The sequence below is a fragment of the Thamnophis sirtalis genome, unplaced genomic scaffold (genome assembly GCF_051295495.1).
Source record: "Thamnophis sirtalis isolate CommonGarterSnake01/CBP01778 unplaced genomic scaffold, rThaSir2_p1.2 scaffold_4, whole genome shotgun sequence".
Classification (NCBI taxonomy): Eukaryota; Metazoa; Chordata; class Lepidosauria; order Squamata; family Natricidae; genus Thamnophis; species Thamnophis sirtalis.
Window position 1 is genome coordinate 105844150 of NW_028261384.1, and position 108114 is coordinate 105952263.

At 40.4% G+C, this 108114-nt stretch overlaps 1 protein-coding gene across 1 annotated transcript; it reads right to left on the reverse strand.

The window, feature by feature from the left end:
* Positions 1–201: 201 nt before the first annotated feature.
* On the reverse strand, positions 202–98797 carry SHANK1 (SH3 and multiple ankyrin repeat domains 1). Its single transcript, XM_087713687.1, has 23 exons — positions 98687–98797; positions 72275–72517; positions 65321–65524; positions 58701–58772; positions 57388–57496; positions 57133–57284; positions 56052–56219; positions 55706–55822; positions 51563–51640; positions 49544–49610; positions 47314–47599; positions 44560–44726; positions 41680–41793; positions 37082–37157; positions 19987–20069; positions 19295–19419; positions 17658–17793; positions 16220–16303; positions 14216–14272; positions 11601–11725; positions 8038–8140; positions 4384–6820; positions 202–769 (listed from the first exon to the last, which is right to left on the reverse strand). The coding sequence occupies exons 2-23, from the start codon at positions 72482–72484 to the stop codon at positions 202–204; spliced, it is 5538 nt and encodes a 1845-aa protein (XP_087569813.1). The 5' UTR covers positions 72485–72517; positions 98687–98797.
* Positions 98798–108114: the final 9317 nt, after the last annotated feature.

Below are 108114 nucleotides of genomic sequence, written 5' to 3' on the forward strand. Positions count from 1 at the left end.
ACCCATGAGGGTGCCCAGGCAGGCTTTGGTGAGCTTCTCCAAGATCCCCCACTCTACCCTCACCCCCACAGGGTCTCTCTTCACCGCTTTCCCTGTGCCCGGCCCCGCAGCTGCAATCCCTCCACCTCTTTGTTCTCCCCATGGTGGAGGTCCATTGTACATTCAGGCAAGAGGCACCCCGGGGCAGGGCAATTTCCCCCATCACCTCTCCAGAAAGAACTTGAGGGCACGGGCGATGTTCATGCGATGCCCAACTCGCGTCACGCCCAGGTCAATGAAATCTTCCTTAGTGAGCGAAGGCAGATGAGATCCATCGATTTCGTTGTCCAGGAATCGATCGCGGTGTTCCCCCAGCTTCAGATACTCCAGCCAATCAGCCACATCGTATTTAGTCCAGAAAGGCAGTGGCTTGGAGCCAAACGGCTTGTCCGTGGCTGGAGGCAGGAAGTGGGTAGGGGACAGAGAACGGCTGCCTGAAGGGAAGCTAGGGAAGGGATGTTCACCCCCAGATGTGGGTGAACCACGGAGGTCAAAGACGCCAGTATAGATGGGCACAGAAGGCAGGATGGGAAGAGAGGAAGGCCTTGGGGTGGGGCTAATCTTGTGCTCACTGGGCAGGGCAGCTGGACTCGGGGCCCGTCGCAGAGCAGGACGGATGTCAAAGTCCACACTTTTGGGATGCTTGCCCTGGGGGGACTTAGGCCAGTTGTGGAAAAGACTGCTTACAGGCTTGGAGGAAATCAATGATGGGGATGTCTCATCTGGGAGCCTGCAGGGAGAAAAGACAAGGAAGGTAAGATAATTATCATCTACTATGTTCCCTGTTGGAAGAGACTAGGAATCCTTAGTCTAGCTGAACCTTCCAATTAATTTACTTCTATGAACTTTTACTAACATATTTCTCCAAGATAGACTTCAGGTTATAGTAGTCATAATGTTTAAATGCATTAATATTCAATAACAGTAATAGATCTATTAATATTAATCTTTTTAAAATAATATTATCTCAAAGATGGGGCACTCAGTTCCAATGTTGGAATTACTACTGAAGAAATCTCAAGTTGATTGGTTAGGAATTCTAGGAATCAAATTCCAACACACCTGAAGGGTGGCATTATGAAGAAACCCTTCCTTGTTGCTAAACTTGGGAGAAATCTGTGGGAAAATCTGGAATCAGTGGCAGATACAGAGCACTGCTGCAAAGAAAATGTAACATGATCGTATATTACTGGAATAAGTGCTTTATAGTCCTTGATGGATTAAAGAATACCATTACAATGGAAAAGGAATTAGTTGAGGCAAGAAACTCATACCAAGCATGCCTCAACTGTGATACAGAAAATAAGTGTGGCATTGGAGGAATTTCATCGTATTTTCCCACCACTGAGTTGATTGTGGATGAATGAAATAATGGAGCAAATGAGATTTTATGATATAATTGTGTTGAATGAAAAGGAGAGATGCTACAGATCCCCATTGTCTACATCAATCATGTGCGTTGATAGGTGTATGGATGCATGCAGTATCTACAGCAGTGTTTCTCAACTATGGCAGCTTTCCGATATGTGGACTTCCAACTCTCAGAATTCTTCAGCCAGCTACATTACCCAGGGAATCCTGGGAGTTAAAGTCCATATATCTGAAAGCTGCCATAGTTGAGGAACACTGGCCTACAGCACAATAGCACCTACTTTAAATGAGTAGAAAAAGTCACAAGCAGCTTTAATAATAGAAGAGATGAATTAGAGTTGGGAAATTCCATGATACGAAGGAAAGAACAAAGATTTAAGGATAAGCCCATAATCGGCAAGCGTCTATATAGAAAAATTGGTTACTGGATCTCTTCCATTACCCATTCCTTTTCTAAAAACAAAAAAGGTCAAGAATTTGACCTTCCAAAATTCATTAGGATTTATGACTCTGAGGCTGTGCAGGAAAGAATGAAAGCCTGCTATCTTCTACCAGTCTAGGTCAACAACTGTTATCATCCTTCCTTGGAAGTTGGAGGCACTATATCAGGTACTTTCAGGCTGGGCCCCACCTTTCTTCCTAGGAATCCTTCAACTCAAACATGTTATGTTGGCTTGCACCTTATTCGTCTTCCCCTAAGCTTTAGTTTCAGTTCAGAACCTAGAGTTGATAATTTTTTTAAAAAATGTTTTTTTTCCTAAATCCATTCAACTTTTCTTTTGTGTTTATGCACAATATAATTCTCCTCTTTGGCTCCCCCAGATGTTAGGCTGATTGAGACTACAGAAGTACCTCTCTTCTCCTCCACCCTTTGCTGTGGACTATTGGGATGACTGAGCAGTCCAAGTAAAGAAGAAGGCGAAAGTAAAATATCTTGCATGAAACACTGAGTTGGATCTGATGGAAATATTTGGCCCAATTCAGACCTGGAATTGATGGAAGTACACTTTATAATCCTTTGCAATGCAAGTTTCAAGGCAAGCACATGAGGATTCAGCAGGCATGTATAGTGGAATGGAGTTTGGTTAACTTGTGAAACTCCACTACAACAAAAGATATCGATTTGGATTGCCTTAAAGGTTATTAGGCAAATCACCAAAATATAAGGTTAGAAAAGGCTAGGAGTCACACTGGCTAAACAGCACTAAATATCGATTACTGCGGAACAGAAATGGGGAGAGATAGTATCCTCATATCCTATCTAACAGCATTTCCCAATCTTGGCAACTTTAAGATAGGTGGACTTCCAGAATTTTTGGAGTTGAACTTGAACTTCACAACTTAACTGAACTCCATTCCACCAGCTGAGCTAGATATATTTCTGTTTTTACAAATTAATATTCCTCCCAAACAAATGTCAAAACCACTATGCTGGAAATCATCTTCTGATACAGACTTTCACTTCCAAGTGGGAAACTTTGACGCTATTGACACATGCATGCAAATATTTGTTTGTAGCACACAGCCCAGATATCTTCTGATTCACTACAACTAATGCAGCTACGCATATGGCTGATTAGAATCGCAATATGTTGTCTAAGTTACATATATGCAGAAAAAAGAGGTGATTTGTTAGACAATGGATTACTTTCAGTTTTGGTGCTCAAGAAGCTGAACATTCTGGCATACCTGACCAGTCTTTCAAGAAACCAGGAATTTGCACATTATCATAAGGTTATGGTGGCACGAGGAGGCTGCCTTTAAAATGAGAATCCCAAGCATATTTTCCATTTATATCTTCGACACAAAGTGATTTTCACAAGAAATCTACAAAAGGAGTTATAGGTAGTCCTCACTTAGCAATTGTTTGACATTAGGATGGGAACCCCTCCCCCCAAAAAGGATTTATGACCCAGTGTTAAGTTCTGATATCCACCCCCCACTTCCCTGTAGAAACATGATTGAATTTTGGGCACTTGACAAGTGGCCTGCATTTAAAGCTGTTTGTAGCATCTAACGGTCATATGATTTTATGATTTATTTACTTTTTGCCACAGCATTTACTTCTGGCAAAAAATGCCCATTGTGAACAATGGGTTGGCTTAACAACCACATTCATTTAAAGATTGCTGGAAAAAAAAGGGTCATACAATCAGGTTGATCAAGTGATTATCCATTCACTAATGTAAATGTCTGAACCATGGAATTAATTGTACCTTTTTAAAAGTATGCACATACAAAAATGATTTCTATTTAATTACAAGATTTTTGGCACATTTGTTCATACCTAGAGGTCTTTTTATGCCACACACCTAGAGCTCTTTTTAAGGGTATGCCATAGAGTTTGTGTCTTCATTATCTGTAGATTAGCACATTGCAAATCCCAAAACCTAACATATGAGTGAAATCCTTAGTCAGAAGACACCTTTGTCTAAATATGTCCATGTGCAGACAATTAAAAGCTGTGAACACATACATATCAATAAAAAAGCTGTGAACACATACATATAGGGGGGAACTTTATAAATACATGCATGCATTTGTAATCAAGCCATTTTGGACATGAGTGCTTGATTGTGCACAGAATGGCCATGTGAACTTGAAATCTATACTGCCTGTGCATAAGAGCAATCAGAAGAATGCACAAACTGTTCAGCTTGTGCACATAGCTGTAAGCCAGAATTGTACAGCAAACGTATGTACAAGGTACCGTTAAGTATGCACTGCTATTTGGACATGAAGTATGAATTGCTTTGCATGTGGCACAACCTTGCCTTGTGCTGCCAGCATATCAAATGATGTAATGGTAGTCAAAAAAAGCAAACAGAAAACAACATAAATCATAACCAAGCAAGCACTGACGGGAGAATGAGAAAAGGAGACAAACCCAACTGAAACACGAGATGCAGCATGCACAGGGCTGGCTTCCTGCTTCCTGTTCCTCCTCCTCCTCCTGCTCCAGTCGACTAATACCTTTGCCTCTGCAGGGAGCTGGGTCTCTCGGAACCAAAGGGAGCCACAGAATCAGGTGGTCGTGACCACGAAACCCCGCCCATCTGCTGCAGCTTGGTGCTCAGCTCACTAATGATGCTAGCTTTCACGGTGGACATGGCCGATGCCTTAGGCTCTTCCCACGGCAGTGGAGATTTCTGCGGCAGCTCCTTGCCAGGATCAACAGCTGCTGGCTGCTGGTGGTATGGAGGAGCAGGTGTGAGGGCAAACATGTTTTCAGAACATGCCGAAACTGAAATGGTGGAGCTGGTAGGGGTAGCCACTGGCAAGCGGCCTGGAAATGGCCGGGAGCGTAGTTTGGTCTGCAGTGGATTCTTCTCTATGCTGCCGCCACCACTGCCGCCACTTACTCCACCACCACCGCTGCTGCTCCCCCCAAAAGCCTGACCGTCCAAGTAGGTGATGTAAGTGTCCAAGAGTTCCGTGCCTTCCCCAGACATGCTGGACAGCGTTGAGACACTGCTGATGGTCTCTAAGTGATGATCACTGCTACTCCGACTGTCCACCTCTTCAATTCCCGAGTCAGTTACTGCTTCAGGTGCTTCTGCTGCTGGGATGGCAATGGATGAGACAACGGAAGAAAAGTTAACATGAGGAGATTCCTTGGTTTCTGCTGTACCAGCTTGGGTTAAGGTGGCCACCTCACTGTCATAGGAGGTCAGGCTGGATGCTGTAGAATCTAAGGTGGCAGGGGCAGGTGGAGCGGCTGGAGGGGCTACTGCTGGGGGCAGTTCACTAGCAGCTTTGGGGGGAGACTCAGGTTTATCAAAGCTATTGGAGAACTCGATGGGTGGAGGAAGTGGCTCTGAGAAGACAAATTCATCATCCACATCAATGGAAGGGGCAGGTGGGGGCAGCACCAACAGTGGAAGTCCATTCTCTTCTGATGCTCGCTCCATTGGGGGAGCGGCCATTTCAACTTTCCCACTCTCCTGGCTGCTCTCCTCCTCCTCTTCCTCCTCCTCCTCCTCCTCTGTTGGGCGGCAGTTCTCCACAAAACGCACATGTAGCTCCAGCTTCTCTCCTTCTTCAGGCCGTTTTTCCCAAGAAGTTGTTCTAGCTGAAATGGGAGAGGGCTGATGCTCAGGTTGGTGGCCTTCCTGCTCCTTCCGGGATGATGCAGGCAGTTGGTGATGAGTCTGCTGCTCTGATGTCTCCCAGAGGCGCAAGATGGAACTGCTGGGAGACTCGGGAGTTTTAGGAGTCTCCCCAAACCGGGGAGAGGATGGGCGCGAGTGCCTCTCTTCTCGGCTCTCTTGTTGAGACTGGGACTCCTTTAGAGCCCGCTCACGTGCGACTAATGCAAGTCCCAAGGGGGATCCAGGATCTAAAATCTTGCCAGTCAGTGGGTGAATGAGAGGAGTTGAATGGGTCTGGAGTTGGGGCAAGAAACTTGAACACACAGAAGTGAAGGCACTGGTAGTGCTGGCTCCATATGTTTTAGCGCTGCGAGACTGAAGATAGCTAGGGCTGCTCCCACCACCACTGCTACTGCCAAAGCCAGAAGCCATGTTCAACTGAATGTATGGCTCACTGGAAAACATACCTTCATCAATGGATTTGGAATGGCGGAGACGGGGGACAGGCATCTGCTGAGACTCGTCATCTGGTTGCTCAGTGGAGAGAAAGAGAGCAGACTTGCGACGAGCCTCACTGTACCATTCACGGTCTCGTCGGGCTGCCCCAACTAGGGCAGCCCCAAACTGACTGGTGAAATCCATGCTGTTATGCAGCTGCAGTGATGGGACAGGCACCACAGGCTCAGGTTGGGTCTCTGCCTCCATGCTGCTTCCCTGGCTACTACGCCCACTGCTGCTGGTTGAAGGAGCTTTAATTATGATGGTGGGTATTGGGATGGAGCTTTTTTCAGACTGTGTGGATGACTGAGATGGTAAAGACGATGCTTGCATCTGGGAAGAGGGGGTACCCTGCTGCTGGCGCTGCTCATCCTCCACTTTGGTCTGCTTGACCAATGGACCTTTGCGGCGCATGGGCTTGGTGGGTACATACATGGCGGTGCTGGTTGCCCGAGGGGGCAAATTATAATATCGCAGGTCAGGGGTGTGGCCCCTCCACCCACGTGCTGTGGACCCTTCAGCTCCTTGCTCAGACTCTTGGCGGTAAAGAGACATTTTGTCACGGACACGAGAAGGTGGCTCATATGGTGGGTCCTGATGAAGAGAAGTGGAATACAGTTTGGCCTCAGTGCTGGGATTGAAGGTTGAACGGGCTGAAGGAGTAACTCGGCCAGATGCAGAGGGCGACGTACTGCTGTAAGGTGGATCAGGAGGGGAGGTGGTTGGAGGTGGGGGAATGTCTTCGGAACCAGGGACCGAAAGGCTGCGGCTGAATTTCATAGCAGGGGGAGCGAGGTAGGGCTTCTCATCCTCAGCTGCTCCTGTGGAGGTAAGGAAGGTAAGCATCACCACATCCAGTTAGCAGAGATTATTCTTCCCTTCTTTCTCAGCTCTTCCTTATTTATTTGGCATATAGTGATGTTGGCGTATTTCATATTTACTATAACCTAATCTCATAGGAAAGGGACGTGGTGGCTCAGTTCAGTGGCTAAGACGCTGAGCTTGTCGATCAGAAAGGTCGGCAGTTTTAATCCCTAGCACTGTGTAACGGAGTGAGCTCCCGTTACTTGTCCCAGCTTCTGCCAACTTAGTCGTTCGAAAGCCCGTAAATAATGCAAGTAGAAAAGTAGGGACCACCTTGGGTGGGAAAGTAACAGTGTTCTGTGGACCTTCGGTATTTACTCATGCCGGCCACATGAACCACGGAGACATCTTCGGACAGCGCCGGCTCTTCGGGTCGGAAACGACTGGCACATATGTGCAAGGGGAACCTTTACCTTTAATCTCATAAGGATATTTTCTTTTATTGACTGTTATTGTCCCCAAGCCATAAAACACCAACCCACCACATGATAAATGGCATTGCTTCATTGGACTGGAGCAGCAGCATATTTTTTGGTTCACTATGGCCACAGATGGGAATTGGCTGATGGGCCTCTGTTAAACATATGCACAACTTACACATATGGATTATCTATGTACACCGTGCATGAATCCATAGGCCCATACGAAAAAAAAAAGTGTTAGTGTTATCAGTGTTTCTGAGGAAAATGACTACTAACTTAATGAAGTTGGAACTGCTGATCTTCTAGAAAGCACTGTTCCTGCAAGGCCAGTGACCACAGATTTCTTTCATTATCAAAACCAGTGTCATATGGTCTAGCTTCTGTCTGAGAGGGCTCCATGGACACCAAACCTTTAGGAAGAGACTAATTTCCTGAGTTCTAGGTTCCTGCAAGGCCTAATAAGCACACAGCTCAGTACAAATAAGCCCACTCATTACAAGGGGAAGAATGTCAGGCAATCTGTCCTCCACACTGAGAGGACTCTGGCTACTAAACCTCCCCCCACCAACCGCTCCCCGAAAAGGAAGTTCCAGGAAATTGGCAGCAAATGAAATACTGTTAAATCAGACAAATTGGAAAGGGAGAAAGACCAGGGTGTCTGTGGCAGGCGAAAAGACCTTAGAGGTCTTCTTAAATTTCTTTTCCAGGCTCAAATGCCACTCCTATTTCACACCCTCTAGACCCAATCTCACCAATAGATTTCTGGCGAAGCATCATGCCAGGGGGATGGCTACTCGGTAAGTATGATGGACGCTCATAACTGGCCTGACCAAGACGATGTTGTTCAAAACTGGGCTGAAAGAAAAGAAAACAAGAGAAAAGAAAGCCAAGAACTGGTAAGATGAAATGATAAAATATTTATGGGAATTAGGTTACACCATGTTCATAATTTCTTTTACTAGTGTTGAATTCAATTGGCCAATGTTGCAGACGTAACCTTGCCCGCTCCCTGGATGTCAGTCTCAAAAAACAAGAAAAGAAGAGTAGTAAAGCCCACTTGGAAACAATGGCTAAAATCTTCAATCAAAGGATTGTCATTAGGAGAATGAATATAGTGCAATGTTTTCTTATGCATCCCCAATATAAAATAATTGCAATAAATGCTTTCAAATAATATGTCAACGATTCTTACTTTATTAGCATTGCTTACTAATATTAACAACTAATTTACATATTTATAGCATCCATTCCAAGATGTCAAGAGTTTTATATATGGTTCTCCTTCTCTCTTATTATTACAGTAGGTTGTTGAAGCAGACTTGACCAAGAGAATGTGAGTAACAGAGGTTCAGTCACCAAATACATCTTGTGATTGAACAGAGATCTGAACTCAGGTTCTCTGCAACAAAGATAGTTAAACATGCTAACAGTTACTGAATTCAATTTCTCTCTCTGTGTGTGTGTGTGTGTGTGTGTGTGTGTGTGTGTAATAGTCAATCTTCCATCTAAAAGAGATTCTAATTTGGAGAACTGAACTAGACCTCACAATTTCCTCATGAATACAGCTGCATTACCTTCGAAACCAAACAATCTCTTTCTAAAATTAAAGGGGATTTTGGTACCTTTTTGGCATAATCTAGATGGCTAACAGAAGCCCCAAGTTGAAATACTTTCAGATAAACAAGGTTTTGGACTTGAACAATTAAAAGCAATGAGCCTTATCTTTTTCAATGCTCCCCACCCCCCTTTGTTCTTACAGATATTGTACAACATGGACTGACATGCTTTACCGTATTTTTCAGATTATAAAATGCACCTGATTATAGGACGCACCTAAATTTAGAAGACAAAAACAAAAGGTTTTTGGCCTCTGCGCACTGCATTTTCAGCCCTGTTTTTGAGGCTTTTTTCAGGCTGTTTTAAAATAAAAAATAGGCCAAAAAAGCCTGAAAAATGGCCTGAAAAAAGCCGAAAAAAGTGGCCCGAAAAAAGTCCCCAAAACGGCCCTCCCAAAAGGCCTGAAAATAGGGTATGCAGAGCCCAAAAAATGGCAAGCAGATGGCCGGGTCTTCGGGAATATTTGGTCTATAAGACGCACAGACATTTTCACTCCCTTTTGGGAGACAAAAAGGTGCATCTTATAGACTGAAAAATATGGTAACCTCTGACTCTCTAACAGCAATTTCTCGCACACCTTTCCAAATATAATCAATTCAACATCTGAAGTAATCCATGTTAGAAATACAAACTGTTCTTTAAGACAAGGCAACAAATCCTGACATCCTACCAAGAGCCAAGGTGGCGCAGTGTTTAAATGCAGCACTGCAGGCTACTGCTAGCTCAGCAGGTCAGCGGTTCAAATCTCACCGGCTCAGGGTTGACTCAGCCTTCCATCCTTCCGAGGTGGGTAAAATGAGGACCCAGATTGTTGGGGGCAATATGCTGACTCTCTGTAAACCGCTTAGAGAGGCCTGAAAAGGCCTATGAAGCGGTATATAAGTCTACTGCTATTGCTATTACCAAATTCTATGTTCAATGGAGTCTAGCCAAGGTTTCTTCAACCCAGCATAGATCCTAAATACCTTTTCAGAGACCCAATGACATCATAGCATTTGCAAATAAAGAATGTACAATAAGCATTAAGTAGCAGGAAGTAATCAGATGCTGCTTCCAAGGGTATTCAAGCAATAATGACAGTGGATGGCAATAGGCAGACCTTCTGTTGCTCTTTGGCATGAATCCACAAAGCTTTATTCAGTTGCCTGGTGCATTTAGTTTGAGGAATTATTTACCCACTATTACATGTGTATAGGAAAATATATTTAAATGATTTGATATGTCTACACCTATGGAAAGATCAGCATGATGCAAGCCATGATATTTCCTATGATACTCTATAGATGCAAAAATTGGCCTTTGAAGAAAGAGGACAGAAAGTCTTTTTGAAATTTGCTACTGGAGATAACACTATGGACTGCCAAGAAGTCAAGACAAATAGATCATCAAGCAAATCAACCCAGTATTCTCACTCGAGGCACAAACCACCAGGCCCAAATCATTCTATTTCAAACATATTATGTAAAGTTCTAGTTCCCTGGAGAAGGCTCTAATGCTGGGAAAGGTGGAAGGAAAAAAGAAGAAATAGATAGCCAGCAGCAAAGTGGATGGAATTAATGACAGTGGAAATGGATGCATTTTTGCAAGACATAAAAAAACAGGTTAGAATTACATTGTTATGGAGAAAAATTATCTATACTGTCGATAAGAACTGACACTGATTTGCCGCATAATGTCAGTGTATGCATATCTATGTACTAAGGCATATACATATAAATCTCAATGCTCAGAAAGTAGAGAACAGTTTCTTGAAAAAAACTGCTACAGCAAAACATTTTAAAGAAAGCACTTCTCAAAATAAGTGTCAGCAAGCTGAACTAATCTTTATGGGTACATACCTAAGAAGCCAAGTTGAGAAATCACAGGTCTGCCCTGTTGTCACACAACACTTCCTTTGGTTGAGTGCCCTCAAGAGATATTACTTGATGGTTCAGTGCCTGGAGCTTATAAGTTGAAGATATATTTCTAACATGGTGCACGCCTTCTGCTCTTGATTTTTAATCAAGATATTGACAAAAGGAGAAGAAAGAGGGGACAAGCCATGGTAGAAAAGGAACTGTGGGATCAGCAGAACAGGAAGTAGTAGGCGGTAGCGCTGCCAAATAAAAGTGTGAGTATTGGAAGAAAAAATGCCTAAGGAGCAAACTGACAGTCCCCTCAAGTCTCAGAGGGCTGTTGTCTATGTTATATTAAAAACATATTAAAAAACCCAAGTGTTTGATTTGAAGTTTAAACCTTTGCTCTGAAGAAAAGAAAAATATTAGCAACTGCATTAAAGATAATATGCCTTAACTCTATTTCTTTCACTCATCACAGCAGAATTTCAAAGCAATAAAAAATAAAAACCATGCAACACGAGATCTCATCTTCTTCAGGTCCATGTTCTTGAGTAAGACAGCCAGTAGATAATTAAATGTTTGAAATATGATTCAGGACTGCTTTGGCCCTCACATGTACAAATAACTTTCTCCTCTTCATTTAAGCAGGCACAGCTGTTTTCAGCTTCTACACAAACCTAAGAGTCTGCGGCATTAAATTATATTAAAGATGTGCTGCTTAAATATAAAGCGACCTTCTAAACCATTTTCAAAATGTGTATAACCATTTCCACCACCCACCACCCTCCAATGGACAACACCTCATGGCCTAGTAAAAACTGGGTATCCTCCATAGTGTACTGCTGGAGTGTCCATCTTACCTCAGAGGAGAAATAATTCTTCGTAGTGCCCCGTGTCTTCCCCAAGGAAGGAAGCCCTCCACTTCCACACCCATCCCCAACACTAATTGTCTGTTGAGCTGCTGCCAGAATCTCATCTAATTTATCTGAAAAAAAGAGTTAGGAAAAAAGGAGGAAAGTCATCATAAAAGAGGACATGATAGCCGGTGCTTTAATCATCATTCCTCCTTTTTTAAGCTGCTACTTAACAGAATCTATAGAACTTTAGCTCCTTTTCTCCGTGTAAACATTTAAGTCTATGCTGAAGTAAGCAGACTTCACCCCCATGTGATCTGTTATTATTTATAATTATTAGAACCCCCAAGTCCTATTGATATGTTTTAAATGTTGAAGGAAAAAGTATATATTCAAGATCTGGATAAGTTTAAAAAAAATCTGTCTAAAATTAAATTAGGGGCCAAACAAACAATGCTGTTTGTCTCAACCATTGTTTAGTAAAAGTAGTGAGTGGCTCCTAGCTATCATGGAGCTCTACTCACATTCCTTTGCTAACCAAATGATCAGCTGTCAGGTAGGTAGCAGAGGAACAAATCACTGCTTCCTGGAGCCCTCATGGATTCATGGAAGATGATTATTTGCATTCACCTCTGAATACTTGCAGGAAAAATAGCTGTTTTGTTAACAGCTATTAGCAGTAGAGAACATGGTGATCCTACGGTTGGGAAGTGACGGAAGGAAGCAGGAGGATCAGGTTAAAAGCTTTCTGTTCTCTTCAGCAATCCCACATTGTATGTACAAAAGCATACAACAGAATGGATGTACAAGAATGAAAGAGAACACTCAAGCACATTTAAGGTAGAAGATGTGGGGGGAGAGGTGTCCCAGACTCATTCACCTTTTTGGTTCCTGAAATGTTAATGGGAAAATGGTGTGGCCTCCAACATGCCACCCATCCCTGGTGTAAATAAAAAGGATTACAGTATTAGAAATCTAGTTTGTAGTCCAAATGAACAGATAAAAATAGACCATAAATATTCCTAGTACAGGATGACAGAAATTACATGGACACAATTGACATATCTGACGAAAAAAGCTCTAAACATGGCCAAATCATTATAACATCTTACCAAAGGCTTCCATATTGAAAGTGTTTATACAAGAAAGAATTGTGCCTGCTATACAAAATACTGTGTTCTAGAAAGCTCCAGTGATGAACACATTTCCTGCCAGCCCGCCTTGTAATTATGGTATTTTTTACCCCCCCCCCCCCCAATATTCCCCGAGTCCTCTCTGAGAATCTTTGAAAAAAATGTGCACTTTTACCTATAGTTCTCAAATGTGTTTGTAGTGTTGCCATATCAAGGAAAGCTCCCTGCTTGGTTCCCATTGTTATTTTTCAAACTTGTTCTTGGGAAATGGCAAGCAATGCAGGGGATTGCTTGCAGCGGTGGTGTAGGTGTTGCCATTGGGGTTCAGATATTTTGGGCTACATTTTTGTACAGAGAATGTAATACTGCAAATCCCTGGGAAATAGAGCTCCAAACAGTTGTTAACTCATGGACTGAACCAAAGGGTGTTTGCCTTTTAGCATTATTACAGCCCATATGAGCATCTAAGCTAGTAATAAATCAAATTTAGGCTGTATCCTGAATTGACCTGCTTTTTCACATATTAACTCTTAGGCAATCTACTCCAAAGCTATATGTAGCCTCGATTCATAGCAAGTAGTAAGTATCTAGTTACTGTGATTTATTTAACAGACCATGGTTTAGTACAATACAAGAATCCAGCCACATCATCTTAATCTATTTTTTTCCAGCCAGAAGACTACTTGCAGCATCAGAGAGCGGACAGTGGATTATACATGCATGCATGGAATTGGTAGCACGAGGAACTGGTGTCTTTTCTTCCCTTGAGCAAGGATAACTGAAACAGATGTTAATGACCATTTCAACTGCACTTGAGATAGCTGCAAAGAGAACAGTAAAGCTCTCCCAGCAAGACTATAATAAGGATCATTGAAGGGAGGGGAGGGGAATTAACTGTTTCCTGCTCTCCAGGGACCCGGATGAAAACTGTGCTGAGGAAGAAGGCGTACAGAAATATCAGCCCTTATGGATTCTCTTCTTTAACCACAAGAGAGGCAATTGTGACACCAAATTGTTTGTTCCATGCAGGCATCTTCGATCTACCATTTGATCTATAATGCCTTGACGTGTGTTTATTGTACCACAACAGACAGCACTAGTAGGGCCCATGACAGCATTACAAGGCACCAAACTGCTAAATTCTTAAGAGACAGCCTAATCTTGAAAATTCTCATACAAAATCTCTTTAGATTTAGGATAGTGTTTTGTCCCTTGTGATACTACATGGCATCACATAGGGATGGCTCATACTTTAAAAAGTTACTTATCCTTGCTTGGCCTGCAGTACTATAACTAAATATGAATGGTCATCAAATACTAAAGTGACACGTACATCTTATATCGGTAAACAGATTGTATGAAGTTTTTTGTGAGCATTCGCCCCTGATTGTAAGGATGAGTTCCCCAAGAAGAGCACTACAGATATCCCCTCCACCCCCCCACCCTTTCACGGACAGGTTACTGTGCTGAGGTGCGTTTGCGACTCACTCAAAGCCATCTGATAGACAGTCCGCTTCTTATCAGTGCCCATCGCTGGCTCGTAATCTGTAGAGACGACAGGAGGGAAGGATAGTGGGAGTGCGAGATGCAGACTGGTGATGACATGTCACAGAAAACTGGCTTCTGGAGCTGTGTGCATGGAAGTGGGTGGCGGCAATGAATAAGAGCATGGGGCAGGGAAGTGTACAGAGCAGGATTGGGTGTAGGAGTTAATGAGAGAGAGGCAGGTGGGTCAAGGTGTGTGTGGAGTGGTGGGGGAATGTGTGACACTCACCTGTTTTCTTCTTCCAAGGGGAGACTGAATGACGGGAGGGAGATAGCAAGAAGGGAAAAAAATTAGCACCTTCACTTGGGCAGGCCGGATAACTGGGAAGGAGGTGTGAAAGCTCCATTACATTTTGATAATATTGACAGAAATTTCCTGGCAGCAGGAAGAATATGTTTGGTGGGGGGGAGAGATGGAACTGAAGCTTTAAGTGGGTCTGCTGCTGAGGAAGAAGGTTAGGATTCCTGCTATTCAGGATTGTAGTCAGAAGCCTAAGTTTAATTAAAAATAAAACCAAGTACAGAATAAGAAACATTCTTAGCCACTTGAGGGGAGGGAGTTGAAAAGAAAAACTTGTACATTCTAACAAATGAGAAATTAAAACCATTAAACAATTGTAAATGTATTAGACTGTCTACCTAGACATATGTTCTGATTAGTTTGCAATGTTTCTCTACCACTTCTAGATTTCCTCACTACAAAATAACTTCCTGTGGGCTATCTTCCAACTGTTTCTTTTTCCAAGCCAAAAACATTAATGATGGCAATGAGTAGATGTGACCAGATTGAAACATTTCAAAAGTGACAGGTCTAAGTATGTGAATAGCTATGTAATATGTACATGTATAAATCCACTTAATATTTTTGCTATGGCTGGAGCAAAATTCTGGAGGGCAAGGGGGCAGGAGCTCACCTTTCTCCACTGTGACAGACAGATCAAGATTTTGGAAGTTCCAGGCAGCAGTGGATGAACAAAAATAAAGAGGAAGGTGATAAAAGAGAAGCAAAAAAATACTGCTCCTGTTCTGCTCACAGAATGACCCTCTCTGTGTGGAAGATCTACCAGAATAGTCTACATGATTTTAAGAAATCTCCCTCTCCCTGCCCCCACAATTACCCTTCCACAGCTAATATCTATAAATGTGTCAAAACAAACTCCTACTGCAGAGATAATGGTTGAATGCCTGTCCAGCGGATCTGGAAGATACCATATGGGGAAAAACTTACACAGGAGAGCCTTTGAGCAGTCCCTGCAGGATTCTAAGTGTGATATAAAAAAAAAACTATAGTATGAAAGAAACTGTGTGAATCTTCTCAAAATAATATTATGGTGCAATATATTCCTCAAATGACAAAGAAGGTTTTCCTAGAAGCTTAGCATGGCTATTTTACTGATTTGTCCAGATTACTTCTATTCTATAATTTTTGTTAACAGAATTAATTCCTGTGGACATTTTCAGGTTACCACACCTGTCTTCTTGAATGCTCTGAGGCATCTGTTCTTTATGAAAAGGTGTTTAGGTGGTAATGGCATATATAGGAATAACACTCATGAACTTTGAACCGTGCTAAATTTCTCCCAGAATTTGAATATAGCATGTCATGACTGAATGCCCAGCAAAACTCAGTAGAAAGTCCACTGTGGATCTTCCTTAGGTCCTCCACCTTGCTAATATTTTTTCCTAGTGTGTGTCTGTGTGTGTGTGTATTCAAAATGGTTCAAAGCTATTTCTGGTAAATTATAATTAGCATCCATTTTAAAGCATAATTATTTTTATGTTACAGAAAAATACAAGTTCACAGATTATTTTGCATTTCCAATATGATGCAGTTTCCCCTCCTATAATGGACATATATGTATTATCAATTTGGGACTGGAAGCACTAGAAGACAATTCCCCCCACATACTTTTGGTACAGAAAATGGCAATTCACTGGCATCCTTACCCATTTCCTCCAACTCCGATGTCATAGATTTGGAACGCAAGGAGATGGCTGGAGGGGGCAATCGTCTTGTCTGCTGTGGCGCAGCTAAAGTAACAAAACGAAGCAGTAGGTCTGGGATTTTGCCCGGTGATTCAAACTTGCTCCAACTCCCACCACTAACTCTCTCTCTCTCCCCCCCCCCGCCCAACTCACGTCTCTTTTGAAAATAATTCTTGGCTCGGTTCACAAAGCTCGCTTAACCTGGTTCCTGAATATATTTATTTGGGGAGTTTACACAACATATACAAAATAAAGTACAAAACCACCAAATGGCCTTAATTCACACAACATGGCTTAGTCATTAAAGCAAAAAAGCTTTGCACATGGTGTGAATGCATATATTTGGTTTGCTGTGTTGTGTGAATATGAATCCATGTTTTTTACCTCAGCATTCTTCTTAAAGGTAATGAAGTCTATTCATCTCTCAAAGAATGCAGATATTACTGCTAGCAAACTACAATCCAGAAAGAAAGGCAGCTTAAAATCAAAATAGGAATGCCAATTCCTGGAATAACAGTAGGGCAATGCTTGTTATCTCTTTAAAGATGTAGTCGCTTGTCTCTAAAGAAATGTTTTATTTATTTATTTGTATCCTGCTTTTATTATTTTTACAAACAACTCAAGATGATGAACATATCCAACTTACCTTCCTCCTCCTATTTTCCCCACAACAAAAACTGTGTGAGGTGAGTTAGGCTGACAGAAAGTGATTCGCCCAAGATCACCATGCTGGCTTTCATGGCTAAGGAGCAAGGGCACTAAAGAGTTAAATATCTGAAATGCCCTGGGCCAGTGCATTTCTTAAAAGCCACTAAAAGCTCTACAGCAGATTCAATGGATTAACCAATGGCCCTCCAGTTATTATTGAACTTGAATTTACAGCAGCTTCAACTGCATGGGTCAATATTGAAGGATAAGAGTATTGTAGTAAAAAGTCTACAGGTTCCCCATCCCTGTGTGGTATCTACTCCTTTCTACCCTTCAAGAACTTTTCTACACTCCCAGTAAAATCATTAACCTTAATGCTTGAGGTGGCAAATATTAGCAGAAAACATCCTTGCCTCCTAAGTCCATGAAGTCCCATTCACCATCTACAAAATCTCAAAAATATATAGGAATTTGCCATATAATTAGACCACTATATGTTATTTATTTGTTGAATTTATTTGCCTCTTATCTTGCTACTCTACTATTTCCATTGGCTAGTTATGGTCTTCCAGCCAAGGATCCTTTCCAATTCAGACTATATTGCAAGATGTCATAGTTAATCCTAAAGTATTTCTGCATGCATAGGAGATCTCTCCCCTGCTTCCAAGTCCACCCCATCCCTCAGGATAATACACACCTATTAAGTCACTTTTCCCCGCTCAAGACAAGAAGAATAATCTCAGAATGGTACCTTTCTTCCTCATGGCCTCCTCCATCTCAGGATTCCGTGTTACCATGACAACTTTCACCATCAAGTTGTTGCCCCCTTGTCGAATCATATTGACAACTTGCCTATGACCAACTTTTACCACATTTTGTCCATTTACCTGAAACAAAAACTGACATTATCCATGTGGGTGTGGAATTTTGGGGACTGCAGAGAATACTTCAATATTGTCATTTTTGAATCATGTGCCCTTGTTATATTATTTCTCTTTACCACTAACATCCTCCAACTAGTTCTTTGCCATGTATTTTAACGACTCCACTCAGTACGAAGTGAATTAATCTATGCAACTTCTTCACCCAATGTGCAATTAATTGATAGAATTAATGTAACAAAACCACCAGCAGCTACTTTTGGTTTAGGTTATATTAAATAAGCTTTAGGCTGGTTCACAGAAGGAAAATCCATCAAAGCGTGTTATTCATGGAAGTCTTTTGAAACTTCCATGTTACAGTCTATTGCTAGTACTAGCTCCTAAGGGGAGAAGGACAAATGGCTGTACATTGTGAGAAAAGAAAGGACTGGAAGTAGATAGAATGAAATTCTATGTCTGACACAACATAATTTTTCTATCAATTCTCGTTGGTGAGAGGATAATGCATGAGTGTGTAGGAAGGATGTAATGAAAAGCATGAATTTTCAGAATGTATCGATTAATTCACATCCCTCATGAAGCATTATAACCCTCAACAAAACACCACTTATTAGTAGCTACCGTGCAAATGTATACTTTCAGGGAGGTAAACAGAAACCACACCAGGGAAATAGTACCCAAAGAGTGACAAGATTCTTTTAAAAATTTGGGATCCGATACAGCTGATCAAATAAGCAATGATATATGTCCATATATTTGTGTCAACACATACAAAACTATTGTACTGAGAACTGGAAAGCTTCGGCAATGCTATGCATTGTTATTTTTTATATAGAACAGCTTTTCTTAACCTTTGGAACTCTAAGATACATGGACATCAGCTTCAGAATTCCCCAGTCAGCATGTCTATATTTAGTCACAAAGAAACAAAGGTAGGTGTATAACTTCATTTCTCTACACATTCACACAGCTATGCAAAGTGGTCAGGAGCGAATTTGAGAGAAACTGAGGTAGGATTCCTATATGATACCTTCCTTGTGATGCTCCAAATGATTTCCCACACCTTCAAATATCATTTGATCAGTTATACCTTTCAACAGGACTTGACCAATCCATCAAAGCTTAGCCAATCTCATCTTTTCTCAAATATCCTGGCACTTTTTCTCCCAGTGTGCTACTGCCTCATCCATTTCATATGAGAACCATCTGTTGTTTTGGGGAAATATCTTTTGTTGTGAGATCCACATTTTGTTGTCTCTTCCAAATTCTGGGACAATTCCAAATGCTTTGTAAGCTTAACCAGAGCAAACCTTTCTGCGTTTTTTTTTAAAAAATTCATGTCCACTCCAACACATACACAACATAAAACTGTATGACACTTTATATCGGCTAGCAACCACATTCTGACATTACCTTACTGAAAATCCATAGTTCATTTTCTAATAATACTAAAATTTTTGTAGAAAGAAATCCAAAGAGGAATATCAGCATTGTGCCAAGCCATTACCTCAATGAGAAAATCACCCATGCGGAGACCAGCTCGCCAAGCCACACCTCCTTCATCCACTGATTCCAGGTACTGTAGAGCAGGAAAAGCAGGTGTGGGAGTGAACTCCTCAATTGGGGTCTGCGCTGTAAAGAGAGAGAGGTGTGAAACGATGCATCTGGAAATGAGTCCTTGGGAAGCTGGGGAAAACTTATAGCCAATAGAAAGTGCATAGGTTTGGAACCTGGCTTTGGAATTCTGTCATACCAACCTTCTAGGAAATGGAATCAAATTTGTGTCAAGCATACAAATCTGTTTCTACTGCTTCAAAGCACAGGCACGAATCCTTTGACACCTCATTTTGAGCATCCAACATTGAAATCTACATATTATCTGGGAGAAAAGGAAAGGTTCTAACCAACCACCAATTTGGGCACCATTGTTAGAAAACCAAAATCCATACAGTCATATTTTGCAACCATTTCCGTTGATCCTGATGCATCTGCTGATAGCTCCACAACATCTAGGGGAAAGGACATGGTTTAAATGGGAACTATTTATTCTTTATCGGAACTTCCTAGAGGCATTCAAAATTGCTGTTAAGCTTTTAGGTTGGTGGGGAATCACTGTGGAAACATGTCCCTCTGCATAATCAGTCAAAACAGCTAGGGACATCCCTAGTTTCCAAGGATGACCTTAGGTCCCCCTCTCACCCTTAGCCCCTCTTAGCACAAAGCCAAATCCTTCGTTGTCCTTCTTCTGAAGCAGCACAGTCTTCTCTTTAATGATGTAATCACTGTGAAAGAAAGAGATGATACGACAAGTTAGGAGTCATATAGATGTTAAAGGGAATTCTCAATTCAGACTTGCCCAGTGCATAAAGAATCTGAAGAATATAATATATGGGTCCTGTGTTACTCACATATTGCCACAAAGATAGCATCATTTGTGCAGGTAATTTGTAGTGTACCAGGTCTGCACAACTTGCAGGGTCTAATTCTCTCTTCTTCCTCTTCTCTATACCAAGCCCTGACAGTGCAAACATAGCAGGCACTTGCTCTTTGTAACAATAGCATCTGTGGGCCAGAGCCAATGAAGACAGCATTGCTTTGGCCAGAATTCCAAAGACACTGCACAGAATTTTGGCTGCATTAAGCCCCAGACTGCAAATGCTAATACTCTACTTGCTCACTACCCAGGGATGAAACACTGGAAGTCTCAAAGAGCCTCCACAAAACAAGATGAAAACATTACACCCTCACTGCAAAAACAGCTATCATCATACAGGGGTGTTACCACCTACTTGAGAAATACTGTGCAAGATGTGTAACACATAGCTTTAGCAATACATGTATAACAAAAATCACAATCTCTTTCTGCAAACATGTCATATATAGCCTGAGACAATACCACGAAAGTAAGCAGGTTGGCTAATATAAAATTGCAATACAATGCATTTATAATGTGATGTCGTTGTATACAGGAAATCTAGCCTGCTGCTCCAGGAAACAATTGTAAAACATAGAATATAACAGTGTATATTCATGGTATTGCACTTCTCTTTACATCTCCTATTCTCCAAAAGCAATGCAATCGTTCAGGCCGCCACTTGCTCTGGTTGCAGATATAGCTTTTTCAAACATTGGACATCCCCATCTCTTTTAAAGGGCTCCAAACCTTCAAATACAATGTGCATCGCTCCATGTGAAAGCATGAAGTACAGCAAAAAAAGCTTGAAGTCAGAGATGAGCTCCACAGCATAGAACAAAAGCATGGTACTTAGTTGTCTCATTGTGTGGTATTCTCTCAAACAAGAGAAAAAGAGTTCTTGGCACAGAACAGAGTGACAGGAATGTGCCCCAGACACGGGGCGCAAGTTGCTTAAGTGACAATTTTACAATTGGAGTGGGAATGATCAGCACCGCTAAATTTTTCAAGGCAGCATATTTCTTTCTAAGTCCATAAAGTTTCCCTTCGCTAGTGTGACCTCCAGCTAACAGTCATGTTATATATGCTACACTATGTTTCTTATAACAACCATGTCTGATATCCCCTATGTTGTACCAGCATGTCACCCACTGAGACATACAAAATCTATAATCATATAAAATAACTTCAGTATTTTTACTTCTTCTTCTTCTTCTTCTTCTGGTCTGCCTGATGTTATCCAAAAGAATAACATCAAGAATTTTGCAGGCCATATTAGCTGGTAGGCTTGTGAATTACCCATGCTATACTTATATCTGCTCATGTTTATTTATATTATTAATGCATTATTTTTTTAAATGATTAAATTCTTTTAATCAGATATTCATCAACTGTTATTAATATAATAATCTAAATGAATTGACTATACAGGTAGTCTTTGACTTACAATAGTTCACTTAGTGACCATTCAAATTTATAATGGCACTGAAAAAGTGACTTGTGACCATTTATCACTTATGACCATTGCAGCATCCCCAAGGTCACGTGATCAAAAACCAGACACCTGGCAAATGAATCATATTTATGATGGTTGCAGTATCCCACAGTCAAGTGATCCCCTTTTGCTACCTCTGACTAACAAAAGTCAACAGGGGAGCCGGATTTACTTAACAATTGTGTTTTTAAGTTAACAGTGATTCATTTAACAACTGTGGCAAGAAAGGTCATAAAGGGGGGCAAAATTCACTTAACAAATGTGTCACAGAAATTTTGAGCTCAATTGTGGTCACAATTTGAGGATACCGATATACATTATTTCTAAAACAACTTAAATGTAATACAAACATGGAAGATAAGAAATTGTATAGAATAGGCAAGACAAAGATGCCAGAAATCTAAAAAAAAAAACAAATAGTGGATAAATAGGATTAACTGGAAAAGTAACAAGAAGGAACTTCAAGCTACTAAGCAGTAATTAAAGAAACATGGTGATTTTTGTGAATTAAATAAATGTGATGAAAGTTAGAAAAGACTAAATAGCAATTGAATTAAATCTTAGGGGGGGTAGGTTGACCAACACCAGGAGACTTAAATCACCAAACCTCTGATTTCTTTAAAAAAAAGAGTCTCTTATGGAAGGCTTCTTTTGCTCTACTGATGCACTTTGTGTGTATCAATACAGAATCTTACTAATCTCTTTAATACCTATTACTTATACAGTAAGTTGTATTAAACTTGAATGTTAGTCTCAAGACTTGGGATGGTCAATAACTCATGATCCTACATTGAAGGACTGATTATTCCAGTCTATAAAGGGGGGTAAGGGTCAATTAAACATAATTTCTTAACATTATGCATCAGAAACCCATACCCGCCAGACTGTATTTTCTTTGGTAGATCACAAGTTTGCAGTCCTCTTATAGAACATTCTCTTGAATCTGCATCAAAACATAGTATTGGGGCAAACAACAGATTCAAAAAGCTAATATATGAAGTGAATAAGAATGGAAGGATGCAGACTTCCTAATTTATGCAGATATGCACATATGTCCTCCTTCTCAGATATATTTCACTTCCAGAGATATTTCTATAAAGGGCCTAACACTGTCTCACATAGGCAATAACTGTTGCAAAGAAATGAGATTTCCTGGACAGAGAGCATGATTAGTTTTAGTGAACGCATGCAACCCTAACTCTCCCAATCTGGAATCCTCAGAAATATTAGATTATAACTCCCACAGTTTTCAATGGTACTAGGTTGAGGAAAACTAACGTACACCAACATACATAACAGCATAACTCACTATGCTCAGAAGTGAACAAGCATGTGATCTGTCAAGTGCCCTAAAACCTTGCACAAATCCAACCACATCCATTATCGACTAATGCTTAACATTCCTCAAATATTTCCAGAATTTAAAAAGAAACGAACAAGAACTCCAGTCTCTACTTCTTTATGGATTTCCATGAGATCTTTCTGGGAAACCCTTTGTGTCTTTCTTATACAGTGAAGATCAATAATTTGGCTTCTATAAAAACAGGAGGAAAAAGCAAGTGACTATGAAGTTCTGGTGATATGCATGGAACATGAATACCAAGGCAAGTTTTTCCTTTTGCACCATAACAATTTTGTAATGGGGAATTTTAGGACTTTCTGGTGTCTCCAAACAATAATTCACTGTACTCGCAACTGCAGGCCTGGTAGCTCACAGTTGCTGAGATCTAAAGCTCAGCAACTTCTTCAAGCTCGGCAACCTCTGGAGAATCACAGTTTTGAAGGAGACGTATCATGGAACTAGAGTACTTTTTGCAAATAGATTGGTGATTTTCATTAAAAAGTCATCTAGGCCACATGTATTTAGACACATCACCTCAGTATCCTGATGTAGCATAGCAAACTGCAACTGATAACACTACCTTTCCATTTCTGATAGAATCATATGCAGTGAATCCTTGTTGAACAAGGCCTTAGAAACTCTTCATTCTCAAGGGTCCAATCTAGGATACAACCAGATGAGCTTCCTGCTGCTGCAGTCTTCAACAATGCAGTCTAAATGTAAAAGGATCTGGAACCTCAACCTTCTAATTAAAATGGGAAATTGCTATCTTCCATCATTAGATGAAAAATGTGAAGAGGTTGGTTTATGTATTGAAATAATAACATTAATGTACTATAAATCTGAGCATGTATGGATTGTGTCATATTCAAATGTCAATGCAGGCCTGCATAAAGTTGCATATTAAGTTATGTGGGGGTTTGGGGAAAATTACATTTAAAATATACATGCAAGAATCAGCACATGACATCTGACTGAACACAACAAAGCATCAAAACATCATCCAATTGTATGTATGTGTATATACACACACTCTGACACACACACACACACACACACACACACACACACGAGATATGTGTATTTCCAATATTTTTCCATTATTACCAACCTCATCTTCAGCTGCCCAGACATAGATAACAACATACACATAAAACTGTATATAAGCACACAAAAGATGATCTCTTGCAGGATGATGTTGAAACTTTATGGAAATGTGCTGCCTTTATGCACACATATGCACAATAAAAACATATTTTAGTACATGTGTAGCATTGACCATATCATGCTTTACAGACTTGCTGTTCAAGCTTTTATGTCCCACTATAAAGGTTAAAACAAGCTATAATACAGACAGTATGCAGAGAGATGTAATGCATGAATATCAGATAGGTACATGCATAATATTTTCATTTCTTGTCCACAATAGTCTCAGAATGTTAAATAGTTTAGACAACAGCATTAATCAACAGCGAACCTACATACAGCGAATGGCACCCATGCATGCCCAGTTGCAGATACACACCCACAGATGTTCATACACATACACAAAGCCTTCACAGCATATATGGATGCACGGCCACACCACGGCAAACACCCAGAATCGATTATTAGATTGCTTTCCGCCTTCCTAAGTCTTCATGCAAAAAGCACACCTCCACGTAGACACCATTGCCAGCCCTTCCCATACATTTTTAAGCATCCTCTACAGAGGCAAAAATTCTCAGCCACTGAAAACATCCAACAATCCCGATCCATATGCAGAACTGCATCTGTACATGCAAGCCTCCTTACTGACGCACACCCAGAACACACCGACTCCTTTCCAGAAGAGGCATATTAATACCCCCCTCCCCAACCACAGAATGAACGCGCGCTCACATACCTAACATCTCTGGCAGGCACCTTCAACCCATCACACGCCGCCAACATCTCTCCTGCACCCCCACCCCGCGGATCCCACTCGCTAACCATCCATCCATCCATCCATCCACCCGGGCGGGCACGCGCAGGTTGAATGGCCGGATGCATAGAGTAGGCTGGGGGGGGGAGGGGGAGTGCTCTGCGTGGAGGGCGCGAGCCGGGAGCCGAGCCGGCAGCTGCGCTGGATGGTTGACTGAATGGCTGCATGAATGGCGGGCGCGCGGGCGTGAATGGGCTGCGGAGGGCGGGCGCGAGGCGAAGGGATGAATGGGGCGCAGGCGAGGGACCCGTGAAGCGTGAATGACAATCGCCTTGGGAAGGGAAGGGAGGAAGGGGAGAGGAAGCATTCTCCTCTGCCGCCGTCGCGCGAGCCCGGGCCCCACGGCCGGATGCTTGCCGATCGGCGTGCTCCTTCGTGTCCTTCTACCGTACCTGTAGATGTACCAGACGCTCCGGCGCCGGGGCCCCAAGGCCGGCCAGCTTGACGAGAGGGCCGGCTGTTGCTGCTGGTTCCCGCCGCCGTCGTAGCGGGCCATGGCTCTGCTGCTGCCGCCGCGATCCCAGGCTCCCAGCCACTGCCGCCGCCACCGTGGGGCCCAGCCACATTCTAGGGGCGCGCGGTGGAATGGGGAGGCGGGCGGGGGGCGCAACAGCGGCAATAGCAGCAGCAGCGGCGGGAGGGCTGCACCATACTCACATCATGGCACCGCGGGGAAGAGGACGAGGCGACGACGACGACGGAGAAGAGTAGGGGGACAGACAGGCCAACCGGCCGGCCTTGTTCATTGGCAGCTGAAACCGAGTCCAACGCCGCCGCCGGAGCGAGCGGGAGAGCGCACGCCGACTAGCCGGCACGCTTGCTTAACCCCTTGCGCACAAGAGCACCCGGCGACGCCACGGCACTGCAGGAAGCGGGCGGGCAGGCAGGCCAGCCAGATGGTTGGGCCAACCAGCTCAACTCGGGTGTGAAAAGGGGGTGTGAGTTCCTCGGAGCACGAGCAGAGCGCTTCGTTCGGAAGAGTCGCGTGTGCACAGCCCCCCCAATTCTTGTTCCATAGTACTGTGTAACTTGCGGCCAAGAATTGATTTCCGCCATAAGTCATTCACCTTTGCGATAGGTTAGAAAAAGACACACAAATGCAGTCTCCTCTCCTACATCCAGGTATACGCTAAGCTAGGTAGATGTTCCTAAAACAAAATAAGTTTTGTTTCCTTTTGATGATATTTCATTACAAAGATAGAATTAGACAGACAAATGAAGTAATTCAGGTGAGACAGAATTGGCAGATGTATGTTCTGTATCTGCCTCTCTTGTGCAATAAAATTACCCGTCCTGGGTCCTAAACATGCTGACCTATACTCTACCTATTTTGTTCAATCAGTGAGGGCAAAAGCTGCAGAGGTTCAACACATCTGGTTGGGGAAAACTGGTTGCAACTACCTGCCCTGCTGTGGAAAGAAGCATCTGTTGGGCAGTTGCAAATGCTAACCTACCCTTTTCAGTCTTAATTCAGCACAAAACCAGAAATCGACCAATCATATGCCTTCCACAAAGCTGCTCCCTGCAAAGGAAGAGTGAAGAGTCTTTTACTGTATCTAAATTCTCCTTTGGGTCACCCTCAATTGGTAACAACCTTCATTTCCAGCCTGCATTAATATACTATTTCATCCAAGCACTCCCCAACCTTTCACTTGCCAAACATCTGAATTGAGTAAGGTCAAATGCAATCCCCTACTGAGGTTCTACCTAAATTCTGTGGGAAAAGAAACCATCCTTCCAGCTCTGGGAATCTTGCATCACACCGGAAGAGAGTTTTAGTTTTAAAGGCTCTTTTTATGAACAGCCATCTGAGGAACTGTGGTTGTCTGACTTCTGTTGAGAGACCTAAATCTAGTCTAGCAGTCAAGGCTTTTTCCTGTGAAGCAACTGTGCCAATTCTGGCAGCAGATCCATCCAGATGGATAGCTAGCATCTTGTACTACTGACTGAAAGGCATTGTGGATGTATTTCATCTTTTCCTTCTTAATGGGTTTTTTTTTCCTGGTAAGAGAAAAATCAAAGGAGGTTATAAATGAAAGTGCTGTCATCCAGACACCTTATAAAATTTTGTTAATGAGGCAGAGTGATAAAAGTCTAGCCTTTTTTGGAGCTAAGGGAGTTAGTATCAAAAATCTCCACTGAATGCAATAAAGGCCAGCTTGTGAACTGTCTTATTTCACTTTACTATTTTCGGAATAAGGTCTGATAATAGCTTAGCATTATCTGGGGATCTTGAATTTGTTGCACTTCTTATATCTTGACAGATTCTGTGGTAGATGTTTTCTGCAAACATGGCACATAGGTCAGGGCTGACACTGGCCTTACTCCCGAGCAATGTGGCTTATAATTATATTGCCTACATAGTGCTACAGCCTAGCTCTATGTGTTTGATTTCAGAAGTTGATAGCAGGTTTGTGGAATGAGATTTATCTCCAAGCACAAAGGCACATGAAATTATTATCCTGAGTTACAGTTCTGTGGAGATATATTTGGGAGTAAACTACCCTGAAGTCAGTGCGGTTTATGAACCACTCTCATTAGTAGGAACCTTAGTTTCCTTAATCATATATGTTTTCCTACATTACTTTTCTCAAAGAAAAATCTTCAGACACAATTTCACATACCTAAAATGTGTAATTCTTAACTCCTGTAAATATATGTCTATGTACGTTATTCATACATATAAGCAGGCAGATTCCTAAAAGAAATTCTGCTCATCTGAATGGATTTTCTTCTGGAAACTTTGATGCAAGGAGATTTTTTTGTTTTTTTTTAAAGGAATGGCATTTTTGGCAAAGTCATAGAATACTAACCTACTGTTAGGTACCGTATATATAGACTGGGATGAGGAAAACATTAAATGATTGGTGAGCTGATGACTTAAAACAAACTTCCTTGTAAAGCTACAAAAGAGTAATCTAGTTTTTGATTTGCGGTTACAGAACAAAATGAGAAGATGCCTTCAAAATTTACTACTTTGGATAAACAGAATAGAAAAGATAATTCAGATACCCTAGGTCCTAAAGGCAAGAATTTGAAATCAAACCTCTCTAAAATGTTTTATACAGATGTTTTAGAAGTAGCTGCAGGTCTGATAAATTAAAACAGCTTTCCCCAAAATTGGGTTCTGAGAGCTGAAGCTAACTAAATGCATTGGCTTGGAAAAAGCTGCATTAGGGATATTTCCCAGAGGTCTTGTGCAATTTCTTTGGAATAATGTACATTTTTATAAATCTGTGAGAAAATATACATTATCATTTCTACAATACTGCAAGCATGAATGTTGCATGCTGTTATGGATGAGCAGTGAAATGTATGTAACATGCACATATAGTAATGTGTACAGAATCTTGTATGGGGACACGGGTATATAGACACAGTGAAATCACCAAAAGAGCTAGGATAGATTCATTAAAAATGATAATTATCACTCAGGCTACACATAAACTTCACGTTTCATACAAATGAAGATAACAAAGCTCTAATAATTAAGAAAAAAACAGAAGTTGAGAGAGAGGGCTTATTGTGCCTAATAATAGAGCCAGCATTGGCTTAATACTTTCTTCTCTGGACAATATTCTGCTAGGAACTAAGAACTAAACATGCACCCCATCCCAAATGTTTTTCCTCTGCAGCATTTCAGGTAAGTATTTATCCTCACAAAGCCAGAGCTTATCTCTAAACAGCAGCAAATGTGATTCACAAAAAGCTAGCTAGAAACATTTCAGTAAGAGAACAAATGAAAGCAAATGGGTGTACTGGTTAAAATGCCGGAGTAGGAAGGGACAAAGTCTACTAGTCTACTCTCCACTTCAGATGCTCCTGAGGTGACTCTGGGTCAGTCACCATCTCCCAATCTGCTTTACAGGGCTATTGTTGTGTGAAAACTGGAGGAATCTCCAGCTATACATGTCACCTTCAGATGTAGAATATATGCCAGACTAACAGTCTAATTCATGAAAGTGAATGGATACCTGCATCTGACAGGTTGAGAAATAAATGCTGTGTTTCAATCCTGTTTTGCAACTGAACTGATACATGGGACAAAACCAAAAATGCATTGTATCTGCATTCATCATACTCACATAATGCTCAGTAATATCTCTGGCATTATGAAGAATTAATGCACAGTCCTTAATCATATAAGATGCACAAGCTGTCAAAAAAATTGCACATTCTCATCTTTTCCCCTTTCTCACACACAAGCAACTTATCTCCTGATTTGCCCTTATTACATTTTTTTTAGTTTCAACTCTTCTCATTTCTAGATTACTATAATATCCTCCCTTAACATGCAAGATCCCCCTCCCCCTTCCTTCCAATTTTGTTCACACTGATTACAGGATAAGATAAGAACACTTAAGAAAAATTAAGTCGATACTGTTGAAGGGGAAAATGTCTCCCACTACTTTGCCCCTTCTCCAAAGCACTTACAGTAGTCCTCACTCACCCTCCCTCCCCCAGTCTTGCATTTTCCCCTCCCCACTGGCTTTAAACCCTGCCCACTCACCCAGCCTCCTCTGGCCCCATGGTGCTGCCCAAATGGCTCAAGTGGCTGCTGGCCCCCTGGTATGTTCCATCTTCACTGTTTGGCTGAGAGCAAAGGTTGCTGCCTTGAAAAGTTCTGGGATTACTTGGCCCTGGTAGGTAACCCCCCAGGCAGCAATCATGCAAGCCCTGTGTTGAAAAGCTGGAGGGGTGTGCTTGCGTAGGATGTGCAGACCCCGAAGCATCGCAACTGAGAGCTCTGGCTGAAGTGATCCTGCTTTCAGATTGAAAGCCAGCTGAGTCTGGGACATACTTCCTGCTTGCAGAGCTCAAGGACATTTGCCAAAAGGATGGAATGCAGCACAGCCAAATTGGAGCATCAGAGACTTAGAGGCTCGGAATAACTGAGTTCACTAGGGAGCAAGAGCAGAACAGAAGGACCCAGCAGGACGGGAAGGGCGGGAGTGTGGTGGTGGAGTCCAAACTGAACTGTGGAAGACTGTGAACTGAAACTGAGAGTCACAGTTGGGAATCAAGGGCTGTTAAAGAGGGGGAAAGAAACTGCTGGTGATGGAAAACGGCACCAGAACATGTTTCTAACAGCATGTGGCCACAAAGGAGGATACTAGTGACAATAGGGTAGGTGGGCGTTAGCACCAGAGTTTCCTAGTCAAGTACGAAATATAGGGTAGAGACAGGAACCTTTTGGGGGCTGAAGGCTGCTAGGAAGAGAATTGGTGCTGGATGATGCAAAGTGGGCAGGGTTTCTTGAGACAGACAGACAGATGTGGGGAATTGGAGAAAATTTTCATTTGTGTTAATTACTATATTTACCCAAAATATTTAGTCACTCGGCTATTTCAAATCTTGTTTGGGCTAAAGTGACATATAAATTACATGGTAAATAAATTGCAGTAAATAAATAAAAGGAAGACAAGGGTTTCTTCCATTCAGTTATCACTGAAGTGGGAAGAATTGTTTTGTATTTGGAGAAATGAGGCACTCTTTACTTAAAGGGAGCAGACAAGAAAAATGCATATGAAAGCCATGGTTTTTGGGGGAGGTGGAGATAAGTCTATTATTGGTGTGAGAGACTGTTTTATGTACAATTCTAATCAGTTGTTATTAACCTAATTAATATTAATTTATCATGTCGGAGTGTGGCTTCTGACTAATGTTTATCAATACATATGCTTGCATATGTGTATATACATATAGATAAATATGTCCCATTATACACACAAACCAAAGGTGGGTTGCTAATCTTTTTACTACCAGTTTGGGCACACTCCTGTGTGCGCTCGTGGCATTTCTGCACATGCGCAGAAGCGTCCGGGTGGGTAGGCGGAGCCTCCTGCCATTGCTACTACCAGTTCGGCTGATTTTGGCCGAACTAGCAGCAACCCAGCTCTGACACAAACACACACTGTTACTCAACTTGTTCCACTAATCTATAATGTTTGGGAATCACAAATCCTCGTTGATTCACTGCAGAACTGTGCTGTATTATAGACAGAATTAGATCATTTGTCTTCCTCTGGTCAGCATGTAGGACACCAGAATAAGGGAAATAATGTAAAATGCCAATCTTCCCTAAGATACTAAGGTAATTTCATTTAAATAGGTAAATATCTTGATCCTAAGCTGCTAATATAGCTTGCATGACTTTTAAAAATGAGTATTAAATCTTAAGTAGATGCATCAGTGTATTTGAGGACAAACTATACTTTACAAAAAGTTATAATTGTCCTTGGAGGATTGTTATTAGGAGAGAACAGTGTAATGCCCTTTTTAAAATTATTTGTTTCCTTAGCCATTACCTCAATTTCTCATTTTTCTCCCCATACATGCCTAAGATGCATCCTTGCCCATGTAAATACAAGATTCCTTGTGAAAAGCTGTATGGCCACTTAAACCGGTTAAAGTTTGTCAGATAAATACAGATTTGGCTGCAGGGGACTTGTGTAATCACAGTTCTGCATCTGACTTCAACCTTCTCTAGAGGTTCTGGTGCTGGTGCTTGTTCTTTTCCTTTGTGGACTGCCATAAGGTCTATAAACTTAGATTGGAGTGTTTCTACAGGACTTTTAATTTAGGCTAGCTGAATCCTACAACAACCTTTTCAAGTAGGAGAGATGATAAAATTAGCATTGTTTGCCCTAGGACAGGTCAGGCAGCATAATTAACACCTGATCTACACTGTGGAAGCAGCTTCAAGTTTAAAGGAGCCTTTTGTGTTCAGTACTGCCATTTATATGTCTTCTAATGAAGTGGCACCAAATACCTCACACCCTGCAATTTCAACCCCCACCACTCTGGGGTGCTGTAAGGAGTTTAGGTTGCTGCATAGCAGACAGGGAGAAAACCAGTCGTTATTATCAAGGGTTCCTTCCAGAATTCTCAAACCCTTGCAATTATCTGAGGATGCCCGTCACTGATCCTATCTTGGCTATATGTACAACAGCAACAGCAATGCTGAACATAATGGGATAAGTTGCATGAATCCAGCTTGCAGATATGCAGAATCACTTTTCTGAGTGTTGCTCAAATCTAGTACCCTTCACATGCGCTAGGTATATTTAAAAGACATAAGATGGGGGAAAGCTATTTCTTCCTTTCTTAATTAATTGATTGAACTGGGTTCTTGGTTGGTGTCAAGGACACTGGTAGAGGGCAGAGGAAAAGAGCATAGTCTTTTATGGGTCAGAGAGGATCCACCCCAAAGTGCTTTCTGCTAACATCCCACCTAGGATTTAACATAGTAACAGCATCTGATTACTGAGTCAACACCTTAAGCATCCCTGGGTGCCCTAAAACATCTGATATAGCATTGTTCCTGGGAAATTTGAGATAAAGAGTTGCCGAGTCAGCAGCTTAGACCGGAGGGATTAATGCAGAAGTATTGATGTCGGATCTGTATTTTTGGCTCTTTGGAGTTTGAAAAGGGGAAAGAACCTAAAGCCAGAATTTTTGAGACACCTGGAAACAAAGTGACACAGTCTTTACTTAGGCAAGTGAGCAGGTAAACCTCGGGCTATTTGGGAAAGCAGCAGATTCCCGAGTGATGAAATCTATGAATATCTGGATTACAGAATTTTTATGGAATATATCTATGATTTTTAGATTGTTTCACAATGGAAGATGAGTTTAGTTAGTAGTCCTTGGGGGTTGGACTGGGCAGGGTTTTTTCCCCACAATGTATAAAATTATTAAAAGGAGTCCTCTCCCCTCCCATTTTTTTCTTTTTGCCCTTTTACTGGTTTCTAAAATGAGGAGTCGACCTGGGAAATATTGCCTTACCATAGAGTGGCAGAACAACTACAAAACCCAACACGTGGGCTAGCACGATGCTGAAGATGGAGTGGGAGGCTCAAACTCAAATGCTGAGCCAGTCTATTCTTCCTTAATTCCCAAGCATCTTGTGAGACTAATCAAGGTACAAAATAATAAAGCACTTTCTAAATTACAAGTGCTGTGTCAACGATTCACATAACTCAATCTGGAAGTAGTGGGTGCTCTTGTAATTAGTCTAATAACAGAGATAAAAAATTGGCTGCCTCCCCCACATGTAAGCGAAAACAGAGCAGATATTATTCTGTTATTCTCTCTTCTGTGAAGCAGAGAAAGTATCCCTTTTGCATGTTCTGAGAAATACAGAGGGGAAAGAGGATCATTTTCCATTGCAGTTACCAAAATGTTTTCTGAATTATTATTGCTGTGGTCATAAATTAATAGATGAGCCCCCCCAAAAGAAATTGAAATGGTTACGACAAGAACTGAATATAATTTATGATTGATTCACACGCATTACTAATTTAAATAATGCCCGTAACTCTCACATCACATTAAAAACACATTTGAATAGCAATTTTGGACCTGACCACATTTAAGCAGGAAGAGACAAAAAAACCCCTCAAGATGATAACTATGAATGTGCAATTCAAAGCTAGACACTTTTTTTTACAAATATCACATGCACACTGTCTCACTCTACACAGTCACATTATGAATACATACCGGTGAAACTCGAAAAATTAGAATATTGTGCAAAAGTTCATTTATTTCAGTAATGCAACTTAAAAAGTGAAACTAATATATGAGATAGAATCATTACATGCAAAGCAAGATAGTTCAAGCTGTGATTTGTCATAATTGTGATGATTGTGGCTTATAGCTCATGAAAACCCCAAATCCACAATCTCAGAAAATTAGAATATACATGCAATCAATAAAACAAGGATTGTACATAGAACAATATTGGACCTCTGAAAAGTATAAGCATGCATATGTACTAAGTACTTGGTTTGGCCATCTTTTGCAGCAATTACTGCTTCAATGTGGCGTGGCATGGAAGCTATCAGCCTGTGACACTGCTGAGGTGTTATGGAAGACCAGGATGCTTCAATAGCGGCCTTCAGCCCTTCTGCATTGTTCAATCTCATGTCTCTCATCATTCTCTTGGCAATGCCCCATAGATTCTCTATGGGGTTCAAGTCAGGCGAGTTTGCTGGCCAATCAAGCACAGTAATCTCACAGTCATTGAACCAGGTTTTGGTGCTTTTGGCAGTGTGGGCAGGTGCCAAGTCCTACTGGAAAATAAAGTCAGCATCCCCATAAAGCTCCTCTGCAGAAGGAAGCATGAAATTCTCCAAAATCTCCTGGTAGACGGCTGCATTGACCCTGGATTTAATGAAGCACAGTGGACCAACACCAGCAGATGACATGGCTCCCCAAATCAACAGAGACTGTGGAAACTTCACACTGGACTTCAAGCATCTTGCAGTGTGTGCCTCTCCATTCTTCCTCCATACTCTGGGTCCTTGGTTTCCAAATGAGATGCAAAAGTTGCTCTCATCAGAAAAGAGGACTTTGGACCACTGAGCCACAGACCAGGTCTGTTTTTCTTTAGCCCAGGTAAGACGCTTCTGATGTTCTTTGTTGTTCAGGAGCAGTTTGACAAGAGGAATATGACATTTGAAACCCATGTCCATGTGGTGGCTCTTGATGCACTGACTCCAGCCTCAGTCCACTCCTTCTGAAAGTCCCCAACACTTTTGAATAGCCTCTTCCTGACAATCCTCTCCAGGCTGCGGTCATCCCTGCTGCTTGTGCACCTTTTTCTTCCACACTTTTCCCTTCCACATAACTTTCTTTGATTCAGCACTTTGGGAACATCCAACTTTTTTTGCAATTACTTTTTGAGGCTTTTCCTCCTTATGGAGGGTGTCAATGGTGGTTTTCTGCACAACTGTCAGGTCAGCAGTCTTTCCCATGATTGTGATTCCTACTGAACCAGACCGAGAGACCATTTAAAGGCTCAGGAACTCTTTGTAGGTGTTATGGCTTAATTAGCTAATTAGAGTGGGATACTGAGCCTAGAATATTGCGTCTTTTCACAATATTTTAATTTTCTGAGATTGTGGATTTGGGGCTTCATGAGCTGTAAGCCATAATCATCACAATTATGACAAATCAGGTCTTGAACTATCTTGCTTTGCATGTAATGAGTCTATCTCATATATTAGTTTCACCTTTTAAGTTGCATTACTGGAATAAATGAATTTTTGCACAATATTCTAATTTTTCGAGTTTCACCTGTACAGTGTAACTTGTGCTGTGATTCCCATATTTTGAGTAATAATTTAACTACCACATTAGCTGCTATCTAATCCTTTGATAAGCTACTGAGAAAACTAGTGAAGTTAGCAATAAGATTTCTACTATTAGAAATAGCTAGTCTTGAGTAAAGGTAAGTCTATATCTGCTTAACTATATAATTTAGTGTGTGAACAATTCACACCATTTACTTGCATTCTAACTTATTTCACAGAGTTTTTTTGTGTGTGGGGGGGGTGAAAAGGTGAGAATCTATGGGTGAAGAGTTCTGTTGCTTTGACCACTTTAGGAGAAAGAGGAAAGGGAAACTGGATCTTGATTATTGTTCAGAAATGTTACTTATTTTTAGTCATTATTCAATATAGATTAAGATGTTTTAAGGAAAAGGAGCTGAAATAAAAATCTCAGGAAACCAAAAGAAAAAGCTTCACAGTACCATAGGCTCTATGATAAGGTGAGCTGCTCTACATTAGACCAACATTAAAGTTGGTTAAAGTTTAAGACTCTTAACACAATATTTCATAATAATAGTTAACTCACTAGTACTTAGGCCTTGAAAGAAATAACCAGTGACTGGTTATCACACCTATTTCTCCTTTTTAAAATGTTATTTATAATTCAATTTATGATGCTTTCAAAGATTTAATATACCATAATCACTAGACTGGAAAGGACTTGAATCATACTGTGCAGTCCTGTTTCACAATATATATTTTTCCTGGCGGCCCACTTCCCATGTTCACACAATTCATACTGCCAGAGCAAACTAGATACATCACTCTATTACTCATGCGAACATATCACATGAGATGACTTACGATAGTGACCAGACTACATTCTGCAGGACTACAAGTAAGTGACCAGTTTCTCTTAATCCCTATTATAGGGTCATTTTTCAAGCATAAAGCAAATCCTCCTGACAGGGAAATCCTATGCAACAGTATTAAGCACACTCCTGCTTTGGTCAGTGGGGTATTCTGACAAGGAAATAGGTGTAGGTTTGCAAACTTTCTTGCACATTTTATCAGTGTATCAATTCCACAGAATATCCTGATTCAACCTGTGGCTGTTTCAGATTTACTGAATTACTAAATATACAAACAAACAGTAATTCTTGAACCCCCTAGATCAGGGATGTCAAACTCAAGGCCTGGGTGTCAGATCTGGCTCACGGGATGCTTAGATCTGGCCCAGGAGGCTGCCTGAAAACAGCGAGTGACTGGCAGCAGTGACTCTGCCAGCAAAAACGGAGCTCAGGAAGGCCACACGGGAGTTGCAGGAGGCTGTTGCAGCCGGAAACAGAGTTCACAAGGGCAGCACATAGAGCTCCATTTTCACTGGCAGAGGTTGCAGGAGGCCGTAGAAGCCGGAAACAGAACTTGAGAGCCCATTTTCATTGGCAAAGCGTTCAGGCCACCATAGGCACCGACACGAGTGACCTCAAGCCAGCTGTGTCGATCCTGGCCATGGCCATCCTGGCCCGCTGAGGCCAAACATAACCCTGATGCAGCCCTCAATGAAATTGAGTTTGACACCTCTGGACTAGACCCTCCAGAATAAAAATCACGTGGTAGCCTTAAAAATGCATTGGATAATGGCAATTGAAGTCCCACATATTTAGAAAACACCGGAACAGGGAAAATATATTAGGAGGAGTTTGAAATTCAATACAAAAGAACTGATGTGGTCTAGATATGTATATAATGGCATCATAATAAAATAGTGACCTTTATGATCTCAATATGCCATGCCAGCCTTCTTCAACCTGGCTCTCTTAAGAGATGCTGGAACTGCAAATATCGAGAATTTGTCAGCCAGCATTCTGGAAGTTATAGTCCCAAAACATCAAGAGAGTGTCAAGTTGGGGAATCTGTCACAACTTACCAAAACTTTTTTCTGAATTATCATCTGCATATCCACACATCTGTACTTTACTATCACCCCAGATGGTCTAACTTTTGTGGATCATTCACTCACCTAGGGGCATCAAAGCTGTCATAGGAACCAACTGTGTAGTGTCTGAAGAGTCGTTTGGCTTTATCACTGCGGCTCTCTGCAAAGCAAAGTGGAGAGGGGATGGGGTTAGAGCAGAGGGGCATATAAAACCAAAGTAGCATTTTCTCTGGGTTCAGGACACTTTTCCTCCAGTAGCTGCTCAGAGGCAGCATAGATTTAGGGCAGCTAATGGTGGCAGAGTGAATAAAGATGTCCATGGAAAAAGGTCATGTTAAAGAAAAGGAACAAAAGGAAATCAAATGCATACTTTCCAACTTTCCTGTAAACTGCTGCATTTTCTCCCTAATAGTTATACAGTATTAGTTACCAGCACACATCTATATTTTGTAAGACATCATGGATGATTAGTATTAATGATAATGCATACTTGAATTTAAGCCAAAGATAGCTCATTAGAGCCAGTTCTTTTCTTGGGCTTTCTAAGCCCTCTCCCATTGCATTGCTAATTTTCAGTTTCCTGCTAAAATAGAAAACATAGGAAAACCATTATATAACTTCCAATAGACTTAATATAATTTAATCCCTCCCCCCTCATATATTAACTCCTCCCCTTTACATCAAAACCCTGCATGATATGGTGCTTGTCACTCTTCAAACAACGACTTTGACCACAAAATCTTGTCCATTCTTGTTAGAGTTCTCACTAATAGCTATTATTTATGATAAGGAACTGTGTTCGGATCTCAAATATGAAAGAGCATATTCCCTGTGTGTCTCTCTTTAATCCAGCAAAACAAAACAAAACCCCAACAACTAATATCAGCAAGATAAAACTCCAAAAGGAGGACAAAAAGAAGCAATGATTTATTTATGCACATCTTGAGATAATGGCTATAAATTTAAAGAGAACCCTCTTTAAATTAAGATAATGTGTTTAATTATATGCAGAAAATTACTCTTCTGGTTTTAAGTTAGCCTTCCCTGGTTCCTTTTTTAAAGATTTTAAAATCCCACCTTTATTTTATTTTTATAAATATCTCAGGATAATAAACATAACTAATTCTTTTTTCCTTCTTCTATTTTCCCCACGTTAACCCTGTGAGCTCAGTTGGGTTTAGAGAATGATTGGGCGGAAGTTATCTAGTGGCTTTCATTTCTAAGTTGGGACAAGAAACTCTTTAACTATCATAGTCGTTGTCCCTGCTGACCAGAGATTCTGGGAGTTGAAATCCCAACGCATCCAGAAGATAGATGGCCAGAGAGATCTATAGAAAATGATCACGCAGAACTTTAAGGTCCCTAGTTATCCTCTTGCCTTTAGTTCCTTGACCCCTTACCTAGTCTTTGAGTGAGCACATCTCAAAATAGGGCAGGAATGGGAAGCCTGTAACTTTCCAGATATTTCTATATAGACGCTTTCATCACCAATAGAGTCTGGCTGGTCTGCTGAAAATTATGATTCATGACAGTGGAAGGGTCACAATTTCTCAACTTATGAGAGAGAGAGTGATATATATATATATATATATATATATATATATATATATATATATATATATATATATATATATATATATATATATATATATATATATATATATATATATATATATATATATATATATATATCACTATCTTCTGCTACTATTAGTAATGCTTCACATGCATCTCTCTGAAATTTTCCAGCTATGAAACTGCATACTTTCTATAGTGAACCTTAAGGCACAATATGTGTATAGGCTGCCATTTCACACACTGCAGCTGGTGTAGCTCAAGTGTTAAGTGTAATCACATATTGGACAAATACTGTGTATTTAGTATAACACCTTTTTTGTTGTTTTAAGTATTATCACCAGATCCAGGCTGTGAAAATTCACTAATAAAAATATCATTGTCTGGATTTCAATGAAATCTCATGACTGAGGAACAACTACATAGTAAAATATTTTGTCTGGAAACTTATGTGAGAAGATTTGAAAACAAAAGCCAAGGAATATTTCAGTAGTATGAAGTGTTATGCATTGGAAGCTCATGTGGTTATATGTGTTCTTATATTTGTTTGTAAAATGTTCAAGTGCACATGGCAGACAGAAACAATACTACGCTGTAAGCAGCATTCTTCAAGCAGAATGCATCACTGTAAAAGATGTCCAACTGAAACGATTTTTTGTTCCTGTCTTCTTTCTTTTCATCAAGCTGCTATTATGGAAAAAGTAATCACTGTTGATCCTGTTAGGAACTGCTCATATCAAACAACTCATTTTAATCCATCCTTCCTTCCTTCCTTCCTTCCTTCCTTCCTTCCTTCTAAAACCCAGCATTTTGAAAGAGAATCTATAGTGGAAAAATAAACAGATTTGAGCAAAACTACATTTTGCATATGTAATATTGCATATTGTAATCTACTGCTATGGTTTTCAGGTATCAGTAAGACATGCAATATCATAAGTTCTGAAGTTCTTTGGAGGGCATTAAATACTAATGTAATATTTTTGATTGGGTATTAGTGATAATGATAATTTAAAGTGATGGCAGAGGGGAGGAGAGAAAGAATTTTTAAAAAATTAACAAAAAGAGGCCCCATTATGCGCCCTGGAGAATTCTGGGAGCTGAAGTTCACACATCCTAAAGTTGCCATGGTTGAAAAATACTAATTTAATACCTTGCAATAAAGGCTGATTTGCCATTTCTCTTTCCCCACTTCTCTTTCTTCCCACCCGCCCGCCCCCAATAAAAAATGGGAATATTCTGGAACACTTTCCTCCATGAAAGGCAGTTCTATTTTGATGTATTAAGAGAGATAATGTTCAGTGTTGAGGTTGAGTGTTGAGCTGCTTTTCCACCTGGCCATTCAAAGATGTTTTTATTTTATTTTATTTTATTATTTTATATGTAGTCCTCAACTGACAACAGCTTGTCACAGTTTGTCACAGCTTGCCTCCAGAGATTGTGAATGCTCCAACACTGGAAGTTTTGAAGAAAAGATTGGACAACCATTTGTCTCAAATGGTATAGGGTGTTTCCTGCCTGACCAGGGAGTTGGACTAGAAGACCTCCAAGGTCCCTTCCAACTCTTGTTATTCTATGTTCTATGTGTTATATTTTCAGAGGTATAAACCCATTTTATATCATAGATGCCCATTTCCCCCTACCACTGCCAAGGAAATAAGTTATGTCAGGTATTTCCATCTCTCCTGGAGATGGAACCTTCTGAAAAAATGCCCATCATCTCTGATCAAGACCCCCCAAAATAAATAAACATAACTGTATAAACCTTTAAAAAAATCTTTCTAATAACCCTCAAATTCTCAAGGAGCCCTGGAGTTCTGTGGAACACAATTTGAAATTCCCAGGCGATATTGTGATGTAATATCCATTAACAAAAAATGCTTACTGGGGGGGGGGGGGATAATTCCAGAACAGCCATGAGTGCAAAAAAAAAGTGGGGGGGGGGGAGAAAGGCTCCCTTTTCTGTGAGTGTTAAACCTAGTCATAATCCAAGAAATTTCTAGGAATTTTGCTAGTCTACCTTCTCAAAATGATGAAAGTGTCTCTCTATATCATAGGTAAGAAATGGAGCAGTATTGGCAAAATGGGCTTTTGCACAAATAAAAAGTAAAAGTTCCAATAAGTTATTATGTCCTTTTATAAGTTACTCCATTCTATTACCTTTCCCCACCAAGCACAACTTTAAAAAATAGTGCTCACCAGACTTGTTAATTCATTCTTTCTTAGATTTTTTCTTTCTTAAAGACTTCTTGTATATTTACAAACTATGGGATTTCCACTATCCTGTTGCTGCCTATCCTTGGTACATGGGGTGGTATATTGTTCTGACTACAGAAAGTTTCAATCTTGAAAAAACTGAATTTGTTATTATGTGTAGTAAAAATGTCAAGGAAAGTGTCCTTGAAATGATATGAAACTATTTAGCATAATAATGTTTTTTGATGGGACAAAAATTTACTCCATTTCATGAAAAGGGATACATATTTTCATTCAATGAAGAATTCAGAAACAGCAGAAGTGAATTGCCCTGTGTGTGTGTGTGTGTGTGTGTGTGTGTGTGTGTGTGTGTACAGTACACAAACAAGGGAACAGCTCAGGGTGCTCATCTCTTAAGTACTACATAACTTGATCTTTGCTGAGACCCCATACTCCAAGCAGAAGCTGCCCATTCAAACACTGTCTGTACAGGAAGATTGTTGAGAATCATCATTCCTTGTAGGGTCTACGGAATTCAGAGGCAGGCATTCCCTGTGGAACGTCCCTTCCTATAAAACATCCTCCCATTAGACATAAGAACTAAACCCCCACTTTTAATATTTGGGAAAGTTTTTTTAAAAAGATTTTTTTCCCAATAGGGAGTGAGTTGAGAGACGATAAAAGATACCTGAGTTTGGGATGAATCTTTGTTGCCTGATGTTCTATAGTGGTATGACATTACATAATACTTTAATTGCTGATTGCTTTTATTTCTGACATATTGGTAAATTCTGATCGTGTGGACGGTATTGTAAAATATTTCTATCTTCTAAGTCTGACTTAAGAGTCAGGTGATTGAAGCGGCATAAAAGCACTTGTAACATATAAATAAAGGCATCATCTGGAATACCTACCTTGCTTCCCTTCCTGGGACTTGTTGGGCACTTCCTCCACGCAGTCTGAGGGGAACCAGCCTACACGACCCTTTACCTGTCCCTCCCAGAAGCCGCCTTCCCCAACACTCAGCACTGCAAAGGAGATAGGCATTGTTAGGGGCATAAAGAAACTAGGGGTGGTATGAGGGTAGGCCAACGGTTTTGTCATTTCCCTATAGCCAGTTTGGTGCAAGAGCCTAGCTCAAATCTACGCCTAGCAACATCTATCATCCTTAGGTGATCCACAGTCTTTTGGCCTAGATTTTGGCCTAGAAGATTATGTGCAGAATAACCGAGTTTAATTTGCTGCTATTTTTTTTTAAAGCATGGACTATTTTTGAAGCCTGTACTAAAATCTTGCCTTGAGATTTCCCAGAGGTTCCCAGATTCCAGCACTCTTTGTTGAACAACAATTTGACTGTCCGTTGAATCTTACTTGCCTGTTGATATAAGGATACAGTCCCCTAACATACCTTACAAAACCAAACCTTTAGTGGGCCAAGGACCCATTAGCTCTGCTCGCCAAGGAAAGGAAATGACTGATGAACTCAGCAGATATGGCTGAGTGATGGGAAGAGGATAGCATGCGGCTCTTAAACTCTGCCACCTGAGCCCCAGCGCATTGTAGCACAGAGTGCTTTAAATGAAATTGGCTCTTTTTCCTATTTGCTTTTTCATATACTGTAGACATCCATCATCTTCCCTTTGCATTTTTAATTTTGTTCTACAAAACAGCATAGGGGACTTGCAATAATTTGCACTCATGGGAGGGAAGAAGGAGGGAAGGGTTAACTGCAATGGAAGCCTTCTGTTATTAAACTCACTCATATGTGGCCACTGCCATAATTGTGTTGTTCTAAATCTTTGTTTACAGTTCCCTCAACTGGAAATAAATCGGTCAACAAAAAAAGGAACATCTCATGGTACGAAAGTCCCACCAACTATACGTGTTAATATTCCTCCTTCTTTATATATTAAATCTGCAAGAGGCCTTTCATCTTCTGCATCTGATCACCACTTTATTCTACTGTAAGTGAAAACCTGAAACCAGGCCTCTTATCTTAGGATGTGTAGTATCCCGCCGCTCCAGTAATTTCATAGATTATCTGCATAACCATCAATTTAGGGAAGAGCCAAGAGCACCAAATAGCTCTTAGCAAAACAAGAGATCAACTTGGATATTTGTAGAGGCAATTTGGCAGTTTACTAGGCAGAGAGCAGGAAAAAGAAAGGGGCTGAGAAAGATAAATAAATTTGGTTCCTGTAATATCCATTCTGGGATTTGACCTTCACTGATAGTGTCATGTCAGCTTTTATATCTGAAGAAACATAATCATTCACAGAAAAAAAGTCTTCTATTCCTGATTTAGAGCAGTGGATTTCTGGCTTGTATTTTTTAATTTGAACCTCAGATTTCCTGGACCTTATTGCAAGAGCCACAATCTTAAAATGAAAACAATCTGAGCATAGATATTCAACCGGAACACAAATAAAAATGGAACAGGGTTTTTCGGGGGGTGGGGGTAGCACCATGCATGAGAAGTTTAAGCAATATAGAGGTTTTTAAAAGAAAAGATATAAACTGAAGGGATAACTTGCTTTTCTCTCAGAGTTCTACATACTTTAGGAGCAGTATTCAAAGAATCAGTAAATCAGAATTGGGGTTCATTATGCATTATTTAAGAATAACTTTAATTGAACATCACAGTCTCTGCAAGTGAAAAGGCCTTTTAATTTTTACTTCCAACGTTAAAGGATAAAAAGAACCATGAAATTATTTTACCAGACAAAACCTCAAGATTCAATCTCTGCATCGCTATCTAAATTATCAAGATTATGCAAAAACCCTCTGGCCTAAGACTCTAGAGATCTATTTCCAATTAGGTTAGAAAGTTCTGGGTTAACAGGACAAATAATATGAGCTTGGATAACACAACTTCTCATCTTTCATTAGAATAATGCAGAGTATCCTTTTTTTTCTATATCAAACCCTTCCTCATTTTACAAAATTCTAACCCTGCTACTATTCTCTAGACACAGATACACACAAAGGAAAAGGCCATAACCACTCACATGTAGCTGGCTGATACACACCAAGACATTGTAAACACCAACAAGAAACCATGTACACAAACACAAGCCAAGCCTCACAAATAGCCTGGCTTTTAAGCTGAGCCAAACACAAGGTTCTCAAAGCATGAAGTAGGAGGCAACCCCCCACCCAATTTAGAGAGGTCTAAAGTCCTTCCTACCCTCAATCCCACTTCCATTTAAATGTGTGTATATATATCACTCTTTGTTTCCATGTCCTGTTAAGGATTAAGTATGGTTTTCCTTACTTTGGTGGGATGAATTGTATGCGTGTTTATCAAAAAACATGTGGAGCAACTTCTGTTTTTTAAATGTCCTCACTTTTCTCACTTTTCTCTCCATTAAGTCTTCACCTGACCTACTTCCCTTGGCAGAACATTTCTAGATGGTGAAAATCAATAAGGCTTGAAGGATTCAAAACAACTGAAAGGGATGGATTAAAGATTCTTTCCTGCTGCCCTTCTCCGCACTTTAAAGAAAGTGAAGGAGATTTTGAGAGGTCAAGTCAAAGTGTCCTGGACACAGGAATCTTGCCCAGACATCTTCCATCAGGTGATTCTCAAGAATCAGGTCTCCTAATTTTTTAAAAAAGGATCTTTCTTGGAGAGGACCAAGTTTCTTACTCCTTCAGGTCAAGGAGGCTCACTACAACAGAGTTTGAGAACCTCTGTGCTAAGCCAAATGATTTCTCCCAAAGAAGCTGAACAATATTGTAGACTCATGAAGAATGCCTGGACAATCCAAGGGTGTGCACAAAGATCAACGTACCCTTGATCTTCTCGCCCTTGCTGATGGAGAGCTCACCCTCACCCTGGCTTTGGTAGGGTTTCACAGCCATGAATGTGCGGCCAGGCACAGCCGAATAAAGTTTCCGCTTCACACCTCGACTACTCAGTGTACTGCTTCCAGCAGATTCTTTCTGGTAGCCACTTGAACTGCCAGGAGACGGAGGGAAAAAGAAGCCAACATAAAAGCAAGTACAATACAATGAATTACTTTGGACTGCTCTTCACTTTTACAGAGAAACCATGTTTTCTGGCTTATTCTATTCTTTTACTGGTAGTTCTATTAGAGGTAAACTACAAGTTAATTTAAAAGATGCAATTTTCATCTTTGTTTGAAATAAGTGTATGCTGAGTGCCAGATCTGGGATTATAGTCTCTTTCCATGATATCTACTGAGAGGTCAAAAAGACAAGATAAGATGGTGGTTGCAGCAGCATAACAAACCCTTAGTTCTTTGTAGTTGATGATGATGTTCTTCCCCTCAGATGTCTGTGCACTTTTCTACTGATGAAGAATATTGATGCAATAACATTTAGATTTATATATCGCTCACAGCGCTTTACTGCATTCCCTGGGAAGTTCATAACATTAGCATATTTTCCCCAGCAATCTGAGTCCTCATTTTACTGACCTTGGAAGGATGAAAGACTGAGTCAACCTTGAGCTTCACCAGGATCGAACTCCAGGCAGTAGGCAGAGTTTGCCTGCAATACTGTATTCTAATCACTGCGTCACCAGGATGAGTTCTGCACCTATGTTCCTTTAAATGTTGCTGCACTACAACTCCCAGTGGATTTAGTCAACTTACTAAGTGGTGAAAGATGTTAGAAATATAGTTCAGCAACATCTGGTGAGCTGCATACAGGTATTCCTTGACTGTTATGCAGCCTGGAATTTCTTTTTCTTTTTTGTAAATTATTTTATTTTATTTAAAAAATTAAAATATAAAACTCTAGAAGATTAAAAACAAAAACAAAATACCCAGCAAGCAAGATATTATAATGCAACAAAAGAAAATGCAAGAAATAAACTAACTAAATTGTATGCATATTATCCCCTGTTGAATACTGATTGATACATCATTGCAATATTAATTTCCCATCCTTTACAAAACAGGCCTAAAAGATTTGTAAACCATTAAATCTATTTGCAAATTACTAATCTATCATCTATATATTATATTAATGACAAAACATTTAATAGGAAAAACAATGATAAAAAAGACAAAATTAAAAAGTTCAAAATTCTCTATTAACAAACTATTGTTGTAATCAGCTCATGGGAAATTTTCCATGTCATCTTATCATCCCAAATCATCCCAAAAGTTAATATTAATTCATTTTGGATCAGATGTCCATGTTTGCTTTTTAATTCCATCTCTTATCAGTTATTTGTCTGATTCAATCTCCAAAATCGGTTTACCTTCCCAATAAAGCCAGATAAAATGTGTTCCCAATTATATGTGATAAATCCATTTCCCAATCTCCTTTGATCCTCTGCATTATTAATATTACTGTGGAAGTTTTAATTGTTGAATGTTGTAAATCCCCAGGAACTCTTGGCAAAGGCAACTGAAGTAACTAAATAAATAACCAACTATAAATACATTTTAGGTCAAGATGCTCTCTCTGTTAAGAATTCAGAATCTTGGCTCCATGATAATTCTTTAATTTTTCTCTTGCAACACAACCTCTGAGAATAGCATTTTTTTTTTTACATCACAACTTTTTCAAAGCAGAAAACTTTTTTGATCACACTTCATCTTTGAGAATCTTTAGATTCTGATATTAGTGGACCTAACTTTCTTCAGACAAAGTCTTAAGTCATGTGTTCGGTCAACACTCTAAAAACCAAATGGAAAGAACCTAAAAAATGTAGTTGGACCTAGAACTAAAAATAATTCTGATTTCATTTCATTTAAATTCAATTAAGCAACTTTAAGTTGAACATACAGATTACATTTTACTTAATAATTTCTTCCATTTGCCACATCAGAATTAACAATTTATGCCTCTTAGGATGTTTAGGTGAAACATTTTGGTATTAGAACCCAGTTCCCTTCTCCCCCCCCCCCCCCAAAAAAAAAAAACCCCTAAGAGCTGGTATTACCATTGGGGAAAAGCTTCAGGAAAAAGATAAAGTCTTTCCTTAATAAAATAAGCAGGAAGAAATGCAAAAGCTTAACATATTTTGAAGTAAATAATTACATGAAGTGAGGAGAAGCAAATATTTTACAGAAAGAGAATATACTTTTTAAAAGCTATCCCATTTAGAAGTTTGAGGTTTGTATTTTGTTTTGTTTTAGGTTTTTTTTGGGGGGGGTTGTGCTTTTGAAGCAGTGAAGTCTGGGAAAATTAGATTAGAATTTAGCTTTCTTTTTATTATTTGGGTCCTTCAATCAGCAAAATAGGTATTGGAAGCTTATCATTGGTATTTGAGAGTAGAGGCAAGGAAGGGAAAACCAGGTCCATTCTAAATTTGAACATAACTGGTATGATTTTTGGAGACTTTGGGGGGGGAGGGGGTGCAGCAAAAGATGAGGCTGAGAAACAATGCCATGCTCCATGGATTTCCCACCCCTAATTGCTCTCTCTTATATACATACACCACTTAACATAAACCCATGGTGAGTGGATGACTTAATCTTTCACTCTTTCCTTCTTCTACCAAACTCATCAGATCATATCTAATTATCCAAACCAGTTCTGAAGCTTCCAATATGGACCTCCAGTCTTACCTGGGCCGACCACGCTGTTTTTTGGCCTCATCTGTGTGCCGTCCCCGTGATGGCGAGCGACTGCGAGCACCACGGGGACTGCTAGAACTGCGCAATGTTCCTGTGGTGATCTTCTGGCCCTGGACTGCAACTGTGGCAGGTGGGATAGATGGCTGGGCATAAAGCATCCAGTCTGGGAGGTTCATGCTGGTATCACTGTTGGCTCGCAGCAAAGTATGTGGCACGGTAAGGTTCTGAGGGCCATCGCGGCGCCGGCTGGCATATTGGGGAGTCTCCTGAAAAGGGACTAAAAAGAACAGTAATGTTAGTAGAAAGCTAAAAAAGAAAAACAGGGAGAGCTGATGATGGAGAATGATGATGCTGTGCTTTAAAATATGTGGAAAATCCTCCTTTGAATCCGAGGAGCCAAAGCAGGGGCTTGAAAAGATTTCTGTTTTCATAGCTCAGGCTAAACTATCTACCCTGACCCTTGCCTACCTGCTGATGAAGATATATGATACCCATTTGTTCAATTTGAATCCTTAGATCCTTCTGGTTCTTGGCTTTGCTGAGAGAAGAGAGAAGGGGGCATCAGAGAAGAGTGCACAGTGGTTAGAATGCAGTACTGCAGGCTACTTCTGCTGACTGCCAGCTGCTTGAAATTTGACAATTCAAATCTCACCAGGCTCAAGGTTGACCCGGCCTTCCATCTTTCTTAGGTGGGTAAAATGAGGACCCAGATTGTTGGGGGCAAGAGTTTGACTCTGTAAACCACTTAGAGAGGGCTGTAAAGCACTGTGAAGCAGTATATAAGTCTAAGTGTTATAGCTATTATGAGGGTAGCTCCTGATTTACAAATATGAAAGTCCTGAAAGTGAGAAACTTAAGGAATGTGAAAGGAGGACAACTGAAGAGGAAATAGGCTGAACAAGTATTTGCCAAAATATCCTTTGCAGACCCTCTTTTCCCTTAGCAGATCCATACTATAATTTGCTTGCAAGCTTATAGCTATGAGTAGTGTACTGGCTGCATTGTGTTGCCAGTTGCAGGAGGAGGACACAAAGCTGGTTTATATTCCAACAGGAGGAGTTGACTGGAGGTTATGGATCTGGTAGATGGCATGTAGGTCTGAACAGGGTGCAGAATCCTCTTAAAGGGGCCCAAAGCAGAGAATCATTAATGCTAATTGGCTCTGATGTTGCATGGTGACAGTTCGGGTCACCAGGGTACTGAACATTGGTTCTACAAGAAGCTAGGAAAAAAAACGCTGGAAGACACTTTGGTGAGGGCGAGGTAATTATTTGCTTGAGGAAAAAATGTCAGGAACAACAGTGCAGTAACTAGGAAAGAAGAGCTTTGCACTGAAACAATACACCTTCTGAAAGAAAAGCAGGCTCTCTGTCACAGAGTCCAAAACATGTCAAATTCCTGTCAGCAAAAAGAGCTAAGTCACATACTAAAACCCCAGCAATGCAAAGCCTCAATAATAAGTATAATAATAAATAAATAATAAATTCCTAGCTGCAGCCATCACATTTCTTATTACAGTATTCTCGTCTCCCTAGAGATAAGGCAGCAAAAGAAAGGAATGGTACAATCCATATTCTATTGTACTCATAAGGACTTTTTAATTGTGTTTATTTATTGTGTTTATATGATTTCTAGCCTACTTTACTAACAAAAATAATCCAAACATTGCCAAATGAATTTAGAATGAGACAATAATTTTTATAGGGGGGAAAAAGCAAAAAGGCAAAGTAAACATCACCGGTATAAAAACCAGTGGTACAAAAAATGCTTTAAGCTACATTTAAACTGTTTCAGTTCCCAGGGTGATTTTCCCCATATCTCTCCACAAAGAACTTGGAAATTATTCGTTTTGTCTAAGTTCTGAAATGTTTGCTAGTAATCCTTAGCTTCTCTGGAGAATGACATGTTCAGGGTTTTTATTTGTATATGTAAGTTTGGAAATGTGGTGGATCAATAGCTGTCATATGTACAAAAGCAGGTAATCTTTGTTTAGCAACCACAATTGGAACTCAGCAACTCAGTTATGAAGTGAAGCAGTCACTAAGTGAAACCACAACTGCATTTACGACCTCACTACAACTTTCATAGACTGAATGTGAGGATTGTCTGTAAAATTACTTTTTCATTGCCCTCATAAGTTGCTAAATAAAGTCACTAAGCAAGACTACCTGTACTTTTGCAGAGCGTTCACATCAGTCTCCTTTCCTCAAATCAAACTTACCTACATCTGAATCTCGATGGCTTTTGATCAGCTCCCCCAACTCAAAATTTCCTGCAATGACTGCAACCTAAGATAGAAAGAAAATGTATCCATGTAAACATAATCTTTCTTGATCTACCTCTTTATATATATATATATGTATATTGGTAATGTGGAACTTGGAAGTGCCAAGATGACTACCAACCCCCCTCCCAAAACAGTACAATTTTAAAACTCCTGAAATCTTCTTGCCCAGGTATGAAAAGTGGCCTGAAAATGCTGCTGTCTTATCTCTACATACAGATAGTCCTTGATTTGTAACCACAATTGGGATCAGAATGTGCTTGTAAAGTCACATGACCATATTGCTTAGCGACAGCAATCCCAGCATTCCCTCTTGCTGTCATTAAGCAAATTCCATTAGACAAGGAACCCCCCCCCCCTTCCCCAATCTAAGCCATTCTGGGCTTGCTTCCGCCCAACCAGAGAATTGTTAAGATAAGGGACTTCCTTATCCAACTCCCCCCATCCTCCTATCTTCCCCTAGTCTCTGTTCTTTTGGCCACCCTGCACTCTACCTTGGGGCTTCTTGGTGTGTTGTGACTCTAGGATTACAAGAAACCTGAGCACAATACAAAGCCACATCCACCTCTGGAAGCCTCAGCCACCCAAAGCAGTGAGATGCAAAGCCACCGTGCCCTGCAAAGCTCCAACAGCCCTGTGCATATCCGCAGTAAGCCTGGGAAGCTCCAACAGCAGCGGTCTGGGAAGCCAGCAGCATGGCGCAAAACCAAAGCAGCCCAGAAAGCTCCAGCAATGTGGTGAAAGCCATAGCTATGCCAGGAAGACCCAGCCACCCCAGCCCAGAGACCCTTATCGCTCTGCATTTTGAAATGCCAGCTAACCTTCTCTGTCTTCTTATTCCCACTGCAGATGAGGTGAGGAAAAGGTTTTGACTCTACACCTGGCAGCCGCTAGCCACATGCGCCCATGATTTCCAGGTCTCCAGCTGCTTTGTGAAGAGCAGAGTCTGGGCGTGCTTGGTGGCAGTGGGAGCAAGAAGATGGCGAAGGTCAGCTAGGGCAGCAGGATTCTAGAGTGCAGGGAGCCCAAATGGCATAGATGGGGGAGAGATAAGTGGATAGGGGCAATTGAAGCACCACTGTGATCGTAAGAGTGAGCAGACTCTCTTTGTGGGTCCAAAGACATCCAGGAAATAAATGTTGATCACGTGACTTGGGCGCGTATGTGTTACAACAGCCGCAACTTCAGGGACTAGCCATACGTCCCTTTCTTCAGCGCTGCAGTAACTTTGAATGGTTGCTGAAGGAATGTAACTCAAGGACTACCTGTCTGAGAAATAGGTACTGAGAAATCCCTAAGAAACTGGGTATTTCTCAAGAGTGATCTTTAATTCAAGCTGGGGAAGATGACCATTCTGCTTCAACACATCTGACTAATAACCAGATTGGCAAAGGCTGGCAAAAGCAACATCCATGCTTACAAGGAAAGACTATATGCAGAATCTACCTTCTGATGTCTTCAATACCTTATTTTATTCCAATATCATCTGAGTCCGATGTTGAGCCAATGCTAGGGGGACATGAGTCGTTCTCAGTTTTGGAGATTTGAGACAAGGAGAGGATAGGGCTCTACTCCCTCCTCCCAATTATCTCCTACGTCATACAGGTGATGGTATTCTGGGACTGCAGTACTAGTGACAACTTTGGGACCTTAGTGCCAAAATCAAGAATTTTATAGAAACTGGCAAGAATGTATGTTACAAATGTACCAATTTCCTTGAGTAAATATGAACAAAAATTGTACTGTGATGTCTGCAAATTGAGACATAGGAGTCATGACACAATTACTCCTTTTCCTAAAATATCAAATTAAATCTACAAACACCCACATTTAGAGGCTCTAATGCAGAAGCACTAGAAAAGAGGGAAGGTCAGGGGCTCTGCCCTACGATGCCTGGGATCAAACTGCCAACATGCTCTGCTCTTAATTCTCTCTTGGACTCAGCTCACTGCACACCTGGAAGGCAGTTTGACCATGGTTGTTCTTGATCTCTTTGTTAGCTCCTCGGTATAACAGGATTCGGGCACAGCTTTCCTGGGAAATAGAGAGGGGAGAAGAGAGAGGAAGAGAGCCCAAGGAGAAATACATAAGAGACAGCTTCCATGTTTTTAACAATTTCAGTGGACAGAAGGGAGAGTATTAAGAATGGACTTTTTAGGGATGGGGCTGACTTTGGTTCTTTTTACTTTTCAGTGCAGATTAAGTCTGTACTTCTTAAATGTATATTATATGTATATTATGTTTCAGTATATGTATTTTAATATATTATTATACTATACTGTACCGTACTGTACTATTTTTCTCAGAATGTGCAGTGGTTAAATGCAGCACTGCAGGCTACTTCAACTGACTGCAGTTCTGCAGTTCGGCTGTTCAAATCTCACCGGCTCATGGTTGACTCAGCCTTCCATCCTTCCGAGGTGGGTAAAATGAAGACCCGGATTGTTGTTGGGGGCGATATGCTGACTCTGTAAACCGCTTAGAGAGGGCTGAGAGCCCTATGAAGCGGTATATAAGTCTAACTGCTATTGCTAACTGCTATTTTTGGGCCACATTTGTTAGTCTTAGAAAAGTAAATGGCTGCCATGAAGAGGAATCACCTGTCACAAAATGGTTGCCATGGGGAATGGTGCATATCCAATTACAATAGATTCATTTCACAAAAAAATAACACTTAGGAAACTGAAGAAAATGGAAGGCACTGATTTCTGATCAAACTCTATATTTTACTTCCTAAAAATGTCTCTTGGTCCATGTGGGTCCAAAGACATTCAGGAAATAAACTCAGCAGGGAGGTGAATTCCAATGCTTCACTATGAATTAGTCCCCATTAAGAGAAATTAACATTTAAAATGAGGCTGGCAAAATGAGAAGCTAAGAATAAATGAAGTAGATTTATGATTTTGTCCGTTTTGACAATGGTAAACCTAAACAGATCAAATTATTCTTTCCTCTTCCTCTTCACTATTACACACCTACAAACCCTGCAATATATGAGAATCTCTCATTATGTAGATAGGGCATAGTGTGACTTGAGCATTTGGCCGAAGATGTGCAAGATTTTGAAAGACACTGGAAATCAACTATGTGTGAGCTGGGCAACCATAAATAAATTAATTAAATAAATAAATGAACACAATTTAAACAACCGAAATGGTGGCTGTGCATATACAAAATAGGCATGATTTTAATCTTATAGTTATGGCTCCCATGTTAATTTATTTGACCATTCCTGTGAACAGCTCTCCTTGGATTACAATTCTGGGCAGATCAGTATTTTTCAAAGCTGAAATCTGGAAAGGAAAGCTGCATTTGGGTGGAATGCAGTACTAATACTAATATTACTGGAATGCTTCCAAATTGGCCTGGTTGAAGTTGTTTTCAATATCCTCATCCTCACAAATTGTAATTGGAATATGGAAAGTGGAGGATGGGGGAGGGCAGAATCCTCTTTTTTATGTTCCTTTAAACCAGCGGTGTCAAGCTCAATTGTGTCACAGGCTAGATCATCATGATATATCTTAATTGTTTTTGCATTTGTAGAACCGGGATGGGTGTGGCCTGCACAGGATGCAGTGCTTCTCAACTTGGCAGCTTTAACATTAATGGACTTCAATTCCCAGCATCCCCTAGCAAGCATGCTGGCAGAGGAATTCTGTAAGTTGAAGTCCACACACTTGAAAGTTGCCAAATTAAGAAACGCTGCCCTAAAACATAATTGTAAATGGCTGTTTCCTGTTTAGTTAAAGGAAATTTCTCATGTTATCAAATTCCAGAGTAAATCATCAATTCTACGGGAATAGATTATTGGATTTACTGGCATGACTTTTTAATATTCAAATATGTTTTGCAAATTTGGAGGTATACACATTTAAAATTCGAGCCATTTGGTGTAGTGGTTAAGGCTGAGGTTAAGGTTGTTGACTCAGCCCTTCCATCCTTCCGAGGTGGGTAAAATGAGGATCTAGATTGTTGGAGGCAATATGCTGACTCTGTAAACCACTTCGAGAAGGCTGTAAAAGCACTATGAAGTGGAATATTAATCTAAGTCCTATTACTATTGCCATGGCACTGGACTAGAAACCAAAAGACCATGAATTCTATTCTGACTTAGGCACAAAGCCCTCTTAGACCAGTCAGTTCCACTCAGCCTAAAAAAGAGGAAAAGGCCATTTCCTTGCCAAGAAAACTATAGGGACTTGTCCAAACAATCTCTGAGAATTGGACACAATGAAAGAAAAAATTAAAATAAATAAATGATCTTTCCTTTTCCGTCTAAAGGCAGAAAATCCCAAAGAAAGCAAATGTAGATTTCCAACCTAGACTCAGATAAATTGTATCCTTTAGTTTTGATGGTGAATGGAAGATGATGGAGTTTAGAAAAGGAATTCATAAGGTATCTGTCCTCTGTCTGATAAAACTAATTCATTAAAAATATTTCTAAAACTTTGGAATAAAGAATATGGTATGCCGTGCACAGTGGTGAAATTCAATTTTTTTACTACTGGTTCTGTGGGCGTGGTGGGCGTAGCAGGGGAAGGATACTGCAAAATCTCCATTCCCACCCCACTCCAGGGGAAGGATATTGCAAAATCTCCATTCTCACGTCACTCTGGGGCCAGCCAGAGGTGATATTTGCCGGTTCTCCAAACTACTAAAAATTTCCACTACCAGTTCTCCAGAACCTGTCAGAACCTGCTGAATTTCACCCCTGGCCATGCGCTGCAGTGCAAATGGCATCAACATCTACTATGAAAGTTATTGTATTATTATTTTTATAACTAGGTGTTATGTGAAATGCTGCCATGATACAAATGAGTATACCAAATTATAAGAGGACATATATTATAACCATTCTTTATAAATTATGTCTAGAATGAAAGAGTGGCTTAATTCCACACTGTCTGACATATAAAGGAAGACTGAGTGAAAAATCTCAAGATAAGCTGATTTATTTGGGGGAGGGGGAAAGGAAGCAAATGACAGGAGGGAGGAGAGGAGAGGACACAGATGTTCAAATAACATTAATAAAGTCAATCTAATTCAATTGGTTTCATTTTATCTACTTGAATAGATTGTTGTACTTCACAATATATGAAGAGTTATTTGCAGAAAAGATGGGCTAAGGAAATATTAGTTTCTTGCCAAATAGTTCTGGTTACCTGATTGTACAATTCCAAAGATGATAGACTAAGTGAATCCACAAATTTATGAGGGTTTGAGGACAATGACAGCTAGCCGTCTACCGGAGATAGAGTGTAGGCTGGATCCATAGTAAAATAAGCTACATATGTGATGCAGCTGGTCAATATAGCCTTCCAAATTTTATACAGAAAAATGGTTTCAACTTTATAATAGTTTTTATCTTCCATGGGACAAAATTGTCTCAGACATTTGACACAACCATTTGTCTGAAATGATTTACCTGCTTAAGCTTAAGCAGGGGGTTGGACTAGAAGACCTCCAATGTCCCTTCTAATTCTGGTATTCTGTTTATTTGGCGGGGGGGATGTAGGAAATTGTCCTAGCAGGTAGAATAATACATATATTATTCCCCAATTGTGCAACTTACTGTTATTTACCATTCAGAGTCACATTTTTGCAATTTGGTGACAAAGCATATACATATGTAAACCAATCAAAATACTACACCCATTAGGTAGTTTAGATATAGAGGGAAATTAAATTGGCAAAGTGAAGTGCAAATATACACAAGTGCAATGAATGATGCGGGTATCACCCCCACTAGAGAGATTGCGAAATCAATTCTATGTGAAGGCTAAAAGTACTTGTATTGAGAATAGCTGCAATACAGAATCTTGCTAGTTTACTTCTATTTTTCCTTCTCTATTTCTTATACCAACTGAATTAGGGAGACATTGACATTGGAGACACTGACATTAGGGAGATCTCCTTGTCAATATTATCTCCAGAACATTACTTCAGCCCCTTTTGCCTAGATAATGGTTCCAGCATATCATTGTCAAGATCATCATCCTTACTCTCTACAACAGGAGTCCTCAGCAGGAGTCCAGACTTCCAGATGCTTTAAATCACTTTATTGATTAATGTTGGAGTGTAAAAATTAATCATTCTTACCTTGTTGTAGAGTGCACAGATGTGCAATGCTGTATTCCCGGATGCGTTCTGTGCACCTGGCTCAGCACCATAAAAAAGCAGGTGTTCCAAATGCTGGGAGTTTCCATGTTGGCAAGCCTGGTACGTGGAGAAACAGAGGTCAGGAATGGAAGGTCTAGGGGTAGATGGTCAGATGGACATGTGCAAGTCACAGCCACCCCCCCTCAATCTTTAGACTTCAAGCCAGCCCTAGCAGGAAACACATACAGGGCATAAAGTGGGTTGCTAGTTTCCTTGCCCACACAATTGAGTCACCACGCATGGAAATTTGGGATGGCTGGATTTTGACTGGTATGAAGGACCTCACCTGGTGTATTTCTTGCCAGCCATTCTCATCAGTGGTGCCAATGTAGGCTCGATTGTACAGCAGAAGTTCACAGCAGTGTGGGTCACCTCCAACCATAGCTGTATGGTAGAGTGGGGTCAGTCCACGGCGGTCCTTATAATTGGGGGAGCCACCCAGGTCCAAGAGTGCCTGTGTAAGCCACAGAGAAAAATATAGCTGAGCAATGGCAGCATCAGTCCAACATTGCTTCCTATCCTGAGTAAAGTCAAACTTGCTCTATGGCAATTTTGGGGGCATCAAGCAGCATTAGTGGTAATACATAGACCCGACCATGTTTTTTTTTTAACTTTTATTTTTAAAATCCGTTATTTCAACTCACAATGCCTCCAGAAATTGTGGGTGCTTCAACATTAAGAAAAGATTGGACAACAGTTTGTCTGAAATGGTATAAGATTTCCTGTTTGAGCAGGTGGGTGTGGATGTGTGAACTAGAAGACCTCCAATATCTCTTCCAACTCTGTTATTCTATTAACTCTTTCCCTTTTGTGAAAGGATACCTGGATGAAATCAAAAGTTTGCTTCCAAGGGTGTCTTTTGAAAAAATGATTTATTATCTTAGGAATAGGTTTCTCTGTTATTTCTCCAAACTGCAATAAACAGTTTACTCTTCCCCAAGTATATTAAACCCAGGATTTCTTGAATATTATCTCACATTATGAAATTCTTGCCAAGTATGTTCTATGAATCTACTGATGAAAAAATTGCACACCTCTTCTCTGTAATTAGAAGAGCCAATTTCCCTGGATTATTATAATTGTTTTTTATCTTAATTTTGGGTGCTATGAGAGAGAGAGATTGAGAAGGGGGGAGGGAGGGAGGGAGTCTGTCTGTTTGTCTGTCTCTGTCTCTCTGTCTCTCTGTCTCTATCTATCTATCTATCTATCTATCTATCTATCTATCTATCTATCTATCTATCTATCTATCTATCTATCTATCTAATAAAATGTACATTATTAGTCGACTATGCCAATAGGCAGAAAATTAAAAAGATCTCTATTACCCTTGCCATAATCTCCAAGCACAAGTTAGCATTTGACTTTACCATGAGGGCCGAATAGTGGTGAGAACAGACAGCTCTGTGAAGTGCTGTGGCTCCATCTCTTGCCCGGAAATCTATGTGGGCACCGCCAAGGCACAGTAGCCGGATCACATCAATGGTCCCATCTAATTGGGCAGCCAACGTCAAAGGTGTTTCTGCAGAGAAAACCTTGCATTATTACTGTGGGGAGGAATGTTGTGTAGCTGGCATCCAAAGTCATTCTTCCCCCCCTCTTTGTGTCTCCCAGATGGCACTTACCACCAGTATCAGAATCATGATAGTTTGGATCGAGCCCTTTGTCCAAGAGCCGTGCCACTTTTTCAGCTGCTCCATGTTGCACATATTCCAGGAACTTCTTCAAACCCGTCTGGGGAAAGATTTGTCAATTATAACCAATGAGGATTGGATGGAAAAACTACAATGTAGGTTTAAAAGAGGAATAAAGCTGAGCTCGACCAAAAGCTCAAGCCATTCATAACTTCTTGAGGCTGAATGAATTTTAGTTTAAACAAAGAACAACCTGTCCTCAACAATCCTCTCATCCATCATGTTACAGCAAACAATTGTCTTTAACTACAAGCTTCATTTTACTTTTTACACTAATTATGTGTTTATTTGTCTGCCTCCAAAATGTACTAAAAAGCTTACTAAAGCTTGCCTTAAAATTACTAAAGATTGAGGGGTCCTTAATGCTCTCTGAACTTGCTTGTTTTCTTGCAGACATTTCATTAACCTAACTAGGTAGTATCATCAGTGCTGTTTGCTGTCAGTTTACATTCTGGTGTCTTGCCTGTTTGTGTGGATGAGGGTTGTTTTAGAGATTCTTTTGTTGGGCTGTTTATTGATGGCTCTTTGGCAGTTCCTTGATTGGGCTATTGCTTACTTGATTGTTGGTCTTAAGTTAACCTTGGAGTTAATCTATGTTGATCTAGGTGCTGATTACTGGTGGAAAGGTGCTGGAGTCTTTTTGTTCTCTTTTGGGCTGGTTGATTGTCTATAGATGTTGTTAATGTCTATAGGTTTATTTACTCCCTGGCATTTTTGGACTTGGCCTGATCTAGGATTGTCACATTTTCTCAACTGAAACTATGGTGAAATCTACAGGTTTAACTCCTATATTTTGGAATTTGTTAAAAAAAACAAAGAGAACATTTCAGAGTCAAAAACAGGCAATTTGCTGCAAAATTCTGACGTATTTGGGGAACGTTCGAAGATGGTGCAAGGAGCTATAGATTGTCTGTCCCTTAAATGTCAATAAATGTCAATAAACTTACTAAGCAGAAACATCTGCTAGCTGGTATTCTTCTTTGTATTAAGTCTTATTAATGCAGGCATGTCAATAAGGTGACCAAACAACCAGCCTGATCTTTTATCCTTATTAGTCTGCTGGAAGGCTAGTACCTCTTAAAAGGAGCAGGGAAGATTAAATAAAAAAGTAAACTCTTATACTTTGTCTTATTTGCATAATAGACATCTAAAAGGACAGGCCAACTTTACATATTGGATGATAATTCAAAAAGCTGGGATTTTTACAGCCAATTTAGATTCTCTCCAGAGACTGATTTTCTCACCTTTGTGTGAAGTTTTGCTAGCTGCTTCTCATCAAGGTTGGTTTGCTTGTATACTCGTGTCTTGTAGCGGAACTGTAGAGAAGATGACAATAAGAGGACCAGAGAGAAAGGGGAGGTGGGGCATTGACTGCAGCTGTACACAGAATGGATGTATTTGCAGCCTCGGTTAAAACATGAATGAATATAAATAAACGTAAATAAAGTGATGGTTTCTTTCTCCCATAGAGATGCTACCCATTCATGGCATGTTCGAAGGCTAGTATCTAATTCAACTGAATGGCACAATTCTGCAAATTTAAAACACATAATAGATTCCTTCTCTGGCACCTTCCGGCATCCCTTTTTCACAAGACAGCAGATGCAAACACCTTGATGGATTGCTTACAGGTGTGTAATCACAGTTGTTGCCTAAACATTTCCAGAATCCCAGTAAGCATCTGTTTGACTTGGGCAGTTGCCACTCTCTTTCCCTGCCCTGACGCTCTCCCTCCATTCATTAATTTTCTTGGAGTGACACTCTTAACTGGCATCAAAGGTCCAATTTTTAATTTTCAGTGATGCCCAATAATTAGTACTTTCCTGAGGCAGAAAATCAAAAGCACAGTTGGATCCAGCAGGTTTGGGCTATTGGCTATAGATCCCTCCAGTATTTCTTGACAATATGGAATGGTGTAGAGGACACTTCATTCATAGCTTCACCTAAATCTAAAGCCATTCCTTGTTCTTTTAGTTCAGAGTTGCCCAATTTGTAGGCTGCATATGATGTCTGGTACATGTTTGGCATCCCCCTAAGACACCTCCACCGTATCAGTTCCAGAAAAAGCCTGCTTTTGGGAGTGGCGGGGAATGGGGGAAGAAATGGAATATTTTTTTATTGGTGTCCTAAGCTTTTTCAATCCATTACATCCCTTAAACCATCAGTGATACCATCCCGTCCAATAAAATTATTTTTTCGGGTATGGAGTTTACTCACCAGAAAGAGGCATCTGCAGGGAAGGTCAAGAGTGGGCAAATGACAAAAGGAACATCATACTAATCTGATGCAAGTTGCAATGCATAGCTGTGATTCAGTTAAAACTTAGACAAAATTAATGATTGCATGCTGCTGAAATGTATGAAAAATGCTGAATTCAGAACACTATATGGGCTTTTAGCATTTCTCCACACTTTTCCATGAGTCCCTATGGATAGAAAAATGAATGTCCAGTTCCACCTCCTCTGAGCATTACAGCTTTAATTTCCATAGATCTGAAAGAAATGCATCATTTTTGAATATTCATATGATTCAGTACCTCCCACTCTTCAAAAATGACTCAAGACAAATTTATATTTCCAGACCTTAGCTAATTTATCATTTTCCCTCTGTGGTCTTACTTTGTCCTTCCCACTCTCCTGCACTTCATGCATCTGATTAATCATATTGCAAGTTTACGGGCAAGGCTTCCTTACTGTTAATCTGATTATTACCAGCCCTTCAATCTCATTGAAGGTTTTAACAGGAATTAAGCATGACTAACTTCTAGATCCAAACTGTTACAGGCTGTATTTGACTGTAGCTTAATAGAAGGCAATTACAGTTCTGGAAAGAAACACATCCAACTTTCATCATTCCCCTATATTCCATAATTTTTCAAAACTCTTCCACATTGTAGGATCAGTTTCTTTGTGGACCCAAAGATTGTTAGGAAGATGGATACATAATCTTGGATGTCCAACAAAAGTTAGATATATTTGATGCATTCTTCTTTAATCTTGAGATTAAAGAAGAATGCAAAGAAAATAGATAAATGTTTAACAGCATTGAGCTTTAGTTTCTGTAATTTATAAAAAAACAACAACACCAAGTTGCTGACCTTAGGCTTGTGAAGCAACTGGCAAGCAAGAGAAAATTTGCACATACAGATAGTCCTCAATTTACAGCAGTTCATTTTGTGACCATTTGAAGTTACAACACTGGAAAAAATGACTTGTTGCAGTTTTTCACACATATGTCTTTTGTAGCATCCCCACAGTCATATGATCAAAAATTAGATGTTTGGCAGTTGGCTCATATTTATTATGATTGCAGTGTCCCCAGGGCCATTTGATTCCCTGTTGCAACCTTCTGCCAAGCAAAGTCAATGAGGAAGCCAGATTCACCTAACAAGCATGTTACTAACTTAACAACTGCAGTGATTCACTTAAGAAATTGTATCAAGAAAGGTCATAAAATGGGCCAAAGCTCACTTAACTGTCTCGCTTAGCAACAAAAATTCTAGACTTGGAGGAGGAGCCAATGTTGCGGCGAGATGGCTGTATGGTCTCAATGCTTTTAGACACAGCCAACACTTTTGCCACTGAGTGGTCCAAACCGACCTAAACCATCCCGAAGAAACGGTGAACAGAAAGAATACGTCTTGCTAATCTCGGGGATATCGCAAAATCCTCGAAAGAAGCAAGATAAGTTCTTCAAGCTGGTGACAAAAAATCCAGCCAAGGCTGACCAAGTTGGGGCAGCTCCAAAATGGAAGGATACGGAAAGAAAAAGTGTTTCCAGCTGGTGAGGAATTTTTATTGTTTTAAAAAAAGAGACTGCCTATAAAAACTCAAAAAAACTATTTAAATCAAAGAATAGAAGAATCAATGGTTTTAGACAGTGGTTATCTTACTTTTTAAATGTTATTTACATGGATCGAATCTATGTAAACCTTTTGAAACGGATGGATTAAGTTTTCTTCTTCTACTTTCTCTTTGTGACTCTGTAATTTACAGACTAAAGTTTTCCTCTTTTATTGCTGTGGGTATTTTTCTAATTCATTTAAAGATTGGACCTTTTTTTCTAATTTGATATACAAAAAAGATATAAAAAGAAACTCTTTAATAGTGTCTCCGCTCTGGAGGCTGGGAGGTATTGTTGATCAGAGTTTTGTGTATTCAAAATGGAACGTTTTTCTTTCTTTCACGGATTGCTTTGACTTGACACCACAAGGCTTTAATGTTTGGCTAAAGACTGATAAGAGCACACAGATGTCCCTTTGAAGTATGTTTTCAACCAGAGAGAAGTGAGAGCAGAGTTCTTTGGGAATCTATGCTTTAATTTTGTTGATTTTTCAAGCTAGAGTAGCTGTGTTTGTCAAAATGACACAATCCCAAGGAAAAATAGAGGTCTTGACTTTGCAAAATATATTTTTAGACTACAGAAATTATCAAATATAGTAGAGAAAAAACTGGAATACCTAGAGCACATGACAAGAAAATATGATGAAAAAATTGAAAATGTTCATCAAATGCAAAACCTGGTGATTGAAACTCAAAAAACTGAAGTGGAAAATGAATATAAAGAGATTAAACCTGCTGATATCTATGGTAGTTGGTTTGTTCCTGAAAATGGAAAGAATGGAATACAGAAAGAAGAATTAAATGGAGAGGAAATCTATTTCAAAGGTCAAGATATAGAAGAAGATAAAATTAAAGAATCTATGGATTTAAAGAAAGAAATTCCACTAGCAAAAATTTTGATAACACTGCTGACAATCAAATACAAACTGAATAAGGAAACAGAAAAAGGGCATCAAGATTATATGAGAGATCTTATAAGCAAGGAGTTGCTAAGAGGAGTCCATACAAAGCTGATCAAGAAGATGACTAGAAGATGACTAGACAAATGGCAGAAGATATGAGATTGTTTTGTTATTGGAAAGATACAGGTTGATAGATGGAAGAATATAACTTAAAACTAGTTAAACTTAGTGAAACTTAGTTATAATATATATAGTTAAAGAAATAATTGATAATGATAATAATGTATACAATGTGTAGTGTTATGATAAGTATTAATTGGATATGAATATTGAATGGTACCCATAAAAGGAAGATTAGAAATCCTTTTGGATTATATATAAAGGTTAATAAAAAAGAACTAAGTTAGATACAGTTAAGTTTTGATTATTAGGGGGAAAATGTTATGATACAGGATATAGTCAAATAAAGGAGGGATAATGATGACAACCTATATATATGTATGGGTACAATATAAGGAAATTGGATGAAAATTGTAAACAGTGATCTGGAAAGGAGGATTAGAATAGTTTGTTACTAAATATTATGGATGTTTAGCTAGAATAGGACATAAGGATTCAGTGTTATTGGAGGATTTTAGAAATATTAAATGAAATGCCAGTATGTGGTTATGTATTAAATCTTGGTATATTTCATGATCAAGGATGTTTAAACAATTATAGTCAAATAAAAATGGACGTATAAGGGTAACATGTATAAATATTTGAGTTAAAATACTTGAGTTAATATGAATTATGCTTGATGACTGTGGAAGAGATGCACGAAAACCTTTACACTTTCTACAGTATGTAAAGAAGAAAGATTTTATGTATTGTGTTTGTTTTGAAAATAAAACTAAATTCTATTTTTTTAAAAAATTCAAGACTCAATTGTGGTCATAAATCAAGGACTAGCTATATAATGAAATGGTTTTTTTTAAAAAACTACAGAGCCTCATGGAGGCTTAGCATACATATTAAAATATAAAATCCAATGTATGTGAATGTGAATGCTTTCCTTTCCTGAATGCTACTTAGCAATTGTCCTGGAGGAACGAGAAAGAAATCAGTCATACCCTGAGAATCCATACCCCAGTAAGTCAAGCCAGATGGTTATAGATCAGGGGTGGGTTCCTGCCAGTTCCTGCCAGCTCACTGATTGACTGGCTCACCAATTGCCCTGCCCGCCTCTAAGAGTCCTATCTAAACCTTAAAGTCTTAAAGCTGTTAAGTTTGAACACCCCTGGGTTTTTTTTTTCCCTAAAGGGTTAGGGGTGCAAGGGTCTTGTAACTTGACAGCTTTAAGACTTGCACACTTCAATGCCAGAGTTCCTGAGCCAACATGACTGGAGGAGGAATTCTGGGAGTTGAAGTCCACAAGTCTTAAAGCTGTCAAGTTTGAACACCCCTGGGTTTTTTTTTTCTAAAGAGCTAGGAGTGTAAGGGTCTTTTAACTTGACAGCTTTAAGACTTGCATGTTTCAAATGCCAGAGTTTCTGAGCCAACATTTTGGTTGCTAAACAAAAGCATTGTTAAGTGAGTTTCACCACGTTTTACAAGTTGGCCATGCCCACCCAGTCACATGACTGCCAAGCCATTCTCATCCGGCCACATGGCCAGCAAGCCACTCCCACAAAGCAGGCCACACCTACAGAAGAGGTTCTGAAAATTTTGAAACCCACCACTGTTATAGATATACATAGTCCTTGTTTAGTAACCACAGTTGGCAACTCAGTCATTAAGTGAAATGAAACATCACTCTTTTACAATTTTGCTTCAGCTTTCCTTTGCAACAGACTTGTGAAGGTTGTAAATGTGAGGACTTTTTCATCACCATCATAACTGGAAACAATTGCTAAACAAGGCATTCCTTAAAGGAAGTCTCCCTGCATTTACATCTATAGGGAAAGAATAGATAACCTATAGCCAAAGTGCAAATTTGTAGCTTCTGCAAATCTTACCAAATTTCAGCAATTATTTTTCTCATCAATTTTCAGTAAAAATGGAAAAAGCGTATAGTCTTTAGGCTTTATAGATCAATTCTGCTCAAATATCACTTCCCCTCAAACACAAAAACAGGTCCCAGGAAATTCAAGTCCTACTCATTTTGATGCTAGAAATCTATTGTTGCCTCAACTACTAACCACTATTTCTTTTATTGATATAATGGCCATGGCTACTAAAAAAATTTCCCCAGGCTTGAAAGTTCCCAGTCTGCAGTTCTGGCCAGTTTTTCACTCTCCTCAACACTTGAAAGCATTGGTGAGTAAAGAAATCTCTGATGAAGAGCAAGAAATGAGTACGGCCTCCCCCATAAAAGAAAAATATGAGTTAGCTGGCTGGAAGTTGTTGTTGCTATGCTCCATTTAATTAATTCCCTTTCATAAAAGCAAGCTGAACCAACTACCCATTATCTTGGAGAAGCATAGACAACAGGACCAGGAAATTGCCAATTGAAGGTTATTGGATTTCCTATTTAATCTTTTTAAACTTTTGTCACATGTATTTTTATGTTGTACGCTGCCCTGAGTCCTTTGGGAGAAGGGCGGCATATAAGTCCAATAAAACCCAACCAAACCCAACCAAACCAGTGGAATACAGAGGCTTGTCCCACATTGACTTCACAGCCACATTGGTTCAGTTCACTACAAAAGTAGGCAGGGAAATATTTGGTGCTTTAAAATCAACTTGGCTGGGCAGCACAGTAGTTTTATTGTATGTGCAATTATTGACTAGACATTAGCAACCAGCAAGGCGAAGGAGAGGAAATGATAGCTTCGTTCCTAGTGGTAGTAGGAATAATAGAAAACAAAGGTGAGTCAAGTGATAGAAGCCTTGGAAAGGAGGAAGGAAACCAGAGCCAAAAATATCACCTTGCCTAGGAACCATTTACATCAGAAATGCTTCTCAAGTTAGTGATGATGTAAGCAGCCTTTCTTAGTCAGGGTTTTTGCAAATAGTGGACAACTCTATGCACATACTGCTATTTGGTTTTTTTTTTTTTTAGAGTAAACTACCAGTGTTCTCCCATAATGCTCATCCCTCTCTGACCCAAGAGTGCTGTCAGATAAGCAGCAACCTTACCTCAAGATAGGGTACCCCCTTTTCAAAACTCTGTGGGTACTCGCGCAAGAGTCGCTCTTCATCTAGGAATTTCGCATCCCGGCCATTGGTGGCTGGCTGGAAGAGTCCATAATTTAGAACATCCTTGAGGCTTTCGTTGAGGGTGCAGAGAATTTGTTGTTTTGCCACCCAAATAGCTGCATCAGGGTTGAAACGTAGGCATTTCTAAAGCAGAAACAGGCCATGCAAGAGAAGGGTGTGGATAGAAAGCAAAACAATTCCATCAAATTGGCCCCAAATAATTGCATGATTCTGCCCCAAGGGAGCACTGTGTGTTCTATAATAATGCTTTTTAGCCCTTGCATATAAGTCTGTTCTTTTCCTCCTTCTATAATAGCAAACCTTGGTTAATCTGAAATAGCTAGGCTGGGTCAGTCTAGTTAGTAGGGCCATGGACAGCTTTGGGTATGATTTCAAAAAGGCATTTTGGAGCATGCGGGAGCATAAAAATAGAACCCATCTGCTACACACAATCCAGGGGAAAGGCCCAGCTGCTTAAAACAGCTTGTGTTCCTGAACACTTTGAAGCACCTTTCTGAAACTCAGCCTAAAGCACAAACAGCCCTAGTGGTTTGTACTTAGATGGAAGACCTGTAGGCAATATCAAGATTAAAGGCTAGACTCTTGGAAGAAGGTAGTGGCGAAACACTTCTATATTCTTGCCAAGAAAGCTATTGATGCGTTCATGAAATTACCAGGAATCCATCTCAACCTGGAGAAAACTTACTTTAATATCAGAGAGAGATTGAGCAGGCCTCACAGTCTCACTGATACAAAGAGTTTCTGGATTCAATTAAGACATTTTTAATGAGAAGAGCACCAGGCAGGGGAAAACTTAATCTTGGCAAGCCTCTGTCCAGAGCCAGAAATAGGAGTCTGGGAGTACTGTATCGTGATAGAAAATCAATCCATGTGAGCGGTGGCTTAAAAGTAGCTTACATTTATACTTATTTAGGTGCATTAAATAAGTTTTAATACAATGTTATTTTCATACTAGCATTCTTCAGTTATTCTAGTGCCTTTGCATTCAACCTTTGGTTTGGCCATTTTGCGGAATCTGAATTTTTCCGCATATGTCCATAAATGAAACAGAGGAATTTGCATTCTTAATTGAAACTCATTGTTCAAGTAAGGCAGTTGCTGCCTTTCCCAGAGAGCCTAGGTCTTACAGACCTTCTAAAACGATGACCTAGGGCAGCTCCAGCCGTCACTTTTTTAAAAAATATACGTTATACCACTGAGTGAGCCATAGCACAGAGGTGGTACTATTGAAAGTGCCAGCATTCGTTCAGAAAAATTGCAATATATCTAATGAGTTTCCCTCAGACGTATCTATTTTGATGGAAGTTGTAGCCCAACATATAAAGAAAGATTGCTGCAAACAGTGGTATTTTTGACTTTAGATATAATGAAAATAGTGGGTGTGTCTTTAAATAATTATTTGTTTTAATGTTGCATATATCAAAACATGAGCAATTCCAGGGCCTTTCACTTCATTTTGAGCACCGGGATTCTGCGCATATCTTCCCACAATTTCCTCTCACAGATCTATTGTATCAGCTTCTCTGTGTTAATGTTTCCTATGTGATCCATCATTTGTTTATTGCCCATAGGAGATGTCAAAATGTGATAGCAGCAGGATGCTGTGTAAGGGAAACTATGTTAGATCCACTTATCCCATCAGGACTAGCAAGAGAGGCATGTTGCAAGGCCCATTTATGAAAGAGTATCATCTAGTGCAAGGCCACTTCAGGATTGTATTTGACGTGTGTGTGTGTGTGTGTGTGTGTGTGTGTGTGTGTGTGTGTGTGTCCAAGTGGGCATGGTCATGGTGGGCGTGGCCAGATCGACATCACCTATGTCAGGGCCACCTGTGGGATGGGGGGAGGGATCCACTTTTGCTAGTAATTTGTTTTGCTAGCACTCTGCCAGCAAAAATGGAGCTTCCCCACCCCTGCACACACACCTCAACTCCATTTTCTGTTGTGATGGCTTCCTGCAGCCCTCTGCCAGTGAAAAGGGCCATCACACTGCCCCCCTGAGCTCCATTTTCGCTTGCAGAGGTACCACAGACCAGTCCTTGCTGTTTCCAGGGTGGCCCGTGGGCTCTATCTGGCCGGCAGGTCTTGAGTTTGACACCCCTGATCTAATGGGACTCGGGGGGGGGGGGACTTTATCTATTGGGGCATCCACCCCTGTACAACAAACCTTTGTGCTGGACCTTGGATTGGCCTGGATCTCCTAGTCTTTAAGAAGATCTTGAAGATATGGCTCCGGTGCTATGCCTGATGGGCCAACAATGGTGGGGAATTCCTGTAATGGCTGTGTTGAATTGATGTAAGATGTATTCTGCCACTAATCATGATTTTGTTTTTTAAAATTGATTAGGAATTGTTTTTATATGTTTGCATGTGCATTGGTTAACAATGATAGTGATCTATCACTATTATTGTATGTCACTGAGAGCTTATGCAATGGAGACAAATTCCTTGTGTGTCTAATCATACTTGGCCAATAAAGAATTCTAATTCTAATTGGGGCCAGAATTTCCATTACTAAACGATGCAGTCATAGGACGCAATATCAAATGACTACCTCGCTGAGCAATGGCATCCCAGGACTCCCAGTTGCTGTCATTAAGCAACAACCATGGATCCTTAAGAAAGTCCTGGGCTACTTGTAACAGGAGAGGAGACATTAAAGTGCAATATAAGGTGTAGCATGTGGTGTGATTGGAGATGATTGTTACAAGAAAGGGGAGGGTGGGTGAGGGCACACCAAGTCGCAGTGCAAGCATAGCAAAGTAATTGCTGCTGGGTGACTTACAGGAGTGACTTGTGATCTTTTCTCCATTGACTTTGCTTATGGGAATCTGGCAGAGAAGTTTGCAAATGGTGATCATGTGTCTGTGGGACACTGCAACCATTGCAAGTGTGAGCCAGTTGCCAAGTGCCCAAATCACAATCACGTGATCACAGCATTACCGGGACAGCCAGAACTTTGAAGAACAGTGAGAAGTATGAATGTAGCTTGAAGAAGTCACCTAATGAGTGGTTGTTAAATGAAGACAACCTGTATTGGTTTCTTACGTGGTCTTATTAGACTGTTTTTACCTGCTAGGGCAGGGGTGCCAAAGTCAAGGCCCGCGGTCTGGATCCAGTTCACAGGGTACTTAGAACTGGTCCACAGGGCCATCCTGGAAAAAGCAAATGACCAGCTCGTGGTGTCTCTGCCAGTGAAAATGGAGCTCAGGGGACTCAATTTTCAATGGCAGAGGGCTGCAGGAGGCTGTCGTGGCCAAAAACAGAGCCTAGGCGGGCCACACACTGTCTCCCAAAGCTCCATTTTTGCTGGCAGAGGGTTGCAGGAGGCTGTCGTGACCGAAAACGGAGCTTCAACAAATGATGTGGCCAAGCCCACCCACACCCACACCCTCCCTGAGGTCAAACACAACCAAGATGTGCCCTGCAATGAAATCGAGTTTGACACCCCCGTGCTAGGGACTGCTCAGAGTCACTTAGATAAGATGGGCAGCCATACAGATTGAATGAATAAAGCAGAGAAGTCTGAAGAATCCAGTCCTTCTGTCAAATGATGGAAGCATCGGTGAGACATCACCACAAGGTCCATACCATTTCTAAATATATGCAGTGTTTTGGAGCTCTACCTTGGTGGTACAATGCTGCTTCCATCACTTGTCCCATTCCCCCCCCCCCCCAAAAAAAACACCACACACACGTCCTTCCCTTCTGTGAATACTTTCTGAAGGAAATATATGGCAGGAAAAATAAGGGAAATATTATGCTGTACCCTTCAGGTACAGAAAACTAACTGCTATACTGCAGTCCTAACACAATCTTCTTCAAAATGGCACTTTCCTTATGTTCGGATGACAAATCTTCTTACTCTCAGCAAAGATCTGTCTGTGGATGATTGATCTTTTGATGGTTTTGTACATCCAGAAGGTGCCTAATTTGGAAAACCTGGTATATATTATGAATTATAGGATTTTGGCAAAAATATATACTTGAATGAAACAGGACTGGACATTCCTGCCTTTTGCTCCCTATGCATTTTATCCTTTCTGTCGATTTCTTGATACACCATAGTATCAAGATGTGGTTTCTCTTTACAACTTTCCTTGCAATTTATATCTCCTTCTCTCAGTGCTCAGACATCCAGGGTCAGAACTGGGGAGCAGGGGAAGGTAAGAAGGGACAATCAGTAAGACACATGCTGGCAACTCTATCCTTGTTTCCATGGCCACGACAATTTGTGATCTCTAGCAACGGTTTCCATGGTTGCCCCATGAATAGAAGTGGGGCCCAAATTGAACATTGGCAGGGCATTGGTTTAAAGAGACACTAAACATTTCTGGATGGGTAGAAAGAATATAACCCGTGGGTCTGTCTTTTCCAAAGTGACACTGACCAACATATTTGGTATTTCTGTGTGGCCACAACCTGGTGGATATGTTTATATTTTACAAACACACACACTGATATATAGTAGAAGCATTCTATGCATTATGAAGTCTATTTAGAACACAGTGTTAAAGAACAGAGAAATTAATTGGGTTAAATGAAAGAGAACATAAATTATTTTACACAGCTATTAATGAATTACAGAACAGAAGCCACAAATCTTTCACTTATACAATGGTTGATAGATTCTGTACTCTCTGAAACCAATCTGTATGTTCTTAGTTTGCTGAGGAAAATGACAATCATTAATTACTAAGTTTATATGGCATGTTTGATAAATAGCAGTAGTATATAACTTTCTCCCCTGGTTTCATATGATATCTACTAGTAACTAGATGAACCCTCTTCGATGTTGGGTCTTCAATTATGGCGGCTAGCAGCAGCTGTGAATGACTGGAGATGATAGCTACCATATCACTTCTCCAAACATCTCAAAGTGGCATTGCAGGAAATAAAAATAACAGCTCTTAAAACTCAATTATGCTTATGAAGAAAAGCTAATGTGCTAAGGTCTGCTGGATAATTAGCGTCCTGATAGCCGTCCAAGATCTCTATCCAAAATAGCTGTCCAACATTGTGTTTCTTGTGCTTTATTTTTTTCCAAAAGAGAAGCCCAGGTAATACACCTTGAGTTTTATTTGCAAAGATAATTCCTCAATTTCAAATAGGAAATCTACTATGTCTACCCTATGGTGACTGAAAGGCGCAATATGTGCTTAGGCAGTTCTTATCTCTCATAATCTTAGTTTTGGCATTATACCTTCTGGGATTGAGTCTTGGTTTAGATTGAAGACCCAATGCATATGGATCTTTACACTGAGATTAAGGACACAGAGAGGTTAGAGGGGTAGTTAATTTGACTGAAAAAAAGACAGATTGAGAAAATGGACTGCAATACAATAGAGATTGATTTAAGGCTCTCTAAAGGTTGTGTGATCAGCTCATTATAATGAATTCCTTCTGAAAGTAACAAACATCACAGGCTCTTATAAATTCTTCTCCAACTTACTCCTAATTCTGATTACAGCAAGTTACAATTTCTGGAATTCAAAGAAAAAATAGAGAGAGAGAGAGCCTCATGCCAGGAAAAAAAAGCCTCTAGTGTATAATTATATTTTAAACTCTTAATAAAAAAATCAAACTGTGCTTTAAAAAGAAGAAATGATAATCAGGATCTAATTGTCTCCTCCTATTATATTTTTTTTCACATGACTCTAACTCTAATCCTAATTTCACTCAACTACCTTTTCTTGGAGTTTGCACCATCACTTATCAGCTCACAATCTCTTATAAGAAGATGGGATAATCCAGGATATGTATATATGGAAGACTATGGAGAATTTCATAGCAACTCATATCAGCACATGCAGTTGCACATAATGAAAGCAAAGCATTTCTCAGATTCTCAGAGATGGTGAGGGCAGCTGTGCAAAAAAACTGGAAGGGGAGAGGAGGGGAAGGGAAGCATGCTTTGCCTAGATCTGCAGTTGTCTCTCCATATCAAAGAACTGCTGGATGAAAGTACAGGCAGTTGTGGCAGTGTCCTTGTTTTATTGCTAATGAAGCAAAAAAGTAGTATGTTCCTTTTATTGCTGAGCTCAGGGTGAATTCAGTTCTGCATTAATTACTCCTCAAAGGACAGTGGTGGACTTGGTGAGAGACTAAAAATGGAAGTTTAATCTTCTTTTGTCTGTCCATATTTCTTGTGCCACCCTTCCCTATAGCAGAATGAATGATTTAAAGACAAAGTCACCTGATGCTACACACATTCCTGCCCCAAAACCTACTGCAGATTTTTACCCGCCCTTAATAAGCTCATGCTGTGTGCAGCAGCACTCTGAAAGACGAAGAAATATAGCGAGCAGGGCGCCCTGGTTTAAAAGGGATGCTTTTGATTCAAGGAATAATTCCGTAAAACTGGGCACAATTGCATAACATCATGATCTACTGGAATACAAATTAGTTTCAGTAATCTGACACAAAAATAGAGTCCTCCTTTTGCTTACACTCCCTTGTGAATAGTAAAAACCTTGGGTCAGGGACCTGTTACTTTTATATTCCAATGCCTATAAATGACACGAAGATCATAAATGATTATAATATTCCAGGTGACTCAAGAAGTAGAAAAACTACATATCATTTGAAATAGGTTTGATTCTAGTGGCTTGCAATTGCCTTCTTCCATTTTTTTTTTAAATTATGCAATTTAATTCTATAACTTGATACCCCCTACCTTCATAGTCCCCATCCAAGTACCCACTGTGCTTGACCTTGTTTAGTTCCGAGACAGATCAAAATGGTCAAAAAGTCATAAATTGCTGGGGGGGAAATCAGCAAATAAAATTTTCCACCGCACCTTCAAAGCTCAGGGTGCCTCCTACAGTCTTTCAGCTTTCGCCCTCCCCTCCCTCCTTTCCCTGTGGTTCCTTACCGTCTGGTGCAAATCAGGAATACCAATTCGGAAGACCATCATACTGAAGTGAGCGTCTTCAGGTACTGACATGGAGCAATTGTGGGCAGGGTTAGCAGGACTGGCTGGGGGGCTGGGCCCCTCGTGGGAGCTCTCCGAGCCCGACTCCCCCTCGGGGCACTGGGAGAAGTGCTCCTCCTCCTCCGCACTTGATTCGGGGCTCTGGGGCATCGTCAGAGGTGCTGGGCACCATCACTGGCTGCACTGCAAGGATGAGGAGAGAAGAAAGATAAAGATTTTTCCATGGAGGAGAGCAACAAGGGATATATTACAAACAGCAGGTGGGACCTAAGAACATATACAATGATAGCCTCCCCATTCCAGAGCTATAAGATGGAGTCTTCTAAAATACACTTGTACACACTTACTTGTGACATCTTCACAGGCTGCAATGCTAACAAAAAATTTAAATCAAATAGTCCCAGAGCAAAACACCCATTCACACCTAAATAAAACCTTGGGCAAGTCTAGTACAAAGTCATCCTTTATACTTTCATAAATAAGCACAAATACTAAATATTATGTCGATTAAAAAAATAAAGGCACAGCAAGGTCATCCATGCTGTTTTGCAGGCCTGGGGTGAATGCTAATTATGTCACCCACCCACATCTTACTCTGTGTAGGAGGCAGATTGGGTTTCCTCCTTAAGGAGTTTCCTAGATTGTGACTCTCTATTCTCTGCTCAGTACCAGGGAATGGGAATTTCCTATTTTACAACTATGCAACAATGAGAGGAAAAAAGGATCTGAGATCAGTAAGTCTAGCTTCTATGTTAATTGAGATAATGCTAAGTAACTAAATCAGCCTTTCACAGTCTGGTGCTTTCCAGGTGTAACAGACTACAAGGTCCATCAAATCCAGCCAACTAAGAAGTACATGACTGGGAGAAGGCTGACAAACATGGTGTGCTGAACACTGGAAAAGTCTCCAGGGAATGGTAGCAACTGCTACTTCAATACAGCAAGCTGTCAACATATGTGTGCATGTAATGAGCTTTTCACATTGTGCAAGGTATGACTATCAGCCACCTGGTCTCACAGTAATAGATTCACACAAGCATATAGGAGAAAGAAAAAGCGGTTTGCATGTATTCAAGTATGCTTTCCAAGCAGTTTATAAAAAACTTGTTCAGACACATAGTGCTCAAAACATATATAAAATATCATTTGATTAGTCTAGCACATTTCAGATTTATGGCAATTATTTTTTTAAAAAGCTTGGAAAGAAATAATCCGGCCCTTCCATTTCCTTTTATCTTTTAGGTTTCTTCCTTTTGTTCTGATTGTGCCTCTGTTTTGTTCTATTTCCCCCGACTTTTTCCTCTCCTGTGCTCTCCCCATAAAGGTGGCAGGTATAAAAGCCCCGTCCCAAGCTCATCCCGGTCACATGCCAATCAGTTTCCCTCTCATCTCTCCCACCTCCACCCCACTCTCCTTCTCTGACTTTTCATGCTCTATGTCCCAGTTCCAGCTGGCCCCAAGGCCCATGTAATCTGGAAGCAAGCAGCACGTAATGTCCCAGAAAGTGTAACAAGACCTGGAATGACTGCCCTACTTTTGATACTAGCCCGAAAGGCTATTAATTAGCCCAAAAGGACATGGTTTGCCCTATGTTGTTGCTCCTCCAATTTCAGACAGACAAATACTTTACAAGGTGGAGGGAAACATAGCTCAAAGGATGAACATGCAGTTTGAGAAAGTCCAATTTCAAGCATTTTCAGGCACTTGTTTAAGACGATGGAGAAGTGTTGTTGACTGGGAAAAAAAAATTTGGGACTAAATTTTGATATCTGTTCCTTGTTTGATAATACACACCAGATCATGCCCTCTTGACCATGACCTCAGAGACTCATAGAGCTTTTTTCTGAGTCACCAGATATTGCTGTGGTTGAATAAAACACATCAAGAACAAAGATAATAACAAAAAAAACACCTGTCAAAGAAAAAAGAACTCTCCATGAAGCCAAGTGGACAATGACAGATGATTCAACAGCACAATTGCAGTGTTTCCTAGACTTTACACACTGTTACTGGTAGCTTTAATACCATAAATGCTTTGAGTATTAATAATAGTGATGACACATGATATCAGTGCAAGAACAATAAAACAATGTATTTTAATAGCATATCTAGGTCAGTGTTTCTCAACCTCAGACACTTTTAGATGTGTGGACTTCAACACCCAGAATTCCCCAACCAGCACTAGATGGAGAATTCACAGAATTGAAGTCCACATATTTTAATGTGGCTGAGATTGAGAAACCTTGATGTGGAGGAAGTCTCAAAGTTGTTCCATTACTGGTAGGGTACGGAACAAAACACAAAAATGTCAAGACTCTCCTGGAAAGAAGTTGAGCAATTATCTAGCTCAAGGTAAGGAACTGTACTGTTTGTTGCTTTATTACTGAAGAAAAGGCAAAATGCATCCATGGCTCCCACATTCATATAAATTGAATGAACATATAAATAAATACATTTTTAGAAGACATTTTAGAAAAAAAAATTTTTTTAAATCTTTTCACTGAACAAGGGCCATATTGCAGAAGATGCTTTTTGGCAGAAGCTGTCATTTTAGCTGTGAACAGTCACAGTATGATAGTAGAGAAAGATCCGAATAGCTATCATATCACACAAAAAACAACAAAAAAGAAGACTTAAAGTACTTCTCTCTCTGCATGCAGTAACCATAGTAAGCTTCAGCATGCGATGAAAGACACACACACAGAGAGAGCTATGTGTATTTAAAAGTGCCATGCATTATAAAGGGAGCATTTAACATCATGTTTAGTTAGATTTTGCCCAATCTGATATGTTCCAGGTATCTGGCTTTCAACTCCCATTAATCTAGTCTGTTCATACCAGTCACCTGTTAACAAATAAATAGGAGGAAAAACAGAAACCCCAAAATGAATTCACAAACTATCCCCTTATGAGATTTATTTCTGGTTTAGTGCAAGAGTTGTCAAATTGCATGGAGCTATTACCCATTAATAAAGCTGATTTCATTGTATTAGGGCCGGGCAAAAAAGATACCACATACTATTACTAAATTGATAAATTCATAAAACAAAAGAACTATAGAGCTCACAACTTTGTTGGGCACAATGGCACCAACCTTAGTTTTATTTTATTTTTGAGACTGTATTTTCACTTTAAAAAAAACATTTAATTTGGACTGATATCAGCTATTTAAACCACCAATCTACAGAAAATTATGGCTTGGCTATCAGCTCTTCCAGGCAACAGGCAAAATCAGTTGTGTTAGAACTCAATGTAAATTTGCTTGGACTAGCCATCTATATATATATAAAACCACTGGGTGAGATTATCCGTAGTTTTGGGATACAGTATCATCAATATGTTGATGATACTCAACTTTTCATCTCTACCCCAAACCACCCAAACGATGCCCTCGACGTGATGTCCTGATGCCTGGAGGCTGTGCGGATCTGGATGGGGAGGAATAGGCTCAAGTTCAATCTCTCCAAGACTGAGTGGCTGTGGTTTCCATCATCCCGATTTGTGCATCTTGTTCCATCTTTGATGATAGGGGGAGAAATTTTAGCCCCTTCAGAGAGGGCCCGCAATCTGGGTGTCCTCCTGGATACCCGGCCTAGTTTAGAAGAACACCTGACGGCCGTGACCAAGGGGGCCTTTTACCAGGTTCGCCTGGTACGTCAGTTGCGCCCCTTCCTGGATCAGGATGCTCTGTGCACAGTCACTCATGCCCTCGTCCTTTCTCGCCTGGACTACTGTAACACTCTCTACATGGGGCTGCCCTTGAAGAGCACCTGGAGGCTTCAGCTGGTCCAGAATGCGGCTGTGCGGGTTATCATGGGGACACCTAGGTGCTCCCATGTTACACCCCTTTTAGGCGGCCTGCACTGGTTGCCGGTTGTCTTCTGGGTGCGATTCAAGGTACTAATTATGACCTTTAAAGTGCTCCATGGCTTAGGCCCAGGATACCTGCGAGACCACCTACTGCCACCGGTAGTCTCCCACTGTCCAGTGCGACCCCACAGAGTTGGCCTCCTCAGGGTACCGTTGGCCAGACAGTGTCGGCTAGTGACCCCCAAGGGGAGAGCCTTCTCTGTGGGAGCGCCTTCCCTCTGGAATGAGCTGCCCCTGGAGCTTCGTATAATCCCTGACCTCCGGTCCTTCCGACGCGCCCTAAAAAGTTGGCTTTTCCAGCAAGCCAACCTGGCCTGAACAAAACAAAATAAATTATTGATCATTGTTAATTTTAATTCGAATTTTTTTTAAAAATGTTATTGTTAATTCTAATTGGGTTTGTTTGGGATATTCTATTTAATTTTTTTAAACTTTTGTATTATGTGTTTCTTTAGATTTATACGCCGACCTGAGTCCTTGGGAGAAGGGCGGCATATAAATCTAATAAACCTAAAAACCTAAACCTAAACCTATTAGTTCATCCAGGTAGAGCAGAACGTCTAATAACATTCCTGGTTTCTGTGTATAATCTCTCTCTCTCCAAATTTCTCTAAAATTTATTGATGATCACTTGGAAGGTTGCAACTCAGAGTTTGAGAACACATGGTGTATTGTCAACCCAGCTATTGTGGCTTAGCATTTATGAAAACCATTGCTTAGTCAATAAACCATGGATAAAAAACTACAATTTGAGTGCTTTATGAATGTAACTCAAGACGGTCATTTATATCTGCATTTTTATATTTCTATCCTTACAAAGAATAGCTTAGGAAACAGCCAGGGTCCAAGCTAGCTGTGGATTTTTGTTTTAGTCTTAAATTTATTCGATTTCTAACTTTTTAAAAAAGTCAGTTCATAAAATCAGTATATCCTTTTCCAAATATCAGCATTTTTAGATTTTAGTTTCAATTTTGCCTACTATATCACTAGGATATATTGTTGTGCACTTTTTCTTACTGTTTTACTGAAAATGCGTTCCTTGATCTGCAAAGCAGATCCTGCACCTGCAAAAACAATGTAGGAAGATGATGTTTTCTTACTGTTTTCCTTTTTGTATACCTCTTATTTAATGAACCGCATCACAAAAATCTCAGAAGTGCAATCAGTGAATGAGAAGTGCAATTACTGATGAAGAATTGCGCTCCTCTTTGCATATTTATTTGGGAACAGCTAATTTAGTAAGTTCCTGCCAATATGCACTCTGAATCAAATTCTGTTTCATGTTCGAGGTTAGTAATAGACAGATAATAAAATATTAAAGAGAAATGAGTTCCTCTTTCCTAAATGCCATTTTCCTTATGAAAAGTTCTACTCCTTTATAGAAAAGCACACTTTAAAAAAAATATTGCAGAACAATGAGGGGTTTAAGCAATACTTCCAGGAAGTCACTACCATCATTTATCTCGCTGTACTGTCCTACTGACATGACAAGTTACTTTATTCCCACAAGGTATCTTACTCCTGGCTCTCATCAGTTAATTTAGCCCAATCTATGGCATGCAGTCTTCACTGCATGCCATAGATTTATATGTGAATGGAAAATATTCATGACTCAACATGCAGGGCTGAGCAAAAACTCTTTGGTCCAATCGGTTGTCAGAATGCAGCCATGTTTAGTGCCCTATGGAGGTTCCACCACAAAAGCGCGTAGGACAAAATCGCGCTCGACAAAAGCGCGCTGTGACGTCATCACAGCGCGACGAAAAAGATCGAAAAAATGTAAAAATAAAGCTAAAACCTTCCCCTAACCCCCCCAAACCTAACCCTAAACCTAACCCTAACCCTAACTCTTAACCTAACCCTAAACCTAACCCTAAACCTAACCGTTAAAGTAACGAAAAACGTAACGCTAACCCTTATCCTAACCCTAACGCTAACGCTAACGCTCTAAAGCTAACCCTAACCCTTACCCTTACCCTAACCCTAACCCTAACCCTAACCCTTACCTTTATGTGAATCGGCTTGCTTTAATTTAATTTTTATTAATTTTTATTTGAATTTTTCGATCTTTTTCGTCGCGCTGTGATGACGTCAAAGGCGCGATTTTGTCGATCGCGCTTTTGTCGTCCGCGCTTTTGACGGGTCACGCCCTATGGAAGCCATTAATGTAGTGCAGGGTTTTTACAAATCCACTCTGAAGAACTGTAGGCTTCTCTGAGACTCTGATAGAATTACACGAGCTGTCAGGAAAAATGCTTACTTGAGCAAAGCCATTTCTCTATTATTAAAGCTATGCTTTTTAAAATAAGGACTCTGGTGTTTTGTTTTGTTTTAAATTAACAGACCTCAAAGTCTGAAACATTTTGAAAGCACCTAATATTAGTACATTATTTCAGGTATTGTTTCTCTTTAATATTTTAGTACCTTAATATTTTGTGAATATAATAATTAGGCTTTAATTAACATGGGATTACGATTTAGCACGAATCTGGTCTCAGTGTGTACAAATTTAGAGGATTTCTTGACCTAATCTGTAATTCCATTATCATAAGCAAAAATCCTTAGGCTAAAACAAAGCATTATGATTTCTTATGAGCATTTATTTCCTTTTATCTTTATCAAGGTTGTTTGCAGGATTTATTGAAGCCAAACAAAAAATGGACAGTATAGGAGACACTTCATCCGTGTGTCCTTAAATCATGATTTGCTGTTCAAGAGACATAAAATCTCTGCTTTCCAAAATAGTATGTCTTCATACTTTCCCAGAGTTTTATTTTTTTTAAATGCCGGGATGGTGATATGTATACTCAATGATTGGATATTGCAGCACAAGGTGCAAAGATCTTGTTTGTGACTTAATTTTATGGGGCGACTCTATTCCTATCAAAGTTGCATGTATTAAAGCTCTATCGGAAATATGGTGTGACTTTCAGTGACAGGCATGTTGTGAAACTAATAGATGCGGATTCTGCTTGGCTAAATCTAGCATCATTTATTGAAACTTTCCAGACAGGCTAACATTAATTCCCAAGGCTAATAGGAATCAGGAATATTGACAGGAACTGCAGACATAAAACACACACACACACAATAATGGATCTGTGTATTGTAGTCAGGTATGCTTTCTTTAACCATGATTAATTAAATAAATATCGATAAAAGCAGAGGTCATAGAACATACTTACCTGCTCTAATGTTACCATATTTGATCTTTGTAAACAGAAAATGTCCCAGAAAGGTGATTTTTTTCCATGAAAGGTTGAAGGGAAGGGGATTTATTTTGCACCTATATCCTACATTTTTTCCCCTAAAAGTAAAGAGAAGCCAACACAGAAATGCAATTTTCACAAAATTCACATGAGAAAGACTGGGCTGAGTGAATATATTACCTAGCAAACTCCACGATCAAGAGAGTAGATAGGCAGTGAAGGGAACTTGGGTTAAGAACAATGCCTGTATATAGGCAGGGGAAAGGGATGGACTGAAGTTATGGACAAAAAAATAAAATAAATCCCAACCCAAAAGAGAACATAGAAATGGGGAATAAGCAGGAGGTAATAGAGAAGAGCAAGTATATGGGAGAAGGAGATGAACAGCCAAACAGGGGAGGAAACAGTGTTAGGATGAACACAGAAAGAGGCACAAAATTGAAGCTTAATTTTCTCCATTCTCTTTCAGAAATAAGCGAGCACATCTATCCATTCTATTGCCTTTTAGAGAGTCTCAAAAGGGCTGACATTCAAAGTCTTAAGACCAGATCTATCTAGCCAATAGTGAATATATGAAAACATACTAAACCAAACAAATTACAGCATATTATAATATGTGAAGCAAACAAGAGGATGGTATTGCTGTGTTGGGACATGGGGGGTGGTAGTAGAAAAATGCATATATCCAATAATGGAGCTTTGAACTTGGATATAAATGTTGCTTCTTACTAAAAACCTTTTGGTTCCTTACTGAAATTTGAAATGATCCCTTGAAAATTCTACTTAACTCTAGAAATCAGGCCAGGCTAGCACAAACAAGTGATACATATGACCACCTTATTCTTCTTTTTGCCTAGGATGATCTACTAAGACAAAGTTTTCCATTTTGTCTAAACTGAAAAATATGGTCTATCAGCTTAAGAACATGTTACATTCCTAAAATATACAGTTGCAAATTGGTTAAGAGATATTGCCTTGCCTCCAAATGGTTAACCAGAATAACAATATTCTTGAATAAACAAGATGGCCTATTTCCTCCCTCCTATGTACTGTATATCACAGATGGTTCATTAAAATTGATCTGACGATGAGTGAAGCTAGAGATGGGTAGAATCTGCAGCATTTCCTCTCTGTGCCAATTTAGCTCCCTCTTCTCCCTCTTTATTTTCTCTTGTTCTCTCATTGCTGCCCTACCAATCCCAGCATAGAAAAACTCAAAAGAAATAGGGCAAGATGTGGAGAGACATGACCCTCAGAATTGCCACAGGTTTGGACTCCACTGAGCGGATAACCCCATCATCAAGGTTCTCTCTGGTGTGGTACACCTACCCCTAGTTAACTGTTTAGCCAATCAATTAAATTACCTGGGTTTGCTAAGAACAGCATCTATAAGGTTCCTGTAAGGTGGTAAGTGCAATGCTGAGATTCAAGCATGGCCTCTTTTGCACGCCTGTCGGTCTCCATCTTACAGAGTTTGACAACTCCACTCATTAATTGTTCTCGCTGTCAGAAAAAAAATCCTTCGTTCTAGGTTAGACCTTTCTTTAATGATCATCCATCTGTTATTTCTTGTCCTGCCCTCTGGTGGCTTGGAGAATAGGTCAACCTCCTCTTCTCTGTGACAGCCCCTCAAGTACTGGAAGACAATTATCTTATCTCCCTTGGTCTTTCTCTTTGTTACACTAGACTGCACTCTTTTTCTCAGCATGGCTTCAAGGAGATTGAAATATCCCATTTCTCTTTCATAGTTTCATGTTATGTCATCACTCTAGACTAGGGCTTCCATGTCTGCGTGGGGGAAATGGGGCCAATCATTAAAAAATAACCAAGAGTTTTGGGTACTGTCATTTAGCAAGCGTCTGAATGTTTGCAGCTGTGCTTTGAGTATCTTCAACTATGGTTATTCAGCTATTTGCTCTCTGAGCACCAGAGGGCCCCAAGGACAAAGAAATTGAGGCAACTTGGGATTTACACTTTTGTTCAAGGAAAGGTAGTGGCTGTCCATTTATCTTATTACATTTATAAACTCTGACATTGCTTGCTAGGGGCTGAGTCTCATGAGGGCAGTCCCTTAAGAAAAAGGTTCAGTCCAGGAGCTACATTCTAAATGGGACAATCCTGCAGAAACTTACAAATTTTGTTCTTCTGTTCTGGTAAGGGAGTCAGGAGATACTAAAATAGAATCCAAGTAGAAAATGAGACAAAGATCAAATTGTGGGCAGGAAGTAAGACATCAGTTCCAAAAATCACTTTGGAAAATGAATTCAGGGGATCCTCTCATGCATATTTTGAGGGTACTTTGGCTGCAAGAGGAAGGACAGAAAGAAAAAATTCCATTCAATGATTATTCATTTTTTTCCTCAAAATATAGAAACTTGACATCATACTTGACATATCACCAAACAACCATTTTACAGAAAAAGCAGAGACTAAAATAAAATCCACCAATAAGGCATAAATTAAAGGGGGGGGAGGGCATTTTAGACAAAAAGATAAGCAGCAATGTTCAGATAGACAAAGTTCTCTATTTTTCATTGATGATCAATTGCTATAGTATAATTTTGTTTTTCCTTTATTGTACAGTTTCATAAATATTTAGAAAACAAAGCAGGAAAAGTACTGTACTATAAGAATAATAACCACTGATAGTGACTAAATTCACGTTTGCATTATGTAAGTTACCTGATTTTGGCTTTGCATAATACATGAACCCTGGCAATGTGTGTTGTTTAAACTTATCACAATGGTTTATTCGATAAACCACTTTTAAACCAAACTTCAATTTTACAATCTTGCTGTAGCTGGATGCTGCAGCTGCCATGACCAGGTGGATTTACACATTATTCCAAGTCGTAACTTTTTTGTTCTGATGTAATGTTAGCTGAACTCAGCTATGCAATAAACCATGGTTAACTAATTCATGACTTGGGATGCTGTGTGAATACAAATTGTCACTGTTTTACTGGATTTTTCAGATAAAACTTTCCAATCTTCATCAACTATTCCCCCGTTCTACCATATATATTGTTATTCCAGGCTGCCTATAATTTTAGATAGATCCAGATGCTTAGTGCTTAATTTGGTTATGAATTATCCCACTTTTTGCATCTCAGATTTTAAGACAGGGGAAAAAAAACCTACCGTAACCAAAATTAACACGTACACATTTAGCCTCGTATGGATATATAGCCATATATCATTTTAAGCATTTAATGTAAAAGAAATAATAGGAAAAAATGTTTAGAAGATAAAACTACCTACAGTGGCTTTGGTATTAAAAGCCTCAACAGTAGGAGCAATTGCTTATTTGGACAGCATCTGAAAGACACATCTTGCCTTCTGCACAGGGGAACCCAATTGTTTGTAGGCACTAAAGTGAGGAAACGTATACAGTTTCATGTCATTAACCACTTTTGCTAAATATCAAGGAATTGCAGAAGCCTCATGGGCTTCCATGTCCATTCCCAGGTATTTAAATCAATAAAGAAAGAACATTTAATTTTGGTGAGATACCACAGATGACTAGAAATGACTCAGGCTAACCACTGACTTCCCCCCCCCCCCAATGTGGTGCCAGAAGAGCTGTTTTTTTTCAGGGAGGGGGGGGACAGCAGGCCCTGTGAACCTGTAGGTATAGGTGGGTCTTTAGTGGACAGATTCACTTACCACTGGTTCGCCACTGTGAGTATGCATGCATGCTTGCATCATGTGCATGCGAGCCTTCTGTGCATATGTGCAGCCTTCCACGCATGTGCTTTGCTCACATGCGTGGCATGCACACAAGCACACAGCATTGAAAAGGAGGTTACATAGAATGTTTTGGGTGGGTGGCTGGCTCCAAAACGTCCTTCTCCACCCCCACCCCACCCGCATTTCGCCACTACCAGTTCGGGCAAACTGGTCCGAACCAGCTGTATTTAGTCTTCCAAATACAAGTTGGGGTGGTTTGGATGCAGGTGGCCAGCTGGAGAAATGGAGATGGTGAGGTTAGGATGAAGGATGCAGGTAAGAGCAAGGAAAGTGGTTTGAAAAACAGCAGTAAGGAAGTGAAGGTTGGTTTCTCTGATTTACTGTCTGCTGGTTAAGTGAGAGAGATTGAAAGACAGTGTAGGTAGGTGTTAGGTGTCTGATCCTGACAGACAAAGAAGTGAGTCAATTGAGGTGACTGTAACATTTATATTTCTGGGAAGGTGGCATAAAAACGTTTAAACCAGATTCATTAAACAACTAGAAGCTGCATTTGAACAGCTTATGAAATTTGATTAATTTTTAACCATGACTACTTTGTTGAGGTTTAGCATGTGTTTTTAATTCACTCTATTTTGGCCAAGTTTCACTGGATGCATATTACTACTTGATCATTTGATAGTTACACAAGCTTTGGGTTTCTTAAAATATAAAATGGCAGCACAGATTTTCTTTAAAGAATTTCATTGCATTCTGTCTTTTAAGGTTGCTATATTTCTGTTGCATTACTTTGGTCCTCCAGTTACGACCACAACTGGCATCAGAATTTCTGTTGCTAAGCAAGGCAGTTATTAAAGTGAATCGCATCTGATTTTTCCACCTTTTTTTGTCATTGTTGTTAAGTGAATCACTGCAGTTAAGCGAATTGTGCAGTTGTTAAGCCCCGTGATGGTGAACCTATGGCACGCATGCCCAAAGTGGCACGTGAAGCCATGTCGCCCGGCACATGCAGCCTTGCCTGTTTGTTTTCTGGGTTTCTCATGAGCATGCACACGCAACAATCAGTTCTCTGCACGTGCGGCAGTGCAGAAAACCAGTGTGCACATGCGTGCCAGGACCCAGAAGTTCGGCTTTTCCAGAGAGTGGCGCTGATGAGCGTACATGTGTGCAACCTTTCCATGCAACCTTTCCAGCACTCAGTGCCAAAAAGGTTCAACACCACTACGTTAAGCTAATTAAGCTTCCCCCATTGACTTTGCTTGTCGGAAGCTGGCTGGAAAGATCACACATTTTAACCACGCAACCTAAGTACAAGGGCTGGTCATGAGTGTCTTTTTCAGTTCTGTTGTAACTTTGAGCTGATGCTAAACAAATGGTTGCAAGTTGAGGACTACCTGTTTCTAGAGAAATTGCCTGGAATCTTAGGGATGAGATAAGTTTTGAGTTTTGTTAAATCAATACATTTCATGAATGTTATGTCCAACAGCCAGTGCATACTTGAGAGATGTGATCCTGAAAGAGGGATCAAAGTTGTGGATTTGTTTTGGTTTTCAGATTTTCGGTCAAGCTATTTGCCTTTTATTTTCGCCTTTTAGAATGCAGTACTGCAGGCTAATCCTGCTAACTGCCGGCTGCTGGAAGTTTGGCAGCTCGATTCTCACTGGCTCAAGGTTGGCTCAGCCTTCCAACCTTCCGAGGTTGGGTAAAATCAGGAGCCAGATTGTTGGGGGAAATATGCATATTCTGTAAACTGCTTAGAGAGGGCTGTAAAACACTGTGAAGCAGTATATAAGTCTAAGTGCTATTGCTATGGCCCTGTAGGATTTCGGATAAGAATAGTACCTTCAATGGTAGTAATTTTGTCAGAAAAAAAATATAGTTATTGTAGTATAATATAAAAGAGGGCCATACATTGGTTCAAAAAATGGATACTCTTGGTCTAAAGTGAGTAGTGCTCAGTCCAATCTTAGCCCATCTCAGAGCTTCTTCTTCTTCTCCCACTCTCCTCCTCCTCCTTCTTCCATAATCCCTTTCAAGGTGGAATTGGCAACTAAATGGAGCTAGCAGAGTATTGTAATTGCCGGATGCCCTTCCTGTCACCAATGCGGAGTTTTGTTCAGCAGATATATTCACAGTGTGCCCAGAGAGAGAAATATCTGCTTCTACCTAGGATTGAACACATAGCCTCCTGAGTATAGCAATAGCAATAGCAATAGCAGTTAGACTAATATACCGCTTCCTAGGGCTTTCAGCCGTCTCAAAGCGGTTTACACAGTCAGCATATTGCCCCCAACAATCCGGGTCCACATTTCACCCACCTTGGAAGGATGGAAGGCTGATTCAACCTTGAGCCGGTGAGATTTGAACAGCCGAACTGCAGAACTGCAGAACTGCAGTCAGCTGAAGTAGCCTGCAGTGCTGCATTTAACCACTGCGCCACCTCGGCTCCACTGCACCACTCCTTGGATTGCAAAACTTTGGAGAACCACTAGATAGCAGCAAAGGGTGTTTTCCATATATCTTGGCTGTCACCTGTCACCTGTCATCCAGAGGTTTGCAGACCAGATGTGGTACTCCTATCCTATCCTAAAAGTAAACAATGCAGTCTCCATAGCCAGAATGCTATACCCAGAAGCCTCAGTTGTGTGCTGTGGACTTTCTTCCTTGCTTTCTAGAATATAACAAAACTGAGTAAACGATCTCATGCCAAGTCTTGAAGCTATTCAAGCTCTGTATTGTTCACTCATAAAATTAAAATGTTGCTTTCAAAGCAGAGGATGCCAAACACTCCAAAAGACATTCATTGGCTTTCCTGACATAATTTTGCTCTGTTTGCATTATGTGTTCCAAATCAGACATCAAACGCTCCCCACCACCCATCTGGATTTGTAATAAAATGATTAAATAGTTGGGCAAAAAGAAGGCCGGGCAGGCAAGTGTTTGTAAAGATGTGTGTGGAAACTGCAAATAAAAAAATTGGGCAATCCCACTACAGAGTGCTCTCCTAAAGAGAGGCTGTGTTATTATATGCCATTTACTACTCAGAAGCTTTTAAGATTACGCCAGAAATAGATATATCAACCCTGTGAAGTAGGCCAATAATGTCATTGTAATTGTCTCTCTGGGAGATGCATATTTAAGTAGAAACACAGTGGTTGGCGTAACAAAAATATGCTTAACCAGGTGAAGGGAAGAACCACCAGCTGTGTTCACAGAAAATTGTTTTTCAAACCGGACAACTTTAAGATGAATTGACTTCAACCCCTAGAATTTAGACAGGTAGCATTCTTAGTCCTGTCTAAAGTTTAACGTTGTCTAGTTTGAAAAACACGGACTGCTGTTTTAAGCTTGATTTGTTGGCTATGGCTTAGTACAAGGGTTTCAAACCCAATTGCATCGTGGGCCGCATCGTGACATATCGGGATGTTTTTCGCCTTTGAGGAGCCAGGGTGGACTTGCGGGCTGCCAATTCCTCATACCTGGCTTATTATATTGGGTAAACTCACCATCTTCGATTTCAGGTAATCCTTGACTTACAACACTTCATTTAGCGACCGTTACAATGGCAGTAGAAAAAGTGAGTTATGACTAGGGGTGGGATCCTACCGGTTTAACACCAAGGTGGCGCAGTGGTTAAATGCAGCACTGCAGGCTACTGCTAGATCAGCAGGTCAGCGGTTCAAATCTCACCGGCTCAGGGTTGACTCAGCCTTCCATCCTTCCGAGGTGGGTAAAATGAGGACCCAGATTGTTGGGGGCAATATGCTGACTCTCTGTAAACCGCTTAGAGAGGCCTGAAAGGCCTATGAAGCGGTATATAAGTCTACTGCTATTGCTATATTGCTATTCTGTGTTAAAGCTGGCAAGGAAAACAGTTGAGGTGTGGCAATCCACTCTGTGTCAGGCCTATAGCTGGTTCCTTTTGGGATCTTTGGCCTGCCACACTAATATTCTATTCTACTATGCTGTTTCATTAGTAGGGAATTGGGAGAGGAAATAGTAAGGAGTAGAATTGTGATGTTGTCAAAATAAAATTCCTTTCTAGAATCCAAGGTCATCCTTTGTCTCTACACCTCTGTACCTGACCGGAACTGGATGGGTGGAACTGCCTGCATGGCAGTGGAAGATTGGGACATGTGATGGACTTGTGGGTGTGGGTGGAAGATCATGAACTTTCAACTGGGTGGGGAAAACCGGGAAACTTTCACACTCAGGTTTTCCCAGATGTGCCAATATGACTCTCTTAATAAATTGGAACTTTGAGCAATACTTTGCCTTGGACTCTGATTTAATTTTGGATGTTATTTGGAACCCTAACGCTCTTTGGAAAAGGAAATATATACGTGAGTATAGCGCAGGGGCGGGCATGTGGACCCTCTTCAAAATTGGAGTGAACCGATAGAATCCCACCCCTGGTTATGGCCATTTTTCATACTTATGACCTTTGCAGCATCCCCATGGTCATTTCATTTGGATGCTTGACAACTGGTTCATATTTATGATGGTTGCAGGGTCCTGGAGTCACGCGATCATCTTTTGCGATCTTCTGACAAGCAAATTCAATGGGAAAGTCAGATTCACTTAACAAACGTGTTACTAGTTTAACAACTACAATGATTCACTTAACAAATGTGGCAAGAAATATCGTAAAATGGGGTAAAACCCACTTAACAAATTCTCACTTAGCAACATAAATTCCAGGCTCAATTGTGGTTGTAAGTTGAGGACTGCCTATACAGTTAATAGTTCAAGGATTATTGCAAACATAGATAGTGGGTTAATTCAGTAACCAGATTACACATATTCTATGCCTCACTGAGTTATTCATACCTTCCACATTCTATTTGACAGTACACTTTCCCCGTCTCTTATTTGAACAAAGTCAAACACAATCTATCAAGTTCACTAACAGTGCATCAGTCTCTTATCCATGTACTCACACTAACTTTTGGAGAATTAGATGACACTTTGCACTTTGGGGAAGCTGAAATCTGCAATGACTGGAGCAAGGATGTAAAATGCACTGAACTATATGACACATAGGCTGAGTTTTGTTTTCTCCTACATTATGTTAAGCCTGTATAGAACGCCTATTAAAATCTTTGTGTATTTCTCAAAAATTGTCCCTTTTTGGTGTTTCAAGAGCAAATGTGGCACTGTCTCAGCAAGTGCTAAGCCATAGGACATATCATGAATGTCTTTGCTGCTTGATGTTTACTTCAAGCAGTTCAGTTAAAAAAAACCACACAGAGAGACATTTAGATTAACTGTTTCCCACAGCTCCTATATTTTGAATTCATGGTTAAGCTCTTTGTGGCCAATATAATCAGGGAAACAGTTGCCAGATCAGAGGTGGGTTCCTACCAGTTCGGCCAGGTTCAGCCAGGTAAATAGTAACTCGGCCTGCCACGTCCCTGAACTGGTTCTCTTGAGGCGCCGTAGGTACTGCCATCTTGTTTCATTGCTTCTGCGCATGCAGAATCTACAGATAGTGACTATTGTTTGAGATAGTATCGTAATTAGGTTCAGTTAGTTTGGATGTATGGTTTGCTCAAACAATGCAAGGGCAAGATGAGAAGTGTTCCATCTGTAACTTATTCAGTAGTTTCTAAAATCAGTTCCAAGTAGTCCTCGGGTTATGATCATTGTTCAGTGACTGTTCAAAGTTACGAAGGTGCTTAATGAGGGGGACTTAGGACTGGTCATAGGCATTGTAGCCATCACAGCATCCCCATGGTCACAAGATCATAGTTTGGGTGCTTGGCAACCAGCTCTCAAATACAACAGTTGCAGCGTCACGCAGTTACGATCACCATTTGCTATCTTCCCCGCTGACTCTCCAAAGGAAAGTCAATGGGGAAGCCAGCAGGAGGTCGCAAGTTGCTCCTGCTGCTGCTGCTTTTTCGCCCACTCAAGCCTGCTTGCAGCATCTGCCTGGACTCTAGCATGTCCCAGCCTTCCAGATCTTTCCACTCACCTTGTGTAGTTCCCGTCTGCAACACTCATCCGTATGCCTGCCTGCAATACCTCCAATACTTGTCCTCCTGTTGCTCTCATGGGCGAGCCTGCTTGCCTGCTACTCCCACCTCTCCCCATGTCATTTCATGCTAGGTCCTTGCTTAATGACCTACTACAATCCTGGGATTACAACAGCACCCAGGACTGCCATCTCTAACCAATGCGATCACACGATATTAAGCTTTACAACTGCATTGTTTAGCAACAGAAATTCTAGCCCCAATTTCCATCATAACCCAAAAGTGATCTATGATTCCATGGCTTGGTTAAAATCATGCAAATTTTAAATGGAAGGACCTGTTCTTTTGCTCAGCTGTGATACACTTTCTGAAAATCCCTCAGACAGGGATAATATCCCCAAATTTGGTTTTAATGAAAGCACTGTGCCCAACATGCTTAGTTGGCAGAAGGGGTACTTCTAAACAAATCTGATGGACAAGTGGTACAGTCAATAAATACATGGTAAGCCCCCCGCCCCCATCAAAATGAAGATTAATAGTAAATGTACTCCACTAATGAGCAAATACAGATTGGACATTCCCCTTGAAGAACTAAATCTGTTCCTTATTCAATGGCAAGATCTGGAGCTCTGTCATCAGCCATGATTGAAATTTGAAATAGTAAAAGAGTTAGTCCTAACTACTTGCTTGAAAGATAGATTCATATTTAATAAGGCTAGAATGGCTGGGTGGGTGGTACATGACACAGAAAAGTGTCAGATGTATTGATATTATGAAGCCTGTACATCCGGCAATAACTAAATCCAAGTCATCTTCCTCCCTCCCCACATTTGTACTTAATGTTAAGGCATGTGCATCATATGCAACACTCCTACACGGCACAAACTACCGCAGGGAAGGTTTCTTCAGAAAGTACAGAAGTGTTGAAATGGCTGGAAGAAGCTGAGTTCCCATTTTCTGCAAACGGGTTTATACAGAACATTCCAGATTAGGATCTGGACAATAGTCTGCCATTGGACAACCACTGATTTCTTTGGATAACTGCTAAATCCCATTCTCCAGCAGTGTATGGTTGCAGATGTCTGAGCAAATGGAGAACAGCCAATTCTGATATCTACCCAGCAAATGCTAATGTGTTTCTTTTTTTTTTGCTTTTTATAATATGTTCCCTTTCCAATCACTTCCCTGTATTACTACTTGGGCTTCAAAAATCCATTCCCTGCACTACCTACTCCACAAAAATCCATACCATTGCTAGATGGCAGGGAAAGGTACAGATAAACTCTAATTCTTTGCTGCCATCTAGTGGCTGTTTTGATTTTTGCAGTCCAGCTCTACTAGCCTCCCATACTGTGCTATAGGAAGGCAGAGGAGAAATGTGAAATACAAAATAACTCAGAAAAAATGATTTCCTAGAGCAGCTGTGGAATTTTTTTTTGTCTTGCCTGACAGAGCAAAGCTAATACCTCCCATTTCCCAATGGTTTTATAAATACTTTCAAGATAGTGTTTCTTTTTCCCATGTTTAGTGAATGAAGCCCAATAGGCTGGAATTTCATAGCAACACTGAGTCATAAATTATGATTTAGGAACCATAATGACTAAGCCGAAATTAAACAGATCACATTATGGGCTAGCATCTTATATTCATCAGTCTACCCTCAAGAATAGAGGTGTCTTTTTTCCCCTCCATATGTGTGACTTACTCATGCTGAAAACTTTCTCACAATGACAGTGCAGATCAAGATTAGGATATCAAACCTTAGTAAAACAAGAAGGCCATGTACTGAGTGATGTTCAGACAGTCACTGTCTCTTAGGATTACAATGAGGGGAGGAACTTTGATAGTCCTGTATATAGGTAAAATATAGACATGTAAGTAGCAGTCACGTTCTTTGTAAGCTATTCATGTTTTCAATATAAAAATTTCTATTTCAAGGGTGTAGCCCTCAAGACGGTTAATGCACAGGGTTTCTTCTTAGAGATTGCTTACTCCCAGTAATCTCTCACAGGATGATCGGAAAGATGTAGATAGTTTTTGACCTGCAGCAGTTCACTTAGTGATCATTCAAAGCTACGACGTCACTGAAAATAGTTTAAATAACATTTATTGTGTCCAGGAGTCATGTGATTTCCTTTGGTGACCTTCTGACAAGCAAAGTCAATGGGGAAGCCAGATTCACTTAATAACCATGTCACTAACTTAACAACTCCAGTGATTCACTTAACAACAGTGGCAAAAAGGTAAAAAAAATGGGGCAAAGTTCACTTAGCCACTGTCTCACTTTTGAACAGAAATGCGGGGCTTGTTGTGATCATAAGCCAAGGACTATCTGTATTTTGGTCATTTGTGGTCATAAGTCAAGGAACACCTTTTATTCATCTCTGTTCTAATTGATAGCCTGTATAGGCAGTTCTGTATTTGAGGGGCTACAAATCCGATACCCATTTAAAAAGAGAAGAACCATGACAAGGATTAGGGCCAAACTATCTTTGGACTGAGTTAGTGAACAGATGGGTTTTCTAATCAAGGTCTTTCCAATAAGAGTGAAATGTCTGTGTTTTTATTTACGCAGAGACTTACTTCTCAATTTGTACTTGGATAGCTTCCTTTTCGGCGATGAGTGACCATATATTTTTGAACATGCGCACATTCACGTAAGTGAAATTTATGCATTCTTATACAATTCTACATTCTTCATGGAATTCTTTGGTTTTTTTTTTTCTTAATTTCAACTAAAAAAAATATACAAAGCACAAGCCTAGTACAGTAGCATGTTGCATATCCAGGCAAATATTAGAGTCCTAGCATGACCCCCTTTTTCAATTTCCTCCAAATCAGAAGCAGGCATTATCTTTTTCTCTCTGTAAACTCCCTTCCTCAATCATTTAATTCTCTCACAAAGCAAGATTGTGTATTTTTGCTAAAAACCTGCTCAAACTGTGCTATTACTGAAGAACAGGGGAATCTGCCAATTGTTCTTTTTCTAAAATTTGATGAATCTTAATGTTACATTACTTCTAGATTTTTTAATTCCCCAAAAAACCGTACATACTTTTTTGTGAATTTCTATCTCTGCATTTTTTCCAAATAACTATCCCTAATTGACTGTTTGTATTTGCCCTATGTGTTTAATAGATACTTTACAATAAGAAAACTTTTCCAAAATTCTTGAGTTTTGAAGGCAAAATGTGATTCATATAAGTGATTTGACATCATAGAAAAAAATCTGTGTTAAAATGCAAATAGAACTAATTTCGCCCTATTTATAGCAGTCACATGAATTTTGGCATGCTGGAAAGAGCAGATGCAAAAGCTCTTTATATTAGTGTATGATTTTTTTTTATTGCTGTGTTCATACATTATGCATATCCCCAAATAGATAGATAGGTGCAGACACACTCTAAACTAATGATCCTTATGCATCTGTTGGTTGCAGTGCACCAACAATTCAAGTGTCTCTAGTCTCATAAATCCCCCATTGCCCCTGAAAGAAATGTGCATACGTAAACAGTTTTTCAACAATTACACCTTTTCATTCTGCATTGGGGCATAAAAGTATATTTGTGTCATTATGCATGCCATGCATTAGACCCAAGAAATTATGCATATCAAATATGACAAGAGAAACAAAATGAATACATAGCAGAGGCACACTTCACCTGAACATGTGTTTTATCTTAAACATGTCTGCATGTATTCTCATATGCAGCCTCATAGGTTTGTGCTTGCAAGCCTGCACAGACAGACATTCCCGCATGCACTGAGCTGGGCATGTGCAGCCCGCTCCTCCACCCCACCCCGCTCCACTCCCTCACACACCGCAGTAGCTGTTCTCTCTGCACACCCAAATGAAATACTCTCAGAAGCATGAATCAAAGACTTGGGAGCTAAGAATAGCCAAGCCCAGCTGGGTGGGGGAGAGGCAGCGCATGCGCTGTTTGGAGTATAGCCAGCCTAAGAATGGTGAGATAGAGAAAGGATGGCCTTCTTCTACAAAGACTCCATCTATGCTGGCACTGGGACATTCGGGAAAGGAGAAGACGCACCGTGGACCTTCACAGCTCAACAAAGAGCTCCATCCAAGGAGTATTTAAAGAGAGAGGACAGACCAATAGGCCTGGCAAACAAAGAACATGAAGACAAAGCTGAGAATGACCGAAAGATAAAAGGAGAGAGGAAATCTTGTCTTTTTCTTTCATCTTATTAATCCAAATGCTGCCGCCTCCTCCCTCGTCACACCGCCAAAAAACCTTGCTTGTGCTATATGCTAAACATATGGGTTACATCCATGTACCAGTGTATGTCATTGCAGAGCAAACACAAGAGACAAAAATCTGGTGCATGAGGAGAGAATGTTATCTATATATGCAGCAGTCAGTTATTTTGGGAATTTATTTGGGAATAAAAGCCCAGATTTCTTTTAAAACTTCATGCATGCTTCAATGTGTATGTTGCTTTCCCATGCTTTTTCACTCCCCCCTCCCCACCTTCCCGTTTGTGTCACGTGCAATATGTGAGAAGTGGGGGCAATTCTTCTTGAGATATGTATCTAACCCAGGGGACATTCATCTCCTTCAAGCATAAATACTTTTATCCTCTTTGCTATGTTGTAATGGTATATTTAAAATCCTTTTACTTATGTCTGCCTGTCTGTCCTTTCCTCCTTTCTCTTATGCAACCATCTAGGCACACATTGGTTCATGTGAGATATCATCTGATGAAGCAGTCTGGTCATCTCAAGACAAACCTTCCAAGTTTAGTGCTTAGAAAGAACCTGGTCTTACAAGAACATGGACTGCTTTTACCAGTCAGATCTATTTGGGTGAGCCTGGGGTGAGTCACTCTCCCTGTTTCTCTAAGTCCTAGTTCCCTTATCAATTAAATAAAAATAGGACAAAACAATGTGTTACAAGGCAACTGTGTGGTTCGCAATCCTGTATTTTGCAGGCAACATCAATATTATGCAGAATGGATCCAAAACAAATAGGGGCGGCGCATCCTTTCCACGCGCCTAGTGTAGAAGAACTGGTCTGGAAGATGGGGAAATTGGTATGGGGGGAGAGGAAGGCTTGCGTCCCTTCCACTTGTTCTTCTTATAACGCATATATGCAAATACATACTTCTCTGGTTGTGCTTTCTGAGCATGTGGCTTCTGCCCTTCACCCTGGCCAGGTTGAATGTACTACCCCCTGCAGTCTTGTGAGGGTGATGTAAAAGCATTCCGCTTCAGCAGCATCTGTGTCCATGTGCAGATAGCTCTTTGGAGTCCCTAAGCCAAATGCTCCTTTGTTGCTCTCTTCATAGGGAATCTAAGAAACACCATTATTCCATTTTAAAGAACTGCCATGTAAGAGAGCAAGATGCATATCTGTCACTTCTTCTGTCTGACTGATACATCTTTCCAGGTTTCCCAACATGGGGTGACTATGGGTTCTAACTGTCCAACCTACTTCTGAAGGCTTGTACAAATTTGGGTGATTTCAACCATTATCTGTAGCACTGCTACTAAATTAATTTATTTGCATGTAATTTTATTGTATTTTATGCCTACCCTTCAGTTTTAATAATAATTATAGGTGAGTATATTTTAAAGGCGGTACTAAAGGTTTTGATGGAGCGTGTGGCTTTGGGAAACAAGCTTGCTGATCTGTATCATTTAACCTACTTTCTCATGATTGTTAGGATAGGAAATAAGGGAACATCAATAATGCCACTCTCTGATCTCCATATTCTACAACTAATCCTGCTACATATCCATCCGTGCGTATTTGTAGAATTCTCAAATGAAACAAATCATATTCTCTTGCCAGTACAACTCTGCAATTTGTATGTAACTTAAGAAAGAAAACCCAGGGCACCTGTAGGTTCCTTGGAGGCTAAACCATTTTCTGCATAAAAAATCTCTTGCCAAAAGGCATTTCAACTGGAATGGTCCTTTAAATCAGCCATCCCCATAGCAAATTCTAGGTGTCCAGGTAGTCTTCAACTTAAAACAGTTCATTTAGTGACCATTCAAAGTTACAATGGCACTGGTGACTCATGATTGATTTTTCACTCAACCATTGCATCATTGCTATTGTCATGTGATCAAAATTCAGACACTTGGCAACTGTCTCATATTTATGATGCAGTGTCTTGGGGTCGTGTGATGACCTTTTGTGATCTTCTAATAAGTAAAGTCAATGGGGAAGCCAGACTCACTTAACAACCGTGTTACTAATTGAACAACTGAAGTGATTCAGTTAACAAATGTGGCAAGAATGGTCATAAAATGAAGCAAAACTAATTTAGCAACAGAAATTTTGGGTTTAAATGTGGTTGTAAAATCAATGAGCACCTGTACAATAACCTGCAATTCCCAATCACTATAATTATGTGAGATAGGAATTAGGAATTGACGTGCGATCACATCTGGAGAAGGATAAGTTTAGGAAGTTGCTCTACCATATAAAGTTGGGCACCCACATGGCCAGGTCAATTAGTAAATTATCTCAATGTTGCTGTAATATCTTGGCATGAACCTGTAGATAAAGAGCTTTCACAGTGCTGTGGCAGCAGGTCAAGTCCAGCAACGAGTTATAAGTACATGAGCCTCTTGTAAGTATTTCTGAGGAAACTACAGATAATTGATTTTTAAATAAGAGAGCTAATTTGCAGAGACACTTACAAAAGAGACATGCCATATATGTCAGGGCATGTTTATATATGCAGAATCCTGCAAGTATTTTTGAGATATATGTCTCTTCAAGAACCACATGGGATTATGCATGAAAGCAGATATATGCTCTGTAATGGCCCCCAAGAGAGCAAGATAAAGCCACCTTAACCAAATTCAAAGAAGCTGAGCTGTTGTGAGAAAAAAGATCTTTGAAGTTTGTCAATGTAATTATAAGCTGGTTTGCTCACCATGAAGCCCTACTAAGATTTAGGGGAACTGCCTTCTATGTATTAAGAGCATTAAACCACCTTTCCCAATGTTGCTTTCATTAATTGGGGGAAAGCCCTTCAAGGTTAATGACAGGAGAATATTTTCCAGGCGCACCTTCAGGTGCCAGGAATCGAACCAAGCCCCAATCCCAACCAAAGCCAAGTGGTCTAGCCTATGCTACAACCCTATTCACAATGTACGCTGAGAAAGGCAGACCAAGAGTCAAATCTATTCAATCCCATTTTGTCCAGGGAGCCACATCCCAAAAGTACATTGGCATAGGATTGCGGTCAAACATTTCTTTTGTACTCACTTTCCATAAGGATGAAAGTCCATTAAAAACCATCAGACTTATTCCTGAGTCAATGAACAAAGATTTGGGTTGTTAAATGGTTAAAATTGTGAAAAGACAATTAACCATACATAATTATGTAAAAAGAGAATTTTATCTCCATGCAAGTTCATGCATATATAGCAAAAGATATATAACATGCATGTCTTTCTCTCCCCCTCCCACTTCCCCTCTCTTTCCCTCCCTCCGTCCCTCATCCCTCCCCCCCTCTCCCCCTCATACAATCATTTCTGTGGTCCTTTTAGGCAAATATTCTGCACTGCACCTATATTAAATGTAACAAAGCCTGGAATTCTATGGGACATAAGTTCTTAGATTCATAGAAATTGGGAACTAGAAAGCGTATCAGAAGCAACAGAATGAGAAAAATCCAACTAAGAGTTTTCTACTATGCCTGGAACCTTAGTGCACAATGCACAGGCAAACTCTACAAATAAATTTAGTGCAAGCTATACTTGCATAAAGATCCATCATGGGGATGCTATTTCATGAAAGCAACGAAACCTTGCACTCCTTGAAGGCCAAGCAAGTGCATTATGGAAATTCTGTATGCATGCAGACATGTGCACACACAACATGTGCTCTTGCACCCAAGAAGCCAGAGGGAGGCAATGCTAGCTTGCATGAGCTTTGCCGCAAATGAGAGCCTACCCAGAAAGAGCAAATGGCTGTGAGAATCAAATGAGTGCTTGCTCTCAAAGAGCTTATGACAATCACTGCTCATATGTAGGTGAAGGGGATGGCGGACCTCATGACTACACCCATTCAGCAATAGGCAGGCATACTGCAAATTTGGGCTTGTGTGAAAGCTATGCCAACACACACACACACACACACACACACACACACACACACATCCAATTTATAATGCTATAGGCAGGATGGAAATACAGAAATATGACACAACTGTTCTCTGTTACTATATCTGCTGCTTCTGAATTTTTTTTTTTAAAAAAAACTGATTGATTTCTGTATTTTACAAGGATATTAAGGGAGATAAGAGAAGGGCATAAATATGAAGGGGGACAAATCAGAGGAAATCATAAATAAGGGGTACAGAAGCCATTGAAGACCCAAATATATATCTGAATGTGTAAGAGAGTATTGACACATATTCTGTTTTATTACCCAGAGAACTAGGAACCTGCATTCCTATTTTGTATGAAAACTGAGATTACTAGGATACAAGTGTGTGCCCTTGTACAGTAAAATTAGAAATGCACACATTGGAATAAAGAAAACATAGCTTCATCTGTAAGGATATAAATTTGTGGACTCCCAGTTTTACAAACTCATTTGTTCATATGCACATTAAGGTGAGATTCAAATATATTTCAACTGCTGCCACCCCATCATGCAGATCAGTTTAGCCTACAAAACTCTTACTGCCTCTCTGTCTATTCACAACCTCAAGTGCATATGCATCAAGACAGAGAGAGAAAAATAGCCCACAAAGGTTGGATCATTGAAAATGTGCAAAACATGCATGCATGAGTGCTAAAAAAAAAAAAAGGTATCTGGACACAAAAATAGGTGGTGCAGGAAAAGCCATTTGCACACATCAGGCAAAAAGGAGGCAAGCACTGTCACACTTACTGATTAAGCTTTTATGGAGGGGAGCTCACATAATGATGCCCATAATGATATACAGAAATATAGACACACACACAAAGTGGGATGCATGCACATTGTAAAACAAATAGAAAATCTCTTCTTCAGGAGTCCTTTCTCAGTGTCGGTGTCAAGCACATTACTACAGACACACCAAAATGTGTGCATGCTCACACATATACTCACTGAGGCTCCTAAGCCCAGCCTGCGCACGTGCACCTGTGCATTTCCACATGCCTGTGCACTCCATACACATATGGAGAACACGTCCACCACACACCCCGATATGTTGGAAGCTCCAACACACCCTAGCTTTTGGCGACCCCCATGCCAAAAGTGAGGTTGTAAAAGGAAAAAAAACCTTCATGCCGCTGTCATTCAGGCAAACCCCCTTTCTCCTTTACCGGGGTCCCGTAGAAGCTTTCCCGCTCTAAAAGTTCACCACGGGAGCCCCCACCTTGCTAGGAAGGGGGCGTGGCAAGGGCCACCGTGCGGTGGCTCCAGTGTCACCTCCAGCCACGACCGCACCTTCCCTGCCCCGAGTCACGATCAGGCGGCATGTTTCCGTCGTGGGAACTCCGAGCTCCTCTTCCAACCACTAGGGTTTGCTGACATTTTGGCACCCCCGCAGAAAAACCGATTCCTCCACCCAGCTCCCGCATGCACCTCCCAGAGCAAGCCCCGCACCTCCCTGGCTCTAAGCGCTCCCATTACCTGCCACGGATAGGAGCCGCCGCTCAGCACATGTTCTTCTCGGGGGGGACCCACCGGCTGGTCCCCCCCACGCCCTTTATCCACCCCCTTCTCTCTTCTCCCGCCCGGCGGTGTCCTTGCGGTCCTGTACGGAGGCAGGTGGGCGGGGAGGGAGCGGAGGTCCAGTGGTTTCCTCTGGGAGAGAAGGGGCGGAGGCGCAGCCACGCTAAAGGATGGGGGGGACGGGGGACGGGGGACGCGCGTCAGGCTTCCATGGCGGCGCCCCTTAGCCGTGGACGAGCAGCTGAGTCTCCTAGGGCTGCGCTGCTGCCAGCCGCTCCCTCCCTCCAAGCCCGCCTCCCCTCCCAGCCCGAGAAGGAGCCTCTCCGCTCAATCGCTTGCACGCCCGCCCCGCCCCCTCCTGCTCCTCGCCCGCTCGCTCGCTTTTGCTGTTCAGGAATGCAGCGCTTCGCCCAGCCCCCTCCCCAGACTCATTCATAGCGTCACAGGGATCCGAGGGTGGTTGGGGGGCGAGGGGGGGGAAGGGAGGAAGCCCACTCGCGCTTCGGACAACCCGCCCGGACCCCGCCTCACTCCACCCCCCTCCCATCTCCTCCTGCGCTACGACCGACCGACCCCTTTCTTGTTCTACCTTACCTCTCCGTTTCTCCCCTCCCCTTCTTTTAAAGCCCGGCCGCTGCCCTTCTTCAGCGTCCCCTTTCCTTTGCGTCCTCGGGAACCGTCAACTTCATTTACGTCTCTGTCCGTTTTGCGCTCTCTTCAGATTCCTGACAACGGCGTTTCAAAAAAAAAAAAAAGAAAACACCCGGAGGAATCTTCTCTATCCCCAGCAGCAGCAGCAGCAATCCAACTTCATCGGTTTTCATAGGGGAGGCTTGGCCCTCTTCTCCTTGCACTCTGCCCCCCCACCCCACATTCCATGTGTTATATCTCCCATTTAAAAACTCACTCGTGTTTGTACTTTAGATGTTTGGCTGCAGCATTCACACTGAGCACCTGGTCTTACTTTGTAATGTGCACCCCAGATGGTACCTTAACGGTGTGTATCTATCTGTACTGGCCTCCTGGTTGGGATTCAATTGTAGCACCTGGGATAAAGATCTGTGTCAGGAACCAACTTTACAATAGTCCTTCACTTACAACCACAATTGAGGCCAAAAGTTATGTTGCTAAATGAAACAATTATTAAGATAATTTTGCTCCATTTTATGACCCTTTTTTGCCAAAGTTGTTAAGTGAATCCTGGCTTCCCTGTTGACTTGGCAGAAGATTGCAAATGGTGTTGACATTGACTGGGACGCTGCAGCCATCACGAAATGTGATTCAGTGGCCAAGTATCTGGATTTTGATCACATGACTGTGCTGTAACGGTCATAAGTGTGAAAAATCATCTTAAGTCACTTTTTAAAATGCCGTTGTAACTTTGAACGATCATTAAATGATTGTAAGTCAAGGACTACCTGTATATGTTTCACTTCATTCTTTGCCCCTGATTTCGCCAATCAGAAATAATATTTAGAGTAGAACTTACACAACAGCTTTATTGTGTGGAATCTTGCTTTAATCATGTTGCTTGAATAAACCACATGGTTGAAACAACATATTAAGCGCTGGGCGATCTGTGATCTGTCGAGTCCAGTCATATTTTTGTGACGCACAGACTCCAGCAAGACTAAGCTAGCAAACTGAAATAATAGCTGCTCAATTTTAAGCTATGTACTTATTTTGTAAAATACAATGCCCCTAACTATTGAAATGCAGCTCCTGGCTGCCAAGTCATTCCTGTATCCTAAACCATAATTCACAGTTATTCTCCAAAAAGTGTGGGCTTGCCTCATACAACTCAATGCATCACCATATACAAATTGTGTAACCCAAATTCATATACTAACAACAGGCTGTAACAACAGTAAATTGTTGCTTGTCCATGCACAATGCTCAGTATTTGCCCTAAAAATTTGAAAAACTAGTATGACCTGGGTGAATCAAAGGGGTAAGAAGAATTAAATATGTGTGACACCACACTATCAACTTTTGATTAACTGATACTGCTATGCATGTCTCTCTGCATAGCATTGTTGCCTAATATTTGTAGAATTTTAGGAGATCTATAGTTTCATACCGACGCTCCCACACACATATCTTTACACAGAGAGATTTTTATTGAATTACTCATTTCTACATTGTACACATCTAATGTATTTTAACTGATTTGATTTTAATTCTGATATTGTTAAAACAATGAAAAGGCAATACGATATATTTCCATATATCATATAATAACATATTTTTTAAGAACATGGAAAATACATAATTATATATGCCACTGGCTGGATAGATATAATTTGATGTAAGATCAGAAAGGGAGATCTCCTCGCTCACAAGCCCATAGGTGTGATCCAACCTCATTTTTAAGCATTCAGAATTTAATAAAAAATGAAAATAAGTACCTACGTTTAACCCTTTATAGGGGAAACGCATGTCTCAGTCCCCGTTTGAAGCTGCTTAAAATAAACCAAATTTTATATCCTAACATATCAACATAATGCCGTGCATGAAAAGGAAATGGCAACCCTGTAGTTATAGTCCTTATTAATGAGAGATTGACAGAAAATAAGCCATGAATACCTTCTGAACCCTGTTTCAACTTCTTCAAGTTTGATAGTTCCTGCATTTCTTTTGGGAGCTCAGCCAAGATCTGCTAGGTTCTTTAAAATGCAGGGGTTTATTAAAAACCATATGTGTTCAGGAAGAACATTTCCTGTTCCCTCTTTCTCCTGTTCCTTCCCATAGGACAGATACCATGAAAGGGATTGAGTAGAGGGGACAATCTGCTAAAGAAAGAAGTTTCACCCTTCAGATGTTGCTAGAAATATTTCTTATTATTTTTGAGAGCTGGTTTACTGTAGGTGTCTAGAACAGCGAACCCCGAAGTATCTACTTTAGAATAAACTCATTTAGTTTATCTGCTAGTTTCTGACCAACCTTTCTCACCTAGTGCAATTGAGGAACCTTGTCTTTCTTTGCCAGATAGTTCTAATTATTTTTTAGATGGTGACATATAGTAGATGTGGACAGACATCAAGTTTATGAAATATATTCTTAGAACTCTGAAGTTCAATAATGTTGAAGCTTGGTATCACAAGAATAAAACCCAATACAACCTGTGGATCTAAGAATAGATCAAGCTCTTTTCTGGATCCAGTGAACTGTGTCCTAGAATGGCCTGCATGTAAAAGTCCAAACCAAATTAGATATGATACATCTGACTAGATTCACCAAACATATTTGTTGAGTCAACAACTGCTAAATCAGGGATCTCCAACCTTGGCAACTTTAAGACTTGTGGACTTCATCTCCCAGAGTTTCTCCCAGAGGAACTCTGGGAGTTGAAGTCCACAATTCCTGCACTAAATAATTCCTAAGGTAATCTGCTCTAATAAATTGAGAAAATCTCCCATTATACAACCTTTCTTATGATTGTTGAACTACTAGGAATAAGACCTTTGGCGATCTATTGGGAATCATGCAGAACCAGTAGATTCCATTCTACTGCCCAGATATCCACAATAGTGCTACATGTAAACATGAATATATACATTATCACCATTAATAACAATTAATTACTGTGGTGATTAATTGTGGGTTGTCCTATCCTAAGCGTAGAAATGTTTAAAATGGTGTTCTTTTATGCAAAACTATTTGTGCCTTTTTAAAATACATCTTAGACTATCGCAAGATATATAGCAATAATTCCTTATTTCCTGCTTTCTGGCAGGGGTACGGAGATTATGGCCCTAAGGTTGCATGGAGTCCTGAATTATCTTTCTATAGTTCTTGGAGTTCTCTCTCTTTATACTTGCTAAAACACGGTAAGTTCATTTTCCATGGATGATTCAGTATGTAGAAGCAGTGAGATGTCCAAAAGTATAGATGCTCCTGAGATATAATTGAAAGCCATGTACAATGGTGAATGTTGTGGGATAAATTAATTTTAATTTGAGTGATTATCCTTCATTTGTGCCTAAATCTTGAAGTCCTCTATCTGGAACCAAGTGCTAAATAATAGTTCAGTAAATGGGAAGAAGAATGCTCAGACCTCATCCTCATAGACAAGTTTAAAGTGCTATCCACCACCTTGAACTGCCAGCATAAATTATGTTCCTCCCAAATATGCCACAGTAATGAAGCTGATAAATGATGCTGTTCCAGTTTACTTACTGCAGTCCAAGTCAAGGAAAGGGATTGGTGGATTCCCACAGCTTTGTTTTCCCTCCCACCCAGCATCGGTGGGGAAACAAGAACAAATTGTCTTCCAAATACAGCCTGGAACAAGTTTCGACAGATGTTAGAAGGGCAAGTTTTTAGCTTTCTGTCAAGTAGTCTGACCAATAGATGACAAGCAGAGTATACTGGAAGGAATTGTCTTGATATTTTGTGCAATCTTTCTTCTGTACCTGTTACTATCAGGTAAACTATTTCTACAAATAATTGCTACATATATATATATATATATATATATATATATATATATATATATATATATGTGTGTGTGTGTGTGTGTGTGTGTGTGTGTGTGTGTGTGTGTGTGTGTGTGTGTGTGTGTGTGTGTACACACACACACACACACACACACACACATGTCACTCATGTCCTAATCATCTCTTAGTTGGATTACTGCAACACCTCTACATGGGGCTACCCTTGAACAGTATTCATAACCTACGTATAATGCAGTATGCAGCAGTACACATAGTTCTGGGGGGCCCTAGGGTGTTACATATACCATTACTGTTGGGTGACTTGTATGGATTACTGGTTTGCTTCCAAGTCAAATTCAAAGTGTTGGTTATTACCTTTAAAGCCCTATAAGACATGGATCTGGGGTATCTCAGGATCCATCTGACTTTAATGAGACTAGCCCATCTCACTTCCACCCAGCAAAAGAAGCTTCCTATGGACCCTATGAATTTCAGCAGGTGGGATCAAGGAGAAGAGCCTTTTCTGCTGTGTCCCTGTGGAAAACTCTATTGGAGGTGAGAACTACTCCCATCCTTTTGGCCTTTGAGAAGAATATTAAAACTTGGTTTGGCTGGTTGGCTTGGGGCCCTGAGCTGGAGGTGATTGATGGGGTAAGGAGACCTCATCCCTGTACTATCCGTCTGTTAGATATATTTTTTATATAGTTTTATTTTTTAAAAAATTGCATAATTTTAATATTTTAATAATTTTTTCATTTTTAATAATCTGTAAGCCACCCACAGTCACCTTACAGGCAAGATTGACAGCATCAATATTTAATAAATAGTAAATAATGAAGCGTTCTTCTGAAAAAAACCCACTAAACTTGTATGCAGGAATAGCTGACCGATAATAGTTATTGGAGGCAGGGGTTAAGAGTGAGATGGGCCATGGAGTGAAGGAAATCTCCCAATGCACCTGCTCAGAACAATCCCTTCTCTTTTCTGTTCCTGTTACCTGTTTATTACACTGTATCTGGTCATTGTTTCAGATTCTTCTAAAAGGTTACTAAGACCATGAACTATCAAGGAACCCACTTCTGAGCTCATGATTGGCAGCATGCAAAAGTAGGCAAGGAGTGGTCAAGGAGAACACATATACCAGGCTAGACCACTGGAACAATTCAGCTGCTACTGATATACATTCCCTATCAGCGGGGACATAAGCAGAGGTGGGTTTCTACTGGTTTGGACCGGTTCAGCTGAACCAGTAGCAGATTGCTGGCCTGGGTCACCAGAACTGGCAGTGACCACAGCCTGCCACACCTCCGAACCGGTTCCCCGGTCGGTGCATCGTGTTATTTTTTTCATTTTTTAAATGTTCTGTGCATGCACAGACCTATTTATGAGCAACTGCACATGCATGCAGAGTGCATATCTGATGCTCGTGCGAGCAAAGTGAGGGCGCGCATGTAAAATTGCGTGCACGCCGAACCGGCAGTAATGCCAGCAGCAACTGACCCCTGGACATAAGTAATGGTGAGACATTGTATAAACAGCCATGGAAACTTCAGCTGAATAAGGTTAATCCTGGAAGCATTCTACTGTCAGAACATCACTTGTAGTGTTTTTGTATAGTCCTGAGGGATAATAAAAAGTTTAGCAATATAAAACCTTGTAATGGAAATCATGTAGTGGATGCAATGATAGCTGAACTGCCAACACAAAGCAGGCAGAGCCCAGCATGTTTTCCCAGTTTAAATGTACTTTTTGGGCCAAGTGGGATTAGTATTCTTTCAGCAGAGCACTAAACCTGTATTTCTAAGGAGCCACAAGAGATTAGCTGAAGCTAAAGCTCAAATACTTTGGCCACTTAATGAGAAGAGAAGACTTATTGGAAAAAACCCTGAGGTTGAGAAAGATTGAAGGCAAGAGAAGGAAGAGTTGGCAGATGATGAAATGGTTAGATAGTGTCATTGATGCAATGAGCATGAATTTGGGCAAACTCTGGGAGACAGAGGAGAAAAAGGGAACATGGCATGTTGTGTGATCCATGGAGTCATGAAGAGTTAGACACAACTTAGCAACTGAACAATACAGGAGACTTAACAAATGCTGTGAAAAGCACTCATCAAGTCTTACGTAGACAAAAGCCTCTGAACAAGCCAGGGTCCAATGCAGGGGTGGGCTTCAAAAATTTCAGCAATGGGTTCTTTGCCCAATTTCTGGATGGGCGTGGCCATCTTGGGCATGGCCTGGTCAGCCTCCTGCACCACAGCGGGGTGGTGGTGTGTTTTTGCCTTCCCCAGGCTCTGGAGGCTTTCCTTGAGCCTCTGGGAGGACGAAAACTGCCTACCCTGGGCTCCGGAGGCCTTCCAGGAAGTCCATTTTTCCTCCTCCCCAAGCCTCCATTGGGGCCTTGCACTTAACCCCCATCCAAAACGGGCTTCTGGAGATTCCTGGGAGGGGAGGGGTGGGCAGGGGTGGAATTTGGAGGTTCTCCGAACCAGCCATAATGTTAGCTATGGGTTCTCCTGAACCTGGGCAAACCCATGACATCTACCCCTGGTCCAATGTCTCCTGTGGCTCAAGTTAAAATAGTCCTAGAGAGCACTGACTAATGAGGTGGATCTTCAGGAACTTTAAATTCCTAATCCATCAGCAAACAAATGTTTAGCGAAGACTGTGAGGTCATAACCTGGACCAAAATTGAACCAGGGGAAGGGGAACAGCCCTCCTTCAAACCTGGAACTGCTCAGGACAACTTTAAACTTACTCAGGTACAGGCTGGGAATGAGATGAAGACTACATTTTGAGGTTGTGCCAGAGAATGAGGTTTCTGGGCCATGTTTATACTTTGGTTCAGAGCAAATATATATTTTCGATTCTAGGAAAGCTCTTTTAAACAGAGTCCATTATTATTTTCCCTAGCTTTCTCTATTTCACTAACCTAATTTCCTTAGAGGAAAGTGTTGCTATGGTTAAACAATTGGGAGATCCTTAGTAATTGGCTGTGACTCACCCAGGACTCGATCCTGAATCCTGATCTACTATCTGCTCAGTTCTAGAGAGTGAGATACAGAAACTCATCTATATACAGAGCTCACTGAATCATATACAAATATACGACAGAGTGGTATTATAGCCACATATTGCAGGGATATGATATACAGACATATTTTGGATGGTATAGGCATTTGATGTATTATATTAATTATAGCCTTGCTTTTGTGCCAAATTCGACTTCTAAAGTAGCTCACAGCCATTAAAATTACAGTGCCAAAGGCTGTCCTCATTGAGATTGGGACCCAGGTTTTCAAAGAGATTGTTAGCAGCTGCCTTCTTTTTTTCCATTCATTTCACTGATGGAAGCTGTCATTCTGACAGAGAAGAGACTCAAATATGGTGAGCTAACTGTTAACTGGTGGTATAGTATTTCCAATAGTCAAAAGTGGAATGAAATATCCTTCAGGTGAAAATGAGAGAAACCTTCTGAAGACAGATTATTCTGGACCCTCTTTTGTTTCCCAAGCATCTCTGGGTTGGTATTATTTATCTTTAGGAATAACTGCTGCTCTTTGATCAGATACAATGAATTCATCACAATATTTACTGAATTTTTAATTTGAGCAAAGGTCTTAGGCCAATACATAGGATAAGAAGACAGCTTTTGAAAGATCATATTTGCTTTATCATTTGTATTTACCATGGAAACCCATACCAAGAAATTGGCAATATACTGTTGAAACTGCAGAAGAAGCAGGAAAGCACAAAGGTAATTTCACATCTCTGTTCTTAAAACATGGTTATTCCATAGACAACATGCTTATTGTAAACCAGAAGTATCTCCAGGATGATGGAGAAATACGCATTATGATCAGAGGTGGTATTCAGCAGGTTCTAACCAGTTTTGGAGAACCGGTAGCAGAAATTTTGAGTATTTGGAGAACCGGTAAATACCACCTGTGATTGGCCCCATCTCCATCTCTGCCTCCCAAATCCCAGCTGATTGGGAAGAAATGTGGACTTTGGAGTAACCTTCCCCTGGAGTGGGGAGGGAATGAAAATTTTACAATATCCTTCCCTTGCCACTCCCACCAAGCCACGCCCACAGAACCGGTAGTAAAAATTTTGAATCACACCACTGATTATGATGTCACAATGGAAGCCCTACATTTTCATACTTGCTTACAATTCATTTGCAAAAATATGTAAGGGAAGAGTTTGGTTACAATATTACTAGCATGCTTCATCACTTAACTCCCCATCTCTATAAGGATTCCTGTATTTTGATCCATTTTGTGATCACAATTGGGATGGGCAAATTGGTCATAAATAAAGTGGTCACTAAATGAAAACACAACTGTGCTTATGATCTTATTTAGAACTTTCCTTTATTTTACAGACTTGCAAAGTTTGTAAAGATTGGTTGATTGAAAGTTATTTTTTCATGATCACTATAAATGCAAAAAAGGCTGCTAAAAGAGGACTACTTATAATGCTGTCTTGAGTTTTTGGAAAGAAAGAAATCTAACAAATTAATGAACAATTCTATATGAATCAATGGAAGGATGGATGGATGAATATATGCAGGTTTTAAAGTGTGGTTATTTACAATTGTGCAACTAAAATTAAACATCCACTATCACAAGAAAACACCTGACCAATTACCACTTTCCTGAAATGAGAGGAAATGGAACAAAATGATGAAGGTGGAGAAAAATGTTGCAAAAATAATTTTACATATTTAAAGGTGTTTGCCTTGTTAAAAGTTATAATATACTACATTTCAACATACATAACATAGTAGCACATGAAAACTGTAAGAAATGGCAGTAAAATAGGCAATAAAAAGCCTAGAAAAAATCCTCAACATATAATTAATAAAAGGGCATGGGTTGGGGACTATAATATGTCCTCTATATTTAACCAAATTTTCCTATGCTGATGGTATTAAAAAGAAACATA

Bases quoted from the DNA above. Each gene is read 5' to 3' on its own strand.
- SHANK1 (XM_087713687.1), bottom strand. From the start codon at position 72,484: ATGCCCCAGAGCCCCGAATCAAGTGCGGAGGAGGAGGAGCACTTCTCC. The intron at 57,497-58,700 runs GTGAGAAAATCA...ATCTTTCCCCAG, and splicing joins TAGCAAAACTTCACACAAAG to ACGGGTTTGAAGAAGTTCCT. The intron at 770-4,383 runs GTATTAGTCGAC...TTCTCCCTGCAG, and splicing joins AGCTCCCTGCAGAGGCAAAG to GCTCCCAGATGAGACATCCC.